The 121896-nt window shown below is 40.8% G+C and overlaps 2 protein-coding genes across 4 annotated transcripts; one reads left to right on the top strand and one right to left on the bottom strand.

Annotated features, from left to right (window-relative positions):
- Positions 1-1047: 1047 nt before the first annotated feature.
- Positions 1048-34973, bottom strand: LINS1 (lines homolog 1). Of its 2 annotated transcripts, none has more exons than XM_063448827.1 (8): positions 34831-34973; positions 24945-25163; positions 24084-24259; positions 23395-23484; positions 18089-18230; positions 16025-16600; positions 7525-7693; positions 1048-2146 (listed from the first exon to the last, which is right to left on the bottom strand). In XM_063448827.1, exons 2-8 carry the CDS (start codon positions 25075-25077, stop codon positions 1345-1347), a joined length of 2088 nt encoding a protein of 695 aa, XP_063304897.1. In that variant the 5' UTR covers positions 25078-25163; positions 34831-34973; the 3' UTR covers positions 1048-1344. The 2 variants fall into 2 exon arrangements, with proteins under 2 accessions (XP_063304897.1, XP_063304898.1); XM_063448828.1 differs by having other exon boundaries at positions 24945-25160.
- Positions 34974-35248: 275 nt separating this feature from the next.
- On the top strand, positions 35249-90568 carry ASB7 (ankyrin repeat and SOCS box containing 7). 2 transcript variants are annotated; one of them, XM_063448824.1, is made up of 5 exons: positions 35249-35379; positions 42574-42618; positions 44573-44836; positions 58805-59410; positions 90176-90568. In XM_063448824.1, the coding sequence occupies exons 3-5, from the start codon at positions 44626-44628 to the stop codon at positions 90313-90315; spliced, it is 957 nt and encodes a 318-aa protein (XP_063304894.1). In that variant the 5' UTR covers positions 35249-35379; positions 42574-42618; positions 44573-44625; the 3' UTR covers positions 90316-90568. The 2 variants fall into 2 exon arrangements, with proteins under 2 accessions (XP_063304894.1, XP_063304895.1); XM_063448825.1 differs by lacking the exons at positions 35249-35379; positions 42574-42618 and having other exon boundaries at positions 44801-44873.
- Positions 90569-121896: the final 31328 nt, after the last annotated feature.

Below are 121896 nucleotides of genomic sequence, written 5' to 3'. Positions count from 1 at the left end.
TCTACGTGCTGGATCATTCTGTAATCCTGACAATTATCAACTATTATATGGATCATCACGAGCATGTTTAACATGATGGTTGGCACTCAGGACTCTTTAATCCAAGGTAAATACATAATAAATAATGAAAAGAGCCACACTAGGAAAAAAGGGCACGAAGTGGAAGAGATATTTAACTTTAGGCATGAAATAGTAGATTACATATATTGGTCCAGGAAGTCTGCCTTTTATAGCCATGATCTTAGTCTGCCATCTTTAGCCAGTCCAAAACACAGCTCAAACAGTCGGAATACAGCTTAGACTTATGCCAAGCACCATGATCACTTAAGTGATTTGAAGTGGTCATGGTCCATGGAGTTTGTGTTTACTTTGTCTACAAATTAAGTTTAACCCCTATGCTGCCAGAGGTATAACTCTACGTCCAGCAGCTTCATTGAGGTGTCATCAGGCAGCCTGGAACTCCAACTCGAACTATCTGCATAGACTCGCACTCAAGCAATAGAGACCACCCATGACTAGAGATGGTCTAGACATACAGCATCTGCAAAATAAAGGATGTGCATCATTCGAGCAGTAGTAACGTACGACACCCGGCAAACTGGATCGCCTTATTATTGGGAAATGGGGCCAGGGAACTCGCATCACAACCACTACAGCGGCTGTTCTCATGATTATCAAGCTTGGAATTACCCTTCGAGTTTAATATTAGGTTTTGTATTCATTTCTTTAGCCTCTACTAATGACATAACTCAAAATACTTTTTCAAAATAGACCAGCCAACTGCTGTATTTAAAATCTGCAAAACACAGCAACTCCAAAATAGTAATACATGCACTCTTTAACCCCTTAAGGACCAAACTTCTGGAATAAAAGGGAATCATGACGTGTCACACACGTCATGTGTCCTTAAGGGGTTAAAGGCATTACTGTCCTTTAGTCAAGACTATTAATTGCCTTCATCTGTGTCCTTAAACAAGCACTAACTGTTTAAATAAAGTCAGAGGATAGACTGTATACACAAAAATATGCTAAGAATTCTCTCAAGTATTTAATCAGCATTCCTTTATTAGTGCGAAATATCCTCTATTGCGGTTTGAATGAAGTTGCACAGGTATTACACAAAAGCTTCGAACAGTGTACGGAAGATATTTGTACAGGTGCCATGCTTTGTATGTCTTAAAATGTCTGATTCTTTAGTGTTGAATGCAGCTCTTAACGACAAAATAATAACATTATGCAAATTCTTTAAAGCACGGTAGACTTTTCATCATTAAGCGCTATTGGCTTGTGACAAAGCAGATGTAAATAATGCAGTGATAATGGATATACAATGAGTGATTATTATCAGTCTGCGTCTCTGTTCAAGTCACTGATCTGTGTGAGGAGTTTCAGTAATGCAGATGGGTTGTATGGGAAGAGCCGCTTTCGCTGCATTCTATGGATGGCGTCCTGCAGCTCCCCTAAGCACCTAACAAATTTATATTTGGTTCCCAGCATCTGGTGTGTGTGATCCATAGCCATCGGTGTATGATTAATGTCAGGGCACGTTGCCATAGGTTCCAACCCCATATCCTGTTTATCTGTATCTGACCTGTCATCATCTTGGACCTGCTCTCTGAGAGAAGCCTGCTCCTTCTCTAGACTTTCAGTGTCAGAACCTTCTGAGCTGTCATATGCCACTAGGCGTTGAAGGGCATTCAAGGAGGAGTAGTAATCCCACTCAATGGAGGAACAAGTTGCTGAGTGAATACCATTCCCTGCAGACATTGAGACCTGGGAACTGGTAGTTTTCAGTATAGATGACTGCACATTTGCATGGCTGGAATAATTTCCCACCACCTCTGATTGCACGGATACATAGTCATTGTTCAAGCTAGCTGCTATGTTGGGAGTTGCCTTATCAAAAAAGCTGCAAGTAAGGCAGAACTGATGCCAGTCTTCTCTAAGGAACTTCAAATACCTAACAAAGTATTCAAGAAAGCAGGTCTCTGAGGAAATGAGAAAATCCAGGAGGACAGAATCATCAAACGCTACATTTTTAAGAAGTAACAAGAAGATGCAGTGTGGGTTGCAGCCCATCTGATGTGAAGCACTGTCCCAGATTCCAATCTTATCTTCAAGACATTTTGTGACAGGAAGCAAATTGCTAGAACAAATGATATAACATTATAAAAATGGTTTGGGATACTTCAAGGAAAATCATACTCTGCAGTTATTAACAAAAAACAAAACAAAACAAAAAAAAAAAACAAAGCATGGGCTGAAGTGAAGTCAATTCACATCTGAATTGCAAAAATATTATTAAAGCAGCGTTTCTCCTTGCAGCTGGCCCACCCGCGCTCTGCCTTTTTGGTGGAGATCATCAATTTTGTATAAACGCTGAACATCAGTGCTGCACATTGTTCGATCTACCTTGGTATCTGTTACGAGGACCTAAACATTGCTGGAGAATCAGGGGAGTTGTAGTTCTGCAGCAGCTAAGGGAATCTACTTTTTGGACGGCCCTTCCACCCAGGATTAAATGTGGATTAACGGATACCAAAGTGGATCTCACTGTAATAAATTGACTTTTTATGGCATATATTTAAAAATGAAGAAAAACATTTTCTTTTAGAAAATGTTTGTGCACAATTATTTCCAAAATATAATTCATTATATTTCAACAGTAATATTGATAGACTGTGCAGCACTGATCCAGGAAGCACCTCTAGTGGTCATCTGAGTGACAGCCAATAGAAGTATCCAAAGGCAGTAATGTGAACACTGCCTTTTCTCTACTTTTAATAAAACTTTTTAAAACCTATAGCCAACGCTTTTTTGGTGATAACAGTTCATCTTTAATAGTGCAATTTGGTTTTCATCAGGGTTATACACTAAATTCCAGAATGTAGCAAACTGAAATCTGAAGAGCAAAATTAAATGGATACTCTAAACACCAAAACAACTGTAGCTTAATGAAGCAGTTTCAATGCAGAAATCATACCCTGCAGTTTCTCATTTCTCGTTTTTTCAGGTGCAGAACCCAGTCTGCCACTTACCTGGGTCCTGCGCCAATGCCCCTCCCATGCAGCGCCCACGCTCCTCCCTCGCCGACGTCAGGAGATCTAATGTGCATGCGTGGCAATGGCTGTGCTCACATTAGGATTTTCCCATAGAAAAGCTTTATTCAATGCTTTCCTATGAGGATTCCGGTGACGCTGGAAGTCCTCATGCATTGCGTAGGTGACCAAAAGTTGCCTTCAAGCCCGGAAGTCCCTCTAATAGCTGTCTGGTAGACAGCCACTAGAGGAGGAGTTAACCCTAGCAAGTAATTATTAAAACATTTTTATAAAAACTGCAATAATTACATGCTCATGGTTATGGGTGATGGGAGTTTGCGTGCCTAAATCACTTGTGTTTCTGTTTATGCAGCCCTAGCCACACCTTCCCTGACTGTGAGTCACACAGCCAACTTGAAAAAAAAAAATGATTTCAGATCTTACTTTTATTTAGTTTTAAAGTTTTTATCTTCTGCTATGTTAATTTTTTTTTAAATTCTTTATTTTCATTGTGCATAAAAAAGACAATAAGGCATACAGGGCCACAACAGCTGCTGCGTGCATTTTCGAAACAAGTTAACATAGTATGGCGAAGTAGATCAAAACAGCACTTTTTTTTTTTAAATGAGAATTCGTACAGAGATAACAGGTAGCATTGGTATAATAAGTATAGTAAATTAGGTGTACGTTGCTCGACACGGCTATAGTGAGTGCGATTCCGTTTGGGGTCAGTTTAGCACCTCGTCGTGGGAAGAATATGCTGGGTAGGCTACGTATGGTATGACAGTGACCCCCTTTACATATATTGCAAGGCAATTGTTCGGATCAGGAGTAATGACCCTCATGTGTGTCAGTTTGCCCTGTTAGAGTGAGCCGTTTGTTAAAAACTATGATGACAGCAAGTGTTTAATTAAAACAAAGAAGTTATGTCGCTAGTAGGAGCAAGTGGTAAAGTATGTTGTGCATGGCTAGGTCAGCCGATTCTTAAGGTGGGGGGGGGGAGGGGGAATATATGTGCCTCGTGTACCTAGTGTGTCACTTCTCTCCCTACTATCTTGCCTGAAGTATGCTATGTCTCCCGGTACAGGTTCCGTGCCGCCGAGTGGTACACCCCGGATGCGTGTGCCTACATTTACTCCCCGGCTCGTTGAGGACTTCGCGGGTGCACTTTATGTATATCGTGTCTCATGGGGCATGCAGGCTGGAGACACAGTTATTGTAGGGCCTAGACCTATATGTACTTTAGGTGAATAGTTGCGCAGCTCAAAATCTGAGAGTCATGACATTAATGATGGTTTACACATATTAAATAAAAGAAAAATAAATGAAAAATAAACAATAAGGAGGAAAAAAAGGGGGGACAAAACTCAAAAAATGCGAGTTGAGAAAGTAACGTATGTGTAACTATGGTTTCAGTGTCAGTCACTCAGCACATTTTGCCGCATTGCGGACTGGTGCAGTATCCACAGAGTACGTATGGGTATGAGTCCATCCTCAAGTGGTAGCCCTGGCGCTGGATTCCGAAGGCCTCCCGCGGGGGACAAACTCTGGGGCATTCACAGCATTACCTCCAAGTGTGGCCGTGCAGTCTGTTGGGTGCGGCGCGATTGTGAGTGAGCCTGCGGGCAAGTTGAGAAGGCCCAATATCCCCACCGCCTCTTGCATGTCACGTATGATGTGTTTAGAGTCCCCTTTATCAATATGTATGGTGCGGCTGGGTCCCCAGCGGTACCTGATTTGGTGTAGCCGAAGCAGGGCCGTAAATGCCTGCATGGATCTTCTCCAGGCTAGTGTCCCGCCGGACAGGTCTGCAAAGAAGGTGATGTTCATCTCTTCAAATTGGTAGGTGGCTCGCTTTCTTGTGGCTTCTAGCACCGCCCTCTTGTCTTTGGCGGACTGAAACTGGACTATCACGTCCCTCGGGGCAGTCGGCGGGGCCTTCGCTGATTTCGGAGCGCGGAAGAGACCTTCCGGTGCGATTGCTTTCGCCGTTTTAGGGGTCAGCAGATCGGCGATGAGCCTTCTGATAAAATGTGGCAGTTCTTCGTCGGGTATGGAGTCGGCGACTCCTCGAATTTTTAAGTTGTTCCTGCGGTTCTTGTCTTCCTGTGCGGAGATTTGTTGTTCATGCCGCCAGGATTGTTGTTGGAGTACCCGGACCGCCGCTTGGAGGTCTGCAAGTTGGGTGGTGTGGTCAGTGTGGGAGGCCTCCACCGCTCTCAACCTCGCCGTTATGCCCTTTATGTCTCCTCTTATGAGGGCCACATCGGCCGCGATCCTTTCATGGTGGGTCGCCATTAATTCCCCAATCGCCTCCATAGTTACTGGTGTGGGGGTTTTCGCACGAAGCGGCGCCTGTGTTGTCGCTGGGGCTGGTTTAACCACCATGGATGCGCTCCCTTCCTCATCTGAGGAGCCCTCTGTAAAGTCGGAGCAGCCCCCGTGTAGATACGCCATCTTGGCCTCTGCTGCCTCATGCGCTTTCCGCCACAGCTCCCCGATATCCCTGTTCTGGAGGGGGCTATCGGGTTTGGCCTTTTTATTTTTGCGACCCATCTGGTTCTTGTAGAGTTTAGGCACACTTTCGGCTAGTTTTTGTTGGGTGTGGGAACCCGTGAATCTCGGTTGTTCAGTTTTCAGGCCCGGAGGTCTGCGGCCATGCGACCGTCCGCTTCAAGCTCTTGGCCACGCCCCTTCTGCTATGTTAATTGAACTTTTATCACACACATGAGCCTCCTGTAGGTACTAGCTGGCTAGTAACAGAGCAACAGATAAGAAATTCTGAATTAAACAGGCTGTGCAATAAATGAAGAGTAAACATTAGATCTATCTTTACAAGAAATGCATGGGGAGACCATGTATGTAACATGTAGGGGACGTGTAAGTATGGTTGCATAAACAAAGTCAATTAACTCCTAAATTGCAGATAACTGACCAGTGACCATGACCTATAAATTAAAAATACTTCATTAAAGGAACACTAGGTACCAAAACAACTTTAGCCTTAAGAGTGTTCTAGGAGTTAAACGACTTTGTTTATGCAGCCCCAGTCACACTTCCCTGCAAGTGACTCACACAGCATTCCTAAATACTTCCTGTACAGAGAGATCTAATGTTTAAACTTCCTTTATTGCACAGTGTTTAATTTACAATTTCTTTTCTCCTGCACTGTTAATAGTATGCTAGAGCCTCTGGGTGCCTCCTGGGTGTGATTAAAGTTTAATTTACAGAGCAGAAGATGAGAACTTCTAAAGTAAGTATAAGATCTGATTAAAAATGCATACATTTCTTTATACAGGCTGTGTCGGTCACAGCCAGGAGAGTGGTGGCTAGGGCTGCATAAAGAGAAACAAGTGATTTAACTCTTAAATTGTACAGAATTGAGCAGTGAGATTGCATAGCATGATCTTTACATCAAGGCTGTTTCATTAAGCACAGTTTGTTTTGATGTCTATAGTATCCCTTTAATCTTAAAGTGATTTTATAGGCACAAAATCAAGTTAAAGGCAAGCCTAGCTCATTTGGAGAATTTTTGCAACTCTGCTATTGTCCCAACTTGGCTATTTTAGGTTTGCAAGACATATTTCATACACAAGTATATTAAACAACATGCCTATTTGTCAAACTCCAAATTATTATCGGCCCTTCACTCTTCTCCTCACAGCTTGGCAATCAATAAAACTCCCTAGAGATCGCGGTGTCTGAAAAGTCTGCCTGGCAAGTAGAGTTACGGTCATACTCAGCTTACAGTTAGGAGCTTCACTGCATCACTGGGACGTGAGATATTTAGTGTTAAAGTGAGGATTAAAATTTAGGGTTAATATTTAATGAGTATTTGTTAAATTTACAGATTACTGATGCCTAGGAAAATATAAATACATTTACAGTTATTTCCAGGGTTAGGCCTCTAACTATGAGCGGAGTGTGACGGTAACTTTACTTTTCAGTGATCCGGATGGAGGAGTTCCAAAGATTTCTGAGCTATGGGGTGAAGAGAGGATGGCAGATAACAGGAAAGATCCAAATTAGTCCAAAATAGTCAAACTGTGACACTACCTGACCTTGAGAATTTTTCCACATCAGCTATTTTAGCCTAGATTTTGCAATTTAGATTGTATTTACTACGATTCAGAACCCTTATGGTCAACTATCTTTTCACTTAGAATTTTAAACAATTTGCACTCTGGTGAAAAGTGTCCTGATACAGCTGAGTATCACATGACTGCATTGCTCAATCATCATTTCCACAGTAAGGTAGATGTAATGTGGAACTATGCAGACACAGTCAATCCGAACCAGCTATGTAAGCCTTAATCAGCTTATTATGATGATAAGAGTCAGCACCCCAATTCTTCTGCAGAATCAACATCCAATTAACGTGAACCCAGCACACACACAATTCCCACAGTGTCTTTTGGTTTACTGAAGATGCTAAGACTAAATACCATCACAATGAGTGATGTGAATTGTACAGGAGTGCACTTACCTATGGCAGTATATGTACATGTTCAATAAGCACTTTGCCACTTCTAGCAGATCATCATCTTGTTCTATAAACGTGAGAGATACCCATTCACAGGGATGTGTCAGGTGAATACTCCCAAGATGTGGCTTAAGGAAAACCAGCAAATGGCCCATTATAGTCTGTAAACTGTCTAAAATGAAGATTGAAATCATTATTAATCTTTAGTTATGCAATATACCAGAACCAATTAAATAAACTGCTTTGTTTATATATGAACTCATTTATATATATACTGTTTTGAAAGAACCCAGATTTTAAAGTCCAATCCACCTACTTGACAAACAAATGATTATGAGAATATCAAGGCAGCTGCAAATACTTTAGTAAATATTCCTAGGAGTTTATTCACTCAACTCTTAATTGTAGAGAAACAGAACTCCAATGGCAAAATGTAGGCTAAAACAGCCAATCTGTGATCATTATGGAGTTGGAGAATTTTTCTACATCTGCTAATTTGGCTTAACTTTTGCAATTCAGTTTTCTGATCATTACAAGTTGGAATTTAATGAATAAACCATTTGTTGCAGCCCCATGACAGACTGTAAAAGCAATAAACAGAATTTGTTCTGCTATTTTCTCTGGATCTCAATCATTAGAAGTTAAAATGGATACTATAGGCATCAAAACAACTTTTTACATTTTAAGTTAAATGGTCAATTTAAAAGTAAACAGAATTTGCACTAGTATTTGTATATTAAATGCATCTAAATTTCATAGCTGTCCTGCTCTGCTGGTTTTTTTCCTCTTTAACTAGCTTATTGACTCTCCTCTGTTTATTTACTTTTATTCTCAGCCAACCTGCATCTTTCACTTTCAGGCACCTCTTCTGCTATTTATGACACCCCACTCACCCGCTCCCCCCCCCCTCCTTACATTAGTTGTTTTAAGTGTTACATTCTATCAGATTAATCAGTAATGTTTCAGACCTGAGGAAGAGAGGAAAACTCTCAAAAGATTTTTCCAAAAGTCTTTGAAATATTATGTTAGTCCAATGAAAAAGGTATCATTGCATACTGCAATACTCTGGTATTTTGGCATCTTGTCTACTGGACTAATACAGCTAATCCAGCGGTTCCCAAACTGTGTGCCGCGGCAACTGTGCCTCCCTTTCCCCTGCTGGGTCTGTAGGACCGGAGGGGAGGGAGAGAGGACCCAGGGGAGCTCTAACTTGCAGCTCCGCTGGGTTCTCCTCTCGCGTGCTAGGAGCGTTGCCAAGGCAATGCTCTGAAACTTGCGAGAGTGAACTCCTCTAGCAGCTCCTGAGGCTGCTAGAGTTCACTCTCACCAGTGGGACCACAAGGGTGTACTATTGTCCACCTCCCAGGCAAAGGGAAGCAGGGAGGGGGGATATCAATAAAAAATATATATATATATATTTATTAATAATAATAATTATTATTATGTTATTATTTATATAGCACCAAACAAAAAAATTCTGCAGTGTTTTACAGTGGGTGGACGAACAAACATGTAGTTGTAACCAGACAAGTTGGAACAGAGGGGTTGAGGGCCCTGCTCAATGAGCTTACATGCTAGAGGGAGTGGGGTAAAGTGACACAAAAGCTAAGGATAGTATTAGACTAATGACAGTTGCAAGAGAGGAATCAGTCGGGAGCTATTCACAGTTTAATTGATACGCTTTTTTGAAGAAGTGGAGACTGGGTGAGCATCTAACGGATGAGGGAAGTGAGTTCCATGGGAACGGTGCAGCCCTCGAGAAGTCTTGAAGGCGAGCATCAGAGGTGGGAGTACGGATAGAAGATAGACGTTAGTCTTCAGCAAAGCGTAAGGGCCTAGACGGGACATACTTGTGTATTAGGGAGGATAGATAGGAGCAGCATTATGTAGAGATTTAAAAGCAAGAACCAGAATTTTAAATTGAGCCATGTATCTTACAGGAACCAATGTAGGGACGGACAGAAGGGTGGGGTATGGGCGGTGCGGGCGGGCGGGCGGGCAGGAAGATGAGCCTCGACGCCGCATTCATTATGGACTGTAACAGTGCAAGTTGGGAGCACATAAGACCACTGAGAAGCGGATTACAGTTGTCGAGGCAAGAAAGGACCAGCACCATAGTCGCATCTGACGTTAAGTAGGGTCGGATACACGCAATGTTTTTGAGATGGAAGCGGCAGGATTTGTCGTTAGACTGAACATGAGGCGTGAAGGAGAGGTCGGAGTCAAAGAGAACACCTAGGCAGCGAGCCTGCGTGGTGGAGCTGATGGTAGCACCGTTTACTTGGAGGGAGACAAAGGAGTAACACTTGAGGGAGGAAAGAGCAGAATTTCAGTTTTGGTCAAGTTGAGTTTAAGGAAATGGGCAGCCAACCAGTTAGCAATAGCAGAGAGGTAGTCAGAGACACTAGTCAATAGGGATGGGGAGAGATCAGGAGAGGACAGATAGATTTGCGTGTCATCCACATAGAAATTATATTTGAATCCAAAGGAGCTAATGAGTTTACCAAGTATAACTGGAGAACAGTAGGGGACCAAGGACTGAACGTTGGGGGACACCAACAGAGAGGAGTTGGGGAGAAGAAGTAGAGCCAGAGAAATAAACACTGAAAGAGCACTGGAAACGGTAGGAGGAACACCAGGAGAGCGCAATATCTTGTAGACCGATATTGCGGAGGATGAGAAGGCTGTTGATGATACACAATGTCAAAAGCTGCAGAAAGGTTAAGGAGAATTAGGATAGAGTAATGACCACGAGATTTTGCAGCGAGTAGATCATTGGATACTTTGGTCAGTGCCGTTTCTACAGAGTGCTTAGCGCGGAAACCAGACTGAAGCGGGTCTACTAGAGAATTGGAATCGAGGAAGTCTGTCAATCTGGCATACACAACTCTTTCAAGGATCTTGGATGCAAAAGGCAGTAGCGAGATAGGGCGGTAGTTGGACGAGGAGTTAGGGTCAAGGTTGAGCTTCTTTAGAATTGGGGTTAGAGTTGCATGTTTAAAGGGCGATGGAAATATGCCAGAGGAGAGAGAGAGAGATTGAGAATTTTAGTGAGAGGTAGAGAACGAGAAGAAGACAGAGTACGGATGAGATGCGAGGGAATTTGATCTAGGGAGCAGGTGGTGGTGCGGGAGGACTGGAGCAGAGCAGAAATCTCTTCTGCTGTAGCGGATGCAAATGAACATAGAACAGCAGAGGGAGTGAGGTTAGGAGAAGTATTGTAAGGGGAAGAAGAAAGATGAGAGATCTCTTCCCTGATTGTAGAGATATTGTCAGTGAAGTGAGTTGCAAATTCAAGTTAGTAGGTGGAGGAGGAACAATAGGGCGAAGAAGAGAGTTAAATGTGTGTAATAGTAGTTTGGGTTCGCGGGAGAGTGTGGTTATGAGGGTATTGAAGTAATTTACTATTGCAGACAAAAGAGGCAAGCTGTATGAGCGCAGCATAAATTTATAGTGGAGAAACTCAGACGCACAGTGAGACTTTCTCCAACAGCGTTCAGCAGTTCTGGAGCATTTTTGAAGATATCGAGTTAGAAACATAGAATGTGACGGCAGATAAGAACCATTCGGCCCATCTAGTCTGCCCAATTTTCTAAATACTTTCATTAGTCCCCCCTGGGGGGGGGCGATAGATGATAGCAATTCTTAAAAGGAGTGGATTTAAATAGGCAGTGTGAACTTCAAAAGAAGAAAAGGATAGGGCAGGGGTAGTTATGAATGGTTGAAAGGTAACATTGAGGGGAGAGAAGGATGCCTACACCACCTCCTTTACAGTTGAGTCTGGGAGTGTGAGAGAATTGTAGCGCTATCAGAGGGAGACAGCCAGGTCCCTGTAAATGCCAGTAATGTGAGTGAGTTTGAGATGCAAAAGTCGTGATGGAGCGGGCATTCCAAAGTGCACACTGAATGTTGATAAGTGAGGTTTGTGGGGTTTCTGGTTGTCTTAGTGTGTGTAGAGAAGGTGAAGGGCCCTGGATTGGGAGAGACATCACCAGCTGCTAGAAGCAGGAGAAGAGAAAGTGACAGGAGGTGTGAATGGATTTTGTATGTATGGGGTATAGGATGAGATCGATTGTGGGTTGGAGTGACATAAGGGGGGAGTGTAGCAGAGAGGGGCATATGCAATGTGGATGGGGGATGAGTGAAGTGGGTGTAAGGAGAAATTTTTATACTGAGGGAGAAGGAAGAAATAAAGTGGAGGAGAAGACAGATCATTGCTTAAGTGGGAAAAAGTAAATTTGAAAATAATTGGAATATCAAGAGCAGGCGAAGGTAGGGTAAATATTAAGTTTTATGGGTTAAGAAAGTGCAGCAGTGTACTACCCTCCTCCTCCTCCCCCTATACACACACATGCACTGTACCTCTCATTCAAACAATGCCCCTCTCAATACACACACACAGCCCCCACACGCATACTGCACCCTTCAAACACACAGACACAATGCAACACACACATACACTACATCCTTCACAAACGCAACGCACCCCCGTAAACACACACACACATAGCGCGCCTGACACAGAGCACTGCCCCTATGCCCTACCTATCTCAGCAGACCCCAGGTAAGTTGTCAACTGTTCTTAAACAGTTTGACTATCTACCCTGGGTGGGCACCACAGCACTCCTGGCACTATAACCACTATAGCATGCTGTAGTGGTTATTGTGTCTGGATTGTTTCTTTAAATAATCTACAAGTGCCCCTCCCGAGACTAGGTTCTGGATCCACACCTGACAGGGAAACATTTGAGTTGGGGCGCCTTTGAAAAATATTTAAACATTAAGGGCGCTTTGTACCTAAAAAGTTTGGGAAACACTGGGCTAATCCAATCTACACTACATTTTTATAAATCCTTCAGCCCCGGGGGAGGGTGGGGCGTGAAAGTGGGTTGCACTACAGGAGCCCACAGTGCCAGGAAAATGGGTTTGTTTTCCTGGCACTATAGGATCCCTTTAAAACACTTTTAAACTCTCACACGGGAATTTCTAACCTTTAAAACACAGATACAGAATGTTTACTCAGGAAAGGCATGGAGGGAGAATTGGACATAACACAGCTTGATAACCCTGGCACAGATGTGCTAGATTCTTATTTCCTTATCATTTATAAATACAGGTTGGCATAATGCAGCAGGCGCCACACAATCATGTAAAATGGCAAATGTGATATCTCTGTTCATAGTTTAACACATACAAAGTGAATATGCCAGAAGGTTTCCAAACCATATGGTCATTAAGGTTGCCCATGCACCATGCATGCCAGCAGTGGCGTACATACCGGGGTTGCAGGGGTCGCGACTGCGACCGGGCCCGGCCGCCCTGCGACCCAGGTATGTACCCACTGGACCAGCCTCTTCTCCTGGGGGGCCCAGGAGCCGTCATCTTCCGGCTCAGGTATCTGTACGCGGTGCGCGAGGGAGCTGAAGAGGAAGCACTCAGGGGAGAGTGCTCCCTCGCGTGCCCACCGGGTGACACCACTGGACCCCAGGGAATCCCCTCAGCTCTCCCACAGGTAAGGAGGCTGGGGGGATTAATGTTTTTTTTAAAAACGTGTTAGTGTGTGTGTGTGTGTGTGTGTGTTAGTTAGTGTGTGTGTGTGTGTTAGTGTTAATGTCAGTTTTCGCACCGGGCCTCATGGGTTGTGTGTACGCCACTGCATGCCAGTAAACTCGGTAAGTCTATTACGTAAAGTGTATATTGTTGTTTTTACAAAGTCTGGTCCAGGGAATAAGAATGCAATATTTATTTAATAAGGATCGAACTCAAGGGTAGAAAGCCCCAGAGCTACATAGATATTGGACCAGAAGAGTACCTTTTGCCTCATTGTAAAGCGCTACGGAATTTGATGGCGCTATATAAATAATAATACATAATTCCAACAGTTGATCAATCCTAAAATACTGGAAGCATAAGGTCCTTAAAAAGGTCTCAGTCATCCTATCTTGGAATGGTGGGAAATGCGCCCCGCCAGCTAGTGGGCTTGAGACATACTGTTCTAGAACACGGGTGCTTAAATATGGAGTGTTCCCGTAAAGTGAACCTGTCATGACAGATATAAGTTTACCACTTTCTAACAATCTGGCTTGACTCATACAATTAAGTGTTTTTTTCCCTTAATACAATTAAAAGCTCATATTTTAGTGTATTCTCGCTGTCTCGTGCTGAGAGCATCAATCATGTTTTCTGTGGGTGTTACACTTGCTGCAAGACACACCTCTCCTGCATACCCCTGTTTGGGAAGCACACACTTGCTTAACACTTTATGTTGGTTTTGTGTAAATAAAACAGATCTGTTCTATCTCTCTCCATTGTGCGATTGTCTGTTCAAAGCTGCTGCAATAAATAATTCTGGCTACTTCTCTCCTTTGTGCACTCGCACATAGCCTGGCCCTCCTCCCTTCTTCCCCTTGCAGGCCTTGCTTTACCTTAAATTAAGGCACGAAAGACAGAGCATGGTTTATCTGCTAACAGACATGCAGAGCATAGCCTTCTTATCTCTGTGCCAATTGGCAGAGGATGGCAGAGTGAGTGAGGAGGGGGGGAAGGGCTATTTTTAAGCTCTAATTTTAGAGAAATATCAGCATTGTTAGCAATTCTGTTAGCACAATATATAGATTAAATTTGATTCTCTATCATTTAGGATAACATTGTATTTGTCATAACAGTTACCATTTATAGGACAACAGTCGCCTTAACACTATTTCTCAATAAATTGATCCTTTCATCAAGTTACGAAAGGAAATAAATGAACAATCTAAGTAGAAGTAAAATAAAAATTAGAAACTTGTCACTACCGTTAGTATATTACAGAATCCTTCAGCCATATACATGCATCTTGGGTAAGACAGTGTTTAAAAAAGCACTATATAGTCTCTATGGTTTGTCCTGCTTCACTCCCTGCACAGTGCAGTGACATCAGAACTAACTATCAAATTCAAACACTGTCAGATCCAACGTGCATGTATATGGCTGAAGGATCCTGTCATACACTAAGTGTAGCGATGAGTTTCTGAATGTTACATACACTCAATTTAACAAAGAAACTATTTCCTTTCAAAATTCGATCAAAGGATCATTATATTAAAAAAATTGTGTTGAGATGGCAGTTCTCCTTTAAGTTTCAAAAATACACATTTAAAAGGTGCATTGAATACTAAGAAACTAGAACTGTGAAAGTATAATTATATCTGGAAACAATTCTGCAAACAATTCACACACCAAAGTTGTTGTTTCTTTTCTCATGAAACACAATTGTTTATAGTGTGTCTGTATTTCTTTGTGATCCACTTTGGTATCTGTCCAAAGTTAAGCCTACATAGTTGGCGTTCCTAAAAGATACATCCCCAGCTAATGCTGAACGACAACTCCCATGATTTGCTGAGTACCTTAACACTGCTGAAGTATCAGGTGAGTTGCAGTTCTGCAATAGCTGGGAATCTACTTTTTGGGCCCCCCTACTACACTGAATTAATATGTGCAACACATGCTAAGGTGGATCTAACAAATTATATATATATATATATATATATATAGTGGTTTAAGTGCAAAGAGAAAAGGCAGCATTTACATTGTTCTCTAAGGACACTTTGTCCTCTAGTGGATGTCACTCAGTAACCAAAGATGCTTCCTATTCTTGTCCTACAATCTTTCCAGGGGCAATATTTGGTGTCTATATCAGAAGCATGAAACCACTGATGGTGATGAATGATACAGTGCAGCAATTGCTGTGAGTGTACATTAGGTCGCTAATGCTGCTTTATGGAGAATTACTGGATTGGCGAAGATTGCCAATAATAATGATCTCAGCAAGTGGTGGACTGAAAGCAGCGGCAAGGATAGAAGGTAAGTTAATCTTCTTTCTTTTACTATTGTGAGGAGGCCCAAACACCTATACAAGTAGGAGTATCCATTAACAGTAGAAATACAGGTCTATATTTTTAATGTTAGAGTGCGGCTTTCAAGCTCCCCATTAATCTCCTTATTCCAGCTCCCTCCCCCCACATTACAACTCCCCATCCATTTCACTTGCCTAATCAGTTCTACCATACTCTAAATTGTTCCATTACATTCATTCTCCTCATTTTTTTTTTCTTTCCTTATAACTCCCCTTATAAGCTGTCCACTGTCCCCTCCCAAACACGGAAGAGGCAACACCAATCAAGAGCTGATCATTCCGGGTCTGAAGTTTGTGGCATATGTAGTTAAAACCCTAGCTACATTCATATTTATGAAGGCCAATACTGCATAGAGAGTATCACTTTGATTTTCTCCTGCTAGTATACAAAGATTAGAATAATGAATAGAGCAGTGTAAACAAAGCAATGGGACGGGTGACAGGTCAGATTATCTCCCTAGCATATCCGAAAAGACTATATATTAGCCCCACTTCTGTATTATTTAATAGGTCTTTAATGCAGACAAACGGTGCTTTCTTGCTTAAATAACCAATCTTGCCTAATCCATGAAAGTATAAAACATTGAATTTTAGATTATTTTTTTTTACCTGTATCAGTGCTGCTAAATGTAGTATGAACCTTGACTTCCAAAGATTTGAGCACAGAAAGACTCACTGCTCCCAGGATGACCAGGTCAGGGCTTGGCTTTGTAGCCTCAATAGCACCTCCAAAGCTGCTGGGCTTATCAGTTACAGGCACTTGTAGCAGCCAACCTTCACTCACAGCGCTCAGCAGTGCTTCTGCAAGGATGGTCATATCTTGTTCTGACAAGGGATCTGACATCGGTGATGAAAGGTGTGTAGAAAGAAGGAAGTCCTCTCCAGCTTTATGGAGAAGGCATTTCTTTAGCACCAATATAACTTGTTTCTTAACAAAGTATGGAAGAGAAGAAGACACCACAGATAGGGCCTGAGGAAGAGATAAAGAAAACACCTGCTGGCAAAGAGGAGAGGGCAGTTTGAACACTATCCTTACAGCAGTCAAGATCTCCAGGAGATCCAAGAGGCAGGAATAGATACTGGGAGACTCTAGTATTAGAGGCTGGCATTGTCTCACTGACAAGACGGATGTGCAAAATGTTTCAAACAAAGGATGAAAAGGTCCCAAGCGTTTCATCAGGTTGTCTGCAAAACATAAAAAGCCCAAGTCACAGATAGAGACTACTGAACATACACTGAACAAAATTATAAACGCAACACTTTTGTTTTTGCTCCCATTTTTCATGAGCTGAACTCAAAGAGCTAAGACTTTTTCTATGTACACAAAAGGCCTATTTCTCTCAAATATTATTCACAAATCTGTCTAAATCTGTGTTAGTGAGCACTTCTCCTTTGCCGAGATAATCCATCCATCTCACAGGTGGGGCATATCAAGATGCTGATTAGTAAGCATGATTATTGCACAGGTGTGCCTTAGGCTGGCCAAAATAAAATGCCACTCTAAAATGTGCAGTTTTATTCTAATAGGGGGCTCCGGGGGAGGGTCTGAAAACCAGTCAGTATCTGGTGTGACCACCATTAACCTCACGCAGTGCAACACGTCTCCTTCGCATAGAGTTGATCAGGTTGTTGATTGTGGCCTGTGGAATGTTGGTCCACTCCTCTTCACACTGGCTGTGTGAAGTTGCTGGATATTGGCAGGACCTGGAATTTTGAAGTTTGCCAATATTGGATGTGATTAATTGGCAGAGATTATCAACTGATGTTCTCAGAGTGTGAATTACATCCAAACACGGACAGAATGGACATCCATAATTTGGAAAGAAGGAATTTCCTCAAAAGGTGGTAATTAGGCACTGCAGGTCTTATGGTACTTGGCAAACTTTTTAAAGATGTTAAACAGTAAAAGAAAAATGTGAAGTATTATAACAGAATCTAAAAACCTGTTGTGTATATCTGATAAGAGATAAAGCGTACATGCATTCACAGAGGCTCCAGCAGATTCTACAAAAATAACTAAAAAAATATTGCATGATTACTATACCATCTCTCTGGAGATCCATCAATTCGTAGATCTCTCGTTCAAATTAAAACAGCTGGAAATAGAGCACACACAGTTATCATATCTTCTCTCACCTCACTCATTATGACTCTGGGATTGCCTGTTTTCTGCGGTTGAGAAATTTTAATTATTTTTATTGTTTATAATTTATAAAACAAAAACTGTGCTGTGATAAATATGCATGTCCTGAAAGTCGGTAACTTCACTCAACATTGTCTATATTCCTCCTGATCCTATGATAATGCTTATTGACATGTTATTGTGCTAGAATCACCAATGCTACTGGTTTTGTGTCACTGCACTATAAACATAAAGAATATAAAAAAAAAAAAACACAACAGCTGGAAATGGTGCTTGTTTGAAAAAAGAAAACACTAGTAATCATGCAATAGCAACTATGGTTTCACATGTGTCATGGTTCCCAAGTAATAAATGGATAGGGAGCTGCCTGTTGTCCACATGTGAAATTCCATTGGATATTTTGAAGTGAGAGTTCCAGAACAAAGAAGGTGCTTTACAGGCTGTGAAAAACATATTCTACAGTGGTTTCTTCAGCTCTATAAGTGACTGTAAAGAAGCTCATGAGTACAAATAAAAAGAAGTTCACCTACCTGCTTGTTGGTAGTTCTCATCCTTAAGGATACCTTTAAACACACCTATCATAGACATCAGACATGGAAGTACTGTGTGGCATTCTGGATACTCCCTCAGAGTTTTCAAGCAGAACTGGAGCCAGGGAATATTCACCTCATTCTAGAAAACAAGACATTTTACATGCCACCTTTCATGAAATGTGGACTGTACCTTCTAATTTATAAAGAGAGAGAGACAAGATTTTTATTGAATTGTGTGTGCATAATAATAATATTTTATATAGTTACAAAATCAGGAATATTATTTTTAAATATTAGCCCTAACTATTTAAAGGTCTGGTTTTAAAACAAGATTTTACCAAGTGAACCACAAATAGTTTTTTTAACCCCTTAAGGACACATGACATTTGTGACATGTCATGATTCCCTTTTATTCCAGAAGTTTGGTCCTTAAGGGGTTAAGGAGCAAAGAATCCAGGAAGCAATTTAGCTAAAAATCACAAGCTTGACCCTCCCAAAAACACTTTCCAAATGTGGATCAAGGTTTTTATAAATGTAGAAATTGTCTAGCCTGTAAGAATGAATGTATAAAATATTTTTGGTCACATGATGGAAAGAAAAGATTCAAACTAAGAGGTTTGACAACTTGCCATTCCAAGAATATAATAAATCTCCTCATTTGTAAATGCGGATTGTACTATGTAGGACGCACTACAGACAAGCACATGTAGAAGTGGAAGAAAATATTTGAAACATTAAAAATAGAAATTAAAATCACAGAATTTAAAATGTTTCATGAGCAAGATCCCAAAATCTCCAGTTCATAATAATAGAAATGGTTTCAAAAGGTAGGAGGTTCGGGGAGGAGGGAGATTTCCAAAAGTAAATGTGTCAAAATTAAATTTAATGGATTTTTAGACTTGAATTCTTTGTCTCCTAGAGGCTTAAATAACAATTTCAAATTATGTAATTTTTGTATTAATGTAGATTAATGATTTTATTAGAGGTGTTATCAACAGTATTTGTTTTTTGTGCAGATTTTCTGTTTTCTTTAATATTAATGTAGTCATTTATGCTTGATAGTTTTGTCCTCCCTCTGCACTCTCTGGACTGTAGCAATAATATTTGGACTAACATGATATTTATATCACCAATGTAAAGGTGTAGGAGCTGTTTCTGACAAGATACAGTATTAAATACAGGAATGGACTTACATTACATGGACCGCAAGCTAATCTATGAGGTTTTTCGGTAGGACACAATAATGGCCGCTGCAAGAACTAAGACTAGTTATGGAATGCATAACAGAATGCAAGATGGATCAGAAAGAAACGTGGAACGCAAATATGGCTGCCGAACAGAATTATATAAGAGAGAAGTATTACGTGGGAGAGGAAAAGTCCCTTATAGAAGACTCAAAAGCTGGTATTATAGACTCAAAACGTGGGTTCTAGTGCATGTGAGTTGGCATTTTGGAGAAATGATATACAGTGTGTACATTTATTAGGTTGCTTGCACAATTTTGTGCTTATTTGTTTTCTTTGATGTTTACAAATGCCTTTTTTTTTTAATGAAAATGTAAATTGTTAAGTGCTACTGTGTGTGCCAGGAGTTCCACCACTAATTAGTATATCTGTACATTAGTTTTCATACAACATTGTTTTATTATATGCACTTTATAAACTGTAAATGTTTTTTATTATTACACATTAATAATTAAAAATACACATTCACATATTTCATGGCACAATAATTTGTCGACGGAGGAGGGGGTCGTGGCTGAAAGCTGACCGGAATGGAAATAGTGTGAAGGTGCTTGGAATCGAAGGCCCCGAGTTGACAGCGGTATGCCTAAGCAGCACGGCACAGCATTACAGCCCAGAAGCCAACCAAGACACGTTGGCGTTATTCAAGACCCGAACACTGGGACTCAAGAGAGCCACAATATTGGTAGAGGTGGACCAAGGGACCAAGATAGAGGTTGCCCTGAAGATGAAGAGAGCTCACTGACACCAGAGAAGCCAAATCCTGAGGGAACTGTCACACTGAACACCATGCAATCTCTGCTACAAAGGATTGCAAATAAAATCATGGCAAAACTAGACAGCTGCTCATCAGAATTACAAAAAGACAGACAAGATCTGGGTAACGGGACAGCTCACACAGAGTCTAGTTTTGAGGAGTATGCAGAGGCCCACCATCACATGGCAGACAAGGTACAACGATAAGAGTTCCGGCTGAAGCAATATGAAACCAAGCCAATAGATTTAGAAAATGGGTCAAGGAGAAACCAATCCAAGGAAATACCTGAAACAGTAGACCCAAGCTTTTCTAAGGGGCCTCTTCAGTATAGTAGCACCAGACATAACCTCTGACCATGCTGCTTTTAGACAGAGCACACAGTGTGACAAAACACAAGAAAATATCCTTAGAGATGTCCTCATTGAAGTACACTATTTCCATATCAAATAACTAATATTGAAAAGCAGCAGAGTGAAAAGGGACCTACCCGTCAAATGTAAGAACATCAGTATATATGATGTGGATCTATCAGTTGGCACACTAAAGTGATAGAAAACATCCCATCAGAAAAGAGAATTATTGAGTGAGCAAATGATATCCACACAAATGTAAGCTACACAACAATATCACCACCTGAAAGCAAGAAATTGCTTCAGAAATTGGGGTTCTCCATGAAAACATCTCCCTGCAGTACTTCTCTTGTACCCTGACGATCTCAGGGATGGAAAAAGAGTAAGAAAAACGTTCATTATAGGAGACTCTTTGACAAAGCTACTTATTTGACAAGGATGCTGAGAAGATAACTAAAAAGGATAGGTGTATTATATGAAATGTACTTTTAAGTTGTGAAAGAGTGAGTATCCTTTCATGAAAGTATCCATGCAGTTCCCAACCATGATGAATCCGCACCCACCCAACTTGATAGAGGGTGTTTCTATTTTGAAAATGTGGGTTATTTTGAAATGGTATTGCAAGAGAATATTGCCAATTAATCTTTAGGTTTAGTAGGACTAGTTTCCAGGTTCGAACAGTAACATGTATGGAAAGTAAGTTCACACTCCGGTCTTTTAGTCCAGACTTGGATTGTGCGAGTGCAATGCCGGTGTATTGATTTTGGTTTAGAACAGATGTGCTATAAAGGTCACTTCCTTTTTTTTCTTATTGCACTTAGGTAATAATAGGTTAAAAAAATCCTAACAAAAAAGTAATTAAAAATATTCAGCTCACACTGCCCCTAGTGTGTTGCAGAAATAAATAAAATTGGTCCTCCCAATGTTGTAATTTCTAACACAGTAAAAGAGCTTGGGGGATACAGACTTCACCTTTTCAGCCACTGAAATCTGTTTAGCAACTGGCAGACTTAGTTTCAGTACCTTTATTCAATGCGGAAATGTCACTACTCTCAAAGATAGCAACCGCAACTCAAATTATAAAAGAGTTTGTACTATTTACAGAACGGATGTACTGCATGTGTACAATTCTGAGTCGGGGGGAAGCCATGTATTGCTTCCCCATAAAAATCAAACACCGGGAGTGGGATAATCACTGCAGTACAGAAGAATAGGATGAATGAAAGGACCCAGGAACATGAGGTGCGCCTTGCACCTTAACCGGTGCAAAGAACAGAAATGGATACAATGTTTTACGAGTGCCAAAATGTAGTGGGCTTGGTGCCTTGATGCCACCCCTACACTTTCTTAGAAACAGCAAGGCTTTTTTTTTGTCAGCCAGTGTTCCTCTAGTGGCTGTCACTCAAGCAACCACTAGAGGCACGTCCTATAGAATACTACATAAGCATACATAATGATGCCAAATGCAGGTAAAGGGACACTATAGTCACCAAAACAACTTTAGCTTAATTAAGCAGTTTTAGTACATAGATCATTCCTCCACAGTATCACTATTCAATTTGCTGTCATTTAGAAGTTAAATCACTTGTGTTTCTGTTGATACAGCCCTAGCCACACCTCCCCTGGCGGTGTCTGACACAGCCTGCATGAAAAAAGGGTTTGTTTCAATCACAACTGTGTGTTTACTTTACAAGTTCTTATCACATGCTTTTTTTTTTTATTCACTTTAAAGGAACACAAACATGTATTTCTGACACTAGTGTTAAACTAACTATTTAGATCCCTGGCCCTACCTCCAGTCGCAGTAAAAAGGTGTTTAAACTCTCCAAAGCTGGCCCTGCCTCCATAGCTAAGCTCATCAATCTTGACAATCCAATGCATTCCTTTGGAAAGTAGTCAGAGGCTGTTGCGCACTTAATCAATGTATCTCTATGGGAAGCATTCAGAGTTTCCATGCAGAGCGTTGAGATGCTGATTGTAGGTATTGCACACAGAGATAGGAAGCACCTCTAGTGGCAGTCTGAGTGACTGCAATTAGAGGGGCAACTAGGCAGCAATGTAAATATTTTCTTTTAGGGACAGGTTATATATTAAGCTGTAATGGTTCTGGTGGCTGTAGGGTCACCTTAAACTCACATATGAGGCTGCTACAGGTTCTTGCAGGCCATTAACACAGCAGAAGATAAGAAATTCTAATTTAAACAATATGGAAGCTAAACAAAATGTAGACTATTTTCAGGAAGTGTGGAAGGCCGTATGAGCTTCAGCCAGGGTAGGTGTGCATAAACACAGTGATTTAACTCATAAATAGCAGAGAATTGAGCACTGAGACTGCAGTAGTATACATAAAAAAAACAGGAGAATTAAAGGGACTCTCCAGTGCCAGGAAAACATATCAGTTTTCCTGGCACTGCAGGATCCAACAGTGCCCCTCTCCCTCCCACCCCCCATCCAAAGTTGCTGAAGGGGTTAAAACCCCTTCAGTGACTTACCGGAGTCCAGCGCCGATGTCCCTCGGCGCCGTGTTAGGCTTCACCCATGCTCCTCCCCTTCTGATGTCAACCGGCGGGGGAGACCTAATGCGCAGCAATGGCCGCACACGCACATTAGACCTCCCCATAGGAAAGCATTATTCAATCCTTTCCTATGGGGATTTTGGTGACGCTGGAGGTCCTCACATAGCGTGAGGATGTCCAGCGTTGTTTAAAACACTTTACGTGTTCTAAGCCACTAGAGGAAGACTTAACCCTGCAAGGTAATTATTGCAGTTTATAAAAACTGCAATAATTACAATTGCAGGGTAAGGGTGGTGGGAGCTGGCACCCAGACCACTCCAATGGGCAGAAGTGGTCTGGATGCCTGGAGTGTCCCTTAAAAGAATACATCTTTCATCAAATATATACTAAATGACTGGTTTCATGCAATTGTCAACATTTAACATTTAGTACCCACCTGGCACTTCAGGTGGTATAGCACCAAACAGGAAAGGCACTTGGATGAGAGATAGGAGAGCACCTTTTCAGGAGTATCAGATAGTTTAATCTGTTGAGAAAAAATAATAATGCAGTTTTTCCAAGCATCCTCATTTAATTTCCCCCATTTACTACAGAGCTGTAGGTACTGTTCTTACATTTTTGACATCAGCCTTATTTTTAATTTCAGTTTTCAAAATCTAAAACATGGTCACACATTCATTAGCATGTGTTTTTGAGTGTATATCCCTTTAAATATCCTTAAACAATGACCTGAACCAGACATGATGGCTAATGCGTACTCATTATCACTTTCAATTGGGGGTTTAAAATCGGTAAACTCAAAAACTTACTATGTATATAAGTGTCAGGCACATAATACTATTAGAAACCACAATCAGCAAACAATGGTAGCATCCATTTTTTTTAGGAAGCAAGATGGAATTCTTAAAATTAGATCAAGGTCTCAAATCAAACCGTGTAAGGAGTGGTACGGAAGCAGAGACGGAGAAAAAAGGAAAGGTCACATTATTAGCTAAAATAGTTTGCAAAGCTTCTAGACTGTTCAAAGCAAAATACATATTTAATAATCTAAATATCATTAGAATGGTAAACTGTTTAACAAATAAAGTAAGTAGCAATATGGGGTAGAATATTAGCCGCCCTTACGATTGCACTTGCCACATCAGCTTGCTGCAGCAGTTCCACTAGATGGGTATACTGACATCTCACTCCAGGCTCTGTGTCAGAGTTCCCTGCCTTCAAGACTAACATCTGTATAAGAGACAGCTGGAGCAATGTGACATCTCGTTGACACCATGGAGAGGAATCTTTTATTTTGCACACTGTGAGAGAGAAAGCAGTGAAAGCACAAAGCTCAGGAATTGAAAAGGTTACATGAGACGGTTATTCCACCCAAACCATACTCTTCGTCATAAACTACTTCAACATATTTTAGTAGCAATGTTCATCTAATGATTTCAATATTATAATTAATTGGAATACATGAAGGGTAAAAAGTCTGCAGATAGCTACAGCTGACCTTCAGCTCCACTAAGCCATTGGGAAATCGGTAGTGGAGGAGGGTGATATATAGTTTATCATCTGCAAGAGAATCTCAGAATTCCTGTTTCTTGATGTGGAATATGCACCTCTCTAATTAAAGACCCATAAAAAGGTAAGACATTAATACAGTTGTCACTAGCATCCGAGTTCAGCAAAAGCACCCCAAAAACCATGCAACTGTGTCAACACAGGGAACAGACAGAAAACACCCATAGTAAACAGAAGGTAATGCCATGTTTTCATGGAAAGGACCATAGATTTAAGGAAACATCAGATTAACAACACATGTTTCCATTTTCATGCAACGTGGGAGAAGTAAAAAAAAAAAAAAAAAACTATGTATAAATATAAAATATAGATCATATTATTAATACAAATATATATATATATATATATATATATATATATATACACACACACACACTAAAAAAAAAAAAACTGTACTAGAAAGTGTCATTCAGTTACCAAGACTTTCCAATGTTGCATCTGGAATCTGTGGAACCAGAAGAGTGGCACATTTCTGAAGGTCTTCATGTAGGGGGGCAGTCTGTAGAACAATCCTGTACAACTTTCTCAAGAATGGGAAGAGGTCTTCCATCTTCTCATGTAGCTACCTGCACGGCTTCTTCCTGAGTTCAGCAGCAGCCACTAGCTTGGTCATTCTCAGCAGCTGCAAACCTTCTACTAGAAGAGAACATATTTGAAATAATTTCACTGGACAGCAAAAACAGGTCCTCATTACACATGGTTGATGTATAAAAATGATGGGAAGAAAGGACAGAGGTGGGGGGAACCCAACCAAACACACATTAATGCAATATTTTTAGGTGTTTTGTAATTAATAACCGGAGTAGAAGATTAATTGGAGTAAAAGAATTTGCCTTTTTTAAAATTCTTATTTTTGAGCTCTCTACATATTAGTGCACACCTACACCAGCTGGTGGTATCCGCAATTGACTGAAGACCTTAATGTACTTCATATATTGTAAAATGAATCTTGGTTCCTAACTCTTGGTTAAGCAGCAATCTAAATGTCTATAATATATTATCAATGCCCATAGGGCTACTAGCCTTGGTATCCCATGTTTTACATTTTATATATTTGTTTTCCCGTCTGTTCCAATCACAATGCTATTTTGTTGTCTCTCTTTTTTTTTTTTACATTTATTTATTTTATTTTTGCAGTGCATACAGCAACAGACAGGCTTGTCATGCCCCAACAGCGAATGACAAGCAAAGGAATATACATAGCTGTACCATTTTAAGAGAAAAACAGGCACTTTTTTTTAATAATAGAGTAATAGCTTCACGTTAATCCTACATCACCACGAGTATTCCTAACTGGTTCCTGAGATTACGTAAGTATACTGCCTAGGCATGAAGAGTTAGCTAAGTACCGGTAAACACATTGAATCAAGCTAGGCATATTTATCTATATCATAACCAGAAATTAAAGGAACACTATAGGGTCAGGAACAAAACCATGTATTCCTGACCCTATAGTGCTAAACCCACCATTTAGCTGGCTTGCGGCCCCCCTATCCCCATTGGAAAAAGTAAAAACTCACCTTATTTCAAGCGCCACACGAGTCCACCGGCGCTGGCCCCGCCGCCATTGTGACATAATCAGAATTGCCAATTCTTAGCCAATCCAATGCTTTCCCGTGGGGAAAGCATTGGGTTGGCTAAAATCGGCAAGGGGACTAAGCTGTAGTTGTTCTGGTGACTATAGTGTCCCTTTAAGCTTTTGTAACAGTGAAGTCCCTCTGGAGATATGTGGAAATAAATGTAGGTTAAACATGCTGATTCGCTGAACTTAGAATATTTCCCATAGGAGGCCCTTACAATGGAAAGACAAAACAAAAGTGGCTGTGAGTGTCATGAGGCATGCAGGTCTAAAGATATTAACAACTGAAAATAAGAATTAAGGCAAATAAAAATAATTCTCCCAATGCTTGCTGGTAGGGAAGTGGAAGTGATCAGATGCTGTTCATTCTATGCCCTCCATGGGCAGAACATAGTCCCGCATCCATCAGGAATGCTGCAGGCCTCTCCCTACACACTTCATGTGACTGCATGATACCTCCTCGTGCCTGTCTCAGTACCCGCTTGGTGAGAGGTGAGGGGCTCTTCTTGCTCCACTGCCATTTTAGGGCCTTCTCGGGCACTGGTTTTGAGGTGCCTTGGGGAGATCGGCGCTGGGGTGAGTGCGCACCTAACTGTTTTTGGGCTTGTTGGTGCAGTCCATGCCCAAAGCCTTTCTTCCAATTTGCGCCAAAATTCTCATCCATCTAGGTCAGGATATCGAGCTGACCAATACAGGAACTGCCGATGCATGCGGCATGAATTGTTGAAAATTGTCTCTTTGTCATTTACATTTTTGGCATTTGCACTTTTATCAATCTTGTGGCAATATATCTATAAATAAAGGAAAAGTCTTCTTTCCAACTGGAGCATTTTGAGTATCATTTTTAAAATTTTTATAGTTCAGTTTTGAGTTTAGATGTTTGGTTTTTTTTTGGTGGGTAACTTCGATACCATTATTTGGCAGTTGTGTACCAGTGTCCAGTTTTATTTTTGAAGTGGTAGAAGGAAACCTGGCCAACTCATGTCCAGATGGAATAATAAAAAGACAAGATGTCTTTCTGATGTTAGAGGTGTGGTTCAAGTAAATTGAGAGAAAACAAACTTGGACCAGACATTCCCACTTTTCCTCCTCTTTCCGTGAAGGATGTTGAAAAAAAATGCAAGCAAGATGATATCTTGATTGACATGGAAGGACGAATCCACCTTAGAGAGAAATGCAATATGGTTCTATCTCCCTGAAAAATCAGAACCGGAGACTCATGTGAAAAATTCTGAAGCTCCAAAATCCTTCTAAAAAATTAGAATTAAAAAAAAAAAAAGCACTAAAAAGGCATTCAGGGAGCAGAGAGAAAAAATGGGTAAAACACTCCCGAATAATTCCCCTTATCATGCAATCAGAACAATGCAACACTGTGCAAATATATCAATAGGCTGCTACACACAAGTGCGGTGATTCCAGATACAAGCACACTTAAAGTAAGGAATAAAATAAAAAAGTAATAAGTGGAGCGCAAACAACAGCTAAAACCTCCCAATACAACCCTTAGTGAGAAAGGAAAAAATAGGAAATATATACCTAAAATATGGAGATGGACCTCGATAGCATGTAAAAAAAAAAAAAAAAAAGCACAGATATACAATGATCGTGCAGTATATAGATATAACGATCCAATATAAAGTAAATAAAAAAAAGGAGTATTTATTATAAATGTACAATTTAAAAGGTATAATTACTGCTTACAAGATGGCAGTAGGTGAGCTTTATGCTTTAATTCCAAAATCCTTCTGCCTGAAGTAAGGGCAACCAGTAGAACTGCCTTAAGAGACAATGTAGGTAAGGGAATATCCTCCACGGATTTAAAGTGAGGAACAGTTAAGGCTTGGAGCACTAGAGGTAAGTCCCAGAAGGCACAGCATGACTTCATAGGAGGATGTAATTTCAAAACGGTTTTAAAGAAATCTACCGATATCAGAGTCAAAGGCAAACTTTTTATCCAATAATATGGAGAGAGCCAAGAACTTGGATCTTTGGGAATGGAGACTCAATGCCTTCCATCCAAATCCATCCTGGAGGAACTGAAGAATGTTGCTATTGTCAAGTGACTGAAGAGGGACATTATAAAGAACACACCAGATACAAAAAAAATAATAATCTCCAAATGTGATAGGCTGAACAGGTAGAATACTTCCTTACTTTGAGCAAAGTTTCAATGACTAAGTAAGAGAAGCCTTTCTTTAAGAGGTGCTACCTTTCAACCTCCATACCATCAATTTTAAGGTCTTGGGTGCTGGATGGAACATAGGTCCTTGATGCAATAACAGATGGTGGCATGGAAGTTTTAATGGAGTATTCCAGGATATTTTCCAAAGTAGGGGAAACTATGGGCATTCGGCCCAATGAGGAATGACTGCTTGTTGCTGCTGAATCCTCTTCAACAGAGCAAATATGGAAGGGGTTGGGAGAAAACACATAACCCAAATCGAATCTCCACTCGCAAGACAGAGCATCCCTGTCTTCCGCCAAAGGGTTTGAAGAAGCACTAGAATAACCTTTCCACCTTCTGAGATGTTGCCATCAGATTTACCTAAGTAAGGACCCATTTCTGGACTATGCACGGGAATGCTTGATAGGAGAGAGACCATTCTGTTGGATCTAATGTCACTCTGCTCAGGAAATCCGCTAAGAGATGTACTTTACTTGGGAAATACACAGCCTTTGGGCCTTGTAGATTCTTCTCTGCCACTGTCAGGGAAAATAATCTTCAGAAGTCTGCTTTTTGGCCCCCTTGATGATTGAGATAAACAACTACCGAAGTGTTGTCTACCATCACTTTTATTGAACAATGTTAAGAGAGGGCAACTGGAGAAGGGTTTGAAAAACTGCTTGCAGCTCCAGAACATTTGAGGATTGATAAGTAAATATGTGGTCCCATAGATCCTAGATGTGATGAGAACCAAGATGTGCTCCCCAACGCGTTTGACAGACATCCGTTGTCAATGTTAACCTCTAAATCTGGACCGGAGGAAATCCTAATTAAAGATTGCGATCTTCCCTTCACCAGGTGATATCGTCACCAGGAACTCTATTTGAGGAATCATCTTATGCCACAAGCCCATCTTCTAAGTCCTATTGTATAGAATAGAACCCCAGAAGGCTCATAAATTCTCTTGCAGGGTCTTATTGGAGAGAAATGAAGCAAAGAATCTTTAAGTGGATCATTTGTCCTCTGTCGTGAGATACAGACACACGTGTTCTAGATGTGTTGAAGCTTGCACCCAGGTAGACCTTCACAAGAGATGGGGAAAGCTGGCTCTTCTTGAGGTTGATAATAGAGCCGTAATTCTGAAGAATGTCCAGAACTTGAGTAATAACTTGGTACTTTTCTCAGAACACTACTAGAATGTCATCCAGCTAATGATGGACGATAATGTCCTACAGTCGGATTTGAACAATTAAGGCTATTAAAATTTTGGAAAATGTCCAAAATTGGAAATGCTGATGGTTCAGTGCAAATCTGAGATACTTCTTGTGAGGAAGGGCAATCGGAACATGAAAATAGGCACCACATGGTCTATGGCAACCATCCAATCCCCTGGGGAAATTAATTTGGTAATGGAACTGACTGATTTTATCTTGAATCTTCTTACAAACACTTCCTCATTGAGTTTTGTTAACTCCTGATGCATTCGGGTTCAAAAAAGTCTTGAGTAGTAATCCTCTTTCTCCAGGAGGAGAAATTACTACTTCTTCTAAGAGGGAGGTTGTGAAGAGATAAAAAGCCTTTGCCTTTTCTGCAACTTGAGTAATCCAGGTTATTAGAAATGGAAGGGAATTCCAGAAAATATACTTTTCTTAGAATATTTCAAACTCATTTGTCATTGATGAACTGGACACAGACCCCAGAAAAGTTGAGAAGTCTTGCTCCCAATCCCAAGGCCCCATCAGAATTGCCTAGACCAGGGATAGGCAACCTTCGGCTCTCCAGATGTTGTGGACTACATCCCCCATAATGCACTTACACACATAATGCTGGCAAAGTCCGAAACATCTGGAAAGCCGAAGGTTCCCCACCCCTGGCCTAGACTGTCTGGAGCTACCTCCTCCTCCACGGTTACCACTTGAAGAGGAAGAACCTCCCTTTCAATGTCTGCGATGTGGAAAATTCTTTACCAGGTCTGAAACATCTGTAATCCTTGTCCCCAAAAGACTATCTTGAGTCAAGTATTTTCTAGGGAAGGGGTAGGCTGATCCTATTTTTTTTTTAATTAAGGTATGAATGCTGACATAGTCTGATTGTGTTATTTATGGGTAATAGAGTTGCTTTGTAGCATTGTAATTGTGCGTATGTGGGCTGTTATAGTGTATATGATCAGGAGTAGTTTGTGGTATTGTGTATGATACCTATGAATGTGGGCTGTGTATGGAGGCTGCTTCTGGAATTGTGTGTGTGGATGATATATCACATAGGGTGCTTAATGGTGCATGTATGTGAGAGGCTCCTTGTGGTGTTGTGGTTATGGGACTGTGTGTGTTTGGGCTGTTTATAATATTTGTATGAGGGGGAGGTTTATTCAGTATTTCTGTGTATATCTAGCAGTGTGGGTGGCTTCCCCGGGATTCATTGGGGACCGGGCTGGCCAGGTACAGATCAAAGGCAGGAGCTGCAAAAGCTGCAGCGGGCTTCTCTACTCTAGTGCGGATTCCCATGCACAAGTGCTGGGCGGAAGTGATCTGAGATGTTCTGAGATGGAAGTGCTGCAATGCAGGATTGTCCCACCTTTTTGCACATCTGAAGTTCCACTGGGACTCCTGATAGACCAGAGCCTGTTGGGCTCTAGCAGACTTGATTGCAGTGCAAAGGCACCTTGTGTGGCATAGGTTGCGGAACCCTGTTCTAGGGTGTCTATCCTGGGGAAGAAATACTTTGCGTCCTTCCACTGCCCCTTTTCAAGCAGTCACCAGATGTTTTCCAAAAAAAGCATTTCACCTTGAAATGGAAGGACACATAGACTATTCCTCGAAGAAGAATCTGCCACCCAATTTCTCAGCCAAAGAACACATGTTGATGCTACTGAGATAGCCATGCTTTCTTGAGAGGGAGAGGTCTCTTTTATTGTTTAATTAGGAGGTGTTCCTGTCAAATATAGGAGTGGGAGTGCTTCCATGGATATATCCAGGAAATTTTATTTACCTTTCAGCTCTCGTCATGCCACTGCCCACTTCCCTGGCTATTATGAACAAAACAAATGCTTCCCCATAGGAATACTTTGTTGGGCTAGTGGGCATATACCAATCAAAAACTCTCTCTACGGGCAGCATTTGATTGAGAACCGAAACCGACTTTTTAATCTTGTAAAAAAAAAAACATTATCATTCCTTTAACACTGCAATGTTTTACATTGCAAGGTTAAAACGTCAGGAGCAGTGCCCCCAGACCTCTTCATTGAGATGAATGTCTTTTTCACTAATCTCTGGATTGTAGCAAAAATAAAATGTGTGGTGGAAATGACACCTAGCTACAACTACAGAGTAATTTACAGTAAATTGAATTTAAGAGCATAATAACATTATAATGGAGGGTAATTCCGTGTCAAATATAAAAATCCAGGTCGCCTCACTTTTTTTCTCCCCTGAAACTTGAGTAGTGCATTCTATCACTTTTACTGAGCAAATTTTATTTATATTAAAGCAGGGCATTTTTTCGGCCCAAACTTTGCATTCCCGTAAGAGCTAACTTCCACATGGTGTCTCGAAAAAGGTAATTTTCTGTTCATTATTTCATATTATGTGTACTTTCTGTGATTTTGTTTTGAGCCATTGTAGCTTTATGACTCCTGCCTCCGTGGAGAATATTGGCACAGGTGTATCTGTGTTATTCATCTGTGTTATGTTATGTTCCTCTTTGTATGTAGCCTCAAACGTCAGTAGTCATACACTTATCACTGACTTTTTTCGGCATCACAATAGTTAATGAACCAAGCCGCTGACGTCAGATGACAAGTCCTTTTGATTGGCCGAATCTGAAGGGCTCATTAACATATGAACGATCGAGATTTTGGCGCCTAAATGATGTCACAGGCCGCTCCTAATTGGCTTAACAGGTATTAGCAGCTTCCAAAACACATTTAAAAGGAGACCAGAGGTCAGTCTCCCTCCAGCCCCTGACGAAGGTGCATCACAGAAAGCACCGAAACGCGCGTCGGGATTCTTCTTTCTTTCACTTATTTTCTCACTAGGGCACTGTCACTATGTGTAGGTAACCAACAATCTAAGTATGGTTCTACACATTAGATCACTATAATTTTCAATTTCTAAATGTTGTCCTCATTACACTGGACTGAATGGATGGGAGTAGTTTACTATATCACAATACTTATACTTGTAGTCCTGCAAGCTTAACTCATCCTTTTACGTTATAGGTAATGATATACTGTGAGTCTTAAGCATTACCCTTAGATCTCATTACAGTTATCTAATCCTCTGATATGGAGATGATTGCAGGTCTGTCTTGTGTATTATCTGTTAGACTACTTTAATCTCTTTTGGCTTCATCTTGATATATTTTTACAAGTGTCACTTGTGGCCTCCAGAGCAGTCTTAATCAAGAATACTCCCTACCTAAGGTCCAGTGATCCTAGTCAACACTTTACTTAGCTACTTTAGCTAAGTCTATCTATAGTCTGTAGCTATCAGAATTGACCTACCATGATTAAAGTCTATTTGCTGTAGCTACTATTGTGACTAACCTAGGTGCACTCCATTGACTTGGATACTTTGAGGTGTGCCATTAGGGCTAGATTCTCTACCCAATTCGGGCATTTGACCACCAATTCGGTTATGCTTGCTATATGACTTTTTACATTCATATCATTTAATTATTTTGTTTTAAATATTTTTATTGGTGTCATGTCATAAGCGTGGGTTACCATTGCATTCAATCATTGCGTTCGGTTGCCTGCGCAGAGGCATATTTCTCTTTGCGTCAATCTGTATATGCAGTTGCCTGCGCAGAGGCGTTTACTCATTACATCCATCACAACATACAGTTGCCTACGCAGAGGCTTTTTACTCATTACATCAAACACAACATTTAGCTTCGTTTTCATAACTTTGTACATAACGCTTTGCTACCTGCACTGAGGCATGGTTCTCCTTACGTCTGGTGTAGCGTTTGGTTGCCCGCTCGGGGGCTGTTTTTGCATCTTTATCATCTGTCATAGTGCGTGTGTTGCCTTTAGGTTGGTTCGTGTGTGTGTGTAGTTCGATGAGTGTGGGCGTGTTCCTGTGTGTGTTTTGGGTTTTGTCGCGTGTTGTAGCGCTGTGTGTCGTATCTGCAGAGGTGGCCGTCTGCCTTGTGTGCGGTTGGAGCGTTTTGAAGGCAGTGTGTGGTTGTGTATTGTATGGGTGCGTGGTGTGAGCGGGGCTTGTTGCGGTCCTATGGGCAGCACTGTATCCAGTGTTCCAGGTGGGTTCATGCCCTTGGGTTGTCGCTATGTAGTTCATTTAATTATTTTGGATGATCTCAATTCAGTACTTACTTCAGACACCTGGGTATCTCATCCAGACGGTCTGAGTAATTTTCTCTCTCAAAATCTTTATATCCATTAAATGGTTGACCCTAGTGACGGTTAACATGACTTTAGTGGTGGTTAACATGACCCTAGTGATGGTTGATTTGGCCTTAGTGATGGTAATCTTGAACCTAGTGATGGTTAATTTGACCCTAGTGATGGTTAATATGACCCTAGTTATTATTACTAGTGATAGTTAATCTGACCCTAGTGATGGTTAGTTTGTCCCTAGTGATTATTAATAGTTAATCTGACCCTAGTGATGATTACTAGTGATAGTCAATCTGACCCTAGTGATTATTACTAGTGATAGTATGTCCCTAGTGATTATTACTAGTGATAGTCAGTCTGACCCTAGTGATTATTACTAGTGATAGTATGTCCCTAGTGATTATTACTAGTGATAGTCAGTCTGACCCTAGTGATTATTACTAGTGATAGTTAATCTGACCCTAGTGATTATTACTAGTGATGGTATGTCCCTAGTGATTATTACTAGTGATAGTATGTCCCTAGTGATTATTACTAGTGATAGTCAGTCTGACCCTAGTGATTATTACTAGTGATAGTATGTCCCTAGTGATTATTACTAGTGATAGTATGTCCCTAGTGATTATTACTAGTGATAGTCAGTCTGACCCTAGAGATTATTACTAGTGATAGTATGTCCCTAGTGATTATTACTAGTGATAGTATGTCCCTAGTGATTATTACTAGTGATAGTATGTCCCTAGTGATTATTACTAGTGATAGTATGTCCCTAGTGATTATTACTAGTGATAGTCAGTCTGACCCTAGTGATTATTACTAGTGATAGTCAGTATGTCCCTAGTGATTATTACTAGTGATAGTATGTCCCTAGTGATTATTACTAGTGATAGTATGTCCCTAGTGATTATTACTAGTGATAGTATGTCCCTAGTGATTATTACTAGTTATAGTTAATCTGACCCTAGTGATTATTACTAGTGATAATTAATCTGACCCTAGTGATTATTACTAGTGATAGTTAGTTTGTCCCTAGCTGCTGTGCAGTCCCCATGCACAATGATTATACATTATTATTATTATTATTATCCCGAGCTGTGTTTCCCTGATTCCAGGATGGAGGTTTCCATTAAAAGCCTTGTATTTCCTGCCCATGATGTATCCCTATTACATGTATCATTAGTGACAGTAATAGCCGTCTTACCAGGTTAAGGGGTTATATGATGGCTGGTCTCTCCTAGGTTTCTCCAAAGCAACCCCTAAAATATTTACAGTATGTCTGCCAAAGCCCCCAGTCCCCTGGCCAGGCCATGTCATGTCATACACCATTCATTCCATATGGACTACGGAATCTCAGAGGGTTCAATCCCTCCCCCCCGACGAGATTACAGCTTCTCGCGATACAACCTGCGCGACTCACCAGGGCCCGCCCACAGCAGCTGGTAGCTGTTGCGTAGCAACAGATAGGAACTCTGCAGAGGGGGAGGAGTTTCGAATGGTCTGTTCATCCAATCAACTGGAGCGCAGGATCCTTCTGGAGCGCTTTATGGTTCGGGAGACGGTTGTCGCGCACGCGCTCTGGAGGTTTCTCGTCCTCGCTTTGCGACGTTCCTGAGCTCTGACTTACGGCGGCGGGTGCTGATTGGCTGCGGCTGGGGGTTTCTGTCTGCTTCCCGTTAACGCGGAGGGTTATGGGGCAGACCCCGGGAAGTACGGACCGGTGTGAGGCGTTGGGCACCTTTGTGCCCCAGGGGTGAGTGTGACAGACCTAACCGCCCCAATACCCCCTCCCTGTAACTACTACTACTGCTTCCCAGACAGGCCTTCACCCCCAGTAATACCCCCCCCCCCCCCCCCCCCCGTAACTACTACTACTTCCCAGACAGGCCTTCACCCCCAGTAATCCCCTCCCTGTAACTACTACTACTTCCCAGACTGGCCGTCACCCCCTGTAATCCCCTCCCTGTAACTACTACTACTTCCCAGACTGGCCTTCACCCCCTGTAATCCCCTCCCTGTAACTACTACTACTTCCCAGACTGGCCTTCACCCCCTGTAATCCCCTCCCCGTAACTACTATGACTTCCCAGACAGGCCTTCACCCGCTGTAATCCCCTCCCTGTAACTACTACTACTTCCCAGACTGGCCTTCACCCACTGTAATCCCTCCCTGTAACTACTACTACTTCCCAGACTGGCCTTCACCCCCTGTAATCCCCTCCCCGTAACTACTATGACTTCCCAGACAGGCCTTCACCCGCTGTAATCCCCTCCCTGTAACTACTACTACTTCCCAGACTGGCCTTCACCCGCTGTAATCCCCTCCCTGTAACTACTACTACTACTTCCCAGACTGGCCTTCAACCCCTGTAACTACTACTACTTCCCAGACTGGCCTTCAACCCCTGTAACTACTACTACTTCCCAGACTGGCCTTCAACCCCTGTAACTACTACTACTTCCCAGACTGGCCTTCAACCCCTGTAACTACTACTACTTCCCAGACTGGCCTTCAACCCCTGTAACTACTACTACTTCCCAGACTGGCCTTCAACCCCTGTAACTACTACTACTTCCCAGACTGGCCTTCAACCCCTGTAACTACTACTACTTCCCAGACTGGCCTTCAACCCCTGTAACTACTACTACTTCCCAGACTGGCCTTCACCCCCTGTAATCCCCTCCCTGTAACTACTACTACTTCCCAGACTGGCCTTCATCCCCTGTAATCCCCTCCCCGTAACTACTATGACTTCCCAGACAGGCCTTCACCCGCTGTAATCCCCTCCCTGTAACTACTATGACTTCCCAGACAGGCCTTCACCCGCTGTAATCCCCTCCCTGTAACTACTACTACTTCCCAGACTGGCCTTCACCCGCTGTAATCCCCTCCCTGTAACTACTACTACTACTTCCCAGACTGGCCTTCAACCCCTGTAACTACTACTACTTCCCAGACTGGCCTTCAACCCCTGTAACTACTACTACTTCCCAGACTGGCCTTCAACTCCTGTGATACCCTCCTTGTAACTACTACTACTTCCCAGACTGGCCTTCACCCCCTGTAATCCCCTCCCTGTAACTACTACTACTTCCCAGACTGGTCTTCACCCCCTGTTATTCCCTCCCTGTAACTACTACTACTTCCCAGACTGGCCTTCACCCCCTGTAATTCCCTCCCTGTAACTACTACTACTTCCCAGACTGGCCTTCACCCCCTGTAATTCCCTCCCTGTAACTACTACTACTTCCCAGACTGGTCTTCACCCCCTGTAATTCCCTCCCTGTAACTACTACTACTTCCCAGACTGGCCTTCACCCCCTGTAATCCCCTCCCTGTAACTACTACTACTTCCCATACTGGCCTTCACCCCCTGTAATCCCCTCCCTGTAACTACTACTACTTCCCAGGCAGGACTTCACCCACTGTAATCCCCTCCCTGTAACTACTACTACTTCCCAGACTGGCCTTCACCCACTGTAATCCCCTCCCCGTAACTACTATGACTTCCCAGACAGGCCTTCACCCGCTGTAATCCCCTCCCTGTAACTACTACTACTTCCCAGACTGGCCTTCACCCGCTGTAATCCCCTCCCTGTAACTACTACTACTACTTCCCAGGCTGGCCTTCAACCCCTGTAACTACTACTACTTCCCAGACTGGCCTTCAACCCCTGTAACTACTACTACTTCCCAGACTGGCCTTCAACTCCTGTGATACCCTCCTTGTAACTACTACTACTTCCCAGACTGGCCTTCACCCCCTGTAATTCCCTCCCTGTAACTACTACTACTTCCCAGACTGGCCTTCACCCCCTGTAATCCCCTCCCTGTAACTACTACTACTTCCCAGACTGGTCTTCACCCCCTGTAATTCCCTCCCTGTAACTACTACTACTTCCCAGACTGGCCTTCACCCCCTGTAATTCCCTCCCTGTAACTACTACTACTTCCCAGACTGGCCTTCACCCCCTGTAATTCCCTCCCTGTAACTACTACTACTTCCCAGACTGGCCTTCACCCCCTGTAATTCCCTCCCTGTAACTACTACTACTTCCCAGACTGGCCTTCACCCCCTGTAACTACTACTTCCCAGACTGGCCTTCACCCCCTGTAACTACTACTACTTCCCAGGCAGGCCTTCACCCACTGTAATACCCTCAGTGTAACTACTACTACTTCCCAGACATGCCTTCACACCCTGTAATCCCCTCCCTGTAACTACTACTACTTCCCAGACATGCCTTCACACCCTGTAATCCCCTCCCTGTAACTAACTTTACTGAGAGGGTAGTGGATGCATGGAATAGCCTTCCAGCTGAAGTGGTAGAGGTTAACACAGTAAAGGAGTTTAAGCATGCGTGGGATAGGCATAAGGCTATCCTAACTATAAGATAATGCCAGGGACTAATGAAAGTATTTAGAAAACTGGGCAGACTAGATGGTCCGAATGGTTCTTATCTGCCGTCACATTCTATGTTTCTAACTACTACTACTACGTCACCACCCAGTAATACCCTCACTGTAACTACTACTACTTGCTCACCCCAGGGTCTGGGTAAGAGGTGTCACAGATTCTGCTGTCTCTGTCTGGTAATGTTGCTGTTTCAAACCAGTCTGTGTAAGGTGCTGTTAGCCTGACAATGACCTTGTTTTGTGCTGAAGAATGATTAGCCATTAAAAGTTTAGTAACAACTCATTTTACATGTGTTATGGGGGCCAGGTAATTTCAAAGCCTATTAATATATTGTGTTTAATGTGTAATTTCTGCTTATACCCAATGACTTTGCTATTGAGACACAGCTACCAGCTTTTATACAGAAACAATCCCTGTAATCAGGCCTCTTCATTGTTCTGCAATAAAAAACCCTCAAGAATCCCCCAAGCGTGATTAGCAAAGTGATAAGACATCATTAAAAAAAAATAAAAAATAAAAAATGTAATGCTCTTTATTTGTACAAGTTTGATTTATCATGATACTAAGGTTATTTCTTCTATTTTTTTCTGAATTCTTCCAGTTTTGTACATTCTTATTTGCTGTTTGCATTTCAATCCTGTTGCACTTTCCATTACACCAATCTTTTTGTGAAATCACTGTCAATTAACCTTTCCAACTATGTTGCACCTTTCATCTCAAAAGAAGCACATTATATCCATATTACAAAGAAAGCATACTGTGTCTCTTTTTATTTACAATTCTAGAACAGTATTTGTTTTCATGTTTCTTTTGTTTGAAAAGATCAGCATTCTGTCACATGCATGGTCATTGCCTTAAGTCTAATTAATCAAAAATAAAATAATTCAATAAAAATATTTATGTTCCATCTGGGAACATTCAGACTGAAAAATCAGATTATTGTTTTCGCTGTCTAGAGTCTAGACCAGGGGTAGGCAACCTTTTAGCAGTACTGTGCCGATATAGGATTGTGATGTCCCGTAAATGAGGTGTGTATGCTGCCGTATCCTGCTTGTGTTATTTTTACTGTAATTGCTTTGTATCGTTGTATTTGTGCATATATGCAGGGCCGTCTTTAATCTTAACTGGACCCTGGGAAAAGCATTGTTTTGGGGCCCCCTGGATCCTGTCCCCCCTTCCCAGGCATGCAATCACGTCCTCCACCTCAACGCAGTGGCGGACCTAAAGTAGAGAGGTGCAAAACATTTTTTGGGCCTCCCTGTTGCAGGAGTGATTAAAAGGTAGATCCCCATCTGTCGTGCAACTCCAGTAATGCATTGACAGCTGGGGCTCTACCATTTACCCATGTTTCCAGGTCTTAGCACTAAGCGGCTTTTGTGTGTTCGAATGTAAACAGGTTTTTGTATGGAATATGTTTGTATGTGGTGTTGGCGTGACTGCAAACATGTATTTGTGTAGTGTTGGTTTTTGAATTCAGGGGTGTATTTACATATAATTTTGGTGTGTAACACAGACATGTGTTTGTACGTAGTGTTGAAATTTGAATGTAGGGTGTATTTGTGTGTAGTGTTAGTGTGTGAATGCTGAGATGTATGCACATATACACGCACACAGAGATATATACACACTGAAACACACACACACACATGCTGACACACACACACATGCTGACACACACACACATGCTGACACACACACACACACACATGCTGACACACACACACACACACATGCTGACACACACACACACACACATGCTGACACACACACACACACATGCTGACACACACACACACATGCTGACACACACACACACATGCTGACACACACACACATGCTGACACACACACACACACATGCTGACACACACACACACATGCTGACACACACACACACATGCTGACACACACACACACATGCTGACACACACACACACATGCTGACACACACACACACATGCTGACACACACACACACATGCTGACACACACACACATGCTGACACACACACACACATGCTGACATACACACACACACACACATGCTGACATACACACACAGATATGCTGACACACACACACAGATATGCTGACACACAGATGTACTGACACACACACAGACAGACATACTTACACAGACATGCTGACATACTGACACAAACAGATATACCGACACACGCATACTGACACACACAGACATACTAACACACACACTAACAGACATACTGACACAGACATACACACACACATATACTGACACACACACAAATTACACTTTTAAACCCACCCTCCAGTTTCCTACCTTTCCTGCCGGTGGCTGAAGGTGTTGGGAGTTGGGATCTGGCTCTCTCGGCCAGCCCCCCCTCCACTCTGCCTACTCTTCTTTCCTGCGCGCTCCTCTCTTTGTGGGAGGAAGTGATGCACGGCCGTCACTTCCTCCCAGCCTGTTGCCAAAAAGCAAGGGGCCTGCTCGCGCTGTTAAAGCGCCTCAGTGCGCCACCGGGACCCTGCTGACAGAAGCCCACCGGGTGGCCCTTTGTGCACGGGCCACCTGGTGGGCCTCCTTAGTGTGCAGATTACCAGCCGGGGGTTAGAAATAGTTGAGGCCAGCGGGGCTCACGGTGCAGCTGCCCAGTTTGCCCCACGTTAAAGACGGCCCTGCGTATATTAGCTATTATATTGTATATGTTCATGAGTAGTTTATGGTATTGTGTATGAAAGTGTTTCCCAACCCAGTCCTCAAGGCACACCTACCAGTCCAGGATTTAAGGATTACCCAGTTTTGTCTAAGGTGGTTTTTAGAAAAAAAAGAAAAAAACACCTTAGACAAAACTGGGTAATCCTTAAATCCTGGACTGGTAGGTGTGCTTTGAGGGCTTGGTTTGCGAAACACTGGTGTACGATACATATGAATGTAAGTTGTGTATGGGGGCTGCTTGTGGAATTGTGTGAATGGATATGTCACGTGTGTTTGGTAGTGTGTGTGGGGGCTGTTTGAGGTATTGCATGTGAGGTTGTGAGAGACTGCATGTGGGGTTGTGTGCATGTATGTGGATTGTTAGTGGTGTTGCGTTTGTGCAGATAATGTGTATGTTTGTGTGTGGGCTGTCCGTACTATTTGTATGAGGGATTACACAGGAATGCAGGATTTTGCATTCCTGTGTATATCTAGCATTGTGGGTGGCTTCCCTGGGTTCCAGTGGGGGACCAGACCGGCCAGGTACATGTCAAGGACAGGAGCTGCAACAGCAACTGCGAGCTGCTCTACTACAGTGTGGATTCCTATTCACAAGTGCTGTGAGGAAGTGATCTGAGATCACTTCCTCTACGTGCTGCAATGCATAAATTGAGGATTGTCCTTCACCACCTTTTCGGATTAGCAGATATCTGAAGTTTTACTGGGACTCCTTATAGGCCAGAGCCTATTTGTCTCTAGCAGCCTTGAGTGCCGTGCAAAGACACCTCGAGTGCCGTGCATGGCACTAGTGCCGTAGGTTGCCTACCTTTGGTCTAGACCAAGGGGCAGCCAACCTTAGGCACTCCTTATATTTTAGACTACACCTTGCCTAATGCTTTTCCAGCAATGTGGCTGTAAAAGCATTATTTGAGATGTAATCCACAACATCTGGAGTGTTGAAGGTTGTCTACCCCGGTCCAGGCTTTGCAGTACAGCCGACAGACTTTTGTTTGTCATGAGCCCACCAAGCAGATGAAATCCAAAACTAAGCAATATAAATATGAAAGTAACTGCTGGAATCCAATGGTAATTAGACACTATTTAGCGGAGTTCCTGCGAGTTTGGTTCAACAGAATATCCCCAAAAATTTAATCTAGGGTTCTCTTGTGAGAATAATTTTTTTTTTTTTTAAAGCAAACTCTTAAATGGTTTCAAATGAGATGTGCTCATTTAATTGAACTAACCAAATTTCATCCAGGTTTACCTGTAGGAAATATCTAAAATAAAAAAATGTAAAAAATCTAATTTGAAATCCGGTCACTTAGTTATTTTCTAAATCTTTAAACTTAATGGGGGGGGAAATAGAAGTGAAAAATTCATAAGAAATATATCCATTTGCATGACAAAAATACTCAACAGTTCAAATGATCTGAGGGGGGGAGAGAGAGAAAAGAGCAAAGGATGATGGCAAGACATTTGTTATATTTACTGAATTTAGCTAGTTTGGACTACACTGCCACTTGATACATCAACTTCCATTTTGCACCAGAATTAAATTTTGTTTATTACTCTTGGTATTAGGGTACATTTTTTTGGAAGTCATTCACTTTCATACTATAATGTGAGTGATCTTTCACCCATAACTGGTACCTGCTTTGATTGTTTATTTTCCCAAAACAAAAAATAAGCCAAAGCCTTTTCTGAATCAATCTTGATATTTTTGTTTATATTTTTTTTCCTGCTTATAACATGAATGAAGGGTGTTTCAGTGCCCTCTTCACCAGATTCATTTGACAAAGGCCCAAACACTGAATGGTGCAAACAGAATAAAGATTTGTTTTATTGTCTTAACAGGTCTGCAAGCTGGGAATTGGCAGAAGTGAAAGGAAAAGATCAAAGGTAACCTGTTTTATGTCAAGAATTTCAGTTTATTTGCAAAGTGTTGTATTTTGTTTCTTGAATTAATTATGTATACCTAATCCCTGTGATTTTTATTTCATACTATTGCATGATAAACATAACGAATCAAAGCAAAGTGCATAAGTAAACTTGAGTTTTTAGATCAAGTACCTCAAGGATAGGTTTCCTTAAAAATATATTGTTCGGGATGTGTTTTATAGATGAATGTAGAGTTGATCAGTATTTATATAGTATTAGTCAGACTGCTATTTTTTTTATAGCTACCAACTGTGACTTCAGTATGAAATACTTAAAAGCACTAGGGCCGGGTTATATTTTAGGAATTATGGCTCTATAATATTTACTATAGGGTAAAAGACAGATCATACATGTACGTTATGGTGAAAATTAAGAATATATTTGTGACTGCAATATTGATTATCGCACCAATAAAAGGAACATGTTGTTTGCACAATTTTATTCCTGAATAAAAATTCCACCTGTCAGTTATTAAAGTGTGAATTGTGGAATTCATAGTGAATTCAAAGTTAATTTTTCAAATATAAGGCATTGAATTCCTGACATTTCTCAATTTAGTTAATAATCCTGTGTGTCTCATTCTATTGTTTCTATGTGAAGACCATATCAGTCTTGCTGTTTTGTCAAAGATTGGACTTAAAGTTAATTTTTTTTTCTCAGTAATTAATTGTTGTTTTACATAGTTGTATTTTACCTTTCTGTCACCTACAAAGCAGACAGTCAGTCTGTCAACTGCAGAGCAGTGTTTGAATGTCTGAATTTCGAGACTTTATATAGTTTTCTTTTTTTCGTTTGTTTGTTTTTACCTTGCCCCAATTTTTTATAGCAGTCTATATTGGGGGAAAAAAGTCAGTGCTCTTTTGCAATGGGCATTATAAATTACTGTATCACAGATACAGAGCTGCCCAAATAACCACTTTTATAGAGATGCAACAGGAGGCAAAATGGGTAATGTTTGTGGAAGCTCTGTCTTTGTCTAGAAAGAGCTACCCTCCTTTGTGTGAACTTCACCCATTTTCTGTTAAAGGACCACTATAGTGCCAGGAAAACATACTAGTTTTCCTGGCTCTATATGGTCCTTGGGTCCCCCTCCCGCCGGGCTCTAGGGGGAGGAAGGGGTTAATCCCTTACCTTTTTTCCAGCGCTGTGCTCTCTGCGCTGGGGATTCTCTTCCTTCTTTCCCCATCATCGGCTGAATGCGCATGCACGGCATTAAGCTGAAGTGGTCTTGGGTGCCTATAGTGGTCCTTTAACACTGTATGTATGTATGTATGTATGTGTATGTATGTATGTATGTATGTATGTATATGTATGCATATGTAGAGCCATATCCAGCCCACCTCACATGAAAATGGTAGAAAGCACTGTGAATATGTAATGGGTGAGTGGTGGTTGATTCTGAATTTTTGGTATACTGAAGGGTGATGGTATCGATATGTTGCAAGAATATGGGGGTTAATGACTAAATATCAAATTGTAGTGAATTGAAAACAATGATGCAGAATTTAGGCTAAAATAGCCAAGGTGTGACTATAGCTAAAATTTCTGCAAATCAACACTTTTTGCACAAACTTTCTGTTCATTACTCCTGTGTTCTTTAGTATTGCTTCCTGAACATTGAACTTTTGGGTAGAAGGAGCACTAGAGATATTGCAGGTGCGCTCCTAACCACTGAACTAAGCAGACTAGATAAAAAAGTGCATCATTGCCAAAACTCGCTATTATACTAGGCAGTTTCAGTTTAGAGAAAAAAACAAAACTTTATTTTTGGAGAATACTAAATAATTTTTGTTTCTTCAAAAGGAGTTGTTCAGTGTGGAATACTACATTGCACATATTTGAAGACTAATGCTGTTTTTATTGCATTGCCCAAAACAGAGGTTTTAGTACCAAGTAATCCGTTGTCTGCTTGCAGGTGAATCGTTGTTGACCACATGAGTCTATGGTGAGGTAAAAGTGAGCGGGAGGATGTTACATCATCACTGCCGCAGAAATCCTGAGCTGCAGGAGGAGCTCCGGATCCAGGCCGCAGTGGCTGCTGGAGATGTACACACTGTGCGCACCATGCTGGAGCAAGGCTACTCCCCTAACGGCCGGGATGCCAATGGATGGACTCTTCTTCACTTTTCAGCGGCACGGGGGAAAGAGAGATGTGTACGGGTGTTCTTAGAACATGGGGGTAAGATTCTGGACACATGAAATCATGATCAATACAAGTATTTTGTTTTTGGTTTACTCTCCCATTTAATGGGAACCTGTCATGGGCAAATATACTTAGATCTTTTTAAAAGCACTTAAGATTTAATTTTCATTCAGTTTTGCTTGCTTATATATAGATTTGGAGAAAAACCTATTAAAAAAAAAAAAAAAAAATAGTGACTCACACCCACCACCACCACCAAGGTGTACCTCACAAACACTTTAAGAATACTGAGATAAAAAATATTATATGTCCCTGGTTCTGGGAAGTATATAGTAGGATAGGCGGTTATATGGAGCACCCAGATAAGAACCATACAACTTGTGTGGCGAAATTGGTGGTATGGTATATATCTACAAATAGAAAGGACAAAATATGATGACGTACATAGGGATAAAATACAGAATCCACGAGGTAGAGAACTTACAAAATGTAAGGAATAAATGCGCCTGTCTCCCCTCAAGGGTATTAGAGATGGTGATGATATTTCCAATGGAGCCAAAACAAACTAAAAAGCACAGGATAGTTCAAAAGAGTGCAAAATTGTTTAAAATATAACAAATTTAATTACAAGTTGCACTTACATACGAATAAAAAGACAGACTTGTCTCCACTAAAATATAGATAGGATGGATATATATGAATATGAGAGGTGTGTATGTGTGCGTGTGTAATTTTATATGAAATTATGTTTATATTAATGTAATCTTTTGATTTAATTGTGTGTTTTTTTTTAATTTTATTTATTTTTTTATTAATTACAGTTTGAGGGACCTGTCTGACAAACCAAGCCGAAAGCCCAGAGAATGTAATTTGCAAGCTTTATATTTAAAGGATCACTATAGTGTCAGGAAAACAAAGCAGTTTTCCTGACACTATATATAGTGCCCTGAGGGTGCCCCCACCCTCAGTGAACCCCTTCAGCAGCTTACCTTATTCCAGCGCCGGGCTCCCTCGACGCTGATGACCTCTCCTCCCTGTCCGACTTCAGTGGAGCCGAATGCGCATGCGCAGCAAGTGCCACACACGCATTCAAAGTGTCCATAGGAAAGCATTTCTCAATGCTTTCCTATGGACGCTCTGCGTGATGGATGCGAAATTCGCCTCTAATGGCTGTCCGGAAGACAGCCACTAGAGGCTGGATTAACCCCAAATGTAAACATCAATTTTTCTGAAACTGCTATGTTTACATCTGAAGGGTTAAAACCTGAGGGACCTGGCACCCAGACCACTTCATTGAGCTGAAGTGGTCTGGGTGACTATAGTGTCCCTTTAACCCTGTAACTATCCAAAACACTAAATACATGTACGGGGGGTACATTACTCTGGAGACTTCACTGAACATAAATCGTAGCGTGACTACTCCAAAAGCCTGGACATACCCCATATTGAATACCCCGGGTTGTCTACTTTTGCAAATTATATGCAATGATGGGGGTGATTCTCATTCACTGGCTGCCATACGGCCTCAAAAGCAACATCACCAATCTTTGTAAAAATAAACACCCATTAAACCTGGACATGGAGGGTACTGTTGTACTAGTGATACTATACACTAAGAAACACAAATATATGTGTTTTATTACAGTAAAAGCTAACAGGTTTGTGACATTCACAGTTAAAATGCCATGCAGAACTTAAGAAAATGGCAAAAATAGCTTCTTCTTTTTTTGTTAATTTCTCACACTTCTGTTGTGTGTGTCATTTCTATGAGGAGATGCTGATTGGCCAGGGCTGTGTTTGGCTTGTGCTAGCTCTGCCCCGGATCTGCCTCCTTGACTAGCTCAGCCAATCCAATGCTTTCCTATGTGAAAGCATTGTGATTGGCTCAGATCCCCACTTCTGATTAGGTCAACCAAGCAGGCAGATCAGTGGCATAGACAGCAGCAGACTAGAATAAAGGTAAGATTTTGCTATATTTAGGGGGACAAGGGGGGACCAGGGGCTAGATGGTGGTTATAACACTATAAGGACAACATGTTGGTGTTCCTGACCCTGTAGTGTTCCATTAAGTTGCAAAGTGAAGAGAAAAAATAAACACAATTTCAATCTGTGAGGTATCTCGCCTTAAAGAGGGATTAACGTGCTGAAACATCAAGCAGACACATTTTTACATCTGCAGACTACGAACACTACATGTCTGACGAAATGTTAAAACTCTCGGCTCGTATCATGGGATTATCTTCTATGGCCAGGTGTGGCAAACGTGCCTATGCCACAAGGTTCTGGTGGAGCCCACTTGCTAGCATCCTACCCAGGAATATGGGCCATATACAAAAGCCCTGTTCAGGAGTTAAATTTCCCCAGTCGCCATTAGTGGCTTGTCTTGGGTGACCCTGATTCGGCACTTTCCCTTTATGCGAATGGAACCTAACGCTGGCTCTTTGACGGCCATTCACATGAAACTAACCCACGAGTAGTCCTCAGCGGTACTTAGCCGCGATCGCTATGGAACTAATTTCGGCATGAGGACTTTGTGGGTTCCTGGTCACCTCAAGCGGGACTTAGCCCTGAATGTTATGGAACTGTTTTCGGCATGAGGTGACTGTGCGGTTCCCCGGCAACTTGGTTCGCGGCTGTGAAACACTTTGAGATCGTTTTTTGGAGGGAAGGTGCCTGAGACTAAGGGGAACAAACGTTACCAGAGACCCAGGCGGAACACCCTGTATTGCAGTCGCATGAGTTCCAGAAAATTGACCGGCCAAAGCACTAACACCCTGGAACTGTTTTGGGCATAGGACTTGTATACACAACCTGCTGGGGGTTGTGTATATAAGCAGGCAATTTGGCCATAATAGGCCAGTTTCTTTATACCCTTCACTCAGTCTGGGCTAGTGTTTCGGTGGATCAGCTTTACTCTCTGCAGGAGAGCTTAATCACTTGAAGCTGTACCCAGGACCCTTTTCCAGGTCGGGAAGCGACTGAGAGACCCCAGCCAAGCTGCGGCGGCTAGGGGCTGAAGCACTCCTGTGTCCCAGAGGAGAGCTAGGAAGCGAGCTTGAAAGAGGTACCCAGTCAGGGTGCCAGGCGGTCCATCACACCAGGAGAGCACTGTGCCTCAGAACCTGGACGACCGATACTGCATCCAAATCTGCCTTGTGCGAACTTCCATTTGAGGGTAACAAACTGTTTGTTTAGTACTCCATTGGAAGAAATAATGAAATTAATGTCCGATATCAAAAACTATATCGAACCAGTAAACGGAGTAGTCTCATGCATCCTGAGCTCTGATAAAGGGACGACTTAAATTATCCAGCTTAAATTTCCACCTACACTTATTCCACTTGGGTGAGATAATTTGCTTTTCTACTGCACTACCCAGAGCTGGAGAACATTGGCACTCACACTAATCTCGGGGACTGAGCGGAGGCTATATCTGGGATATCTGCCTTTTACTCTCCCAGCCGTCCAGGCCTAAAATGGCTGACCTGACACCAGATACTTCCCACTGTTCCACATTGACCTCGGATGAGGATGACGCAGAGCTGGAGGAGCTTTATCCACAACCCTGCAGTGGCAGAGCGGTTTCCCAGCAGCAATCCAACCCGCAGTGTGCCATGAAAACAGGAAACTGTTCGCAGCCTTCGAGCACTAACGCTAATCTCGGGGACTGAATGAAGGCTATATCCGGGATATCTGCCTTTTACTCTCCCAGCCGTCCAGGCCTAAAATGGCTGACCGGACACCAGATACTTCCCACTGTTCCACATTGACCTTTGATGAAGATGGCACAGAGCTCCCACAGTTCATCAGGTGGCTAATCTCCTCTACTCTAACACCTAAACAGACAAAGGGAATGCTGCTTGACTGGTTCTGACACCTCCCAGGGAGCTCTAATAGCAAGTACTCTGGATCCAGAGATGTAATTCTATTTCGGTCACAAACGGACAAGGGCACAAGTCAAAGGCCAATCACCATTTATCTTCGAGCAGTGCTCACTGAGCTTCTTCCAAGACCTTAGCAGGTCCACACTACAGTGGTGAGCAACTTTGAAGGAGGTGGCCTCTCAACTGCACATGGCAGATATTCAGTACAAGTGGGGGACCCCACGGGCTCTTGTGGCGGAGTGAAATACCAAACGACACAGACTCACTTCAGTGTCCATCGCCGACAGTTTTCCTGCAATTTTTGAGACTGGCTACCATCACCACATTTAGGCCTAACAGACCTATTCACCAGTGGGACGTGGAAAAAATGTTGCTTTATTCACGCCTGCAAGCTCAATGGCTTTGGGTTGAGGCGACTAAACGACTGGCCTTCCTCAGCTAGTTTAGTTTGAAACGTGGCTAGTTTTTCTTTGAATTTGTTTTCTGTAGTCTAGTACCTCTGTATTTTGTTTGCCGTTTTTGCTTTACGCCTGATCTGTCCTCTCTGACCCTTAAACCTTTTATGGGTCAACAACAATCTAATGTAATGTGACACTATTCAAAGCTGCTCCCCAAGTATACTTACCCTCCCCGCCCCCCCTCCTGGAGCTCTGAGTTTATGGAGATCATTTAATTCGCCTTGGGCTGTTTTGCGCTCCTTTTGAAAACAAATACAACACAGCCCAATAATGCTAGTTGGTAATTCCAATATACTATAATCTCCTGCAATAGAGATTCTAGAAGTCACTGTCCATTCTTAATGGATCACTATAGGGTCAGGAACACAAACATGTTTTCCTGTCCCTATAGTGTTAAAACTGCCATCTAGCCCCCCTGGGCCCCTCATGCCTCCATAAATATAGTAAAAATCTTACTGTATTCAAGCATGAAGCTGTAACTCTGCATGCTATTTGTCTCAGAAAAAAACAAGCAGTCTGCTGACATCAGAAGTGGTAGTCTGAGCCAATCACAGTGCTTCCCCATAGGATTGGCTAAGACTGACAAAGAGGCAGATCAGGGGCAGAGCCAGCACAATTCAAACACAGCCCTGGCCAATCAGCATCTCCTCATAGAGATTAATTGAATCAATCTCTATGAGGAAGTTCAGTGTCTGCATGCAGAGGGAGGAGATACTGAATGTTTGGATGCATTTTAGGCAGCCAGGACCCAGGAAGGATCTCTAACAGCCATCTGAGGAGTGGCCAGTGAAGTTATCACTAGGCTGTAATGTAAACACTGCATTTTCTCTGAAAAGACAGTGATTACAGCAAAACGCCTGAAGGTAATGATTCTACTCACCAGAACAAATTCAATAAGCTATAGTTGTTCTGGTGATTAGTGTCCCTTTAAGCAGACCTAGAGCAGTGCTCATAGGGACTGTGAATCCAAGCATAAAGTGCCCCCACTTAGTTCAGGGACACACTCCATCATGATTTGTATTAATGTTATTGGTTTCCCTACTTCTTCCCTGGCCTCGGAAATAACCGATGACATGTATAATCACTTATGCAAGCTAGCCCTTGTTCACACCACAAGGTGAAATTTAAAAATGAGGTGTATATTCTAGACAAGAACGATAGCCTGTTCTTTTCCTCTATGTTCATTGTGATGTTATGCCACACTTGCAAAAATAAAGAACTTTGCAAGCAGTCTAGGGGCTAACAAATTCAGGCATACTACCAACAGACAGGGTAAGAAAATACGTTTTTTGACACCAGAAGAGTGGGAGGTCAGCTGCAAAACTTTTGTGCAGAAATGGAAAGAGACAACATCAAATGCATGGATTTTACAGACAAATGCAGAGGGGTCCAGAATAAGATTCTCTGTGCATCCTAAACCAGAATTTATGGTTTCTTCTTACCAGTCTCAAATCAAAACAGATTCTCTTCTATCAGAATCACTTCTGCTCTTAAACAAGGGTATAGAATGTATAGAAATGGTGCCAAATAAAAATGAGGTATATTCGTGCCTGTTTTTGTTCCAAAAACCAGACCAGTCATATAGTCCAGTTTTAGACCTCTAGACAGTCAACAGTTGTATACTGTATCAAAGATTTCGAATGGAGAACATTTTATCTGTAGTTCACATACTGCAAAGACGAGAACATTGCAAAATTAGGCCTAAAGGACGCATACCTTCATATACCAATGTCGGTAAATACAAGAAAATTCCTCAGATTTGCAATACAATCAATAAATAGGAAAATTCTTCACTTTCAGTTCAGGAACTTGCCGTTCGGCCTACATCAGCACCACATATTTTCATGACAATCCTGGTTCTTTTAACAGCTGCTCTAAAGTTGAAGGGTATTGCCATTGTACATTATCTGGATGACTGGTTTCTGAAGGCAGAATCCAAACAGCGCCTGAAAAGATCCACGGTTGGATTATAAATTTTAAAGTCTTTGGTGAATACAAGAATTCCGTTTCTAGGTCTTTTGGTGGAGTCCAGATACCTTTCTCTTTTTCTTCCAGTGGAGAAACAAAAAAGAATCGGGAAAGAAGTTTAATTTCTTTAAAAAAATATTTATGTACAATTCAAAATGCGATTTAGTATTTTGGGTTTCCTTTCATCTGCTATCCCAGCAGTAAAATGGGGAAAGGCAGAGATAAGACCTTTTCAGTGTAACATACATACCAATTGGTCAGGAAGAGTAAACTTGGATGTGGAATTCAGCCTTTCAAAAGGAGTAAGAATGCAATTGAATTGGTGGAAGAAGTCAACAAAGAGATTGTCTTACTATTACCACGGATACTTTGCTAACAGGTTGGGGTGCTCGCCTAGATTCTCAATTTCATCAGGGAATCTGGTCTTCAAAAGAAGCTTTCCACTCATCATATTACAAGGAAATGAAGTTGAATGTCCTGGTGACCTTCACACCAATGATCAGCATGAAGGCAGTAAGGATACAGTCTGACAATATCCCGACCATTGCTTACCTAAACTGTCAAGGAGGTACAAAAGCAAGATCACTTCAAATACTGTGTTCTCAGTTCATGTCATGGGCACAGGTATAAATGGAATCCCTTACTTCGACTTACCGTACATCAAAGGATCACTGAAAATCATCATGGCAGATTATCTAAGCAGGCCTCATTGGACACTGGTGGAGTCATATTTGGCTTTCCAGATCTAGAACATATGGCCGAGAGAGCAGGAAAGTGTCAACATTTGCATCCTTTCTGAGACAAGATCACCCACACTTCCTGGACAGTCTGTCAATTCCGTGGAAATTCTGGATTGCCTATGTTTTCCCATCTTGGTCTCTCTGATTGTGCAGAAGATCAGACACAGCAAGAGTATTGTTTTTTTTCATCCCACTCTGGCCAAACAGAAGCTGGTTCTCAGAGATGGGCAACTTCCGTATTCCTAGAATCCTGGAAAACAAAGATCTACCCATAGAAACATTAAGGATTTTCAGATTGGTTGCTTGGCTGTTGCAAGGATAATCCTTAGAGAGCATGGTATTACTGACCATACGAGTGATCTTATTCTGTCTTAAACATGTAAATCCACAACTAGGATTTATCTCCGAATATGGCAAAAGTTTCTTCTTTCAAGTGTTGAAAAAGATGGTCTTTCTTATAAACCTTCTATTCCATGCATTCTTTAGTTTTTGCAAGATTGTTTCCAAGCAGGACTTGGTATATCTACACTTAAAGTCCAAGTATCAGCCCTTCGCTATTTCCTTGTGCAAGATTTGGCTTATAACCTGTTAAAAAAAATTTAAGCCATTTTTCTATTAAGAATCCTCCATGGATTTCTTCTTTCCCTACCTGGTATTTGTCAGTAGTTCTAGTAGTTCTGCGAAGCACTATTTGAACCCTTAGAAGTGCCATTGCAGATTTTTTTCATTTAAGACCGCATTTTTGTTGCAGTCACTTCTGCTAGGAGGATTGGAGAACTTCAGGCACTTTCATCATCTGTGGAATTCACATTTTTTTTCACAAAGACAAAGTAGTATTGCTTTAAAAACCTTCCTTTTAGCCTAAAGTGATCTCAAGACAGACTATCCACCAACCTATCATTCTGCCATTTTTTTTTTTTTTTTGCCAAACTCAATCTGAAGCGGAAAACAAAAAGCATGTTAAGAGAGCCTTAGAAATTTACCTCCACCGATCAGCATATTACAGTAATTCAAATCACCTATTTAATCATTTTAAAGGTTCCTCCAGAGGTAAAGAGGCTTCTAGACCCACCACTGCCAGATAGCTTACGGAAACTATTAAATTGGCATATGAAGGTCGTAATCTCCTCCTTTTTGTTTCCAGTAAAGGCCACTCCACCAGGGCAATGGCAACATCATGGGCAGAAAGGCCTTCTGACTTTCTGCTGGATATCTGTAAGGCTGCAACATGGTCATCGTTTCATACCTTTGTAAAACATTACAGGTTGGACATATTCTCACCCTCTGTATCTGCTGTTGGGTGCAAGGTGCCTCAAGCAGTGGCCTATCCTCACACTGTTTTTTGTAATTTTTGACTTGTGCCTTTTTGAGAGAGACTGTAAAGATTAAGTACACTTGCCATCCTGTATTAGACAATAAGCCAATTATTTGTGTGTGATATATATATATATATATATATATATATATATATATATATATATATATATATAATGTGTGTTTTGTGAGAAGCAGCAGTATTTTATTCCAGAAGGTGGCAGCACACACCAAAGTTTAGTATTTTATTTATAAACTATTTTACCAGGAAAGATACATTGAGATTTCTCTCGTTTTCAAGTATGTCCTGGGCGTTCATTCTTCTTTTCAACACCTACCTACATGTATGTTTTGAAAAAACTATCTATATACTAAAATTTTTAAGCAATTTTAGAAAAACGTTTTAACATTCTAGTTATTTTCAGTATTGCATTTTTTTCCCCAGTTTATTCAATATACAAAGTAATTCACTAAACACCGAATGTACAACATTTGGCTAAAAAAGCTGCACATACTTGGATATGCATATAAAGTCCAAAAACTGCACATTTGCATTTTGTCATTAACTTTATTTTTGCAAGCCAATTATCCAAATTATATGTATTATACTATAATGAACACGCCCTCATTTGACATGTCACAGGTGTGAGGTTATCGCCTGCACCCATCCAGTCATCTGGTAGCATCTAGACCGCATTCTGGTTCATTCTGAGCCATTATTGCAAAATCAAGATACTGTTCACCATTTTCAGCAATGTCTGGAATTTTTTGTCTCAAAGCCTAGATGGATCCGGATGATTTTGCAAATCTGTACGGGTGCATTCAGACTTTAGTGAATAACCCTGTGTATCTTCATCCAGTTTTATATTTTGTTTTTATTGCCTTTTTCTCTTTATTTATGAAATTCAGAGGCCCAATTTACGTAAACAGAATTGCTAATCTAGCAAAACTTCTACAGGTGACAATTTCTGCCTGATATATCATATGTTTCTGTAAAATGCTGCCCATGCAAACTCAAAGAAAAATAGAGATCAGCTTAGATGGATAAGAACCAAGAAAAAACACAAAGTTAAACAAAGTCATACATCGATGAAGAGAATAAAATCAGAAGTTACCTGAAAGGGAGGGGGGGTTGAGGGTAACACAAAAACACATTTGGAGCAACTCACATTTGGAAGAAAAAATGGATTAATCTTTAAAGTGCAAAATGTCATTGTCTGTCAGTGTGCTTAAACTCAGGAGGGGGGAAAAAAAGAAAGGGGGGAGGGATGAAATGTTGCACCAGAAGATTTTTTTTGAATTTTTTATTTTTGCAGTGCAGAAAGGTTTAACATACAGGCATGTGATGCCCCGACGGCATTTCACGTGCTTATGCAAATAAACAATAACAACAGCGGGGTATCTGATATATCTTGCACAATTTTTTTGGGTATAGGGTACGATTGCATGCAACAATAACATGGTAAGATAGGTTATAGGTTTTCAGTAGCTTGTGGTAAACATGCTAGCTAGATATTCATGATGCTTATATCAACGTTGGTTATAGTTACGCTTAATTATGCATTATATAGCTTACACGGTAGAAAGTCATAACAGTAGCGGAAAAAAAAATCGATAACTTGGCTTAACAATTAGTATGACTGTTCGCTCATGGGACACTGAGGTTCGGAGCTGTGTGTTGTGATGCCTCCTTTTCTCCCTGGGTGTCAATCCTGGTCACACCGTACAATAGGCTTAGGCTAAAGATGATGGGCCTGGCGCTGACCTGTATGGAGGCTTTGTATAGAGAGTCTCTATCATCCGATGCCTTCTCTTGTGAAGCAGTGGACAGTGGATGAGGTAGTGTCGGAGGCTGCTGCAGCGGTGGGCAGTGTGGGGACATCCTTCCAGCCCCAGGCTGTTGTGTAGGCCTGCATCACGGTGCCACTAACTCTGCCGCTACTGGAGCCTGAGTTTTTTCCCCTGACGGGGGCAATGGAGGGCCTGGTGGTTTTTGGCCTCTTTCGGCAGTGGAGCCTCCTTGCGTGTGGACGATGCGTCCGGGACTTCGCCCATTTGGCCTCCAACCCGGGTGGGCACTGTGGTGTGGGAGTGTGTGGAGCGCCTGTTGCTTTGCCCAAGGGTATGCTCTCCTCTCCCCGCCGCTGTCTGCCTCCCCCGCTCGTCAACCGTGCTGGACTACGCGCGGTGTGTGCTGCTCTCATGCGGTTTCTAAGATTTGCCCAGAAGCGGCTGAATATTACCTCCAGGCGCTGTGCGGTGTCTTGGTAGATCAGCGTGAGCTGGGGTTGATTTGGCGCGGGCGGCGTATCACTATCCGCCATCTTAGGGGTGCCTCGTGGGCACCGGCAGTGGTCTTTCTCCACCTCGCTTCTCGGTGTGGCTGGCGGCTCCGAACCCACCGTGCGGACCGGGATAACCCCCACCGGTCCAGAGGGGGGGGGGGTAGGAGGTGAGTCGTGTGGAGGATTTCCCTTTCGATTCGCCCACGAGGAGAGCGGCCGTCTCTCCCCGACGGGGCCTCGAGTAGGCCTCTTGGTGCTGGTGCCGGTTCTCGGCATGCAATTGTTGAACGGCTGGGATCATTCGATTTGCCCGGGTGTCCCCGGTTGAGCTGTCACCTTCCAAGCGTTGAACGAGCTGTTTTATTGGGGTTTTTGCCCCAAATCGTGCCATAATGCCCAGGAGCTCTAGTTCAGCACGTCCTTGCAGCCTGGAAGCCAGGCTCCGCCCCCCGCACCAGAAGATTTTTAGACAAATATTCATTATATAAATTAACACTTTATGGTAATTAGAAGGGGATATTAAACACTAAACCATTGTCCATTAGAAAACATGGCTCATATTCTTGTCAAGTAAGAATATTCTGCCACCCAAAATCGTGTCATCCAGCAAAATACCATCATGGATCAAGGTTACATATAAACAGTATTCGTTCATTTGTACAAAGTGCACATGATGTAACCTGTTCAGTGACGTGGTTTAAATTCCAATTTAATCAATAGTAGCTGCAAACTTTACATATGCAAAGAAACTAGTCCTGCCCTCAAACTCCCATTACTCCTGGGAGGCTCAGGGCATCTAGTCATGGTCCAGGGCTCGACAAATCCCAGGTTGCCATAGCTCCTGAGGTGGCTGGCTGACTCTGAGTGGAGGCGTGTGGGTGAACGATTGGCCGGCTGGCAGAGCGGCTGCAGGTGGCCGGCTTGCTCAGGAAGAGCAAGGGCAGGCTTGCGGCGAGGGAGCTGTTATCTCCCTGTGTTGCGCCCTCCAGTGATGCCGGGAGACGGAATCCCTAAACAGTGATGTAGGGAGAAGAGCAGAAAGATGACAGCAGCCCCACTGGAAACCACGAAAAAGCCGAACCACTCCAGCTCTTCCAAATGTAGGGAGGCTGAGTGGTCACATTAAAATAAAAAATTGAGTGTGTGTGATTGTTAAATAAGGGTCTGTCTGTCAGTATGTATGTGTTTAGGTGAGGCCCCCCTCCAACCACATGGGCGCAAGGTGTTTTTACTCACCTTTCCCCCCCCCCCCCTCCCCGTTCCAGGCTTGCTGCAGATGGCCCCTCCTCCATGGCTGAGATAATCAATCTTGCACCTCCATACAGAGCGTGGAGACACGGAACGTAGGGCACACCACTATTGGGCATCTGACAGTGTTTGCATTGAAAATTGTTCATGGACAGGCTATAGACACCAGAACTGTATTACAACAATGTCACATCTGTAGTGATTCTGGTGTCTTTAGTGTCCCTTTAAGGATTGTATTTTTGACATTGAAAAACCTGGCTCCTAACTTTTTTAGCTGGCTCCTAGATTCCAAGAAAATTTGTCAAGCCCTGACATAATTATAGCAGGGGATACTTGGTAACATTTTAGGTGCCTTCAGAGACTTTTTAATTTAGGTAACTGTCAAAAGCAAATTGGAACCAGAGTTGAGCATTTTGCAAGCACCAACTGATTCTTGAACTCCTTTTTTGCAACTGAAACTGTTACTGCTGTGCAGTAGAGAATCACTACTATCCAAAATGTCTGTGCTCCTAAAAAAAAAAAACTTAACTTAAATCCCTCAAACATTACTTTCTACACTGAGATATCCCTGGTAGGTAATGGAGAAGCAGTATGCACCTCTATATATGAAATATTATAAATGGCACACATTCATTTGACAAGCATTAACACCCCACTGTGTCCACTCTTGCATCCACTTCCTCTCTCCCTCGCATCCATTTTTCCTTAAGAGAAAGCACATGTTAAAACATCTGCCGATCTGCGGATTTCCTGTTGTCTGGCACGAAAGGTCTAAGGACTCTAGGTAATCTGTTTCTGTGTGGCTTGTCGCATTTCCAAACACAACATACATTATTTAAACGTCTCTTGGTACATTGTGTTCAGTTTAGAGGGGACTTATCCATGCATTTTATTTAAATTAACTTGTTTTCCTAATTTGACCACATGACTAAGTGAGCTGATATAAATAAATGCATAATGCCGTACTAAAATCTATGGCTTTTTAAAAAATAAAATAAAAATAATTAAAAAATTCAGATATAATCAACATTCACTCTATGCACCAAACACATTTAAATCATTTATAAAATAAAGATTTCTCCCCCCCCCCCCGGGAGTGCAGTTAGGGACATTACATAAACTATAGAAAATAGTTTTTATTAATAAAGAGGGGGGAGGGAGGCTAGATATTTCCAATCTTTGGTGCTATCACAGTGATGTTAATTTTTTTTCCAAAATAGCTCTAGCATGGGCAAGGAAACACATTCCCATGAGCATACCATTTTCTCTGCTTGTACAATCTGAAATCTTTGAGTAGGGGAAAAAACCCAATATATTGCCATATTTCTCTCTAAAACTGTTTGACTACTTCCTTTAGAATGTAGCCAGGGCACTCTTGGCACTATAACCAGTACAGTACGTGTAGTGTTTATGGTGGGGGGAGTGTACCTTTCATAATAATTCTCTTTAACAATTAGATTGGATTGCATACAGCAATCACGCATTTTGCAAAGCTATCACTCTTATGATGCAAGATTAGTGTGTCCTGCAAAATGCAGTGCCCTTGTTGGAATACAAGTGGATGGACTTGTTGCATTTAGGAAAACCTGAATCACGTTTGTGTAAATTAACATATGTCATAGTTTCTCTAGTGTTTATGGTGTTCTCTCAAAGCATTTTGAATATTGTTTTTTACTAGGTCCATGGAATGGGCTCTAGGACTTTATTAAAAAATGCAATAAAATAATACCTCAGATTGACCAAGGGTCCTAAGAAAGCCTTTGAAGGGTGGGCCGCAGAGGGTCATGTTCATCAGTTCTCCAGACCTCTAGTTAGACAGCATTTGGGATCCTCTTTGTCTGGTGCAATTAAGCGTTTTCCTGTGTCAGAGCAATAACGGTAAAAAGTATGACTACTATAAAAGCCTATTATTTTTGCATTTTTAAAAATATATCTTTTATATTCTAAATTTTTTATTTAAATTAAAAAAAAATATATATTTTTTTCATCTGTTGAGAGGTTTTCCTATACTTTAACGGAGTGCTTGAGTTATTTTAATTACATTGCCATTTGGGGTATTTTGGTTTATATTCTGAACATATGCAACATTATTTTTCTCTTTGTTTAGCGGACCCTACAGTGAAGGACTTGATAGGTGGCTTCACAGCGTTACATTATGCCGCCATGCATGGAAGGGCACGAATTGCACGCCTCATGTTGGAGTCGGAGTACCGCAGTGATATCATCAATGCGAAGAGCAATGATGGGTGGACACCCCTGCATGTGGCTGCCCACTATGGCAGGGACTCTTTTGTCAGGCTGCTTTTGGAGTTCAAAGCTGAGGTGGACCCATTGAGTGACAAGGGCACAACTCCTCTGCAACTTGCTATTATCCGAGAACGATCCAGCTGTGTAAAGATCCTCTTGGACCACAACGCCAACATTGATATTCAAAACGGGTTCCTGCTTCGCTATGCTGTGATAAAAAGCAACCATTCATACTGCCGCATGTTTCTGCAAAGGGGTGCTGATACAAACTTGGGGAGGCTGGAAGATGGGCAAACTCCACTTCACCTCTCTGCCCTGCGGGATGATGTTCTCTGCGCTCGCATGTTGTACAATTACGGGGCAGACACGAACACTAGGAACTATGAAGGTCAGACACCACTGGCCGTATCATTAAGCATTTCTGGAGCTAGCCGGCCTTGCTTGGACTTCCTACAGGATGTAAGAAGTAAGTAATGCCTTTTCTTCTTTTTGTGCCATAGTGTAACAAACCGGCCCATCATTTTATTTATTTTCCTTTTTAAATTGAATTTACATTTGGGAACAGGGATCTTTTCAGACATTTTGTAGTTAAGAATATTAACCTTAACTGGCTATTCTGCTGCTCTTTTGCACCAGCAAGCTGTCCTGATGACTGTCAGCTCATGTGCAGCAGTGCCTTTTTGCAGTTGTTTTGTAATCCTTAGTATTTAAGGCAGTTTACATGTGCCACATAAGATGCTTTCTCCTACTTTCCAGACATCAAAAACAAAAGCGCACTAAACACACACTTCATGAAGAAAATTAATCAACTGATAGATTTATTACACGTCATACAGTAGGTGCTTGCACACCCTACGATAAACCTTTGACTGCAAGATCTGTAATTTGTCTCGTGTTTCTGTATGGCTGATCAGAAAGAAGTCTTGTAGAAGTAATTTTTTGTGTTTTTTTTTTGTTTTTGTGTTGGTTTTTGTCCACAAATGGCTGTATAGTACTCAATTAGCTGTATATAATAATTCATGCTTTTGTGATCTTGGTTTCCAAAGATGCTACACTGTTTGTCTTGCTTATCATTATAGGGAGTGTAGATTGGAACTGCAGGAGGAATAATAATTGCCCATAAACATAGACATCTATTTTCACCCTGGCAACTTTTTGCAAGCTTTGCAATTCTACTCTGTCCACCAGAGGTCACCCCACACACTGTTTGAGTTCCTAATAGTCCTTCCCCAACCTAACTATGTTTTCACTGAAATAATGTCAGTGTTGCCTTTCTTTGTACTTTGGATGTGTTTATAATGAATTTTAAGTAGATCGTTTACCAGTCTGTTTTTGGTTGTGTTTACTTTTTGTGTTGCTACAGTTTTGGAACTGTTACCATCAATATGTTCGATCTTTAGGTATTTACCTAATTTAACAGGTGAAGCAAAAACATAGAATTGCTCTGTGTGTCATGTTTCTCCCTTTTAAAGGACCACTAAAGTCATTGAGGCCCCTTCATTTCAATGTCATCTTGCACTACTCCCTTGCGCGCCCCGCTGTGACGTCAAGCGATGGAGCAAAGCAAGAAGAGCTTGAATATTACCCAAGCCACACTGGACCCCAGGGAAAGGGTCCACGCCAGCTCTCCCAATAGTAGGGAAGCTGGGTGGACATACATTTGAAATAAAAAAAATTAATGTGTTGGTTTGTAAGAAAATGTTTATCTGTCTGTGAGTGTGTCTGATTAGATTACTGACCCAATTCTGATCGCATGGGAAAGGTGTGGTTTTTTTTTTTTGGTTTTTTTTTGTTTTGGTTTTTTTTTCATTTGTTTTATTAGCTTTACTTTTTCACCACACCTTGCTGTGACTGCCATTGCTAGGATAATCAATCTTGATTGAAAATCAATCAAGCAGCCCACTGCTATTGCTGCCAATGGGCAAGTAGTTCTTCACAATTCACTAGCAAAAATCAAGTGATCTCAAACATGCAGCCAGCCCAGGAGGGGGGGGGGGGGGAGGTTGATTACCCTCCAGACTGCCCTAAATCATGTTAAAAATGTCTGTCTTTAACATGCCTTAGGGCGCCAGAGCAGGGGGGCGCAAAAACTCATCTGAACCAAGGTAACAGAATTGGTCAAGCCTACTAAATTCTGACCGCACTTCACTTTAGTAAATCTGAGAATTGCCAACGTGGTTGGATTTCAGTCGTCCTCAACAAAATCCAGTGCTTAGTGACTAACCCTGATTGTATCTAATGGCTTCCTCTTGAGTACAGGGGTTGTTATTCCAGGTTTAGTTGTGTGGTTTTTTTTGTTTGTTTTTTTTTTTAATTCAGATTTCATTTTTCCTATGGTGATAACCAGTTTTAGAGAGCAATGTCTGGTGGTGGATCCCAAAATCTGAGTCACTTGAAATTAATATCTGGATTCACAATGCAATCCCTGAAAAATTAGATCAGTGCTTTTTACCCCATAAGTCATTAGGACTTCAGCAAGGACGTTATATTTTAAATTGTGCTGCTTCTGACAATGTGTTTATTCAAGTTGGTTTCTCTTACAATCTCTTGCAACAACTGTTTTGTTTTACGATTGTTCTGATATTAAATATTCATATGATTCACATATTGTGTATGTTAACGCACTGAAAACCTTGTGACACTCCGATATAGTACTTTCAAGTGGAATCTGCAGAATCCTTGTCTTTTACCTTATCACTGGAATCTTCATTCATATTCCTAGACACATCTGCTCTAAAACATCATTCTGGTTTGTTACAACAAAATGGTTGCGTCGATTTCTTGCTCCTCTTGTGATTTGTAATCTTTCATGCTTTGCCATGGGCTCTTTACTGGTCTAACCATTTGGGAAATTGTTTACCACAGAAGTAGGCCAGGAAATGGACTTGGAATCTAAACCACTAGTTGTCTTATCAGTGGAACCATCAATTTATGTTGATAATGGATACCTCAAACAATCATTGCTTCCTTCACTCCTCACAGCTCCTATTAGTGCAGCCTAGTTAGAGCATCCATGTGCCAACCATGAAAACTACCTACTGAACAGATACAGGAAACCACGATATCCTGATTTAACCATCCAGCATGGACAAGTAAGGCTCTGAGCAAAGCTGACATGTGGCATGGTTGATCTATTTATAGGGACATACCAGGCTCGTGTGGTTTGATTTATTTTTTCTCTTTTTGTGGTTTTATTTTAGATGTGTAAGTTAGATTGCATTTATGCTATGCTATGGTTAGAATTTTAATAAATCTCCTGCAAATTAGCTACATGCATTCTGTGTTGCAATGGCAACCTGGTACCATGGATTATTTGAGGGCTGAATTTTCCTCATTGTCAGCTGGAAAATAACCTCTTTCGGCATATAAAGCTTTTATGCCCTCAATGCTTTATTCACTGTGCAGTTCCACGGACCATATATACTCCTTGTATTGAAATTTGCCTGTTTACATCACTGTGTGTCTTCGTTGTATTGGCATTCTGTGAATCAAAAAACATTTTAACATTCATTTTTGGAAGCACTATGCTTCTGCATCCTCCTGCGCACCAGTTTCATTTCTGAACTGTTAAACCACCCCTGGGTTAACCAATTTTCAGATTAAACTTTCCTCAGGATCAAAACATCCTGAGGAAAGTCCACAAGATGGACTGAAACGTTGATCTTTATTTTAAATGACCAAATAAAGCATTGAAGATTTTATGTCTCAACTGTGAGTGCAGCTATACTTTTTGCTATTTTCTGGATACACTTGAACCCAGGCTGGCACCCGGCAAATTTTTTGAAATATTTATAGCTTGAGTGCAGGGATGTTCTCTATATAAGTTTGGCTTTTTAGGATCCACTACCGGTCCCGGGCCCCCTCACACTTCAGTAGGCTGCTCCCCGAGGTCTGGCCATGTCCGTAGACCGGTTCCATGGACCGCCATCCTGCTGTTGACTGCAACAATGCCCTCTGCCCGCGGTACCCTATGGGGGATGTCTTGGCAAGGCCTCACTCTGCGGCGTCTTATCTGTAGTCCAGAGCCGTGAGGTGTTGTGGTGGTCCAGAGTGATGCAAGGAAGCATGCGGTTGCGCAGGATCTCCCAGAACCACGCACACAATCGATCAAATTCACAAAGAAGCACCTCCTCTGCTTCATGTATGTTAGCAGGTCGCAGAGATGTACAACGGAGCCTATGCACGCAGGAACTTGGCAGTATTAAACATAGCAGTCCGCAGAGTGTTCTGTCTGCGATTAGCCAGGTTTTGTGCCCAAATTGTGCTGAGTAAGTACGTAAGTATTTGGCTTAATAATTAGATTTTTGAAGGAGCTCCATCCACATGTAGCTTGGTTGGCTTTCACGCCCAGCGCACAAGTGTATATTTTTTTTTGTTTTTTGTAACCCCTGCAGTGACATTTCGTGTACAAGATGACCCTAAATTTTAGACAAAAAAAAAAAGGAATAAAAATTCTTATACATGGAAACATACAGTTTGTGTATTTATTTGAACAATGACGTGACCCTTTTAATAGTCAGATAAGCATTGCAATAATCTTTTTTTTTTTTTTAAAAATGATTTTGAGTTTGTCACCTTTTATTTCTGAGACTGTGAAGGGGGCTTTATCTACATGCTTTATGTATATATGTTCATTCGCGGGTAATCAGACTGGTATTCACATTGTAGCCTTGAATTGGCAGGGAAAGGATTAAACTGTGATCGTGCTGTATTCACTAGGTTATGCAAGCCATTAAATGAGGCACATCACTTAACTTGTTGAATGCAAAACTGTTCAAAGGAAGAAGCCTTTTTGAATTATACCTTCATAAGTTTGCTTTAATGAGGGTATATAAATCTTTTCCCAAAGTATTGGCAAGACTCTAGCCCTTTCAGTCAAGAAGATAGAGTGCGGACTGATGAAATTCAGTTCCTTTGAAGAATGGTGGGGGTAAGTTTAAAAAGCATCTCATTAAGACTCCTTTAAATGATAAACATCTTGGAGAAGATTACAAAGTGAGAGTAGTGCAATATAATGAGCTCAGTGTAATTTAATCTGAATAAAAAGACAAGTTTGGTTCCAGGCAGTCAGCAGTTTTCTATAGGTAAACACAAGTTTACACTGCCGCAGTTATTCCAGACCCGTTTTCACTCAACCTGCTGGCATGTATTCATTCTGTAAGCAGTTTTATTTATTTAGTATTATATTTTTAAAACCTTTTTTCTCAATCATGCTGACTCTGCATCTGTGGAAACATCAGGTGTTTACTTGATAACTTAGTTTAATTAGGATCATAATAAAATGTTTGTTTTTTTTGTAGTATTTTTTTTAGTATTTCTGCAAACCATTAGTATTTCTGCAAACACTATATATGTGAGTTTCCCAGGTCAGAAGTAGTGTAATATTGCTGATTGCATGTTGGTTCGTAATGCCAGTCATTAAACGGTAACTCTAAGCAGTGGGTTTTGTAAAAGGCTGGCTCCTTCTCCCAGTGACTTCAAATGAGAAAATGATACTGCATCCCTGACATTGCAGACCTGTGCAAGTATTATTTATTTTTTGATTTGCTGTGCTCAGACAGACTTAGTGCATGATGTGCACATACCTCTCCTGTTCAACTTTGAGAGAGACCTTGCATGTCCAGTAGCCTGTGAACAAACAGGTTCCTAAAGGTAAGTAGAACCAAACATAAATTGATAGCAGCTTGCTGTGGCTCCTATCAACCTTCTAGGTGTTTCCTTATTTCATATAAATGTGCGTAACATATCTCATAAATTCCTTCTGAAGAGCGGTTTATAGAATGGGAACAAAAAGACACCAGCCCATAATAAAGGAGAACTGATTGGAAAAATCTTTTTGGTTTGCTGCTGTCACTTGCTTGTATTAAATGGGTTCATAGTTATACAATGCCTGAAAAATGGAGTGTCCCTTTTAATTTCCATCTAACCTCAATCCAACATGTGTGTAACTTGCATAGACCCCCACACATGACTAGGATAATCATGGTTTCATTGTGTTTGCTGTCTTTCGATCTCTAACCACTAATATGGTCTCCCTTAAGAATCCCATGCACCGTGCATATCCTCCTACCAGTGGGAACAGCAGAGTTCAAGCCATGGTTAAAGGACCACAAAAGGCACCCGTAGCACTTCATTGAAATGACAGGGATGCAGAGATCCTTTCATTTTAACCCTTCGATCTATAATCTTGACGCTTAGTAGATTCAGCAGTATTAGGATTGCAGGTTTACACACCTTGTAGCTGTCTTCTGATGGCCAGTAGAGGGGTTTCTGCTGAAAAACGGACTCCGACTTGGTTATTTAATCAAATGAGGGTTATAGAGCGCCTTTGATTAGTGCAGTGTTAATTGGTAGAGAATGAGATTTTGAATATTGATGATCTCACCCAGGGAAGTGGGGCAGTAGAGCGGAGTTTTTATTTCAAATGAGGGTTTTCCTTAAAGTTTTCCCTTTGCCCTAATGTCTGATTGCCCCTCCTCATAGTTTCAATACACATTTCATCACGGATGACATCCAGATTGCCTTCTATTATCTCCTCTTACAACTACTGCATTTTATGTATCCTCACAGATATTACCATGATCTACTTGCTGCTCCTACAAATTAAGAGACTAGTGAGATCTCGTTTGAAAAGTGTGTGTGTGTGTACACACATATAATGCATATAAAATGAGAAAGGAAAGGGGTCGATCTGATGTTTAAGTACTGTTTGAAGCAACTTTTGATTTATTCTTTCATAAACTGTTGTTTCCCTAACATGCAAGATAGTTTTCAGTAGCATTTAAAACTTTATTGCAAAACTGCATATAATAAAAATGCTTTTGGGTAGTTTGCTACTGTTAAATTGGCCAATTGGAGCTGTAGTATATAGCAACTTTTTTTTTCTTTAATTTTTACCATTAAAATTTCAATGTTTCATTTTTAAAAATTAAACCAGAAGAAAAATGCTGTTAAGCAATCACATTGCCTCCTTGGGTCATGCCATATTCCATATTCCAAAATTATTTTTCATTCTAATTGATAGCAGAACTGTAATATTTTCCTTTGCTTCTTGCTGGCATGAAGAGAGATCTGCTCTTGTACAAAGACACAGACCCTTGGTAATTTTTCTAGTGGGGTTGAATTGTCTGAAGCCCAATTTGCCATTGTTTGACAGAAAAATCTCTAAGTTTAAAAGAACACTGTAGCGTTATGAGTAGAAACATGTACTATAGGGTCCTAAGCAGGGATGTATTCACCACTAGGCATTTGCCTAGGGCAGCACTTTCGGGGGGGGGGGGGGGGGGGGGGGGTGGGGCTACAAAAAAAATGCCACCCCAATGCCTTGTTTGCCTCGTATTCTGGGGCTGTCCACCTTACTGTGAGTGAGTAAGTGTAGCTGTCAGTGTGTGTCTGTGAGTGAGTATGTGTGTGTATGTCATTTTATGTGTATCTGAGAGTGTGGGTGTGTCGGTGTGTGTCTGTCAGTGAAAGTGTGTGTTGGTTAAACAGTGTGTGCCAATGACTGTGTATTTCCAATGACAATGCCAATGACAGAGTGTATTTCAGTGCATGTAACAATGAGGGCATGTGTCTGTCAGTCAAAAAAATGGCCTTGACACGAATTGGGGGAGGGAAAATTTTAGATTTTGGGGGTGTCCGAATTTAGTCATGCCTAGGGCAGCACAAATCCAAAATACGCCACTGGTCCTAAGACCAATCTAGGTGTTGTACCCGTAGGGAAGTATTGGGAGTCTACTGGGCATGCACGGCAAAACATCCTGCTGCTCTAGGATTTTTACTTGGTTATAGCAGAGGAAGCGCTCTAGTGGTTGTCTTCATGACGGCCACTAGAGAAATGTTGATACTGCAAGATCCACATTTGATCGTTGGTATCCCTTTAACTTGACTACTTGCTTACCCCAGTTTTTTCTTTTCTTTTTTTTTTTTTTCTTTTTTTTTTATATATATTTACTCACTTAAACTATGTGAACCTGCATATTTAAAATATATATTTTCCCTTCTCCCCTATGGGTTGAAACATTTACCCACTGCTGTAAATTGTGATAAAATTAATTCAGCCGAGCCATTGTCTTTAATTTTTTTTAAAGATTTATTTTGTGTACCATTATCTACTTTTTAAAATATTTTTTTTACCGTGGATCTATTTTGGAGATCTATACTTAAAGTATCATATGGCTAAAGCCGCAGTAAAGAAACTAGGATGCCCCAAAGCTAAATATACTGCTCTTCCTGAAACTGTTAATCTTTCTCGTATATCTCTTTAATGTCTCACTAATAGTGGAATTTTCTGCGACATCAAGGACTAGTAATTATCCCATTATTACCCACAAGTGTTCCTGTCACAGATAATGTAAATCGTTTATGAAAAGGTTTGCCTGACCAGGGTTTATTTTTTTTTTTTTTTTTACCATGTCTGGGGTGTATGTTTTATTTTAAATTTTTAATGTGCACACTACCCTAAATCATTTCTGCCATATTTTGCACAGGTTCCATCTTGGTTTTCAAAAGTACATTTAAAAATGAGGCTTTCTTTTAAAAAGGGGAAAAAAATTGAAAAAAGAGAGGAAAAACACAAGTAGAATTTACAAATTCACTTGCGTATTGGTGCCACAAACTTTATAGTCCAGTACTGAACACTTAACCAATGCTTCTGAGGACGTTAAGGAGCTTAGTACTTCATCTATGAAAAGATGGTCCAAAAACATTATAATAACCGCACCTACACCCAATTCACATAGAGAAACTGAAATGCACAAAATATAGACTAATTGCATTAGCATGTAGAACAAGCATGTCAAACTCAAAGGCTAACACGGGCCAAATAAACAGTGTTTATGTGGGACACAAACAAACTATAAAACTTCAGTTTTCATAGAAACTTAGGTTTATTTGGAAAAGTACAGTATAAAAAAAAAGTTGCTTAACTGACACTGGACGTCCTCAAGCTCATAGTGCTTCAAAATAAAATAAAAGCGCAAATTTATTTTAAGGAGACATGCATTTGCATATAATCAATGTTTCAGTCCAACTACCTTGACCTATTAAGAAAAGTTTGGTAATACAACTGAAATGGTGAATTTATGCTTTTGCACAGCTTTAAAATAAACAAATGTTATCTTGTTGATTTTTGAAGTCCTATGAGTGTTCTTCACTTTGGCTGAGATCATTACACTTGATGATCTCATCCAATCGAATGCTTTCCCATAGGAAAGCATTGGGACGCTATTATGCATATGTGGCAAAAAGCTCCGCGACCAATCAGCATCTCCATGTGGAGAAAAAGACCTCTGTGAAGGTCGAAACGTTGCTGCTCTTTTTGTTCCATTAAAATCTGCCTGCGACTTTAACACTAGAGTGCCTGGAAATTTCTTTTTTTTGCCTTGACGTGTTGGGATTGCTGTAACTGTTCCGAAGCACTGGTGGCTGCTGTGATTGAGTATGGTTCCTACAATCATCTTTGTAGAATGTGAGTGACTTTGACTCGAAGTCGTAGGGAGTGCGGTCTTTAATGCCTGTCATGACTGTGGCTTTATCCATCCCATTCTGAAATCTGACCACAAGGTCCCCGGCTGCTTCGGCCGCAGCCCTGTACGATTTGGGCACACAGAAGAATCCATACATCCTCACTGTCTTCCCTTGTCTCAAGGGGATTAGTGCCTGAAATAAACGCCTAAATAGGTGCGTCAGTTGTGCCAAACGCCTTGAACCTTCAAGTTAGTAGTGAGTACTCCGCCTAATGTCTTACAGTGCTGCAAAGAGACGGTTGTGCCTCTCAGCCTGGTGTTGCAGCTCCCTCAAAGTCTGCTGTAGTGTAGCCAACTGCTGGGCTTGATCGTTCATGGTGGTCTCCAGGACTCTCATCCGACCCGACAGTCCATGTATATCTGTGTGGATGTTCGCGATGTCCGATAGGATATTTGTTTGAAAGTCCGCCAGAAGTGCTTTCAGGATCGTTGTGGTGACCGGGGCAGAGTCGGGGCTGCAGGGGCTGGTTTTGATGTTCTCTTTGCTGGTATTTCGTCCACCTCTTCGTTTTGTGAAAAATAATCCGTTCCAAGTAGGCCTCAGGGTAAGTGACCATTTTAGGCCCAGTCGTGCCATGTACATGCCTGAAAAGTTCCATGTTTAGGCTCGTTCTTGGATTGTCAACTTCATTTTTAAAAAATGTAAAAAAAAAAATTGTGCCATCATATGGTGTGGAGTCCTGCTGTTCATTTGGGTCGGGATTTGGACCTCCTAAAAGGGTAAATCGCTCTAAAAGCTCTGAGCTCTCATTATGTGAATCTGCTCTGCTCAGTTGTTCGGCTCCGCTGCCCCCCTCAGGCTTTTTTTTTTTTTTTTTTTTTTTTTTTTTTTTAACCATGACATTGATGCATTTCTCTTTCAACTTCTACTCATTTGTGAATATATCCAGATTACATCTCAGTTTAAATGATCCAATAAGAGGACAAAACCCCTGGAAATGGCAATATCCAGTCACCATACCATTAATAATGTTAATGCTTCAAGGTGCACCTTGTGCTTTTTTTTTTTTTTTTTTTTCTGATTGACTTTATCATAGAAAAAAAAGTTAGTTCTAGTTAGTTGCTGTTCTCCTTTTTTTGTTTTTGTTTAATGTCATTTCACCTTAATATTACTATTTGTTTGTATGTTTGTTTTTTTCCCAGCACTGCTATGTAATTCGGCAGGCTGTACATCACCACATTGCCCTAAAATTTGTTTTCCGGACTACATCATGGGCACCTGCCACGCAGAACAATTTGCTTTTTGCTCTGATCTATCCAGGCTTTAAATGTCTGCATATTTCTGTGGCTGAGAAATTGTATGGGTTGAGCTCATACTTGTTGCTTAAAACTGGTCATAAATTCTTGTAATGTTCATGGTTGAATAGTCATGGAAAGATATGCCAATCTGCCTGAAAGTCAATCTGTTGCTGTTTTGTATTGTATTAGTCCCAGACACACACAGGGTGTGATTTTACTTCCTCCTAATCTTGTTAGTGTTGTAGAATGCTGTTTTTTTGGCAGAAGCACAGATTGGATAGAAAAGAATATTTGTAGCCCCCTCCACTTCCTCTTTAAAGGATTTGAACTACAATGAAGAAAACGATCAACATTCTGTTGGCAATATGTTTTTATTTTAAGTGAAACTTGTATCAGCAGAAACTGTGTACTTGATATTTTGTCCTGTTGTAAGAAAACAGTCCTGGCAGGTTATCCCACCCCTGCAGTTTTCTTTAGCCTTTCATTTTGTTTCAAGTAACACCCTTCATCATAGATTACCTACAGTGCACATCAATACAATCCTGCGATGTTTTTTTAGAGTTTGGTGATACAAAATGCAAGAGGGGAAGGATGTTACGAGACCTGCCAAGAAGACAATGAACTTGCTTATATTGGAAAAAAGAAATTGTTGTGGGACTGGGCAAGTTTTTGATCACCTTTTGTATAAAAAAAAAAAAAGCCCACAGACTTTGATATAATATGGAAGAAAAATCTAAAGAGCAATTGGTTTGTCTTATAAAAAGTAGCATCTAATGGCTTCTTACAATTTGTGTTTAGTGAAGAATGAAGTTGGCATGTTTTTAAGCTTTTGAATCCAGGAATGATGTACATTAATAAACGTCTACATGCTTGTAGAAGCCAGTTGCCAACAATAATGTTCTCAGGAGCAATGACTCTTGGCATTTGTTAAGTTTGCCAGTCTTTGTCGTTTCTTTAAGTTGCATGTGGACATGACCTACTCAATAAAGGGCTGGTGTAAAACAATTTAAAGGGACAGTCCAGGCCTCTATACATTTAGAGTATCCTCAGAATTCCTAAAGGGGTGTAATTCTCAAAGGAAAGCTGTTAGGAATACAAAATATGTATTCCTGACGTTAGACTGTTTTCTCTTAACTATTTAGATATGGTTAAATTAAGTAAAGTGGAATTTGGCTCGTCCCCTGACTAAAATCATCATTACAGATGATCTCCGCAGATTTAGTGCTTCCCCCATAGGGAAATATTGGGAAACTATTGAATATGAACAGCAAACACATTGCTGCACCACTCAGCATTTACTTAGAGATAAATTGGCTAACGTGTTTTTTAGAAACGTCATGTGTTTGCATTGCTGACCCTGAACCACAAAATTAAGCTATAGTAGTGGTTCTGGTATTTAGCGTATCCTCCCCCCAATTTATTTTTTTAATTAATTTGTCATTTATTCCACTAACTTGAATTCTGTTCTAAGTGCATAGGCAAGGGAGAGCTTTCACAATTAATTTTATACCCCTGTTACTTGTTTAGGATTAAAGGTGTCTTAAGGTTAACCCTAAAGACCCCCCAATACTACAAAGCCCTGATGGGTGGCAGTCTACCACTAACCTCAACATCTCTGTCACTATTTTGAGTAGTAGACCTATCTGCATTAGTGGTAGAGAGGGTGCAGACCGTGTTGGTAGTCGACTTGGGTGTCACTGAAATTTTCATTTAGTCTTAATACTTTTGGGGAGCTATCTACTAAAAAGCTTAAAGACCAAAATTACAAAAAGCCCTTACTTTTTCTTAATTTTGGTCTTTTAGACAACTTAACTAATACCAAGTAAATACTTAATATTCGTAGATAACTGAAGTTCACTCCTCCCTCCTGCCCTGCTCGCCAAGCTCTCAGTAGGGGCTTCTGTACTAAATGGCTAGTAGCGCTTCTCGATGTCCTACTTTATTGGATTAGTCTTTTCTTATGACACTGGCTATGTTGTAGATATGACCCCTAATTGCGGCATGGTGGGCAGAAGGAAGATTTAACCTCTATTTTCAAATATTACAAGGAGAAAGCAGCGAACTAGTAGCTCTCTCCTTGATATATTAATGAACAAGTTGCACAGATGTAATTTTGTCCAAGACATTCGTTATTTATTTCATTCGTGTTCATTTGTAGTCATACATTCGTCTTTTGGACGAATAGCAATACTACGTACGAAAATGTGTTAATCCGAAAACGAATGCCCATGTCTAATTTGTAGGAGAAATAAGTTGGTCCGTCTATGCAAGTGTTAGGAGTGACTAAGCTAGAGAACGTGAATAAACGTGTTTTCATATGTGCAGCATTATAATCAATTTTGTTCCTAAACAAACCGTTTTGGTTACGCTAGGAAATTTCTCCAAGATTTCTCATGCACATAAAGTAGATACAGTTCTGGTTTAGCACAATGTCCACCTCCATGAAGAAACACATTCACACCATCCACTGCATCTGTGCAAAACTGCTGCTACCATGGCAACATGCCAGCACATGGAGCATCATTACATCAACATCAGCGTCTAAAGCATGAATGAGAATATTCTGAAAAGTTTGGCAAATAGTGACATCAGAGAAATCTGAATGTACTTCCTATTTTCAGACGGAGTATATTAATTTTTGTTTTGTTTTTTTGTTTTTTTTTTTTTTTTGGTATACCTGATACAGGTTTTTATTTTATTTTTTCACTTTCTATTTTTCAGAAAGGAATAGATTATCGGTCATATAATTTGTTGTTCCAGTAGCCTAGATCAGAAGCATTTTATAATTAAATGCAGATGTGGGAAGGACAGGTAAGGGAATGCTATAGAATCCTCTTTGATAAGTAATATAACCTGGCAACATCCTTCCAATGTATAGTTTGCAAAATGGCTTTGACATCCTCTATTCTTACTGGCTTTGTTAGCTCCTTCCAGAAAATGTCACATACTCTGAAGCCTTAGTAATGGTGACTCTCTATGGACTAGTGGTGCTGTTTTAAACGTTTGTTCCAAACACTTTTCTTGATAAAAATGCACTCCTATATTAATTTGGTGTTTGGAGCTTGACTCAAGTTTGCATATCATGTAAGACATTTTTTCATGTCTTTCATGCATTTTTAGTATTTTAAGTGCTGCAAATATGATTTAATTCCTGACTCCTCACGCACCCCGATGGGTCTTGCTCTGTGGTGGGTGTTTAACAGTGACCTCTCCTTCTTTAATGTTCTTTGTTTTTAATTTTCATTTATATTCCTCCAAGAATCAGTAATTGTTCCTGACACAGCTTCTAATAAACCCAACACTATTAGCATCTCTGGCTATTGGAAGTAACTAGGTGTAATGACAAATTCTCAAACCTGGATGAAGCCATTTTTTCTATAAAATAACTGTAGGGACTCCTCAGAGAATTATACCAGACACTTGGTCAGAACTAGTCCAGCTATTTTGTAGACTCAAATACTTAAATATATGTTCAGTCTTGTCAAAAGCTAAAATGTTAAAGTTTCTAAAAAAATATACTATTAAAATTGGCCTGTCATGCAAGATCACTCTTAAAGGACCACTCTAGGCACCCAGACCACTTCAGCTTAATGAAGTGGTCTGGGTGCCAGGTCCTTCTAGGGTTAACCCATTTTTTCATAAACATAGCAGTTTCAGAGAAACTGCTATGTTTGTGAATGGGTTAAGCCTTCCCCTATTTCCTCTAGTGGCTGTCTCACTGACAGCCGCTAGAGGCGCTTGCGTGATTCTCACTGTGAAAATCACAGTGAGAGCACGCCAGCGTCCATAGGAAAGCATTATGAATGCTTTCCTATGTGACTGGCTGAATGCGCACGCGCATTCAGCAGACGGGGAGGAGAAGAGGAGGATCGGAGGAGGAGAGCTCCCCGCCCAGCGCTGGAAAAAGGTAAGTTTTTACCCCTTTCCAGAGCCGGGCAGGAGGGGGTCCCTGAGGTTGGGGGCACCCTCAGGGCACTCTAGTGCCAGGAAAACGAGTATGTTTTCCTGGCACTAGAATGGTCCTTTAAGTAAGTATGCATACTTAAGGTATACATCCTTTTTGACATTATATTGGTCAAAAGCTTTGACTTTATGAAATTATAAAATGACTACTTCTATTTGTGTTTAATCCAAAGAAAAACATGTTACTTGCGCTCTATCCTTTATCCCTATGTATTTTTAAAACAAATGGAGGTCTTTTAGTTACCTCCAATGGCCATGAGAGGATTGAGCCCACCTGCCACATCAAGGCAGACCCCCCCCCCCTTAGGTGGGTCCTAACTCTAACCATTCACCTTGCTTCCTTGAGCCTCTGGCAAAAATCTCTAATGAGACAGAAAGGGGTATTTTTTATATACACCCCTATACATTATCAACCCTTAATAGGGAACACATGGGATGGGCGGCTGCATTGTAACAAGGCTGAGTAATACAAAAATTGGATACAAATGCAGAAAGAAAAGTCCTGCGCTCAACTCCCATCACTACTGGGCGGCTGCAATGACTACAGTACACATCAGCCCCAATACATAGTAAAAACCAAAGAAAAACATGTTACTTGCGCTCTATCCTTTATCCCTATGTATTTTTTTTTATTTTAATTTAATTATTTATTTTTCATGTGCATATAGTAACATAACATAGGGACCTGTAGCGCCACAATAGCGAGTACAGGCTTTTCAGTGTCAAACTTTGCGGCATGGATAAACAGCACATTTTTTATAAGATATAACGGTTATAGACATACTTTGTAGGATAAGATAGAGTAGATTGGCATAGGTTTTCACAGGTTAACATTTAGTCATGTTTCACCACTCAGGCTCTATCATATACATCGGTATGAGTTGTCGTCGCAAGCTAATTCTTAACAGGCCCTAGGGTGAGTAGACCAACATAAGGATGGGCAGACAAGAGAGTTTACTGACTAGCTATGCTTTACTACTCCAGCTCTGTCCAACATATACATCAGTATGGGTTACATTTGCAGGCTAATACTTAAGGCTTCACAGGCACTAGAATGAGTGGACTAATAGGATAACTGGCATACAGAGGTTTAGCTTAGCTGGTAACTGTAGGCTGAGTGGTGCGTGCTTAGTGAGTGGGGTTGATGGGTTAACACATATATTAGACCGATTGGCTCAATTTACTAGTATAGCAGATAAGTATCACTAGTATGCTAAACATAGCGAGAAAAGGAGCATGGCTAACGAGCAGGTGTTCAGTCAAGTATTTAAACTATGTGCAGTAATCAAGCAATAAGAGTTAAACTAAACATAGGTCACAGTAATCATGTACCAGCTAATACACCATAACAGTGGCAAGAGTTCCCCTTGCCATATACAAGCGAGTTCAGTGAGGCATGGGTTACCAATCCGACAAGGTATCAGGGTATTCCGGTAGCAGCTGGGACAGCCGAGGAGTGTGCTCACACGGAGCGTTTCAAGGTCTGTCAGCTGTGGGGCAGGGTGAAAGGCATTTCAGCCGATGCCCAGTGTAGGAATGTCTCGATTGTCGGCAATTGCCCCGATCAGGGGTCGAGCAGGGCGGGGTGGCGTGGGTGCCGTCGTTTTCCTCGGCCACTTGTTTTTACGCAGGTCTGTGCTGATGTTGCCGGTATACGGTGTTTTCGGCCCGGTGGATGGGGCGCTCTTTGGCAGTTGCTGTGCTCGATGCGGTGTGGTAGGCCCGCTTGCTGGTGGTAGCGTTGCAGTTCTCTGCCATGCATTGGGTCCAGCGTGGGCTCGTTGGGGCTGTGCAGCGGCCCGCCATGTGTTCCCATGCGGTGGTGTTTTGGTGCGACGGATCTCTGGACGTGACTGGAGTTGTTGAGGTGGGTCTTTGGGCCGGGGTATGGCTGCTCTCAGGGTGGAGGGTGCGCTTGGTTTCGGCGGCATTTTCAGTTTTGTCGTTCTGTGCCGGTAAGAAGGCGGTTTGGTTCTCCGTCGCCTTCCCGCTTTTCTGAGTTGTTGCAGGGCTGTCGGTCTTTGCTGTGGGTCAGGCGGTGGGCGGCAGGGTGTGCAGCTTGAGACAGGCCTCATCGATGTCCTCTGCCGAAGTTTGAGCTCCATTCTGCGCCAGAAGTCTGTGAGGATTTGCTCCAGGCTGATTAAGGGGCCCTGCCATATTGCGTGGCAGCCGTCAGGCCGCATGGTCTCCGCCATCTTTGGCGGGTCTCTCGGCTCTCCGCCCGATTTCCCTTTCTCTGCTGCCCTATCTGGGAGGACTCCCAGGGGTGGACCGTGATCTCCCTCACAGGTCCCAAAGGGGGGGTTGCGGGGAACCCACTTGCAGCAGTCAGTCCCCCGGGCTGCTCCAGGCTGGGAGCTCGGCCGCCGCTCCCATCCAGTGCGCTCCAGGCCTCATGCCCTCGCAGGTTCTGCCTGCCGTCTGTCGTCCACCCACGGTCCGCATTACCGGTTTACCGTGGGGGCTGATTGCCAGTAAGTCGTGTGGGGTCATTATCTGTCGTTTATAGTAGTTTAAGGGTGCCTTTTAGAATCGTTTTCTCAGAAATTTGTAGAGAGCTTCAGTCAGGCACGTCTTCCCTCCATGACAGTCAGGCCCCGCCCCAGATCCCTATGCATTTTTAAAACAAATGGAGGTCTTTTAGTTACCTTCAATGGCCATGAGAGGATTGAGCCCACCTGCCACATCAAGGCAGACCCCCCTAGGTGGGTCCTAACTCTAACCATTCACCTTGCTTCCTTGAGCCTCTGGCAAAAATCTCTAATGAGACAGAAAGGGGTATTTTTTATATACACCCCTATACATTATCAACCCTTAATAGGGAACACATGGGATGGGCGGCTGCATTGTAACAAGGCTGAGTAATACAAAAATTGGATACAAATGCAGAAAGAAAAGTCCTGCGCTCAACTCCCATCACTACTGGGCGGCTGCAATGACTACAGTACACATCAGCCCCAATACATAGTAAAAACCAAAGAAAAACATGTTACTTGCGCTCTATTCTTTATCCCTATGTATTTTTAAAACAAAAGGAGGTCTTTTAGTTACCTCCAATGGCCATGAGAGGATTGAGCCCACCTGCCACATCAAGGCAGACCCCCCTAGGTACATAGGGATAAAGGATAGAGCGCAAGTAACATGTTTTTCTTTGGTTTTTACTATGTATTGGGGCTGATGTGTACTGTAGTCATTGCAGCCGCCCAGTAGTGATGGGAGTTGAGCGCAGGACTTTTCTTTCTGCATTTGTATCCAATTTTTGTATTACTCAGCCTTGTTACAATGCAGCCGCCCATCCCATGTGTTCCCTATTAAGGGTTGATAATGTATAGGGGTGTATATAAAAAATACCCCTTTCTGTCTCATTAGAGATTTTTGCCAGAGGCTCAAGGAAGCAAGGTGAATGGTTAGAGTTAGGACCCACCTAGGGGGGTCTGCCTTGATGTGGCAGGTGGGCTCAATCCTCTCATGGCCATTGAAGGTAACTAAAAGACCTCCATTTGTTTTAAAAAAATACATAGGGATAAAGGATAGAGCGCAAGTAACATGTTTTTCTTTGGTTTTTACTATGTATTGGGGCTGATGTGTACTGTAGTCATTGCAGCCGACCAGTAGTGATGGGAGTTGAGCGCAGGACTTTTCTTTCTGTATTTGTGTTTAATGCAGTTTTGTTTTGTGATATATTTTAAAGAATTCAGATAAGGATATCCATTCTGTCAGCAGCTTTATGCCGTCCCTGGAGACTTAATTGATCGATCTGCGCCGTTCCTTTTGATAAGACGTTATCCAGGGATCCCCACTTGTAGAGAATGCCGGCCTTTTTGAGCTTTATTCAATGCTTTTGTAGGCTTCAGGCAGGGTGTTATGCTCATGATTTCTTCAGCCTTTGTCTTAAGCTGGCCGTACGCTACCTGATCTCCCTTATGTCTGCCCTAATGTTTCAAGCCAGTTTGACAAATTCGGTTTGGAGCTCGTAGACATCCGTTGGACAGAGGATTCTGATCCCGGGGTTGTTTTCCAAAATGGAGGCAATGTTGCTCTGTTTAGAGCATAATGTTGGGCAGTTCAGCGTTGGCGGTGCTGAAATCTGCAAAGTATTGGCCTTCAGTTTGTGTTTTTTGCCAGATTGGTATGCCGTAGTGGAGCAGTGGCTAGCCAGCAGGTGCAGGTATGTTTTTGCTTCATAGATGCACTTTTAATTGCTGTGAATTGGCTTTCCCCCTGAGGAGCTAACGGTTCATGCTTCCATCACAGTGAACAGTCAGGCCACGCCCCTATAAGCATACCCATAAGTATACAATATGTTAAATAAAGTGCTGGTGATAGTGTGTGTGTATATAAGGCGCTTAAAAAAAAAAAAAAAATTTAAACTCTCTAATAAAAATGTCAATTAGATCTTTTAGCTGCTAACCACTACTATGTAAACCTCAAAAACCTAAATATAAAAATTAGCAAATACGTGAAATAATGCAACATGCCCTACTGCTCGAAACATACTGCCATTCCGGAAGGTGCTGTCATAACTGCAAATGTAATGTGGGAAGACTCAAGGCACCTTAGTGCTCGTAAAAGCTTCTGGGAATTTGAAATAACTTCATACGCAAATGAGAAAGCATCTTCTAAATTATGAAATATATTGTGATGGTGTCTGTACAACCTAGTATAATTAATGTTGGTGTGGACGTATGCTTAACTAAAGATGCAGGTATAATGCGGAGAAGGTAAGCAGGTGAGCCCAGCAAAGCCAAACTTATTTACAGTCTGGGATAAAACCCCAGATTAGGGGGTAAGTAAAGAGCCCGCCACCTGATCTATTCAACTCATAACCATTCCTTGCCGCGTGGCGCTTTATCTCTTCAGATGTTATAAATTGGCCATTTGAGTCTCTCTAGCAACGTAGCACAAGGATCGAGTACCATGTATATGTTTGGTTAGTCAACTGATGGTGTGATGAGGCTCAGGCCTAATAATTTGTGTTGTTTTTTTTTTTTTTTTTTTTTTGTTTTTGTTTTTTTTTAGCGATACCAGCCCTCTATAGAGGTAGATTGAGCAGATTGTATACAGTTAATTAAAAAAATTTCCCCCTGCTAATAGAATGTGTGAAATAAATATCCAAAATGGAATCGGTTCTTTTTATGGACTGTTGAGGCATGTTGCATTCTCCCTTAAATTAGAGCCTCTAATGCAGGTTTTGGATTACGGTTTCCAAGACCCTGTGGCATTTTATTCCTGCATTCTCATTTTATGTATTTTTTTTTTTTTTTTTTTTTTAATGGAATGATTAACTATAAAGTGCTGCTCGTGTGTGTGACCATGTTGATTAGAAGAAAGCAGCAGACTTTTGCATGTTAGGTAAAAAATACCTATTTATTGAAGATAAACAAAAATCCATAAGAATGCAGTGTCAGGATTACTGTATGATCCAGCACGTAGAATTGTGTAACACAGGTGACAGGTAACGTATTACCGGGCCTTAGAATGGCCGGACTAACGTACCAAAGAATAGTCAGGAATAGCTGAGGTCAGGGGAGGGTAACAAATTTTAGCTCTGTCTGTGGGAAAAGATCCCAGTGAGGCCTCAAATTGATAATCCATTTGGTTAAGAAATCCCTGGCATTCTTGAATATTACTATCAAAATGCAGGGAAAGATATAGGAAGATAGTAGGTGCCTTGTGTACTATAGGTGGAGTACATAGTGTTCTTCCCCTCCCCTGTCCCATAGTGTTCTTCTCCCCCCCCTCTTCCCTGTCAGCGTTGCCGAGCGGAGCAGTGCACACCGCGGTACAGGAGATTTTGTCTCCTGTACCCGGCCTGACTGACAGGAAGTGCTAAGTTCCTGTACCGCAGTGTGCACTGCTCCGCTCGGCCACGCTACACAGAGTGCCTGGCAGGAGGGAGCGCTGTGCACCCACCTCCTGCCGGTCACTCCAATCTAGCGACCCCCGGGCCGGTGCACCCCAAGGCGGCCACTTGTGCCGCCTTATGGATGTGCTGGCCCACCCATTCATGATCAGTATTGCCTTTGATTATCGCCCGATACCGATATTTACAAAAAATCTGAATATTGGCGAATAATATCGGCAAAACCGATAATCTGTCGATCCCTAATAATGGCATTACATGTTCAGAGAACAGATGGATAGCCTTGCATTCTTTGCTCCTATAAACCTATTTACTTATAGCCTTAAAATGGAACTGTTATTTCTCTGGAACTTGCACCATTTGATAAAACCGTGAAAATCACCTATAACTTGTGTTAACTTTTTTTTTCCCATGAGATACTGTTTTGTTTTAACTTTGCATTAAAGATTTGTCAAATTCCATCTTAATCCAGTTCAGACAAGGCACACATTGCAAATGAAGAGGAGAAATTGAGACATTGTTTCATTCTCCTCCTCTCTGTATGCTTTCTCTATGCTGACTGCCCAGTGCAAAGGCCAGAGCTTGTAACCATGAACAGCGGGGAGATAGATGGAGGCGCCTAGTTGCAGGATAAAGCCGTATAGGTTTTTACATTTCATTTTATTTTTCACTACTCACAATAAATTGACTATAGAGATAAGTAAACCTAATTAGGAAGTGACTGTTCCCCTTTTAAAAAGAACCCTGACCTGATCCACAATATCCATACCCATGATAATGTACCACAAACCTAAAAGAACACTACATTTCTTCTTCAATAAAGCGCAAAGCCAAAGAAAAAAGATATGACCATATTTCAAATATACAATACCTTTTTACATGAATATTTGCATATCAAAAATCTGTTTTGCATGCGTCATCCTGCAGTGTTTCAAATGTATTTTAAGGGTTCTAAGTGGAGGCATGCACAGATGATGTGCTCCTTATTTTCCTTTGCTAATTATATATACATCCCCATATTTGCACATGCCTGTGTCTATCAAACATGGCTTTTCATCCTTGCATCCTTCCTCCCCCCCCCCCCCCCCTCCCCCTCCAATGTTATTGTATGTAAAAGCAGTCTATTTCATTTGATGGCTAGATAGCCTTTCTAGTCACAGGCAAGAAAGTTAGTGGGAATTTGTAACACTGAGCATATTAAAGGAAGACTTTGGGAACCATACCAACTTCATCAAATTAAGTTATAGTGCCTGCTGGCTTATGACTGTTTTAACCCCAAATTCTTCAGTCTGGAGCTGACCAGCTCTGCCCCCATTGCAGTCAAAGGCTTCAAACAGGAAGCCTCAAATGGGGTTGCTATTAAGTGTTTTCTCCCAATTTACAAAATGGAGTGAGTAACATACAGATTTTTCCTATTCCAATTTTATGAATGGGGAGCTACTGATAGTCTGAGCGCATCAACTGATGTTCTTAGCCTTTCATCAGCGCCCATATCCAAAGGCCTCAGACTGCAACAGAGATTCGGGGGTAGAACTGAGAAGTGCCGGACAGGCGACTTGAGTTAAACTCTTTATTAACAATTCAGTCTCTGAAGGTAAACTGGTGCTAGGGATCTCCTGGCACCATTACAATTTATTTACAATTAAGTTATGGTGCCCTGTGTCTTCCTTTTTTAAGGAAACCTGAGGAGAAAGTATAAAGGAACTTACATTACAAAAATGAATTTCTGTGCTGCAAACTACCTGTAAGTATACAATGATGTTAATTGGGATTTCAGATACATTTTTTTTTTTCTTCTTTTTTCTTTTTTTATAAAGGTAAGATCAATAATGGGTGGGGAAATGAGAGTAACGTCACAGCCGGCCTGAAGTGTCCCAGCACACCTAAAGCAAGGACACCTGTGGTCTGCAGCACACCATAGGGACTTCTCCCTCAAGGGTTAACATGACAACACTCTGAATCACTGTAATGCTCCAGAAGTGGTCTGCACCCCCACAGCTGGTAGAGACTGCAAGTTTCATTAACACACACACACACACACACACACTCAGACTTCAAAGTTTTATACTTTGGCACACTACTACCAAAAGGTTACCCACCCCTGGTCTGTAATAAACTAATGATTACTGCTCATTTGTACGTTAGCTTAATGGAGCCATTTTGTGAATAGATTATGCCCGTGCAGTCTGTGCTCAATTCTCTGCCATTTAGGAGTTAAATAACTTTGGTTTCTGTTTATGCAACCCTTTTCACATCTCCCCTGGCTGTGATTAACACAGTCTGCGTTTGAAGAGAAGGTTTCATATTCAGTCAGATGTTAACTTACTTTAGACATTTTCATCTCCTGCTCTGTAAATTGAACTTTAATCACACAGGAAATTTCTGCAAGGTCTAGAAAGCTATTAACAATGCAGCTCACACATCACCTCTTTGCCAATCCTCTTATTGGCCTCCTGTGTTTTTTTTTTTTTTTTTTAGGTTTTGTTTGTCATACTTGTATTTTTTTTGTTTTTGTTTTATATCTGCATTCTATGTTTCGTGGAATATATTGGCATTTTATACACAACAAAGCCTAATACATGGATATACCTAATAGGTAAAAGTACTAAGGAGTGAACTGATACCCAACAACTTGACACCAAGCGAAAAGCTACTTGTAACAAATATCAATGTTGAGAGACTGCAAAAAAGGAGAATTGTAATAAAGGAGTAACACTAGCACTAAATCTGTTACGAAGGTATAGATCTACATGAGCAACTGGCTAGTGTAGAGCTCAATGCGTTTTCCATTAGTTAGGTAGAGCTAGTGACTCTAGTTATAAAGCCAATACTGCTGAATGATGTTGTCTCCAAGTTGACTAGATGTAGTTCAACATAATGATGGTGAATATGGAGGTCCTGTTCAAAAGTTTTCAGTGTCCTCCACCTAATGCTATATGCAAAAAAACTATTTTGCAGTAGTGATATATCGGCATATACATATGGTATGGGTTAATACCCAAACTGTAGTTTACAAGAAGCTAAAAACCACTGGTCAAATCCACATCTATAGTGCTTAATTGTGATAAAGAAAGCACTGACTGGGGGTGGGGCTTGAACGCTGAAGCAAACAGACGCAAGTGAACGGAGCTCCGAGCCCCAAACAGCGAAAAACGCCTGAAATACCCCCTCCTTTTACCCCCAACTCACAGGCACACACCACAAGCCCTAATGGGGAAAAAGGGGAAAAAAAACTGTACCACACAAGCCCACCCCGGGGCTGACGATCGGGGAAATGTGGATGCACGCACGCGGAGCCACTGAGGCCAACATGGCGGCCCAACACGGAGGGTGCTCTGACTTCTCTGAGTACCTGTCGGAGGAGGAAGGGGGATACCTGCAACCCCCGGATCCACCGCGGCAGACAAAACACCGTGGTAACAGAACAGAATCAGAACCGCTCACCGTGGCGGTTATGAGGGAAATGATGGCGGACCTGAAAAACAGCTTTCGTGAGGAGGTCTCAGCGCTTCGCGCAGACCTACAAGGCCTGACAGGCCGCATCACCGCGCTAGAAGGCTCATCGCTATCCCAAGCCCAGGAAATCTCTGGGCTACACCACACGGTGCAAAGCCTGGAACACCTGAACCGGCAATACGAACAACGACTCGCGACTCTGGAGGACGCCAAGCGCGCATCAAACATAAAAATCAGGGGAGTCCCTGACGAAATCACCGAAGCTGAACTGCCAAAACTAATCGACCGCATGCTACTCACGACCCTGCCACAGGGACGGCATGCCACGATCACCCCAGTGGGGGTCTTCAGAATCCCCAAACCTCCAAACGCTCCAAACACTGCTACGAGGGATGTCATTTTGAGCTTCCGTACCAGCGGTCACAGAGCAACGGTTCTCGCAGCCTTCCGAGGCAAGACTCCCCTCAAATTTGAAAACCTGGACCTCTCACTGTTCCCGGATTTATCCAGCAGCACCTTGGCGTGGCGTCGATCGCTCAGACCTCTCACCTTACTCCTCCGGGCCCACAAAATAGACTATAGGTGGCAACCTCCCAGGACTCTTTCGGTCACAAGAGGGACGACCACACACAGCATCCAGGATATGCGGGACGCCCCGGCCTTCCTCCGGCTTCTGAACCTATCCCAAGATCTGCTAACACCGGCGGAATCAGCCAACAAGGGCTCCCCCGACCGCACCCATACTTGGGACCCAGACCGGAGCGCCCCGTTTATACCCCAGAGCTCCACTCCAGAGGCCTATGCAATTGTTACAACATAGAGACTTTGGGACACTTGGAGCCTAGACCCAGTCGCACTCACCTCGTGAACGCTACTCCGGGACCACTGGGCCATAGGGACTACGCCATCAGGAGTGGTAGAATACAATATGCCCCCAATTGTGACAGTACATTGATGGACTGTTAAGGGTTATTCAGCTTTGCTATCCCCAACGAGAACGCCATTGGTAATGAAAGTTGCTGATACCTCTAACATATGTTTAAGGCATGGTTTCCTATGCCACTTCCTATGACTAGCATTATGTTAACTGTTGGTGGCGGTGTTTACTGCTATAGCTTTATTATTGTTCCTAAGCCGGTACCCCTACGTGCCACTTACACGGTAGCCTAGACATACAGGTTTAGCCTGGCCACACGCCAGCTCTGCCTGTTTACGTGGCGACACCTTGCTCATGACAACTACTAGAATAGGTTGAGCCTGGCATCGGGCCCAAAGCTCACACAGGGAAGACACCTGCTCTGGCAGAAGCCACATTACTTCCTTCTCCTACACTATTGCAAAGCTCTATCTTTTTGTTTCTTAATACTAGTTTGATTCCCTATGTTTTAATCATACCCCGGGAGGCGAGCTCATGCTGTCCGGCGGCACAAACTGTGGTCTCCTCTCGTGAGCACTGTTACAGATGAGAAGTTATCTTTTAAATGGCTTGTAACTTGCACTTTTTGTAATCTCATGTTTACCCACACTTCACAAGTCCAACTGGCCCTTCCCAGCTTTGTCCTATACCTACACAGTTAGCCAGGTTTGACCAGCCTTATAATTCCGCCTGTCTATTTCATTTTAAGGGCAAGAAATGTTTCACTTTTAATTACGTGTATGCCCAGTGGTCTCACAGCTCACTGGTATAAAGTTGTTATCCAGATATGCCTCAATAACTTAAAGCTTGCCTATTAATCTTGTTGACATGCTAACACATACCACTTGCCTTATGCCTGCATCTATTTTAACTCCTGAGTTGCTTTACATTGTTAGCTTACTGTTTACTCATGTGTTACCAAATGTATGACTTTATTAACTTAGCGAGTTATTAATCGGGTCTTATGATCCATAGCTTGTTTTTTCCAACTACAGTGTACCAACACAAAATTTTACAATTGTTCTTTATTTACCATTAAACTGTACTATACCGGTTTCGATAATCAACATAACAAAAAAGTGGCATTACTGAACAAGGAAGTGTATTTATCAGATGCAAATATTGTATTAACCCCATTTTGTGAACAAACCGTACTCTATCCTTTTCTCTTCTGTATCCCATCACTTATGCCACAATAAAACAAAGATTGACAAAAAAGAAAGCACTGACTGATGTGTATAGGTTGTGCAAAAAAGAACAGCTATATAGTTGCACAGTCGATCATCCACATATAGAGTGCTTCATATTGATGGAAGACGCACTAAAATGTGTACAGATAGTGCAGAAAAAGATGAAGCTGCACTAAATCCAAATATAAGCTTCAGTATGTATGTCGGCATACAATAGGATGCTGATGTTGACAGTGCTTGGGATATTGCCAAAGCACCTACCTCGGCTGATTAAAAAAAAATGTAGCTCTGCTACAGACACTGGGGGCAGTCATAGAGAGGTCTAAGCTGCAGGTGAGATTAGGGCAAGGTTGACACACAGTTGTATTATCTCGTGGCTAACCCCCAAACTAAGGTAGCAAAACCAAGCAGGCCCCGCACCCCCAGATGATAGCAGGAATACAGCTCGGGATCCAAAGGAAAATATGATGTAAACTAGTCTTAACACAGCTAGCCAAAGAACTGGGCTTAACACATGAGGATTATCAACACCTTCAAACCATGGTGTCTCTACTCGATGAACAAGATGACAAACAGCCTCTTACCAAATGCAAACCCCCTAGCTGGTAAAACCCAAATTTTAAAGAAGTGTCCAGTGTGGACTTATTTGTTCAGATGACGAAAAAATCTCTAGAATCCCTTCCACCTCCTGACAAATGCATGGATAATTTAACGAAAGCTGAACGTGAAGCACTTGGGGACCTTGGCAATAATAAAGATCTAATCCTCAAACCTTTGGATAAAGGAGGAAATATAGTGTTCCATGCACATGTTAATGTATCTCTCTTGATCCATTGACATTTTGATGACACCACTCAATATAAAACACTTCCTCAGGATCAACTTTCTACCTCCTCCCAAAAGTCCATAAGTGCCTTACCAATCCACCAGGGAGACCAATTATTTTCGGCAATAACTCCCTGATTGAAAAAGCCAGCAAATTTCTAGAGAAACTACTCCATCCATTTATTATAGACTCGTACATACAGGACACCAAACAACTTCTGTTGATCCTGTAAAATGTGTTGATCGTGTCCCCACCCCCCCCCCCCCCCCGTACACTCTCCTTGCAAGTTTGGATGTTTTGTCTTTATATAACAACATCCCACATGACAAAGGCTTGTGAGCTACGTCCTACTTTCTACATAAGTCTACCAAATACAACTCTGAACAGATTGAGTTGATATCACTTTTGGAGTTTGTTTTAACCCACAATTATTTTGTTTTTGACGGGATATACTACCTACAACTACGTGCCCCAAGCTATGCCAACCTTTATCTAGGTTGGTGGGAGGAAACCATTCTTAAAGACACAGCAACCAGCCAATACCATCGGTTTATCTACAAATGGCTAAGCTATATTGATGATATTCTGATATTTTGGACCAGTTCCTGTTCCAATTTCATCAATATGGTCCATTAGCTCAACAACAATCAGATTGGATTGAAACTGACATATATGTGATCCATGAAACGCAACTAGAATTCTTAGATCTCATAATTTTATTAAATATGGATGGAACTGTTGATAAAGAACTATTTAGGAAAAGCACGGCATCAAACAGCCTTCTACACTGGCAAAGTTTTCATCCATATCGCCTCAAGGCCGGGATAAAATACGGCCAGTATAGCTACAAGGAACTGCTCTAACGATGAGTCCTTCCTAGCCGAAGCAAACAAACTAAGAATCCGATTTTAAAACCAAAGGCTACCCTAACAGAATTCTTAAAGTGTTCCAGAGAGCCATGACCCAAGAAAGAAGCCTAAGTCTTCGTTCTACCAGACCCCCTCCCACTAACCAGATTATCAGATGCATTGGTTCTTTTGACAAACAATGGCAACCCATCAAGGAAATATTCACTCAGCACTGGCCAATCCTACAATACAATACGGACTTGAATCCAAAATTAGCTGCTTATCCGAACATCACTACATGTAGATCAAAAAACCTCGGAGATCTTTTGGTACACAGCCACCTGGAAAGAAAATCACCCTCCAAAAACTGGCTAATGCACCAATGGGAATCCACAAATGTGGACACTGCAAGGCCTGCCCATTCGTAAAACCTTCAAAAACTGTCAAATGCATTAAAACTCAAAAAGAATTCAGAATCAATCATTTAATCAATTGCAGTACCACTAGAGTTATTTATGTTATAACATGCTCATGTGGAATGCAATATATTGGTAAGACCTATCAGGAACTTAGACGCATCCTACAACATATAAACTCCGTAAAAAAACTAAATCTGAGTACTCCTTTTGCAAACCACGTTCGAAATTTTCATGATGGCAACCCAAATCATCTATCTTTTCAAGCCTTAGAAAGAGTCACATTGAACTCCAGAAAAGGCGACTTTAACTTGATACTTTTACAGAAAGCGTCAAGATGGATTTACGAGTTCAAAACCCTAACACCAGAGGGCATCAATGAGGAATTTAACTTGACCCCATTTATACACTAAACATTAGGGTGTTTACAGGCTTTTATCATTGTTCCAATAGCCACAGTCACTATACTAGGCAACATCTTTAGACTACATGGCATAATGCTACACTAACAAAACAAAATTGGTCTTCATGCCACTGCTCAAGTATAGGAAAATACATTTATTTACATCTGCACGCCTTGTATTTATGATTCCTCACCTGGTGCTTTGTAAACCATGTACATCACCACCGAGTTGGGAAGGCTTGACCATATTCCTTGGTCACAACTTAGAACCAGACTACACTATTATTTCTGTACATCGATGTTCTTTTAAGTTCCCTAAGCAAATAGGAGATTTTTCAACCACTGGTACCTAGTACATTTCGGCACCATTCACATATCGCTACATCATTTATAGAAATGGGTTTACTGGACATGTGCAAAAACTTATAACCATGACGGATGTCCCCTTAAGTACTCCGTCCATTTATTGTATCTATGTACAAACAATGTAAAATACTATAGTCATATAATCTACCATCGGCACATTTATAATAGTGATAATATGCCGCAAAACTCAATATATATTTTGGCAGTCCACATCTCGGCGGTATCCTTAGGTTGAGGATTTGACTTTTAAAATATCTTATTAATGTAGGATCACGTCACATTATTTACAAAAATGTATACATCAAGATACTTTCCCTACATTGGTCACTATACCAGGGAACCCTTAGTGACGCCTGATTACCAATTATTGGGATGACTTTTTTGATTATAGTTATCGGCTTGACTGATCTATTCACTAGACTATATGATCCTACTACGATTTTGCATATGTCACTTGCCGAGTCAATCTGGTTCCTCATCTAGCAGCTTGCAACATCACATTTATCACAAGCAGTTCTACTCTGGATCCTCCTGACTCATATTCAATTCTGTATAGTTGTGGATAATTCCTATAGCCTTCACTCTACGGCTTTCAAATTAAGCTCTGAAGGGGTTAAAGCTCCCCTTTTACCGGAGTTCATGTGAACTCTGACAACCCGGTTACGTCATCCCCCAGTCTCATTGTGATAGGCTGAAAACGTTTGACCATTTTTCAATTCTTACCAATCAGAACTGTTACTTACCTTTATAACATTGGTTACTTCCCGCACATCGGTTACCCTCTGTAGAGTTGTGGCTGAAACGCGCGCGTCAGGGGCCCTCGGTGATCCTCAGAAACAGCTAATTTTCTGTGTCAAGACAGTTTACATCACATTTTTCTTTGGATCCCGAGCTGTATTCTGCTATCATCTGGAGATACGGGACCCCTTCATCTTTTTCTGCACTATCTGTACACATTTTAGTGCTTCTTCCATCAATATGAAGCACTCTATATGTGGATGATCGACTGTGCAACTATATATGTTCTTTTTTTGCACAACCTATACACATGAGGCAGTGCTTTCTTTATCACAATTAAGCACTATAGATGTGGATTTGACCAGTGGTGTACAGCTTCTTGTAAACTACAGTTTGGGTATTAACCCATACCATATGCATATGCCGATATATCACTACTGCAAAATAGTTTTTTTGCAAATAGTATTAGGTGGAGGACACTGAAAACTTTTGAACAGGACCTCCTTATTCACCATCATTATGTTGAACTACATCTAGTCAACTTGGAGACAACATCATTCAGCAGTATTGGCTTTATAACTAGAGTCACTAGCTCTACCTAACTAATGGAAAACGCATTGAGCTCTACACTAGCCAGTTGCTCATGTAGATCTATACCTTAGTAACAGATTTAGTGCTAGTGTTACTCCTTTATTACAATTCTCCTTTTTTGCAGTCTCTCAACATTGATATTTGTTACAAGTAGCTTTTCACTTTGTGTCAAGTTGTTGGGTATCCGTTCACTCCTTAGTACCTATGAGGTTTATCCATGTATTAGGCTTTGTTGTGTATATAGTGTTCATATTATTATTTATAATATTTATAATATATTTATATATTAACTATACTATTAAAGGTTATATTTTAATTTTTATTCGGGAACTCCGTTTTTTTTCCCCTTTTCCTGTTACTACTTTTGTAGTCTTTGATGGGTTAACCCCTATACAAGTGTATTCCCTAAGCTTCCAGTCCACTACTTTTGTTCTTATATTGGCATTTTAGAACTAAATAATTTAAAATAAAATGTGTGTTTGTACATTTTATTTAAAAAAAAAAAGGTTCCATCCTCTCTTCTCACCCCTATCTTTTCTCCTTCCTTACCACTCACTTCCCTTGCATTCTGTTCTAAACGTTAACCCCTCCCCATTACATTCACCTGTAATTATTTTTTTTTATTGAATACTTAAGTCACTTTAATGAATTTAATTGCAAAAAATTTTCAGTTTTGGTTACAGATGAAAGTTTTCAGGTTTTGAATGGTACAAACAAACCAATGAAAAGTGCCTAACGTCCCCATAGTGAAGCTATCAAGTTGGAATAATTTGTGCATGAGAATGAGGGTTATATGAATGTATTGCTAAGCACATTTAAGCAAGTATAATGTAAACCGAACTACAGCATAGATTTGACATTGTTTTCATTCTTCTTCCTTGTCTAGGGCAGCCAAGGTTTCTGCAAGATTTATGCCGGATTAAAATACGCCACTGTATAGGACTACAGAACCTCAAGCTACTGGACGAGCTCCCTATTGCCAGAGTCATGAAAGACTACTTAAAACACAAATTTGATGATATCTGAGTGTGCTTTCCGCGGCAGAAAAGACTTTTTGAATAATTCTAGGTGTGATATTCCAGAAGTGGGAAAGGCTGTATTGCACAAGTATATCCTATGCAATTTCTGATATGGGATGGAGTCAGAAGGCAGATATACACATTTCATTTTAATATTATTTCTTTCCCTATTTTATGTTAAGTGCTAGAAAGGTCTTAAATTTTTAGGGTGTTTGGCTTTTTTTTTATTTAATTTTTTTTTTTTTTTTTTTTAAGTATCATCCCTACTCCCATTCCTTCCCCTTTTCACATGAAATACATGGATTTTACTACCTTGTGAGTACCCTCAAGGTTCACCATATGAGGTTTAAAATGTATCCCTCTTTTTCAAACACCGTAATAATGGCAAATTTCTCTCAAATTTAAAGATAAGTTGTATAAACTGTTGTTATATTTCAAACTACCTTGCAGTTCCTCTGCCACACGCCATTCAGCCATGAAATACCATTCAGCTGCCAAAAAGTTAATTTACAGTGTTTTAAAATTTTTTTTTTTTTTTTCCACAAGTTTGCTTATTCAGGGAAAATTTTCTTTCTATTAAAACACTATTTCCAATCGATTTTCTTTTAAGAAAGATGCAGCAGAACAAATCTGTTCACTGGAACAAGTCACGTGGTTACATTTTTATTATCTCTTCCATTTAGTCTTTTGCCTCTAATTTTTTTTTTTTTTTGTCCCTGAAGTTGCAGCATTGCAGATTTAAACACTTTTTTTTTTATTTTTTTTTCCCCTTAATTTTTTTTTTCCTCTGGCTCTGTGACTTGTTTTCTTCTAATGTGTATGGTGCTATGGTGTCTTATTTATATACATGAACAATTAAAGTCACATTTAAAAAAAACTTTTTTTATTTCTTTCAATATTTGTAGAACCTGTACTAGGAGAACTACACTTTCTTCCGATTCTTTGGTGCTTAACTAGACCTGAGGTAGGCAAAACCTCTGTCAAATAGTAGGTAACAGAACAAGATGGTCCAGGCACTCAAGGTTGTATATTGAGCCAATTTATTGGAGAAACACCGGAAAGTTTCAACTTCAGTTGAGGTCTTCAAGCCCCTCATGTTTTTATAATTGCATAATAAATTTGTAATAATACAAGGTTGAGCAGAAAATGCAACATATAAAAACTTACATGATCGGTTGTTCGTCTATAGAAACAGCCCAGTGTCTCACCATCTGTATTGTGAGAAATCCAGAATTTCAACAAAGTTTTATAAATGAGGAAAAAAAGACTAAGCTAGAAGCCCCCAAAACAAATATGTAATATTTAATCATTGCCTGGGATTTTTGGGTGGTTAATAGCACAGGTGTACCTAAGGGGCAACATAATCATACAGCATATGATGTATACATATCAGAGTTGGAAAAAGGTATGCTTACTCGATTGTTTCTCAATTAGTGTTCCTTGGAACAAAACTGGGGTTCCACTGTGATTTGCCCTTCCGGTGTCGCCCAAGCACCTAAGGTCATCCAATGGGTATCACTGAACAGGGTCCCAGTTATGCTCTTAAACGGATGTTTAAGTAGGAGACATCATTTGATACTAGACTATAGAGAGAAATTCTGATTGTAAGAATACCAACTCTATCAACGTCATGCTGGATATGTCAGAATGACAAATGCGTAATCCAAATGATCTTTTGAATGAGGATAAGTGGGATATAGAGATGCGTTATCGGATGCTGGGAGGAAGTGACAGCCTGTCACATCCTCCCAGACATAGAGTCTGCCGCGTTGAAAGGGAAGAGGCAGCAGAGTGGGGTGAGCTGCTGCCGACCTCACACACCAGCCTCAGCTAGCAGCACTCAAAGCACGTCATCCTCCTGCAGAAAAAAGGTAAACTAACAGGAGGGTGACTACAAATGTAAACATAATGACCTGTGTATGTGTTACTGTCAGTATGTGTGTATTTTCTAGTGTATGTATGTATGTATGTATGTATGAGCCGACTCGAGTATAAGCCGAGGCCCCTAATTGTACCCCAAAAAACTGGGAAAACTTATTGACTCAAGTATAAGACTAGGGTGGGAAATGCAGCAGCTACTGGTAAATTTCGAAATAAAATTAGATCCTAAAAAAAATTATTTTAATTGAATATTAATTTACAGTGTGTGTATATAATGAGTGCAGTGTGTGTGTATGAATGCAGTTTGTGTATGTGTTGCAGAGCCTTGGTGGGGGGTGGGCATTATTATTATTATTTTAATAATTGTTAAATTTTTATTTTTTTATTATTTATAGATTTTTTTTTTTTCGTCCCCCCCCCCCCCTGCCTGCTTGATACATGGCAGGGGGGGGGGGGGGGCTCTCACTCCCTGGTGGTCCAGTGGCATTGGCAGTTCAGTGGAGGGAGGCTGTCAGGAAGCTCTTACTTACCTCTTCTGCAGCTCCTGTCAGCTCCCTTCTCCGCGCTGGTCCGGTCAGCTCCCTCTGCAAGTCCCAGTTTAAGTCTCGCGGCCGCGCTATGACCCCGCGGCTCTCACGAGACTTACACTGTGAGCTGACCAGACCGGCGCGGAGGAGAAGGGAGCTGACAGGAGCTGCAGGAAAGGTAAGTAAACGCTCTTTGACAGCCCCCCTCCTACACAGCCCCTTGTCTGTATTATGGCAATGTAAATTGCTATAATACAGACATTGACTCGAGTATAAGTCGAGTTGGGGTTTTTCAGCACAAAAAATGTGCCGAAAAACTCGACTTATACTTGAGTATATACGGTATGTGTGTGTATGTGTGTGTATATATATATATATATATATATATATATATATACACACACACACACCGTATATACTCAAGTATAAGTCGAGTTTTTATATATATATATATATATATATATATATATATATATATATATATATATATATATATATATATACACACACACTATTAAGTGTCTCCACCCTCTGCATGCAGACACTGAACTTTTCTCATAGAGATGCATTGATTCAATGCATCTCTACAAAGAGATGCTGATTGGCCAGGGCTGTGTTTGGCTTTTGCTGGCTCTGCCCCTGATCTGCCTCCTTGACAATATCAGCCAAACCAATGCTTCCCTATGTTAAAACATTGCGATTTAGCTTTCAGCAACACTTCTGATGTCAGCCAAGCAGGCACATCAGGGGCAGAACCAGCAGCAGACAGAAATAAAAACAAAAGATGTAACTGTGTAGGGGGCATGGGGTGGCCAGTGCGGGCTAGATATTGTTTTTAACACTATAGGCTAAGGAGGTCAGGAATACATGTTTGTGTTCCTTTAAACCATGATCACAATGAGCTTCTATTAAATGGCCACTCTATGCACCATTATCACGCAAGGGCTTTACACTCCATTTCTCCAGTTAGTGTCAAAAGGTGACATAAAAACATAAAAGAAAAAATAACATTTCTTTATGGTGTCCAAAGTCTCCATTTATGTCAGCAAATGTAATAAAAATATAAAAAATAAAGTCAGTACACGTAAGAGTACAGAAGAGTTACATATATTCGCTTGTTGTGAGCAGACATAGCCCACAAATATCACAGAACATTACATTCTAGTCTTTGCGTTATTGTAGCTAGGAGAGGAAAGAAGTATGTTGTGTGTATGTTCTGATTTATGTAGAATTAGTTATTTATTTTGGCATAACCCATGTGTGGGATTAACCTACAATTCCTATATACGAGTTTGATCCTTCCCATATCTTTTTATGTATATCGTGGAGTATTTTTATTTTTAACCCCTTAGGACTGGTTAATCTCATAAGAGCAGACATTAGACTGTGAGAGTAGGACCTGCCAAAGATGGGGTACATTGACGTTGTGGCAGGCTTATGCAATGTATGATCATATAATGTAACTAAATCCCCATTTTTTTGCCTAGATTAGGTGTTTTAAAAAAAAAACGTTTACAAACTAATAAAATCTGTTGACATTGAAGTTGCTGTTTAGTAGATAGGAGAGTGCGCTGGATCTTGTGTATTGTTTATATAATATGGCCCCCAGCAGCACCCCATTTAAGCATGTTTAGGTGAGTGCAACCATCCCCCCATGTTTCCTATATATATATATATATATATATATATATATATATATGGTAGAAAACAGAGAAAGGTTGCGCCAATGATAAAAATATATAACCAGTAAAAGACTGTACAACAATAAAAATAATAAAAAGAAATATAATAAAAAAGTTCCAATGTGTGTCCGAAGATCAAATGGTTTTTAGTCTCTAAATCCGCTGTGGGGGTGGCTTCTCTAGTTGTTATGGTTCACACCGTCTTGTAATATGGAAGACACAAGAAAAGAGGACCAATCGTGCGGAGTGTATTTACAGTAAAACGTAGTAGAATTAGATCTTAAGTATTACACTCACATTTAGATGAGCTATAGCCAGCTCTGGGTTTGTAGGCATACAGCGGAACAATCCCCGCTTATAGGATTTGTTGGTGCTTGTTAATGCTTGTCCTTCAGGGGTTTGGTCCAGCTTGCAGGAGAAGGAGATAAAAACAGCAGATAGTGCTCTCTGATGGTATTTTAAGTGATGAATAAAATAAGATAGAATATACTCACAAAAGGAGTGCAGGTCTCACTGCACTTTTTGGATAGCGTTAGTGGTATAATCCCCACTTCAGGATATGTAGTATAAAAATGCCAGGAAAAATAATAAAATTTATAGTTGTGTATAAAAAATGATAATGGTGCATATATCTAACCAAAAAATCATTTATTATTTAAAACACAATATAAAATAACCATAACGCGTTTCACCGCTGGGGCTTTATCAAAATGGTTTTAAGAGCAGACATTAGACTGTGAGAGTAGGACCTGCCAAAGATGGGGTACATTGACGTTGTGGCAGGCTTATGCAATGTATGATCATATAATGTAACTAAATCCCCATTTTTTTGCCTAGATTAGGTGTTTTAAAAAAAAAACGTTTACAAACTAATAAAATCTGTTGACATTGAAGTTGCTGTTTAGTAGATAGGAGAGTGCGCTGGATCTTGTGTATTGTTTATATAATATGGCCCCCAGCAGCACCCCATTTAAGCATGTTTAGGTGAGTGCAACCATCCCCCCATGTTTCCTATATATATATATATATATATATATATATATATATATATATATATATATATATATAGCAAATATTAGTCCATTTCCTTCCCCCAAATCTCCATTAGATTCTTTTTGCAGGAGTTAGTTTAGAGATTGCCGCTAAAGGAAGTTTTAGTCTGTTTTAGCATAGGGTTAGGTAGATTGTAAAATAATAAAATTAAAAACAATTGTGTGTTAGTAATTTGTTAGTTTTGTGTCAGGTAGTGTGTTGGTGAAACATGTTTGGAGGAGGAATATGCCTTCTTGGCGTCAGACTCTGATTTCACTGACACTGCATCTGATTTTGACACTGGTCAGTTTTCTGACACGTCTAGTGACATGTCATCTGTGTGTGAGCCGGCTGCAAAAAGAAGCTGTGCTTTCCCTGTTAAGCCGAATGTGGAGGAGGACTGGGTACCTCCACAGTTAGCTGAGCCCAACATCCCCCTTTTTAGTGCCAACGCAGGCATTAATGTCAATGTGTATGACTTCTCCCCTACGCAATATATGGAATTATTTTTAGGCGATACCATCTGGGAGGAGATTGCTTCCCAGACTAATCTCTATGCTACCCTATTTATTAATACCAATCCAGGTATCTATGCAGTCAGGGAACATGTTTGACATACCACAGATGTCCCTAAACTGAAAAAATTCTGGATTTTTACTATGCTCATGGGGATTATAAAGATCAATTTGCTCTTACTGGAGCACCAACCCTATCTGTTCTAGTCCAGTGTACTCCCAAACCATGTATAGAGCAAGATACGAGTTGCTTCTCCGATATTTACATTTTATTGACGATACCCTCTGTCATCCCAGAGATCACCCCCGATATGATGGGCTTTATAAAATACGCCCACTGGTAGACCATCCTCAACACAAATTTTCTGAAGTTTATACCCCCCAGCAAAATATATAAGTTGATGAATCGCTAATGAAATATAAAGGGAGATTAGGATTCAAACAGTACATCCCCGCAACGCGCTCTAGGTATGGCGTAAAATTCTACTGCTTTGCCAGAGCGAAATTGGCTATATGTTTGCCTTTTGCGTATATGAGGGGAAAGATGGTCAACTGGCTGTCCTGACTATCTGGGGACAAGTGGGAAAATTGTTTTGGACCTACTGATCCCCCTTGTTCAATAAAGGTTACCACCTTTATGTGGACAATTTTTAAAGCAGTGTCTGTCTGTTTCAAACTCAAAAAATGCCAAAGATTTCCCCAGACCTCTCCTAGGGGCCAAATTTAAAAGAAAAAAAAAAAGGTGAATGCAAAGCTGAAGTGCTTGCAATAAAACGGTGTATTGGAACATGTTTTAAGCTCTACCACACAGAACATACCTTTTTGTAATTCTTGAGTATTATTATTTTATTATTTATATAGCGCCATCAAATTCCTCTTCAATTTTTTTTTTTTTTTATTGTGAAAGCTGTAAAATCGTGGCACACCAATGCATGGGGGGCATAGGTGTACTCAGGGGACTTCACAGAAAACAAACTGGGGTGTTATCTGGCAGTAACATATAACCAAATGGCTAAAATCAAAAAGCAGAATTCAAAAATTACCACCATGCACATTCTCTGAAATTTTCTTAGCACAATGGATGGGGGAAGGATGTTAAAACATCACATGTACAACGATGACGTGTGCATAAAAACCAGAATTTAAAAATGACCACTACACTTTCTCAGTTTTTTGGGGGGCAAAATGGTTGGGGGAAAGAAGTAAAAACACCCCATCTTCTATAACCTTTGATGTCTACTTTATAAAAATATATACTATATATACTTTCATGATCGTAACATTAACTGGGGGGGGTGCAAAAATATGGCAAACTGAAGATAGGCCAAGCATAGCTATATATCAAGTTGAAAACTGACCTGCACAAGCCCCCTAATCAACCCAGCAAACCTATTCATGGGTGATATCACTGTACTCAGGAGATGTTGCTGAACACATATTAGTGTGGTTTTGGCAGTAACGCATAACAGGGTATGTGCATTTATACCAGAATTGCAATGTATGTGGAAAAAAAAAAAAATCAAACAAAGAAATTACCTATGTAAAGATTGGTGGTAAAATGGCTGCATAGAAAGTGTTAAAATATCCTTATATGAATACATACGAAAATAAAGGAGCAAGTACAAAAGGAACCCCATAGATAAAGGGACCAGATTGTAGCTCCTAAAGGAAACCCACTTGTTATTCTCTGTGTGGGGGTAACCCACTAGTTAGGCGATAAACAAATAGAGAGAAAGAGGACTAAAAGTCCAATCAGAGAATAACTTGTTAAAACAGGAAGCCCTACCTTTAATGAATCTAAAGGAAATAGTATATTGAGTAAACCAACTAGAGTGAGGTAAAGGCTACAGAACAATCTAAATGTCTATATTGAAGACATATAGGCACAGAAAAAACTGTATAGAAGATCAGCTAAAAAGCTGAAAATGCCAAGTTACCTATCCAGAGGGACAGGAGTATACCGCGGTAAAGGGAAAGGGTGAAGAAGAGGTTAATTTAATTATTTAGAAGGAAAACTCACTCTTAAGCGCCTTTTGAAATCCCCAAAACTCCAATGCTAAAATAAAGCAAGTTTATCCCTATGATACCTCGGCACCGTGGATAAACCACTAATGTCCTACTTGGACTTATAGCCATATAACTTACACACAAAAAAAGCATGTAAACAATGGCTGTTTTTAAACTCTGGACAAAATTGTGAATCTATTTAGCAGTTTTTTTTCATTAGCTTTTGTAGATGAGTAAAAGATTTTTCAAGTAAAAGTCAAAAAACATGTTTTTGTTTTCAATTTTTCACCATATTTTATTATTTTTTTTTAAATTCAATGATATGACATGATACAAATAATGGTATGTAAAGAAAGCCCTTCTTTTCCTGAAAAAAACCCCCAATATAGAATTTGTATGGGAACCGTAAATGAGAGAGAAGAAAATTGCAGCTAAACACAAACTCCACAAAAGTGTTAAAACCGCTCTGGTCCTTAACGTACAACATGGCCAAACCAGTCCGGTCCTGAAGAAGTTAATGGTCCATTTTCCAAGTGAAACAAGTATTATTATTTTATTAACATTTATATAAATCTACTTTTGTATTACATACATTGAAAATATCAACAGCATTATGTTTCAGCCTTTGTGATATTCATTATTAATTCATTCTTTAACCCCTTAACGCCGTTACGGTGTTCTATGCCGTCCTGCATTAAATGGGCTTTAAAGCCGTTGCAGTGGCATAGAACGCCGTAACGGCTTTCAGCCCCAGGAGCCAGGATTTACTCACCTCTGCCGCGATACTCTTCTGGAGGGCTAAAAGTAAATATTTGGATATTTTCAATGAATTGGTCCAAGCAGATCTAGACAAATTAACTAACAACAAATACCATCTCAATCTTAACAAAAAAGAAAGAGAAGCTTTAAAAATGCTAACTGAGAATTCTAATATAATTATAAAGGAGGCAGATAAGGAAGGAGGCACTGTGATAATGGATAGATCTTATTATATGGAAGAGGCATATAACATCTTAAATGACACCAATACATATGAAATTCTATCACAGAACCCTACTTCTATGTTTCTACCGTCTTTAAAAAAACTATTGGATTTGGGTATAGAGAAGGATATTCTAAATAAGAAGGAATATGATTTTATTTTTAATCCTAATTGTAAAACAGCTACCTTCTATTTCTTACCCAAGATACACAAACACCTCTAAAGACCCCCTGGCTGTCCTATAGTTAGTGGTATTAATTCTCTGTCTTATAATTTGTATAATTTGAGTACATAGACTTTTTTCTCCAACCTTATGTTCCTCTTAGTGATTCGTACATTAGAGATACTAGACATATTCTACAAGATATAACTTCAATACAATGGAAACCTACATATGTTCAAACATCCCACATGACCAGGGCATTCTGGCCATAAAGGAGATACTTAAGAAACATCAACTTCTTCCACCTATTCAAATTGAATTTTTGATACAATGTATGTCATTTGTATTGACAAAATTTTTTGGGGGGTTTAATGACCAGTATTTTTTACAAAAATGTGGCGTCGCCATGGGTACCAAATTTGCCCTCAGTTTTGCCAATATGTACGTCTCCCATTGGGAACAACGACATGTTCGGCTAGGTGATCTTCTGGGGGGCAGTTTAGTCCTATGGCGGCGCTACATAGAATGATGTGCTACTTGTATGGGAAGGCTCCATTGAGAGTCTGGATCTCTTTTTTTGAACATATTAATTCTAACGACTATAATCTTAAATTTACTCATAATATTAGTCCAGTTTCTCTAGATTTTCTAGATCTTACTATCTATATAGACCATAATCAACTTAAAACTAAGACATTTTTCAAACCCACCGATTGCAATACAGCCATAGATTTGTCCAGTGCTCACTATCCCCCTTGGCTTTCTAATGTGCCTAGAAGTCAGCTAATTCGCCTGAGAAGAAACTGTTCAGATGACACGATATTTGTTCAACAAGCTCAAACAGTTAAAGCACGTTATTTAGAAAAAGGTTATGATCAGGATCAAATTAATACAGATATACAAACTATATTAGACACAGATAGGTCTCAATTTTTGAAGAATCATTATAAGAAACAACAAGCCAAAAATATTTCTGATTTCAAGAATAATAAATATTATTCCTGATAGGCCCATGATTATTTATAAACGAGCAGTTAATCTTAACCCCTTAAGGACCGCTGACGGTTCAGGACCGTCAGCGGTAAAACGTGCGTTTGGACCGCTGACGGTCCTGAACCGTCATAACGGTTTTGGGCTACTTACCTGATCGCCGTCGGTCCCACGGCGGCGATCAGCTCTCCTCCCGGTCCAGGGGGGTTGCCTGTCTGCCCGGGCAGTCCCCCCTCGGCAGATCAGGACCCCACGGCCATGTGATCACTCGATCACATGACCGCAATAGGGGTCTTTGTATCTGCCTGCAGGGGGACTGTCTGTGCTGACAGGCAGTCTCCCTGCATCTGTAAAATCAAAAATAAAGTGTAAAAAAAAAATCTGTGTAAAAAAATAATAATATGTGTATATATATATGCTATATATACATGTATTATATCTATATATACCTATATATAATATATGTATATATATCATATATATAATGTCACACTAAGTGTATTTTTATATTTATATATACGTATATAATTATAAAAATACACTTATATTTAAATTACACACGAATATATACAATTTATATAATAACTATATATATGGTATATATTATTATAAAATACAAATAATATGTTAATAAAAATAAATAACAAAAAATAAAAATAATTTTTAATAATTAAAAAAAAATTATATATATATATTCAGTTTTATTCTAACAGTATTTTGATATTGATATATATATTTATATCAAAATACACTTAGAATGTAATGATATATATATCTATGTATAAATAAATAAATAAAAATAATACGAAATATACATATGTCCACATACATAATTACATAAATAATTTCATAAATATACACGTAGACGTCAAATATATAAATATGTATATATATTAAAATTCTACGTGCATATTTATGTAATATTTTCACCTAATTAAGTAATTTTAATGATTGCAATTTGAGGGGCCTGCCTGCCAACCCAGGCCAAAAGTCCAGATAATTTAATTTGCTAGCACTGTGTTTAACCCTGTAACTTTCTATGACACCCTAAATCCTGTACATGGGGGTACTGTTTTACTCGGGAGACTTCGCTGAACACAAATATTAGTGTTTCAAAACAGTAAAACATATCACAGCGATGATATTGTCAGTGAAAGTGAAGTTTTTTGCATTTTTCACACACAAACAGCTCTTTCACTGAGGATATTATTGCTGTGATATATTTTACTGTTCTGATACACTAATATTTGTGTTCAGCGAAGTCTCCTGAGTATAACAGTACCCCACATGTAGAGGTTTTATAGTGTTTGTGAAAGTTACAGGGTCAAATATAAGGCTTGATTTTACTTTTTTTTTTTTTTAATTGAAATTTGTCAGATTGGTTAGGTTGCCTTTGAGAGCGTATGGTAGCCAAGGAATGAGAATTAGCCCCATGATGGCATACCATTTGCAAAAGAAGACAACCCAAGGTATTGCAAATGGGGTATGTTCAGCTTTTTTTAGTAGCCACTTAGTCACAAACACCGGCCAAAGTTAGCGTTTTTTGCATTTTTAACACACAAACAAATATAAATGCTAACTTTGGCCAGTGTTTGTGACTAGGTGGCTACTAAAAAAGACTGGACATACCCCATTTTGAATACCCTGGGTTGTCTACTTTAAAAAATATGTACATGTTAGGTGTGTTTCGGGGATTTATGACAGATAACGGTGTAACAATGTCACTATTGATACATTTAAAATATATATATATTGAAACAGCAATTTCCTACTTGTATTTATAGGCCTATAACTTGCAAAAAAAAGCAATAAAGCATGTAAACACTGGGTGTTTTTAAACTCGGGACAAAATTTTGAATCTATTTAGCAGTTTTTTTCATTAGCTTTTGTAGATAAGTAAAAGATTTTTCAAGTAAAAGTCCAAAAACATGTTTTGTTTTTTTTTTCACCATATTTTATTATTTTTTTTAAATACAATATATGACATAATATATATACTGGTATGTAAAGAAAGCCCTTCTTGTCGTGAAAAAAACAGTATATAACTTGTATGGGAACCGTAAATGAGAGAGCGGAAAATTACAGCTAAACACAAACACCACAAAAGTGTTAAAACTGCTCTGGTCCTTAACGTACAAACATCGCAAAAACAGGCCGGTCCTGAAGGGGTTAAAAACAAACTGGCCCCTAGTCTTCTCCCTGTGCATTCTTCACCTACACCTGGTTCTTTTCTTCAACCTGTAAAGGGCTTTTATTGTTGTGGACATTGTTCCACGTGTAAATACCAAAAAAGAAAAATAACTAGCTTTGTCAGTACTCATACAAAAAAAACATACTTAATTAACCCCTTAAGACCGCAGCCAAATGTACAAGTTGTGATCCAAAAAAAACGTAAACAAAACCTGGCATTTGCGCTATATGTCTGTCCAACCGTAATTCACCTCTTTCATATTAAATGCACCCACACTTATTATATATCATTTTATTCAGGGGGAAACAGGGATTTCGTTTAACATCAAATATTTAGGTATGGAACATAATTTAATATGAAAAAAATATTACAAAAATGGGAGAAAATAAGATTTTTTTTAATTTTTTTTAGTTCTACGTGACATTCTAACTGTGAATGTCATAATACTGTTTGCTTTTACTGCAATACAATACACATATTTGTATTCAGCGATGTCTCACGTGTAAAACAGTACCCCCTATGTACAGGTTTTATGGTGTTTTGGGAAGTTACAGGGTCAAATATAGCATGTTACATATTTCAGTTTTTTCACATTGAAATTCGCCAGATTGGTTACGTTGCCTTTGAGACCATATGGTAGCCCAGAAATAAGAATTACCCCCATGATGGCATACCATTTGCAAAAGTAGACAACCCAAGGTATTGCAAATGGAGTATGTCCAGTCTTTTTTAGTAGCCACTTGGTCACAAACACTGGCCAAAGTTAGTGTTAATATTTGAAAATGCAAAAAACTAATTTGAACGCAAATTTTGGCCAGTGTTGTGACTAAGTGGCTACTAAAAAAAAAAAAACATACCCTATTTGCAATACCCTGGGTTGTCTACTCTTGCAAATGGTATGCCATCATGGGGATAATTTTCATTCCTGGGCTACCATACGGTCTCAAAGGCAACCTGGCGAATTTTAATGTGAAAAAACTGAAACTCAAACCTTATATTTGACTCTGTAACTTTTGAAAACACCATAAAACCTGTACATGAGGGGTACTGTTATACTCAGGAGACTTCGCTGAACACAAATATTAGTGTTTCAAAACAGTAAAACGTATCACAACAATTATATCGTCAGTGTAAGTGCCATTTGTGTGTGAAAAATGCAAAAACTGTCACTGACGATATCGTCGTTGTAATATATTTTACTGTTTTGAAACACTAATATTTGTGTTCAGCGAAGTCTTCCGAGTAAAACAGTACCCCCCATGTACAGGTTTTATGGTGTCTTGGAAAGTTACAGGGTTAAATATAGTGCTAGCAAATTAAATTCCCTATAGTTTCAGCATGGGTTGTCAGGCAGGTCCCGCTAATTGTAATTAATAAAATGACCTAATTATGTAAAATTATTACATAAATATATGCGTAGAATTATTATATATATAGGTGTGTATATATATGTATATAATTTTTTTTATTTTTATTTATATATAGGTATATATTTAGTGATATACCGTATATACTCGAGTATAAGCCGAGTTTTTCAGCACATTTTTTGTGCTGAAAAACCCCAACTCGGCTTATACTCGAGTCAATTGTCTGTATTATGGCAATTTGCATTGCCATAATACAGACAGGGGCTGTGGGGGCTGCAGAGAGATGTTACTTACCTTTCCTGCAGCTCCTGTCAGCTCTCTCCTCCTCCGCCGGTCCGTTCAGCACCTCGGTCAGCTCCCAGTGTAAATCTCGCGAGAGCCGCGGCTCTCGCGAGATTTACACTGTGAGCTGAACGGAGCGGCGGAGGAGGAGAGAGCTGACAGGAGCTGCAGGAAAGGTAAGTAACATCTCTCTGCAGCCCCCACAGCCCCCTCCTACACAGTGCCCATCCACTGGACCACCAGGGAAGGAGAGACCCCCTCCCTGGCCAGCTAGCAAGCAGGGAGGGGGGACGAAAAAAATGTATATATATTAATAATAATAAAAAAAATAAAAATAAAAAATAATAAAATAAAAATAATAATAAAATAAAAAATAATAATAAAATAAAAAAATAATAATAATAAAAAAATGTAATGAAGCAAAAAAAATATTAAAATAATTAAAAAATGAAAATGCCCACCCCCCACCAAGGCTCTGCATCACACTCTGCATTACACACACACACACACACTGCATTCATACACACACACACTGCATTCATACACACACACACTGCATTCATGCACACACACTGCATTCATGCACACACACTGCATTCATGCACACACACACTGCATTCATGCACACACACACTGCATTCATACACACACTGCATTCATACACACACACTGCACTCATACACACACACAGCACTCATACACACAGCATTCTCATACACACACACTGCACTCATACACACAGCATTCATACACACACACTGCATTCATACACACACTGCACTCATACACACACACACACTGCATTCATACACACAGCATTCTCATACACACACACTGCACTCATACACACAGCATTCATACACACACACTGCATTCATACACACACACTGCACTCATACACACCATTCTCATACACACACACTGCACTCATACACACAGCATTCTCATACACACACACTGCATTCATATACACACACACTGCATTCATATACACACTGCACTCATATACACACTGCATTCTCATACACACACACACTGCATTCTCATACAAACACTGCATTAATTATATACACACACTAAATAAATATTCAATTAATATAATTTTTTAAGGATCTAATTTTATTTAGAAATTTACCAGCAGCTGCTGCATTTCCCACCCTAGTCTTATACTCGAGTCAATAAGTTTTCCCAGTTTTTTGGGGTAAAATAAGGGGCCTCGGCTTATATTCGGGTCGGCTTATACTCGAGTATATACGGTATACGTATATACTTATGTATATAGATATATATATTATTTCGTTCTACATGTATTTTGATATCAATATATATTAATTTTAAAATACAGTTAGAACGAAATTACGCATGTTTACCGTATATACTCGAGTATAAGCCGAGTTTTTCAGCCCATTTTTTGGGCTGAAAAACCCCAACTCGGCTTATACTCGAGTCAAGGTCTGTATTATGGCAATTTGCATTGCCATAATACAGACCGGGGGAGAGGGGGGCTGGCAGAGAGCGTTACTTACCTGTTCTGCAGCTCCTGTCAGCTCTCTCCTCCTCTGCGTGTCCGGTCAGCACCTCGGTCAGCTCCCAGTGTAAATCTCGCGAGAGCCGCGGCTCTCGCGAGACTTACAGTGTGAGCTGATAGAAGGAGCTGCACGGACGGCGCAGAGGAGGAGAGAGCTGACAGGAGCTGCAGAACAGGTAAGTAACGCTCTCTGCCAGCCCCCCTCTCCCCCCCACTGAACTGCCACTGGACCACCAGGGAAGGAGAGCCCCCCTCCCTGCCATGTATCAAGCAGGGAGGGGGTACGAAAAATAAATAAAATAAATAATAATAAAAAAAAAATAATAATAAAAAAATAATAATAATAAAAAAACGGGATATAAGGACCACTGTGTGGGGGGGGGTATAAGGACCACTATGGGAGGGAGGGGGGGGGATAAGGACCACTATGGGAGGGAGGGGGGGGGGATAAGGACCACTATGGGAGGGAGGGGGGGGGGATAAGGACCACTATGGGAGGGAGGGGGGGGGGATAAGGACCACTATGGGAGGGAGGGGGGGGGGATAAGGACCACTATGGGAGGGAGGGGGGGTATAAGGACCACTATGGGAGGGAGGGGGGGTATAAGGACCGCTATGGGAGGGAGGGGGGGATAAGGACCACTATGGGAGGGAGGGGGGGGATAAGGACCACTATGGGAGGGAGGGGGGGGGGGGATAAGGACCACTATGGAAGGGAGGGGGGGGATAAGGACCACTATCGGAGGGAGGGGGTGGGATAAGGACCACTATGGGAGGGAGGGGGGGAGAAAAGGAACACTATGGGAGGGAGGGGGGGATAAGGACCACTATGGGAGGGAGGGAGGGGGGGGATAAGGACCACTATGGGAGGGAGGGGGATAAGGACCACTATGGGAGGGAGGGGGGGGATAAGGACCACTATGGGAGGGAGGGGGGATAAGGACCACTAGGGGAGGAGGAGGGGAGGTCAGGACATATGGGGGGGGGGGGCAAATATCCTTGCACCGGCCCTGCACACACTGCATTCATACACTGCATTCATACACACACTGCATTCATACACACACTGCACTCATACACACACTGCACTCATACACACACTGCATTCATACACACACACGCTGCACTCATACACTTGCTGCACTCATACACACGCTGCACTCATACACACACACGCTGCACTCATACGCACACACTGCATTCTTTATACACACACTGTAAATAAATATTCAATTAATATATTTTTTTTAGGATCTAATTTTATTTAGAAATTTACCAGTAGCTGCTGCATTTCCCACCCTAGTCTTATACTCGAGTCAATAAGTTTTCCCAGTTTTTTGGGGAAAAATTAGGGGCCTCGGCTTATATTCGGGTCGGCTTATACTCGAGTATATACGGTATATATTTTTTATCTATTTATTTTGTATTATTTTTTTATTTTATTTTTTAACGTATTTATATATTTATTTATTTTTTATTATATATAAATATATATATATAATAAAATTATATATATATTTAATCAATATCATTGTACGTGTATTTTGATATTAATATATATATAATTATGTATATATTAACCCCTTAAGGACACATGACATGTGTGACATGTCGTGATTCCATTTTATTCCAGAAGTTTGGTCCTTAAGGGGTTAATATTAAAATACATGTAGACAGTGTATGTATATTTATGTGTATATGTGTATATGTGTATATATATATATACTTAGATCATATATATAATAAATATATATATGATCTAAGTATATATTATCTTATTTTTACACTGTTTTAACTGATTTTATTTGAATTTCAGACAGCAGGGGGAGTACCTGTCATTACAGGCACTCCCCCTGCTGGCACTGCCTTGGACGGCTATGCCGTCCATGTGATCGCGGGGTCCTCGCAAGGACCTCGCCCTGGGGGGCCGAAGAGGACGGAGGGGGACTCCCTGGGCTCCCCGGTAAGTCCCCCATACCGCGATCGCCGGCGTGGGATCGCCGGCGACCGGGTAAGTACATAAGATCGCAGGACGTTCTATGCCGCCCTGCGGATTTTAGAGCCATCTAAATAAGGACGGCATAGAACGTCCTGCGGTCTTAAGGGGTTAATAAACATATCCAGTGTTCCACTACCTTTGTGGTCTATTTACTCCAATGTGGGTGTGGAGCCCAATATGTGGGCCGCACCACCAGAAAACTTCACATTAGGCTCTTAGAACATTTCAATAATATCAAAAAAGGCAAACTTGATCACAGTGTGCCCAAACATTGTAGTACATGTCCCCTTTTCTGTTGGGAAAATTTTCAAGCTTTTGGCATAGAACACATTATATTAGGCTGTAGAGGAGGGGACAAACTTCAAGAATTAATCCGTCAAGAAGCATTCTGGATTTATACTTTAAAAACATTACATCATGGCCTTAATGCTGAAATAGACCTACAAGGTCTAATTTAATATAATTTTAGAACACTGGATTTGTTATCTATATTTTGTATGTATTCATTTTTTCTTCCCTTTCTCTCATTTGTTGCATTCATCATTTAAAATGTATTGCCATTTATGTATTTGTACATTAGTGGCTTTTTTATGGATGGTTGTCTAAGGTGGCCAATGGATTGGTATACCTATATATGCACTTTAACATGTTTATTATAAATTGATTTATCTATTCTATATTTATTTGTATATTTAGTATTTATTTATGATGGTTGTACTCACATATACACTGTAATGTGTTTATTATCAATTGATTTATTAATTCAATACTTATTTGTATATTTAGTATCTATTTATGTATTATTACATTGTATATACTTTATATATTTTTTATATTTATTTATATCCGATTTATGGATTAATTTTATGTTATTCATTTTTTTTTCCGTTTTTCCAAATCTGTATGGCGACATATTGTTGGTTATGCACTATTTCTTTAGTATTTAGACCTCCACAGCACGTGTCACGACACGCTCGAATTTCAAGCGTTTTGAACTCTGATCCTCTACACGCATGCGCACAACAACGGATGGACGTCACAGGAAGTGCGTCTTTGCGTTCCAGGATGGAACGCACGCTGCCGGTGATCGGCATCAAGAAGAATTACGATGGGTATAAGAAGTTCTTTTTCATACGACCTTCTACATATCCCTGAAGCAGTCCTTTATACACTTATTCAGACGAAACGCGTTGGATATCGGACTCTTGATTACTTTGATTGTTTTTATTTGTCTATTTTTATTTTTATTATTTATTTATTTCCTCCACTTGCTCTGCTGCTCCTAATTGGAAATGTGCTTCATTTTCCACAGTGCCTTCCAGTTCCACTGAGAGTGGAGACATGCCTAGAACATCTTTATGTTTGTAAGTGCAATCAAAAAATGTATTTTGTATATTTCCTACATACTTCATCATGTATGGTTTTCTTTATCCATTTCTTTGAAGACATACACCTATTTGGATCTACTACCAAGTTTTATATTCTATATACCCCAAGGGGGTGAGAGGCCTGATTTTCACCTTTGTTTGTGAGTTTATTACCTACATCACCATTTCACTAAGATCATATAACGGTGTTATGCTATGATTTGTATTTTTTATCATTTTAGATTCCACCATATTCTTATATAGAATATTTCTACTCTGGTTATATTTCCAGGTTGTATATTATATTTTGTATGCTTATTGAATGTGATTTCCACTTTGTTGTTTCCTCTCCTGGAGGGCTGCCTGACAGCCCAGGCAGCCCTCCCCGGCAAATCAAGCCCCGGGGGGCAAAGAGCGATCACATGGCCCCCTATAGCTGGCTGTGGATCTGCCAGCAGGGGGACTGTCTGAAGTGTCAGACAGTCCCTCTCCTGGTGGGACATTTAAAATAAAATTATTAAACATGTTTAAAATAAATTAAATGTATTTATATATATATATGTAACGTCATACATAGTGTATTTTAATGTTAATATAAGTACATATATTAGTATTAAAATACACTTAGAATGACGTTACATATATATAAGATATATATATATATAATACATCTATATATATGTTATATTTGTATATACACGTATAATTACAATAATAAATAAATCAAATCAAATATTATTATTTTTTTAAATAAATTATATATACATATGTAATTTCATTCTAACTGTATTTTGTTATTAACATATATATATATATATATATATATATATATATATATATATATATATTGGTAACAAAATACACTTAGAATGACATTCTATATATATCTATCTATATATAAAATACAAATAACCGCATATCTATATATACAGATTAATATGTATAATTACATAAATAACTACATAAGTGTACAGGTAGACTTTAAATACATATATATTTATATATATTAAAATTCTACGTGTATATTTAAGTAATATTTTTGACATGCCTGACAACCCAGGCAAAAAGTGCAGAGAATTTGAATTGCAAGCACTATATGTAACCTTGTAACTTTCCAAGACACCATAAAACCTGTACATGGGGGGTACTGTTTTACTTGGGAGACTTCGCTGAACACAAATATTAGTGTTTCAAAATGGTAACTTGTATTGCAACAATGATATTTTGTAGTAAAAGTGATGTTTTTGGCATTTTTCACACATGAACGACACTTTTACTGACGATATTATTGTTGTAATACAAGTTACCATTTTTAAACACTAATATTTGTGTTCAGCGAAGTCTCCAGAGTAAAACAGTACCCCCCATGTACAGGTTTTATGGTGTTTTGGAAAGTTAGAGAGTCAAATATAAGGCTTGCATTTCATTTTTTCACATTGAAATTTGCCAGATTGGCTATGTTGCCTTTTGAGGCCGTATGGTAGCCCAGGAATAGGAATTACCCCCATGATGGCATACTATTTGCAAAAGTAGAAAACCCAAGGTATTGCAAACAGGGTATGTCCAGTCATTTTTAGTAGCCACTTTGTCACAAACACTGGCCAAATATTCGTTTTTTGCTTTTTTCACACAAAAACAAATATGAACGCTAACTTTGACCAGTGTTTGTGACTAAGTGGCTACTAAAAAAGACTAAGCATACCCCACTTTCAATACCTTGGGTTGTCTACTTTTTCAAATGGTATGCCAGTATGGGGGTAATTCTTATTCCTGGGCTACCACACTGTCTCAAATGTAACATTACTAATCTGGCAAATTTCAATTTGAAAATGGAACGTTCTATATTTGACCCTGTAACTTTCCAAAACACCATAAAACCTGTTAATGGGGGGTACTGTTGTACTCATGAGACATTGCTGATTACAAATATGTGCATTTTTTTGCAGTAAAACTTAACAGTATTATGACATTTACAGCTAAAATGTGAGGCGGAACTACAAATTTTTTAAAAAAATCTTATTTTCTCACATTTTTTTTTACATTTTATTTATAATAAATTATGTTATATATATATATATATATATATATATGAATAGTTAATGATAAATTAAAGCCCTGTTTCTCCTGAACAAAATGATATATAATAAGTGTGGGTGCACTTAATGTGACAGCGGTAAATTACGGTTGAACAGACATATAGCGCAAAGTCCAGTTTTTGTTTACATTTTGTTTTGATCAGAACGTGTACTATTGACTCCGTCCTGAAAGGGTTAATATATGAATATGTAGTCCTAGCAGCCGGATGAAAATACACCAGAGTAGGGAACAAACAACTTGCTGCCTTATATCATCTATAGACAATATTCAGTGCTTGGCTAAATATATAATATTCTTATTCGTTTTCATTTTCTTCCATACCATTCTCTCTTATGAGTTTGTTGAATTTGTCACTATTATTAGAGCGCTGTTACCCTCCCTCACCTGTCTTTTTTGGGTCATGCTCTAGTCTGTGGTCATGCTACCCATTTTGTTCGTGTTCACATAGTGTGTCTAATGAGCTTAGTAGACCTGTCACTCTAACACCTCCTCTGATTACTATGCTTTGCTTTACGGAGAGGACACAGAAGCAGAGTCTCTTCCATAAGCCCCTTGATCCTCTTCTAATTAAAAAACATATTATAGGGATAGCTCCTAAGATTTCACGCCTGATAACCACATTCTGTGTCCAGTAAGCCCTTCTGTATTTGAGCAGCACGGAAAGGGAGCTGAAGTATGGAAGGTATTATTTCAACCTCGTTGTTTTCTCTTTGTATCTTTAAAGCAAAGGCTTGTATGCATTTTTGTGAGTCATCTGAACATCCTTAGTACATATCTGATTTTACCGTATGCTATAGCAGCCCCTCTTCTGGCACCATGTAACAAATATCAAAATATACATAAAATGGAAATAAAATAAAGACTTGTGCTGATTTGATAAGCTGTTGAAATATATTCGGACTCTTTGGACTCTTTGTGTTTGTTGTCTGTTGCGTCTGGATTTTATTTTGTCTGGCAGTTTAAAGGGGCACACCAAACACCACAATCACTATACTTTATTGTAGGGGTTATGGGGCAAATAATCTGTCTCTGCAGATTCAAGTTTAAAACATATCCTGTATTATTCTTATAGCCTAAAAAATGACTCTATCGTTCAGTTGTCTGATGTCATATCTCAAAGCAAGTGTGCACTCATACTGTATGAGTATTTGGATGGCCAAATGAATCCGCGTTTCCTCAATTAACATAGGGTGCCAGGGGGTGTTGTTAGGGTACCAGCATTCCATAATGTATTGAAGAACCAGAATACTTTTACGAGATGATAGCTTTAAAAATGACAATAAAAAATGTTAATTGAAGAGTCACAGCAGAGTTAGGAAATCATGAGGATTTCTGCAACCCGTAAATTAATTGAAATATCATGTCTAATTCTTGGACCGAAATACTGTAGCTTTTTCTGCATACTTTCAGTTATTGAGCTTAAAATGCAATTGAACAGCAGATTTTCTAAAGGAAGACCAAAGTCAACATGGGTAACGTAGTCACAACAAAGGTACATTCTTTTCTTTATCCCACTGAAAGGACTCTTTGGCCTTGTGCTTGTTGACTTTACATGGGATTTATTTCTGTATATCCCACTTATCCTCATTCAAAAGATTATTTGGAATAATGCCTTTGTCATTCTGACATATCCAGCAAGACGTTGATAGAGTTGGTGTGTTCACCATCAGAACTTATCCCTACAGTATAGTATGCTATGATGACTCCTAAAACATAGGTGATTGTCAGAAGCAACATGCCATTTGAAAGATGGGCCTGCCTGTCTTACCACTGAGGTATGAGAGAGTCTATGCTACACCCTTACCAATAAACATTCAGCAATTAAATACATCTTCTTGAAGCAGACATATACCTTGATGGGAACTAATGCAGCTTGAACATGCTGACCTTGATGTCAAATCTATGGAAACCACAGCATTCTGTTAAACTAGAGCAGGGTTCTCCAAACTCTGGCCCTCCAGATGTTGCTGAACTACAACCCCCGTGATTCTTTGCATGAAATAGCCAAAGAATCATGGGAGTTGTAGTTCAGACACATCTGGACGGCCAGAGTTTGGAGAACCCTGAACAAGAGTAATTAGGTGTTATATGGGAAATGTGTCTTCTCCGGGGTTTCAATATAACGTTTACTTATCCCTAAATTAAAAACTATGCATTTGTGAAATGTAAAAACTAAAATTAAATGTAGAAACACACACCTCTTTATTCTGCAACGGGGCACCTCTGTCTTGCTTGTTCATGATGACAATCATTGTTATAGGCTCTGTCCTCGGCCCTTGGCAGTAAGCACAGTGAAAGCATAGAGAGAATAGGAGACCTGAGACAAGGGAGATTTATAAGTGTTCTGAAAAGTGACAAATTCTTTCATTATTCATTTATTAAAATGATCTTAAAAGTTTTCTTTATAGTAAATTCCACCAATGTATTCACAGAAATGTCCATTTCAGAAGACAATCTTACAGTGGTGGGGAAACATTTCTCTAGGAAAAAGTAGAGAAGAAATTCAGAAATCTGTTGCATCACTGAAGAAATATGTATAATTAAAAATGACAATGTAAAAATTCAACAAATGTAATACATTGCACCAAAATTAGATGTAAAAGTGCCAGCAACACTTATGTAACTGCTAGGGAGAAGATGATCATGTCTGACTCTGTAGCCAGCCCGCTGTGCACACCGATAACAGACATACAATATGTACAGAATTCACATTAGCAGCCTGGAACAGAGTCCTGTGCAATTATCCCCCAGCACTCAATTATGTATGTGCAGTATTTCAAGCTGTTTTCTTGCCGAGTCTCCAGTCCTGCCGGGTGATGCGCATCTGGCATCTCCAGAATCCAATCTCACTGGTCATTCATTGGCTGAGAGTGTCACCTGAGCCCCCGTGGCCAATAAATGACACATTGTGCATAGAAATATGCACATAATTGACATTAGCTAGAGCGGAACTCTTCAGACTGGCTAATGATGTACTAAAGATGCTGCAGCAGAGTTGTTGAAATGCTGCACATACTGATTTCTACAACCATCACCACTTCAAACCACTGAAGTGGTCATGGTGTTTGGAATAACCCTTTCAATGCAATGAAGCAGTTACAGAGCCTACAGCAAGCATGTCAAACTCAAAGGCTAACACGAGCCAAATAAATAAAGTTTAAATTCACGTGTGCTGCAAAAAAACAAAAAACATCAGTTTTCGTAGAAATGTAGGTTTATTTACAAAAGTACAGTATAAAAAAAGTTGCCTAACCGACACTGCACATCCTCACGCTCATAGGGCTTCAAAGTAAACAAAAGAGCAAATTTATTTTAAGAAGACATGTATTTGCATATAACCAATGTTTCAGTCCAACTACCTTGACAAATTAAGTTTGGTAAAAGGACTGAAATGGTGAATGTATGCTGTTGCACAGCTGTAAAAACCAAATTATGTTATCGTGTTGATTTTAAAGTCCTATGAGTGTGTTCTTCACTACTTGATGATCTCAGCCAATCCAATGCTTTCCCATTGGAAGGCTACTACGCATGTGTGGCAAAACGCTGCACGGCCAATCAGCATGTCCATGGGCAGCATTCAGCGCCTCCATGCAAACCAAATCTAATACTCCGTTAACACACTGCCCCCCTCCCTCAACTTAATACACTAGCCCCTCCCACCACTCTAATACACTGCCACCCTCCCACCACTCTAATACACTGCCCCATCCCAATTTAACACACTCCCCCTCCCATCACTCTAATACACTGCCCCCTCCCTCAATTTAACACACTGCCCCATCCCACCACTCTAATACACTGCCCTCTACCATCCCCAATTAATAAACTGCCCCCCCATTTAACACACTCCCCCTCCCACCACTCTAATACACTGCCCCCCTCCCACCACTCTAATACACTGCCCCCTCCCTCAATTTAACACACTGCCCCATCCCACCACTCTAATACACTGCCCTCTACCATCCCCAATTAATAAACTGCCCCCCATTTAACACACTCCCCCTCCCACCACTCTAATACACTGCCCCCCTCCCACCACTCTAATACACTGCCCCCTCCCTCAATTTAACACACTGCCCCATCCCACCACTCTAATACACTGCCCTCTACCATCCCCAATTAATAAACTGCCCCCCCCATTTAACACACTCCCCCTCCCACCACTCTAATACACTTCCCCCTCCCACCACTCTAATACACTGCCCCCCTCCCACCACTCTAATACACTGCCCCCCTACCACCACTCTAATACACTGCCCCATCCCCCGTCCTCCAATCCAGCCATGCTCTGCTCAAGCAGGTCAGACGCTCCGCTGGCACTGCGAGCAGGAAAGACGAGTGGCTGTCCTGCTCTGCAGACAGACAATCACTCTGCGCTCTTGCGGCTGTGGGAGGGAAGGCAAGAATCAGACAGGGAAGATATTTCCTGTCTAGCGGCTGTTCGCAGCCATAGCACAAAGCAGCCACAGGTGGGCCGCAAATATAGTCATTGTGCGCTGCAGGTTTGACATGCTTGACTTATAGGGTGCCTTTAACACATTTTTACTTGAAGCAGATACATTGAATCCATACAAAGTCATTGATATATTACGATCTTTTAAAATATTACATTTTCTTTTTTTATGAATGGCAAACTGTACCTATATATACATTTGAGAATTAATACAGGTGAGTTTTTTAAAAAGTATTTTTTTTTTTTTATATTGATCATGTTAAAAAAACTAAATAAAAGAATTAGAAGTTAAAACAGAATTAAAAAGGGTTTAAACAGATTCTATTTACCAGGAGTTAAAAGAGAATATATGAAACACCCACATCCAAAACCGGGTGTTGGCGGAACAGATGAGTACCACATGTGGTGCCGTTATTATATCTAGACTTAAAATCAAGTAATAAAAAATGCTAATATTTATTTTAATTTATTTTGGTTAGTTGTGTTTCTGCATTATTCTTATAGTATATATTACTGTGGAAATTCCCATTTCTTTTTCTAAATATTCTTGGAGTCGCCCTGCAGTCCATTGTGTAATTTGCTTGTACAAACAGCAGCTGTATCTGCGGTATCTCACTCCAATTTAATATACATGTCATGTCCTCCTTAAAGAAAGAGCAACAGAGAGAAATGGAAAAGGGCATATCATACTTATTATTCGAACTCCAAAATAGTGTGCACAGATTGCAAATCAATAAAACGATTTGAAAACGGTTTGACTGCAACAGAGCCGAGATCACCCCAAGATTCTCTGAAACCACTTCAATGACTCGTAGTGTTTGTTGATCTTAATGTGTACTTTTAAGGTTTTCTCTCTCATCAGTTGTTTAGGAGATGCAGCTGCCTGAGAAAAGAAACTGATTATTTCACCATAAATACGGCTTTTGTCACAGACATTCATTAAAAAAAGGCTATATTGGGAGGGATTAGAGCTAGCTGTTTTACTGATCAGTCACATGCTTTCTGAGCTTTGTGAAGTTCCCCCATAAAATGGAAACTGGTTGCTGTTTCCCCCTAATCTGCACGTTTTAGATAGCTGTGGGAAAAATCAAGAATCAAAGAAGTGATGGAGCAGTATATTGGAGAACCTACTTGGAAGGTTCACAGGAAACACACAAATCTACCTCGTCTGAAGACATGATCCACAATGAGCTACCTAAACATAACGTCTGAACAATCCCTTAACAGTATATAACAAAGTGTCTGCTAATGAAGCAGCTATCAAAGCCTTACTGTAGGACCAGGGTAGGCAACCTTTGGCACTCCCTGATGCTTTGCCAGCATTATGGCTGTAACCGCATTAGGAGAGAAATAGTCCACAAGGTCCGGAGAGTCTGCCCCTGCTGTAGGATACACAGAAACTGTTTGTGGAGCACGTGTCAGTCATACAAGAGAGAGTAATAGTGATAACTGCTAGATTACAGCTGAAGATACTGGAAGTCTTCGGATCATGCTATGGCTACATATGTGGAGAACCTTATGCACCCACATATCATGTGAGAATGAAGGTAAATGCAGGAGGTCTGTATATAACCCAACGAGCTGTCTCTTGAATTCATTAGCCGTCTTCGGCCATTGACCATTGCAGTCAACCAGAACCAATGGCCAGTCTGGATCTGATCTTTACCAGGAGAAAGATGATGACATATCAACCTATACTGGTTCTTGGTAGAAGACTCTCTGGATGGTTTATACAATGGTTGAATCACACCGACTAAATCAGACACACAGTATCGCACAATAAAAGCAGTACTGCATGTGTGTGATTTGGTAGGGTGGTACGACCATTGTATAAGCCATCCTATAACAAAAACCAGTGTAGAGCAGCCTGTACTCAAATACACCCACTCATTCACACACACTCCATACAAAAACAAACGCTCAAGCACTGCTCACATATACAACTTTGCAAGAATGGGTAAATGGCAGATCCCCAGCTAGCAAAGCATCTTGGGAGTTGTAGGAGAGATGAGGATCTACCTTTTGTCCTCCCTTGCACAAGAGTGGGGCCTTAGTATAATAGATTATATAAAAAAGAAGGGCGAATTTAATTGTAAAAAGGACTAAATCCCTTGTAAACCGTCTCTTCTATCATTGGTGAATTAACACCTGTGTTGTCTGGGTAAATCACTGGGGAAATAGTCAAGCAGTCACAGTAGGAACGAAAGCAGAGACTATTACAACTCTGAGAGAGCAAAAGCTTTGAGGAACTCAGTGTAGCAGTATTTACCCTCTCCAGGGGCCGGCCGGGGTCCTCTCTTCTCGACGCGCGCGGTCCTGCTCCTGCACGAGCCGCGCGCGGCTCATCCAACGACGAGATCAGGAAGGCGGGCAGTGACCACGTGTCCCGCCTGACACTGAGAGCGCGCCGCGCGTCTCGGGCGCGCTCTTAAAGGGACAGTGGGAGACAAAATTAGAATCAGTCTCCCATTGGCCCCTCTCATGCCACGTTCCCCATACACTCACGTTTTGGGGGCGTGGATATAACAGGGGCCAATCAAAGTGAACATTAGGGTATTTATACTCACCTGTTTCCTTTGCACCTTGCCCTATCGTGGTTTCTGTTCAGTTCCCTTTAGTGCTTGTTTCGTTCAGTTGTTTTTTTGGTGCTTGACCTTGGCTTTGTTCCTGACTCCGTTCTCTCTTTATCCTTGCTTGTTTATCCGCCGGTTTGTCCTCCTGTGTACCAGTCCCCGGCTTGTTCTGCTTTACGCTGTCTCTCCGTCCCCTTGACCTCGGCTTGTTCTGGACTCTGTCTTTTCTTGTACTCGTCTAAGTCCAGCCATTCTAAGGTCCGATAAGACGAATCCTGTTTTCTTGTCTCTTGACTATCTGGACTATTCCTGCGTGTTGGGGTATATTACCGTGACATTACGATAGGGCCATGGACCCCGCAGATTTAGGACAACAGATGGCCACTTATGAGGCTAGATTCGCAGAACAGGATCACCGTATGGATCAAATGGCTCAAGCTATCCAGACACTGTTATCCAGAACAGCTCCGGTACCTGTACCTGCGCCTCCTGTAACCCCTGTACCAGACACAGCTAATATGCCTAATGCTTCAGCACATCTAACCCCGCCACCTAGGTATGGAGGGGACGCTAAGACATGTAGGGGATTCCTTAATCAAGTGGAATTCCACTTTGAAATGTACCCACGTTCATTTCCCACTGATAGATCTAAGGTGGGTTTTCTTATGCACCAGCTTACTGATAAGGCACTTGAATGGGCAAATCCTATTTGGGAGGCTAATGGACCTATGGTACACGATTTCAATAGCTTCCTCACAGCGTTTCGTAGAACATTTGACACGACTAAAAGGTAAAAGAATGCCGCCAGGGCGTTAATGAGAATTAAGCAAGGATCTAAATCTGTAGCCGATTTTGCTATTCAGTTCCGTACCCTTGCCTTACAGGTAGATTGGACTAACAATGGGCTTACTACTGCGTTTATGGAAGGCCTGTCTGAAACTATGTTGGATGAGGTAGCAGCTAAGGACCTCCCTGTACCCCTAGAGGACCTTATTGACTATCTCATCGATATAGATAACAGGATCCGTGACAGGTTATATACCAAATCCAGAAATAGACGCTTTGTCCCCGTTAATTCACCTAGAGCTGAGACTCCCGAGGGGAACCTATGCAGTTAGGGGTTGCTAAACTTACTGACGCTGAAAAACTTTATAGGAGAAAGGAGGGACTTTGTCTTTATTGTGGTAGGAGGGGCCATATGAGACAAGAATGTCCCGTGCGTCCGGAAAACTATCGCACCTAAGACCGTATAGAGGACAGGCCTTGGGTGTGACATCAGAGTCCTCACATTTGCCTCTTAATAAATTGCTTCTCCCTGTTTCCCTGCACCTTGGTAGTAACTGCATAGCAGGGAATATACTAGCCCTGGTTGATTACGGAGCGGCCGAAAACTTTATAGATTCCAGTTTTGTTAAGGAGAATAACATACCCACTAGAGAGAAGGAGACACCCTTGGCCGTTGAGGCCATAGATGGTAGACCATTATGCTCTCCAGTTATCACACATGAAACTGTACCACTACATATGTCTACAGGGGTGTTACACTCTGAAACCATTCGGTTTCAGATCATTACTTCTCCTTCCTCTCACCTCGTGTTAGGGTATCCTTGGTTGCGTACTCATAATCCCACTATTGACTGGGAGTCCGGACAAATAGTATCTTGGAGTGATGCTTGCCAAGAGTCTTGTATTGTTAAAATCACCCCTTTGAATTCTACTAATATTCCTCCCGTGCCTACTGTTATACCCCCTCAGTACTTGTCTCTTAAATCTGTTTTTGATAAAAGGGAGGCTGAAAAGTTGCCACCTCACAGGCCTTACGACTGCACTATTAATTTACTACCTGGTACTATGGGAGAATATATCCTTTGTCTCCTCAGGAGAATCTTGTTATAGAGGAATATATTAAGGAATCTTTACAAAAGGGATTTATAAGAAGATCCTCTTCCCCGGCAGGGGCTGGTTTCTTCTTTGTATCCAAGAAAGATGGCGAATTAAGGCCTTGTATTGACTATAGGGGCCTTAATAAAATCACCGTCAAAAATGCGTACCCCATACCTTTGATCACGGAACTATTTGATAGGCTTAAACATGCCACGGTTTTTACTAAATTGGACCTTAGGGGTGCTTACAATCTCATACGTATCAAAAAGGATCACGAATGGAAGACCGCATTCAATACCAGGAGTGGTCACTACGAATATACTGTGATGCCCTTTGGCCTTTGTAACGCCCCAGCAGTTTTTCAAGAATTTATTAATGATGTCCTACGTCAGTATATACACACATTCGTAATAGTATACTTGGACGACATATTAATTTATTCTACTGATTTACAGACTCATCACATGCATGTTAAATTAGTGTTGAGAACTCTTCTTGTTAACGGTCTCTATTGCAAACTCGAAAAATGCTCATTTGATCAATCAGAAGTCCAATTCTTGGGTTATATAATCTCTGCTAAGGGTTTTCGTATGGATCCCAAGAAACTTTCTGCCATCATGGAATGGCCTCTACCTCAGGGTTTGAAAGCCATTCAGCGTTTTCTGGGTTTTTCAAATTATTATAGGCGTTTTATTAAAGGGTTTTCTGCCATTGTAGCACCTATAACCAGAATGACCAAAAAGGATGGTAATACTCATGTCTGGAAACCAGAAGCACTTGAGGCCTTTGAATTCCTGAAGGCTTCATTCGCTTCTGCCCCTATTTTACAGCATCCTGTCCCTTCCCTACCCTTTATTCTTGAAGTTGATGCTTCTGAGATTGGGGTAGGTGCTATCTTGTCTCGAAGAGATTCACCTGAAAAGCCGTTACACCCTTGTGGGTGTCTTTTCCAGACAGATGTCCAAAGCAGAAAAGAATTATGATGTAGGCAATCGCGAACTCCTTGCTATCATTTTGGCGCTCAAGGAATGGAGACATCTACTAGAAGGTACTAGGGATCCCATCCTCATTTTAACGGATCACAAAAACCTCTCCTACCTTAGTGAAGCAAAAAGATTGTCTTCTAGGCAGGCCAGGTGGTCTCTGTTTTTGTCTCGTTTCAATTACATAATCACATACAGACCAGGTGATCGTAATACTAAAGCTGATGCTCTGTCCAGACAATTCGAAACTACTGACAAACTAGAAATTGATGTTACCCCTGTCATTCCTCCCGACAGAATAATAGCTACTACCATAGGCGTGCGCACGGGGTGTGCCGGGTGTGCCTGGGCACACCCTAATCCCCGCGGCACGCGCTATGGATTGAGTCCTGCAGGAACAGTGTTCCTGCACTTTTTTCTGAGCAGGAACACCGTTCCTGCAGGCACTCAGCTCCCCCAAATGTCCCCCTTCCTCTCCCCGTGTTCCCCCTGTCCATATCAGCTTCTCTTTGTTCTGTCTGCTCCCTCTCGCCGCGCGCCGTTTGCTGATGCTGGGAGCCGGAATATGACGTCATATTCCAGCTCCCAGCTACTGTAGACAGCCCGCGTGGCGAGAGGGAAAAGAAAACACACAGCTCCCTCGCTGCGGCTGATATGGAGAGAAGCTGATATGGAGAGAGGCGCTCACCCCACTGGACCCCAGGGACAAGTCCACGCCAGCACTCCAGGTAGGGAGGCTGGGTGGAGAATGTTTTATTAAAAACAGTAATTTGTGAATGTGTGTGTCTGTAAGTGTGTGTATGTGTGTCTGTGAATGTATGTGTGTGTGTCTGTGAGTGTATGTGTGTCTGTGAATGTATGTGTGTCTGTGAATGTGTGTGTCTGAATGTATGTGTGTGTCTGTGAGTGTATGTGTCTGTAAGTGTGTGTGTGTGTGTGTGTGTGTCTGTGAATGTATGTGTGTGCCTGTAAGTGTGTGTCTGTGAATATATGTGTGTGTCTGTAAGTGTGTGTCTTTGAATGTATGTGTGTGTGCCTGTAAGTGTGTGTGTGTATGTGTGTCTGTGAATGTTTGTGTGGGTGTC

This window comes from Pelobates fuscus, chromosome 3 (assembly GCF_036172605.1).
Source record: "Pelobates fuscus isolate aPelFus1 chromosome 3, aPelFus1.pri, whole genome shotgun sequence".
NCBI classification, from domain to species: Eukaryota; Metazoa; Chordata; class Amphibia; order Anura; family Pelobatidae; genus Pelobates; species Pelobates fuscus.
This window is presented reverse-complemented; position numbering and strand designations above follow the sequence as displayed.

Excerpts from the sequence above, each read along its gene's own strand:
- LINS1 (XM_063448827.1), bottom strand. The coding sequence starts at position 25,077 with ATGGAAGACCTCTTCCCATTCTTGAGAAAGTTGTACAGGATTGTTCTA. Across the intron at positions 24,260-24,944 it reads TGCAACATTGGAAAGTCTTG|TGTGCAAAATAAAAGATTCC; the intron begins GTAACTGAATGA and ends TCTCTCTCACAG. Across the intron at positions 2,147-7,524 it reads ATGTACATATACTGCCATAG|CAATTTGCTTCCTGTCACAA; the intron begins GTAAGTGCACTC and ends CATTTGTTCTAG.
- ASB7 (XM_063448824.1), top strand. The coding sequence starts at position 44,626 with ATGTTACATCATCACTGCCGCAGAAATCCTGAGCTGCAGGAGGAGCTC. Across the intron at positions 44,837-58,804 it reads GGTGTTCTTAGAACATGGGG|CGGACCCTACAGTGAAGGAC; the intron begins GTAAGATTCTGG and ends CTCTTTGTTTAG. Across the intron at positions 59,411-90,175 it reads CTTCCTACAGGATGTAAGAA|GGCAGCCAAGGTTTCTGCAA; the intron begins GTAAGTAATGCC and ends TTCCTTGTCTAG.